The 144179-nt window shown below is 38.3% G+C and overlaps 6 protein-coding genes and 2 non-coding genes across 9 annotated transcripts; 2 read left to right on the forward strand and 6 right to left on the reverse strand.

Annotated features, from left to right (window-relative positions):
• Window positions 1-47703: 47703 nt before the first annotated feature.
• Window positions 47704-52378, reverse strand: LOC104453330. The gene is made up of 4 exons (XM_010067855.3): window positions 51672-52378; window positions 49477-49566; window positions 48674-48741; window positions 47704-47948 (listed from the first exon to the last, which is right to left on the reverse strand). The coding sequence occupies exons 1-4, from the start codon at window positions 52281-52283 to the stop codon at window positions 47816-47818; spliced, it is 903 nt and encodes a 300-aa protein (XP_010066157.2). The 5' UTR covers window positions 52284-52378; the 3' UTR covers window positions 47704-47815.
• Window positions 52379-60624: 8246 nt separating this feature from the next.
• Window positions 60625-62342, forward strand: LOC104453329. Of its 2 annotated transcripts, none has more exons than XM_010067853.3 (3): window positions 60625-60745; window positions 61673-61866; window positions 61972-62342. In XM_010067853.3, exons 2-3 carry the CDS (start codon window positions 61684-61686, stop codon window positions 62062-62064), a joined length of 276 nt encoding a protein of 91 aa, XP_010066155.2. In that variant the 5' UTR covers window positions 60625-60745; window positions 61673-61683; the 3' UTR covers window positions 62065-62342. The 2 variants fall into 2 exon arrangements, with proteins under 2 accessions (XP_010066155.2, XP_010066156.2); XM_010067854.3 differs by lacking the exon at window positions 60625-60745 and adding an exon at window positions 60768-60906.
• Window positions 62343-65812: 3470 nt separating this feature from the next.
• Window positions 65813-65965, reverse strand: LOC120296536. Its single transcript, XR_005553485.1, has one exon. It is a non-coding gene; the product is annotated as a small nucleolar RNA snoR137 (small nucleolar RNA).
• Window positions 65966-66284: 319 nt separating this feature from the next.
• On the reverse strand, window positions 66285-67401 carry LOC104453328 (glycine-rich RNA-binding, abscisic acid-inducible protein-like). Its single transcript, XM_010067852.3, has 2 exons — window positions 67196-67401; window positions 66285-66879 (listed from the first exon to the last, which is right to left on the reverse strand). Exons 1-2 carry the CDS (start codon window positions 67307-67309, stop codon window positions 66490-66492), a joined length of 504 nt encoding a protein of 167 aa, XP_010066154.2. The 5' UTR covers window positions 67310-67401; the 3' UTR covers window positions 66285-66489.
• A 12067-nt stretch (window positions 67402-79468) lies between these two features.
• TRNAQ-CUG lies at window positions 79469-79540 on the reverse strand. Its single transcript has one exon. It is a non-coding gene; the product is annotated as a tRNA-Gln (tRNA).
• A 1964-nt stretch (window positions 79541-81504) lies between these two features.
• On the reverse strand, window positions 81505-86531 carry LOC104453327 (50S ribosomal protein L27). The gene is made up of 4 exons (XM_010067851.3): window positions 86289-86531; window positions 82490-82612; window positions 82216-82340; window positions 81505-82077 (listed from the first exon to the last, which is right to left on the reverse strand). The coding sequence occupies exons 2-4, from the start codon at window positions 82569-82571 to the stop codon at window positions 81835-81837; spliced, it is 450 nt and encodes a 149-aa protein (XP_010066153.2). The 5' UTR covers window positions 82572-82612; window positions 86289-86531; the 3' UTR covers window positions 81505-81834.
• Window positions 86532-90642: 4111 nt separating this feature from the next.
• On the reverse strand, window positions 90643-101426 carry LOC104430633 (subtilisin-like protease SBT3). Its single transcript, XM_039317763.1, has 2 exons — window positions 99803-101426; window positions 90643-91343 (listed from the first exon to the last, which is right to left on the reverse strand). The coding sequence occupies exons 1-2, from the start codon at window positions 101424-101426 to the stop codon at window positions 90643-90645; spliced, it is 2325 nt and encodes a 774-aa protein (XP_039173697.1).
• Window positions 101427-109250: 7824 nt separating this feature from the next.
• On the forward strand, window positions 109251-117854 carry LOC104453325 (ATP-dependent Clp protease proteolytic subunit 6, chloroplastic). Its single transcript, XM_010067850.3, has 9 exons — window positions 109251-109451; window positions 109674-109738; window positions 110141-110210; window positions 111505-111706; window positions 111805-111870; window positions 112675-112815; window positions 115861-115914; window positions 116254-116346; window positions 117453-117854. The coding sequence occupies exons 1-9, from the start codon at window positions 109321-109323 to the stop codon at window positions 117498-117500; spliced, it is 870 nt and encodes a 289-aa protein (XP_010066152.2). The 5' UTR covers window positions 109251-109320; the 3' UTR covers window positions 117501-117854.
• The last annotated feature ends 26325 nt before the right edge of the window (window positions 117855-144179 follow it).

Below are 144179 nucleotides of genomic sequence, written 5' to 3' on the forward strand. Positions count from 1 at the left end.
TGCAGTCGAGCTCGCAGTCGTCACGAGAGAGAGAGCGACGGGAAGGGTGTAGAGCGATGGGGAATGGTGCAAAGAGAAAGCCATCAAGGGTTTTAGTTTTACAAATGGGTAAATTTGGTTTTTCGATAAAGTTTTGAGGGTAAAATAGACAACTTACTAATTTTCATTAAATGAGCCCTCAACATTCTAAAATACTAAAAAAGCTCAAAGCAGGTCTCCACCTGTCTTGAGGTTTCAGTATTCCCAATGGTCGACTTTCACTTGAAAGCCCCTTGAAGAATGATTGTCAAACACCCCAATTTGGGGTAAAGGGGCTTAAAGGGGCTTTCTAAATGCCCATCCAAATGCACCCCTAGTCCCATTCCCACCATTGGAGCTCTCCCCCCTCCTCCCGCCTCTCTCACCCCTTAAATTTGGCAGTGCTAGTATGAACACCTAGAGGGAGGTGAATAAGTGAAAAAACAAATTTTTGTAAATGCAATGAAAAACTTTATTTTTTAACCTGAGTCTGGTTGACTTTAGACTTTGCAGAAAGATTCAGACTTTAACAATTATTTCTAAGCGCAAAAATATATCGCGGTAAGTAAAGTAGAGAAGTTCATGGAAAATAAAAAAAGAACACAGAATATATAGTAGTTCGGCTTAAATTAAACCTACGTCTACTCTCTCACACTGACAGCCTTTTGGCTGGATTCCACTAAGAATTAAAAGAGAATTTACAATCTTGTGATCTCAACTCCATAGTGGAGAGTCTCTACTGCTCTCTCAAAGTCTCTATTTGAGTCTTTCTCTCTTTTGAGTACAAATATCAGCACAGTGTAAGGAATAACAAGTGAGTGGGAAGCTTCAAACTTTGGAATTCTTCTTTCACGCACACTATCGAACAACTAGAGATGTCTCCTTAAACTTTGGAAGCTTCAATCTTATGATCTCAACTCCATAGTGCCTTCTCAACTGTTGGCAATTTCCAAAGGAATTTTTCCAATCAACCCGTTGGACAAAATCAATCAAGGAGATTTTCAAGCCGTTTGAAGATTGTGATAAAAGCCCATTAATCATGTTTGTCCATACAATCAAGATCTTGATTTCCATAAGTAGATTATTTCCAAATTAACTTGCTATCCAAAAAGATTTGATGTATCTAAATTGATTCCAATTAAGATAATCAATCTTATAGGTGATATTTCCAACCAAAAGACCATATATAACCTATATGAACCGAACCCTTGAAGAAAGAAAGATAATTCTGAGTCTGGTTAAGTCTTCATTCTTCACTTGCGTTTAGGTTGGAATCTGTCAGAGTGGGTAGACTTCTGTTGTAAGATAGATTTTGACATAAAGTCTGGCGATCTTCATAATAAAACTTAGATAAGTTTTGTTAGCTTCAAAACAACATAGGAGTTTTCTTTAACAATCTCCTCATTTTTTATGGTAACAAAATTTTCCTACAGATTTAAAGAACTATATCCTGCAAAACAATACTTTAGCAGTACATGATAACTTATAAAAACAAATTGTTAAGGACTTTGATAACATCAATTCTGCAACCACAAAAAACTTGTCAATCTTATTTAAACAAGATTCAATCATCCATATCCATAATCACAATCACAACCATAAAAGGTTAACTACAGAATATAAGTGTTCAAAAGCTCAAAACCACAACCAATTCAAAGTGTTCTCAAAAATAAAATTTGCAAATAAATTCAAAGTTCAAATCTGCACTCATTCTCCCCCTTTTGTCAACAGCAAAAAGAATGAGAATTTCGAAATGATAGAATTGAAAAGATGAAATTAATCAGGTTTGTTTGGGGGCTCAAACCAGTCGGAAATCCTCAAATGACTGCACTGCCTCTTCCACTTTCTCTACAGCCTAGGACGTTTGTTGATTCAAAGTCTCAACTTTAGTATCAAGAGACTATACCTTGACATGAAGTCCATTGAGATAGTTTGCGGAAGATTATAGGACGGTGTAGAGCTTCTGAATCTCATACTTCATTGTGTATTGCTAAGTTTTCATCTCCAAAAGGAACTCAACCAACCTTGCATAGTTGGGATTAATTTCAATTTGTACACTGGCTTCAACGGAGTTAGTTTGAGGAGTATCAGGAGATGGAGGAACATCAACTTGAATACAAGCTTCTTGTTGCTTGTCCTAATTGTGAGTCTCTTCTTCAATCTCAAGAGATGGAGGAACATCGACTTGAACACGAGCTTCTTGTTGCTTGTCCTGATTGTGAGTCTCTTCTTCAATCTCAGTTTCAGGAAAGTGAGATGTAAAAGACTTCTTCTGGATCTGTAGGGGATCTGCTAATACCATCACTAGCAGTAGGAATTTTTTCAAGATCTCCCCCTGACTTGTTGCCTTCGAGTTGAGATGAGAATTCTCCCTTTGCAACCTTTTCTTTCTTAGCACTAAATCCCTTCCCTTGTAGATTTTCTTCGTCTTTGGAAATAGCATCTCCTCTTTCTTCTTCAGAAACTCCTTTCTCAGTCTCGTCTGAAAGTGGTATGGCACCACTAGCTCCATCTAAGTCTTCTTCTTCATGGTCCTTCTCTGTTGATCTTTCAGGCTCAACTTCTTCTTTGCGCTCATCATCATCATCATCATCATCTTCTTCTTCTTCTTCCTCTTCCTCTTCTGTTTCTGCTTCTGGTTCTGCTTCAACTTCTTCTTCCTCTATTTCTTCAGAATCAACTCCTTAAAGATTCCTCAAGGCAAGAGCAGAGATGGTCAGGTCATCCTCCTCTTCTTCATCTATCAGGAGGACATGCCTCTTATGCTGCTTTGAAGTTGCTTGGGCAACACTCTTCCCTTTTCTTTTCTTTGCAGAAGTCGATTCTGCCTTGGTTCTGCTGGTTGATTCTTTCTTCAGATGCTCAATCACCTTTGTTAGATCCTTTAACCTCATCTTCGAGATCATCTTCAGTCCTATCACCATAGGACTAATGGTTCTTGTGCAGAGCAGAGAGGGGAATTGGATCTTGAAATGGCAAAATAGCTTGGTGATCAAAGCCGAGTAAGGCAACTACCCTTTTTCTTTCAAGATTGTCCTGTACATGTGCAGGAAAATAGTGTGGGGCCGAGAAAAAGGAATGCCATTGCAAATGGCCCACATGATCTTTGCTTCAAATTTGGACATGTTAGTCTTGGAGGTTGCCTTGGGTCTGAAGCAATTTATCACAATTTTGTGCAATGGAATGCTGGATGCTAGCAATCGAGAGTAAGTGATACTCCCAGTTGGCATCCTATCCTTCACCAAGTAACGCGTTGCTTGACCGATTGAGATTCGGATCGGTTGAAAGCCACATCTTTCTACTCCCAAAATGTCAGTGAGGGTGTCAACATCCACAACATAAGCTTTTTCACAAACAATGAACTGAATGTGAGTTTGGTCAAGAAAAGAGATATTCGAGTAAAAGTAAGCAATCAACTCTAGATAGGCGACAGTAGTTTCAGTACAGAATTTTTCAAGTTGAAGAGTAGCCAACTTTTCCCTTAAATCAACATTGATCGAGTCCAGGAACTCGAAATCCACTATCTGAGGGTTTATCACCCCTCTGCTCAACATCTGGGTATAAACCCTTTTGTGCTCCTTAGAACGAAACAATCTCATTCTCTCTCCAGGAACATCAGCAACCACACCCTTTCTGGGTTGGAAAGTCAAATAAATCCGCTCATTATCATCCTTGTTTTTAGGATGCTCAAAACTGAATCTAGGGTCAGAAGGATAATAAAGAAAAGCTTTGTCTACCAAACCTTTCGGTGCGATACCCAAACGTTCCATTGTTCTTAAGAACACGGTCTTGTTGCTATGCCCATGTCCTCTTAGGAAATTAGTAATAAAAGTCATGGGAGAACCACCATGCTTCTGATAAGTGTAATGTTTATGGAGAATCTCGAGTGTCAAAGTTCGAAGAGGAACTGCGTCTTGCTCAACATCCTCTTCCATAGGTTGGCGTGGAAGGTTGTGTGGAGAGTGCTGCGGAGAGTTGTGCAGAGAGTCTTCCTCAGTGAGATTGAAATGCATCAGTCCTTCTAGCATGCTTCGAGGACCTTGACTAGCAATCTTAGAGGATTTCCTTTGGAACAACATAGATGCAAACTTGGAAAATTTTGAAGACATGTTTGAGTGAAAAAGGTGGAAACTTGCAGAAGGGTTTTGAGAGTAAGAACGAGTGTGAGAGAGAATCGGTATTCTAGGTTTTGAAGAGATGTGATCGAAAGAAATGCTTGAAAGTATTAAGGAAAATGAAACGTCATAACAAAATAGGGTATTTGAAGCGTCATAAGAAAAAAAATGCCTTTTCAAAACAAATTTTTTAAAAGGTAACTGTTAAAATTCAAAATCCAAAAATTACTCATAAAATCATAATTTCTAAAAATAAAACAAGCAAGTGACGATTTAGCTAATCATACATTTTCATACCAAAAATAATATATCTGGATTCAAGAGATTCTCAATTGCAATAGCTTCTTGAAGTTCTGAGTCTGACCAACTTCTGAAATAATATTCAGCTTGTTGCAAATAGACTCAAATAGGTTTTTCTCCAGAGGCTTCGTGAAGATGTCTGCCAATTGATTCTTTGACTCAATAAATTGAACCAAAATCTCATCATTTTAGACATGATCCCTTATAAAATGATGTCGAATCTCTATATACTTCACCCTTGAATGAAAAATTGGGTTCCTAGTGAGATTAATAGCACTTGTGTTGTCGCATCTGATCTCGGTGCAGGATTCTTCTATTCCAAAGTCTTTTAGTTGTTGTGTTATCCATAAAATTTGAGAACAACTACCAAGAGCAACATACTTTGTTTCTGCTTTTGATAGAGCTACAATATTTTGCTTCCTTGAGTATATTTTCCAATAGTTGACAAGTACCAGATGTGCTCTTTTTGTCAACTCTACAACCGGCTAAATCAACGTCAAAATATCCAAGTAAATTAAAGTCTCGTTCTTTTGGATACCATAGACCCAGCTTTGAAAAAGTCACAACATATTTAATTATGCGTTTTATAGCACTTAGATGAGATTCCCTTGGATTAAACTGAAATCTTGCACAGATGCATACACTAAATAGAATATCAAGTCTAGAGGCAGTAAGGTAGAGAAGAGAACCGATCATACTTCTGTATAACTTCTAATCTACTTTCTTCCCTTCTTCATCCTTGTCTAGTTTTGAAGAACTTGACATAAGTGTCTCTATTTTCTTGCAATTCTCCAATCCAAATTTTCTTATGAGATCTTTGGCATACTTCTCTTGGTGAATGAATATACCTTTCTTCGATTGTCTGACTTGCAATCCCACAAAGAAAGTTAACTCATCCATCATGCTCATTTCGAATTCATCTGCATAAATCTCGAAAATTTCTTGCAAAGACTTTCGTTAGGAGAATCAAAGATAATATCATCTACATAAGTTTTTACTAGCAGAAAATCTTTTCCTTCTCTCTTTATAAACAAAGTGGTATCAACTTTTCAAAACCGTTTTGAGTTAGAAACTTACTCAACCTTTCATACCAGGCTCAAGACAAGGCCTTTTTTAGTCTATAGACTGAGTCTGGCTATCTTGGATCTTCAAATCCTGGTAGTTGTTCCATATAGATTTTTTCTTGTACGAACCCATTCAAGAATGCACTTTTGATATCCATTTGGAATAACCTGAAATTTTTAAAACAAGTAAAAGCAAGTAATAATCTAATTGCTTCTAACGTCACTATTGGTGCATAGGTCTCATCATAGTCTATCCCTTCTTCCTGTGTATATTCTTTTGCCACAAGTCGTACTTTGTTTCTTATCACTTTTCCTTTCTCATTCATCTTGTTCCTGAAAATCTATTTCGTTTCAATCACAGATTTGCCCTTGGGTTTTGGAATCAGCTCCCATACATTGTTGATGCTGAATTGTCTGAGTTCTTCTTGCATGGCTTCTATCCAGCTTTCATTAGACAAGGCTTCGTCTACTCCTTTTGGTTCTATCTTAGAAACAAATGCTAAAGCATTGGACTCTTCTCTTCCTTTGGATTTGATGCGAATTCCTTCATTAATGTCGCTAGTGATGAGTTCTTTGAGATGACTTGACTTGTGCTTTCAATTGCTGCTTGGTTTGAAAGTCTGTTGATCATTTACTTCAGTTGAATCTTCTCGATATGCTTCTTGCTATTCTCCAGAATTTTGAACCTCTTCGGGGGAAGTAGACTTTGTTAAGTCTGGAGCAGGTTCAGACTCTTCAAGTTGAGTCTGATCTGGTTGATTCTGCACATAATCCCAAAACTTAACATTCATATATTCTTCCACAGATTGAGTCTTTTTGTTAAAAACCCTGTAAGCTTTGCTTAAAGTTGAATAGCCACGTAAGATTCCTTCGTCTAATTTTTCCTCGAACTTTCCAGATCGATCATTCACATTCTTCATAATAAAATATTTATAGCCAAAGACATGAAAATAGGAAACAATAGACTTTTTTCTTTATATATTTCATAAGGAGTTTTCTCTAAGATAGACCTTAAGAATACTCTGTTGATAATATAACAAGCAGTAAAAACTGCTTCTGCTAAAAAACAAGAGGATATTTTAGCTCTCTATCAAAAGAGTTCTAGCCATCTCCTGTAAGGATCTGTTTTTCCTTTCCACAACTCCATTTTGTTCTGGAGTGTATGGAGAAAATAAAACATGCTTAAAACTAGATTCATCATAGAACTTTGCAAAGTCTAAATTTTCAAACTCACCTCCATGGTCAATTCGTATACTAGAAATAGCATAACCCTTTTCATTCTTAACCTTCTTGGCAAACTTTGAGAAATAAGAGAACGTTTCAAACTTACTTGCCAGAAAGTATACCCAAGTGAAACGAGAGTAATCATCCATAATTACTAAGCAATATTTCTTTCCACCAATACTTTAAGTTCAAGTTGGTCCAAAAAGGTCCATATGGAGAAGTTGCCATACTCAACTAATAGAAACTTGATTTACAAGTTTAAAGGAACTTCTTACCTGTTTTCCCAAAACACAAGGAGTGCATAATTCAGACTTCTAATAGGCTAGATTAGGAAGTCGTCGAACTAGCTTCTTAGAGAAAATTTTTGCAATTTGCTTCATATTAACATGACCAAGCTTCCAATGCTAGAGACTTGTTTCATCTTGAATAAAAATAAGACATTGAGAACTTTATGGGCTTACATCCAGAAGGTATATGTTGTCATGCCTTCACCCAGTAAAAGATTAAGAGAAGTCTTGACTTATTGTTCATTAAGAGAAGTCTTGACTTATTCCAGAACAAATGCCTTCTTGGAAATTTATTCTGAAACTAGTATCGCAAAGCTGACTTATGCTCAAAAGATTGTAGTTTAAACCTTCCACCAAGGAAACACTATTGATAGTCAGGCTTCTAATCTTTACAATTCCACATCCTACAGTTTTGCCTTTGTTGTTTCCTCCAAAAGAAACTTTTCTCCATTCAGTCGAACAAGCTTTATGAAGCAGCTTGAGTCTCCTGTCATATATCTCGAGTAGGCACTATCCAAATACCATTTGATCTTTCTTTTGATAGTGACATGTGATCACTATCAAAAGAAAAACTCAAACTTTCTTTGGTACCTAGATTTTCTTAGATCCAAGAGAGTTAGTATTAAAGACAGTCTTTGTCCATTCCTTCTTAACTAGTTTCCAAACCTCAGGACATTCATTCCTGAAATGTTCTAAGCTGTTACACTTTGAACATCTGAGTGCACTTCGGCCAACAGGTTTTACAAAAAAAATTTGAAAGTGATTTTTGTAAAATGCCCTTGCAGGTCTTTGTTTAATTCTCTCCTTTACTTTAGGAAAATTAATTAATAATAGTTTCTGAAGTCATATCTAAACCAGATTTGTTAAAGTAAGGTATTTGAACTGAAAGAATTTTCTCTAGTTTTTCAAATCCTTTTTAAAATCTTTTTATATTTGAAATATCTCTTTTTAAAATAGCATTTTCCTTTGAAAGAGAGTCAGAATTTTCTTTCAAATCATCAAAACTTGCATTCAGACCTTCAAACTGTTCTTTCCATGAAACTTCCTGTTGTCTGAGCTTAGAATTCTCCATTTTTAGTTCAGAAATCATTTTAAGAAAAGATTCAAGATTGAAACAAAGTTCATCTATATATTTAGAAACTTTAACAGGAATTTTTGAGTTACGAATATCAATTTCTTTGTCTGAATTTGAATCAAAGTTTGTTTCTAATTCTAAGTCTGATTCCGAATGAGCCATCAGACATATGTTGGCATATTCTTCTTCACTTTCCTCACACTCGATGTCACTCCAAGTTTTAGCTTTGAGAGCATTTTTGTACTTCTTAGTTTTTCCTTTCTTTTTCTTCAACAGTGGACAATTTGGTCTGATATGCCAATTTTTCTTGCATTCAAAGCATATTACATCTTTGTTGGTTTCGTTGTCCTCCGTTAGTCTCTTTTGAAAGTTATGTGTGCTCTGCTTCTTCTAGTTGAATCTTCTTCCCTTTCTATTTAGCTTTCTGAATTTCTTAATCATAAGCACTAGCTCCTTGCTCCTCATCGTCCATGTCATCATCTAAATTTGTATCATCGGAATCAATGTTAGACTTTAAAGCAATTGGCTTCTTACCTTTAGGATCTTCTTCATCATTTACTTGCTCCACTTCGTATGACTGAAGCATGCCTATCAGTTCATCAACTTATAGAGGCATGATTCTCTGAGTTTCTCTAATTGAAGTCTTTACATAATTTCAATATTTCAAAAGCCCACACAACATTTTGTTAACTTTCATTGGTCATGAGATTGGCTAACCTTGATAAGCCAGGCTATTTACAATCTCTGTAAAGAGACTAAACATATCATTTATAGATTCTTTGGGTTTCATTATGAAGGCTTCGTACTGTCTGAGCAAAGTGTTTATTTTGGTTTCCTTCACACGGTCAGTGCCTTCGTAGGTAACATGTAATTTATTCCAAACTTCTGTTGTTGTTTCACGAGAAGAAATTTGGTTATACTCAATGGGAGATAAGGCACAATATAAAGAGTAGATTGATTTTGCGTCAAGAGCTTGTCTCTTGGTAATTTTAGCTTGTGTTGTTTCGTTAGTATCAATAACTTTTTTCACTGGGTTTGAAGCTGATGATGCTTTAGAGTTAATCCCTTTTTCTACAACATCCCACTCCAAAGGATCTCTAGATCTGAGAAATGCCTTCATCTTGTTCTTCCACATATTATACTCCTTTCTATCTAAGTAAGGGGGTCTGGTGTTGCTCTGACCTTCAACCAAACCTGGAGCCAAAATACTAGTCATAGAGGATCTTTAGCTAAGAAGTAAAACACTTCAAAAAAGTAAGCACACAAACTCCGATACCAATTGACAGTACTAGTATGAACACCTAGAGAGAGATGAATAGGTATGAAAATAGATTTTTGTAAATGCAATGAAAAACTTTATTTTTAACCTAAGTCTGGTTGACTTCAGACTTTTAACAATTATTTCTAAGCGTAGAAATATATTGCAGTAAGTAAAGTAGAGGAGTTTAGGGAAGAGAAAAGGAACACATAATTTACAGTGGTTCGGCTTAGATTAAGCCTACATCCACTTTCCCACACCGACAGCCTTTTAGCTGGATTCCATTAAGAATCAAAAGAGAATTTAAAATCTTGTGATCTCGACTTCACAGTGGAGAGTCTCTACTGCTCTTGCAAAGTCTCTCTTTGAGTCTCTCTCTCTCTCTCTCTTTTGAGTGCAAATATCAGCACAGTGTAAGGAATAACAAGTGAGTGGGAAGCTTCAGACTTTGGAATTTTTCTTTCACATACACTATCGAACAACTAGAGAAGTCTCCTTAAATACTCCTTCATGCCTTCTCGATCGTTGGCACTTTCCAAATGAATTCTTCCAATCAACCTATTGGATAGAATCAATCAAGGAGATCTTCAAGACGTTTGAAGATTATGATGAAAGCCCGTCAATCAAGTTCATCCATACAATCAAGATCTTGGTTTCCATAAGTAGATTCTTTCCAAATTAACTTACTATCCGAAGAGATTTGATGTATCTAAATTGATTCCAATAAAGATAATCAATCACGTAGGTGATATTTCCAACCAAAAGACCATATATAACCTGTACGAATCGAACCCTTGAAGAAATAAAGATAATCCCGAGTTTGGTTAAGTCTTCGTTCTTCACTTGCGTTCAATCTAGAATCTATCAAAGTGGGAAGACTTCTGTTGTAAGATAAACTTTGACACAAAGTCTAGCAATCTTCAAAATAGAACTTAGATAAGTTTTGTCAACTTCAAAACAGCATAGGAGTTTTCTCTAACAAAATGCCATCTCTACAGCCACAACTTTCAGGTTTATACCTTTCCAATTTCCCCATCCGCGACCATAAACAAGTGGTGGAAAAGGGCATTAGAAGTTCGTTGGTATTTCAATGTTAGTAGATGCCCTTTCTTTACTATCCCTCCTTCCAAGGCCTTGTGGTTTAGAATCCAGTCCAAAGAGAGAAGAAGAAAGCTCAAACTTCTCTGAAATCACCCGAATTTGCGGATTTTCTCTATCTCCACATCAAAATGAAGGCTCTTTTCATGAATAATCGTGTCACCAAGCTCATCTTTGAACTTGATCAGGACGTTGGACAGGAAGACCTTGAACAAGCTTGACTAGCTTCACATCCTTAGCATAAAGGACAACTTCATTTGTGGCACTGTCCCTAATCTCTAGTCCCTCAGCCTAAATGGCAATGCCTGCTCCAGCATCTACAATAAGATACTAGGTAGTCAATAACTCCATGAATTTCTTTTTCTTCAATATCAATACATTTTTTTCTTTAGATACTACACACATGTAAAACAAATGGTTTTCTACAGCATATTTGTTGTCCGGTTCCCTATTATACACCAAACAAAATGATTGGCCCAAATTGCACAACTACTTGTAAAAAGTAAAGGTGTCGTTCTTGAAGTGAGGTCCTTTAGGACTTGTTTGGTAACCATTCGGTTATGGGAATAATTTTTGCTCATAAATAATTTTTCTTATTTTGTTCTTTGGACAAATTTCTGAACATTCGAATGCGTTTCGGAATTGCACAAAATCTTTAATCATGAAATAGAAAAAGAATAGTAATGCATTTAGTATAACCCTCCAAATTCTTTTGTGACTAAAAATTTCTTTTAATTTTTTTATAATTTTATGATATTTTTCTTTTTTCTTTTCTTTTTTTCTTTTTTCCTCTCTTCTTCTTCCTCTTCTAGTCGGTGACCTTGAGCCTCACTCAACCATAGTCAGGCCGACCTCATGGTGGCTAGGCAAGGTCGACCTCGCCAAGGGCTGGCAAAGATCAGGTGAGGTTGTTGAACCTCATCTTTCACCAGTTGTCAACCATCGCTGAGCCTGGTGACTGGCTAGAGGAGGAAGAAGAAGAAAGGAAAAGAGAAAAGAAAATGACTTGATTACTAGAATTGTTCCACTTTTTGATTTTGTTCCAAATCTATTCACAAGAACAAAGTTTATGGTAAAAAAATTATAGTGAGCATAATTTAGAATTTTGGATAAAATAGAATAAAATCATTAACATAATTTTACGTATTTTTTATGACTTTATGTTTATACAGTGTTACTCTTTATGGAAATTGTAAGGAATTCCCTGCTATGGAAAGAAGATGGGACTGACATCAGGATTAGAAAGAAAAGGACTTGACATCATTATGTGGAATTGACGAAGCGAAATGATAGGTGCCTAAGTCAAAATGACAAAACAATAATAGCATGTTTGATAACAAGCCAATTCTTGGCTATTTTTGTTCTTTTGTTCCTCGGGATATAAAATGAATAGGACTTCATTTGGTAACATCGGCTAATTTTTCTACTTTTGAGAACCAATTAGATCAATTTAATCTTAAACATTTTTATATTAATACCAAGTCAGTCCATTCAGCTAATTAAGCTAGAAATCGCTAATGTTGGTGTTAGCCATTTTACATGGCACGGCCAACGCTAACATAAATATTTTTAATAATATTTTTGAATTCTATTTTATTTTTAATAATTTTTTAATAATTGTTTAAATTTTATTGTTTTTTAAATAATTTTTTGAATTTTTGAATTTTTTTCTTTTCCCTTTTATTTTTGCTAGTGTCGATTGCTAGTTGAAAGGCCACAAGCCATGGCTGGCAAGGGGAGCACCAGAAAGGCTCCCCTCACTACATATGGTGAGGCTGACCCTCGCCCTAGTTAGGATGGCCTCGCCATGCCTCATAAAGCTAGATATAATGACAACAACAACGAGCTCAGAAGTGGCAACTTCAACCCAAGTCAATGCTTGCACTCCCAATGTTTGAAGGAGCTAATGAACTAAGCGAGTATGTGACTTGTTTTGACGATGGCAACGTTGGACCATGGGAACTAGAAAGGAAATTCAAAAGCAACAAAGGCAAGAAGAGGGGCCAAATTTTGATGGACGATGAGGTGAAGTGGATGTTGTCGTTGCAAGGCATGTCTCCACTCAGGGATAGGTGATAGTGGACCTAAAATGGCAGTGAGACAAAAAGCTTGTTGGATTCTAGGGTTTTATGAATGGTGAAGAAGATGAAGAATACAAAGCTAATGCGTCTCTCAAGTTGAAGATGAGGCGTGGTAAAGCCGTCTTGGCTTGGGCAAAGGTCAGCCTCACCGGACTCGCCCTCAACCAGGCATCACCTAGAAAAGCCGACCCTCACCAGCCATGAGGGACCAACCACCAGCACCAACAAAAAGAAAAGGGATAGATAAAAAAAAAAAAAAAAAACTATTAAAAAATGAAAAATTATTTTTTTTTTAAAAGTCCACTTCAACATCGTCTATACCATATAGGACAACCAATATCTACGTTAGTGATTCCTAACCTAAGTTGGCTAAATGGAATGGAATTAGTACAAATTTAAAAAGTTTTTGGACTAAACTAGTTTAAGTGAAAAGTTTAGGACTAAATTGTTACTAATGCAATAGATTTGAGACTTTTTTTTTTAGTACTTTTCCTAAAACATAACACATAATTGTCAAATCCTATTGTCTTGTATCCATCAAAGATTAAAGCATGCATCCCACACCTCTTTGGAATGATAATACCAAATTAATTTGGTGGAGGATGCACATGGTTACCCAAAAATATGTTATCGTAGTTGGTTCTTGGTAGGGGTGAGCATCGGTCTAGGGTCAACCCTAGACCGGCCCAACCCTGCCAGTCCTGATCCAGTTCCTAGGGAGACTAGGTTAGTCCTTGGTCCTAGGATTCCTGGACCAGCACTGTGCTTATTAGTTCTCAATCCTAGGAATTTATGGTGGATCCAACCCGGACCAATCCTGATTGTGTGTATATATATTTATATATGTCTAATATATTATTTATAACTTTTTTTATATAGAGAAAACCCTAAACCAAACGGCGTCAATAATATTAAACTACTCATTAGTGTGGTGTTCAAGTAATTTTATATTATTCTTTAATAACTTAAATTTTTAATGTCTTTTAAAGTGTCAATAGCCATAATTTACAAAGAAGAAAAATATTTTTGTGAGGAGTCATCACGGCATCCAAAAAAGTATAAATAGCTCCTCGCGGCATCCTCCTCTAATACTCGTTCTCTTTTGTCTTATTTGTCCTCTTAGTCCTCAATTTGCCAAAATCAAAAGAAACAATTTCTCCGCTCATCACTTGACACTTGCCTTGCTTTCTTTTGGTTACTCATGTTGCTTGCCACTCGATGCTCACCCTGCTTGTTGCTCGCTGCTTGCCCCACTCGACACTCACCCCATGCTCAACGCTTGCCCCACTCGACGCTCACCGCTAGCCTCTCTTAGCCAACCTCACTTGTCACCAAACCCATTGGGTCAATCCGATCCTCAATTTTTCAAGGAGTACAAAAAATGAAATAGAAAAATTATCGATTGGTCCTGAGTTGATCTTGAAATCAGACCAAACCTATTAGGTCAATCCGATCCTCAGTCCTAAGCTCAATAAAGTCAGTCTTCGATCCCAAAAATTAAGAACCAACACTGTACAGGTTGATCCAAAGGTTGGGGGGTGGTTTGGCCCAACCCGAACCATGTTCACCCCTAGTTCTTGGAGTAGTGCTAAGATATCAGATGGTTGGCTTAGTAAGTATGACACAGCTACTTTTATAGAAACAACCAACAGAAGCTGGGTTCTACATTTATATAAGGGCAAAAGTACACCTCAAGTGTCAAAAGTTGGTATGGGTGGACACTTAAATGCCAAAACTTTCAAAAGATACACTTAAATATCACTTATTTATAAATTGGACACTTAAGTGCCAACTCTAACGAGATCTGCATGAAATATGGCCTGACATTATTTTAATAATAAAACTGGTCTACATGACTCGCTGAAAAATTTACTCGGCAATGTTTGTCCCAAAACGACATCGTTTTTTCCCCAAATTTGATTTTTAATATAAATATCAATTAAATTAAATTTAGAAACTAAAATAAAAAGAAAAGAAAAAGAGAGAGAATAGGGAGGCCCTCATCGCTGCTACCCCATCATCGTTGGAAAGTGCTACGGCGGTGGGGCGCGGCCCTCACCTACGGTCAGCCAAGGTCGTCGACCATTGGTCGAGGCTCGGTACCCCCGGCTAACCCTCATGCTGCCACCGCTAGCCCTTTCCATTTATGGTGGGGCGGCGGCAATGAGGGCCTCCACTATTCTCTTTTTTTTTTAGTTTTTAAATTAATTTAATTAATATTAATTTTCATTAAATCAAATTTAGATCAAAACGACATCATTTTGGGCTAACTAGCCATGACAATGCCACGTGGATAATTTTTTTTCAAAGAAATGCCACATCATTTAATTTAATTTAACTAATATTTAATTTTAAAAACAAATTTCGAGGCAAAACAACATTGTTTTGGGCTAACTAGCCAATCAGCCTCACGTGGATAATTTTAAAAATATGCCACATCATTTAATTTAATTTAACTAATATTTAATTCAAAAATCAAATTTGGAGGCAAAATGACATCGTTTTGGGCTTATTTAGGTATGTCGGTGCCACGTGGATAATTCTTTTTAAAATAATTGCCCTATCGGTAAAAAAATGTCGCCAGAAAATATCACATCGGTAGTTTGGCTGGAAATCCTTGCTGTTGGCACTTAAGTGTCCATTTCTTCTCCGATTTTGACACTTACGAGTATTTTTTTTATATTTTGGCTCTTAAGTATCTACCCATGCCATGTTTTGGCACTTGGAGTGGCAGGCACTCCTTATATAAGGGAAGTTCTGCAAAGTACTGGAATTAGTAGAAACAACTTGGAGAAGCAAAGCTTTGGAAGTAGCGTGATGACGGTGCCAATGGAGATTGAAGAAAAGATAAAACAAAACCTGCGTTATATAGAAAATCCGATTGACTGGCATGATAAAAGAGGCTTGTAAGAAGACCAAACCTCGAGTAGAACAAAGCTGATTGCGAGTGATTGAGAACAAGAGGAATTGAGGCATTTTCCGCTATTCTTGAGCCTGTCTCTTTGTTGTTGCATTGTAGCCAATTGAGAGCTAATCCTAATGTTAGTGGAAGTGTACAAACCCATTTTTAGATTTACTAGAGAAGTCCTTGTACTTAAATAAAAGACATTGCCTTAAGAGTAAACAAAGTGCACGAAGGACCCTTTATAAATAATTACCGGTGTAGTATATGATTTGGGGAGTGTGGGTACCATGCTATAGACCAAGTCTGTAGGGTGTGCGATAAGCAATCGGAGGGGGTGTAATAGTGGCTGGTTTCAACAGCAAGTGGCTATAGACCAAGTTTGTTTTGGCGTGGTAGTTCTTGTTGTGAAAAGGTGAGCAATCGAACAATAATATAGACAGGACAAGAAAATAAGTCGGACACTAGATTTAAGTGGTTCAGTCGTAAAGACCTACGTCCACGGGGAGAGCAGCAGCAAATTTCACTATAGATCAAGTGATACAAGGAGATTACACACTCAAGTCACTCAAACACTCTCTCGGTGTTTCCCATGCTCCAATTACACCCAATAACACATGCAATGTTTAGCCCCGAAATTCTTCAATAAATAATCTCTCAATCTCATGAAGGAATTACACGCAAATCTTACCACAAGATTTAATTGGCATCAACACTAAACTTCCTTGGATGTAATTCACGAACAAGAACGACAAAGAAAATCCCTCTCAAGCACTCGACTACGAGACGGCGCTTCAAGACCAATTCTTCGATCAACCTTATTTTCCATCCACAACCACAATTCTATATATATATAAGTAAAACCCTTATTCATTTGCCAACTTCTCATAGAATGTTGTTTCCTATCTTAAACGATTTTATCCAAAACATATCTCTATATGTTTTAAACAAAATCCAAGTCCAAGTGAAAGTTGGACTTTCCTATTTTAGCAGCTAGACTCTCCAATGCAAATTCAAACTTTAGGAAGTTGATCTTTGGATTTCTTTACTCAATTCCGAACGTCCATAACATATCCAATTCAAAATTTCACATTGGGCTCAAACTCGAGACATTTTTTTAACAATCTCTACATTGGCTCGACATTTGAGCCAAGTTGTAATCACTTCACAAAAATTCAAACTCTGCCGCTACTCTTTCATAGCCTTGATGGGCTCAACCGCCACAGATATTATCCAAGTCCAAGTCTCGCTTGAACTTTGCCATAACCGAGGACCTCGTTAGAATACCAACTCCACATGCACCTTTAACTACTCCGCAAGGATTTTCCGACACAACCTCCTTAACAGTAGATAAAGCAAAACCATTGTTGCATCTATATATGTTAGGAGATCGAATACATACCTTGTCAATATCAGTAGTTACAGCAATCATTGGCTCTATAAGCTCCACCTCGCTACGAGCACCATCTGTGTCGATTACTTTGCTAGTACTCATACTCGCTACCTCAGGAGTCTCTAGTCGCAACTCCACCTCAAGCTAAACATCGTCCAGATTCATATTAACACTGCCACAAACACTCCTAGCCAGAACTATCGGAGACTTGTTAATGGTAACTTCTCTGCTGTCAACAGGTGAATTTATATCTCGGCACCACAACAGATCGCCCCGCTCACCTTGTGCATAGCCATGGAATATGCACCTTGCCCTCCAATCGAGCTTACCATCACTCACTCGAAAATAACATGAGCAACCAAACATTCTAATAATAGAATAACCAGCAACGTTACCTAACCACACTTCTTCAGGAGTCCACCATTCAATAGCAGTTGATGGGGATCTATTCACCATGCAGCTCATTGTATTAAGCACATCAACTAGGATTCTCTTAGCAATACTAGCACCAGAGACCATTTTCCAGGCTGTCTCTAGTAATGTTCTACTTATCAATTTTGCAAATTGTTGTGATTTACTAGCACTAGTGCGGTGTTTCACTATGCCCTGTTTCATGTAGAATTTATTTGCCAGCTCCAAGCAGAACTCCATGCTATTGTCAGTTCGCACATGCTTGATTGACTTACTAGTCTCCGTCTCGATCAAAGCTCTCAACCACGTGATCTTGACACCAGCATTAAACTTGTGCATTGGCACAAACACCCAGGTCTTCCTCGAGCAGTCAATAGACTCTCAAACAGATGCATCCAACGTCTCCGCGAAACTTGTCACTGTCTCACCTTGAAGTTTATACAGGCCTCCGTACTTGATGCCTTTCGTTATCATGGGGCACCTCGAACAACCTTCAGAACTCCACCTTTTCAAGAATACCTGCAACCAGCTGAATCTATGGCACTCAAGGAAATTAAGTTCTTTTTCAATTATGGAATGTGTCTTACTCCAGTCAATGTCCTCACAATGCCATCATGCATTCTAATTTTAACATCACCAACACTCACAACATCGCACTCAGCGTTGTTCCCTAACTAGACTTTACCACTACCCATGCATTGATAAGTGATATATTTGGTGTGACATGAAAAGAACAACCAAAATCCATAATCCATCCATCAAACGATGAATCATTAGTGACAAACAAGACATAATCGGCATTATCTGCTACAACTGCAACATTATCTGCAAAATCAACTATAATTCCCTTACCCTTCTCTTTCTTCAGCTTAAGGCAATCCCTTTTAAAATGCTCCCTCTTACCACAGCTCCAACAAACAACATTAGCATACCTAGATTGACTACGTATGTTCATATCAATACTACTCTTACCCACACATGTTATAGATCTTCCTCTATTTTCACCTACTAAAGCAGTAGATACAGGTTCACCAGATTCTCTTCTACGAATATCCTCGCTCAGAATCAAATTTCGAACCCCATCAAACGTCAAACTTGTTGACCCAAAAGAATTATTAATAGTAGTGACAGTAGTATTCCAACTATCAGGTAATGAGGATAATAGAATCAAAGCACATACCTCATCTTCAAAGTCAATTTCAACTGAACTCAATTGACTAATAATCACATTAAATTCATTGATATGATCTGCAACTGATGCACCTTTGCTCATCTTCAAATTAAACAGACGTCGCATCAAATAGACCTTGTTGATCGCAGAGGGTTTCTCGTACATATCCAATAGGGCTTGCATTAAATCAACTATGGTCTTCTCCTTCAAGATGTTAAACGTGAAGTTACGAGCCAACGTCAGCCGAATAACACACATAGCTCGTCTATCCAGCAAATCTCAATCAGCTTGCTTCATTGTCTCCAGTTTCTCCCCAAACAAGGGCAAGTGCAGTTTCATCTGGTAAAGATAATTTTCAATTTGCATCTTCCAGAAACTAAAATCATTCCCATCAAATCTGTCGATTCTCACTTTTACTTCTTCAGTCGCCATCAATTCACTTCAACTCAGCCAAAGTCTGGCTCTGATACCACTTGTTGTGAAAAGGCGAGCGATCAAACAATAATATAGACAGAAGAAGAAAATAAGCCGGACACCAAATTTACGTGGTTCAGTCATAAAGACCTACGTTCACGGGGAGAGCAGCAATGAATTTCACTATAGATCAAGCGATACAACGAGATTACACACTTGAGTCACTCAAACACTTTCTCGGTGTTTCCCAAACCTCAATTACACCCAATAACACACTCAGTGTTTAGCCCCGAAATTCCTCAATAAATAATCTCTTAATCTCACAAAGGAATTACACACAAATCTTACCACAAGACTTAATTGGCTTCAACACTAAACTTCCTTGGATGTAATTCATGAACAAGAATGACAAAAAAAATCCCTCTCAAGCACTCGACTACGAGACGGTGCTTCAAGATCAATTCTTCATGATCAACCTTATTTTCCATCCACGGCCACAATTCTATATATATATATATAAGTAAAACACTTATTCCTTTGCCAACTTCTCATAGAATTATGTTTCCTATCTTAAACGATTTTATCCAAAACATATCTCTGTATGTTTTAAACAAAATCCAAATCCAAGTGAAAGTTGGACTTTCCTATTTCAGCAGCTAGACTCTCCAACACTAATTCAAACTTTAGAAAGTTAATCTTCGGATTTCTTTACTCAATTCCGAACGTCCGCAACATATCCAATTCGAAATTTCACATTGGGCTCAAACTCGAGACATTTTTTTAACGGATCCTTCTATGCATGTAACAAAGCGGTGTATATGCTCTTAGCTAAAATAGTGAATTACAGTCTAATTAAATTATTGGAGCTGGAAGAGAGGATGTATGGTTATCAAGCCGACCCTGTGTAAATCAGGCTTGTAGTATCACTTACCCTAAACTCTTTATTGTGTGCACTTCATTTACTAGTTCACTTGCTCGTAGAAGCAGAATTTAACCAAGGAGTTGGTTCTGCAAAATTAGTTTTGTTTACAAGAAAAACCAATTCAATCTTTTTAGGTTGCTTACTGGGCCTAACGCTATGCAGAAATTCATAGTTAGTCCTTTCTTTAAATACGTTTGAGAAACATATCAATGCATACATGGAACCACCCTTGTAGTTTTGTACTACATGTTCGTATCGCAATGAGCATGAATCGCAAAAAGATCATCACCCGCATGAATCAGAAAGACATGAGGTTTTTTTTTTTTTTTTACGGTAAAACATCAACATATATTAATAAGAGTAATCCGTACAACCAGCTGCAATAGCATCCGCACATAACAGGTTTAATAGAGGAAGGGGCGGATGAAAAGTGGATAAGCTAATCGTAGGATTTCTATTATGGGCTTTACAGGCCCAGTCAGCAACCGTATTCGCCTCCCTAGGGCAAAACCCTAGCGAAAGGTTGGGGAAGAGAGATAACAAAAAAGCTGCCTCTGAGAGGAGAGCACGATCCGACCATGGTGGCTGCGCTCTTCGATTCAGTGCTTCCACCAGGGATAGGTTATCATATTCGACGAAGAGTGTTGCGTTTTGGAGTCCCTTATCAAGAAGATGTCGAAGCGTTAAGGATAGGGCTTGGATCTCAACCTGCAGAGCGGAGGATGCTGCGACTCTTGCTGCGAAAATATCAGTAAGTCGGCCCTGGTTATCCCTGCAGATACTAGCAATACTACCTTGATTACTGCCTTGGTGATGAGATCCGTCTATGTTAATCTTCAGTGTGCCAGGATCTGGGGGACACCAGAGATGCCCCATTTGTGTGATTGTGGGCTTTTGATGTGCTCTAAACGGCGAAGACAATCGATCTACTTGGGTTTGAGTTAGAGCTGCTTCAACGACAAGGGTCGGATTAGGAGATTTACCTCTGAAGAGGAATCCGTTCCGAGCCCGCCAGATCTGCCACAAGACATGGGATATCAGCGCGAGTCGAGGTAATTGGTTACCATTCCCTATTGTGGATAGAAGCCATGAGTCCAGCCTCTGTATGTTATTAGGATCAATTGATATGCCAATCTGGGAGTGCGACCATACCTGATTTGTCCACGAACAGAGTAAAAACAAATGTTCTAAAGTTTCTGGAATTTGTTTTTCACATATTGGGCAACAAGGACTGTCTATAATGTGCCTTCGATGCAGGTTATATCTCGTAGCTATGGAGTCGTTACAAATTGACCAGAGGAATATACGGATCTTAGGAGCTGCAAGCATCCTCCATAGATTTCACCAAAGCCAGGTAGGAGTGTGGTATGAAATAGAAGCACCAGCTGTTAGTCCATTTGATTTAGTCTGTGTAAGTGCATGGTATGCTGATTTTACAGTATACGTACCCTGTTTTGTAGCTGTCCAAATGATTGCATCCTTGGTAAAAGTTGGTCTAATCTGAATGTTTGTGATTTCTTGAATTATTGGCAAGTCGAAGAATCTGTGTAATAAGTCTATTTTCCATGAACCGGTAGACTGATCAATAAGATTAGCTACTATGAGGGGTTCTTCTTGGGCCTTTGGTCCACCTAGAATACCCTTGGGTAGCCACCTATCTTCTCTGATACTGATGCATTTACCATCCCCTACTGACCAACGGATGTTGGGTAAGATAGCTGCTCTTCCACTCAAGAGGCTCTGCCAACCCCATGATGGGCGGGAGCCCTTGACAGCTTTAATAAAGGTGGATGCATGAAAATATAATCCTTTAAAGAACTTGGCCCACAATGAGAACGGTTGATGAATAATACGCCATGCTTGCTTACCAAGCATGGCTTCATTAAAGCTGATTAAATCTCTGAAGCCTAAACCCCCTTCCTCCTTCCGTTTCTGTAGTCGTTCCCAACATTGCCAATGAATTCCAGCTTTGCTTGTATCATTGTTCCACCAAAATTTAGCCATCCGCCGTTCTATGATTTTACATAAGGATCTAGGAATCTTAAAAACAGACATGGCATATTGTGGAATAGATTGAATCACTGTTTTGAGCAGAACTTCCTTCCCACCCTTAGATATAAGCTTCTCCTTCCACCCCTCTAGTTTCAATTGAACTCTAGTCAGAATCCAAGAAAACATATCTCTTTTAGAACTGCCCCAATCAGTAGGTATCCCTAGGTATTTACCACATCGCTGCAAAATAGGCACCCTTAATTCTCTTGCCAAATTCTCTTGTAGTGACATAGGACAAGATGGACTGAAGAAAATTCCAGATTTGTTTCGATTTATAGCTTGTCCAGTGGCCAAACAATACTGATTTAGGATGTTAGATAGATTCTGGCACTCCATCAAGGTACCATCGAGAAAAAACACAGCATCATCAGCGAAGAATAAATGAGATAAAGTGGGACACCATTGATTCAATTTGATGCCTTTGAGTAAGCCCGTGTCGATAGCATTCCGAATAAGAAGTGATAGGAGATTAGCAATGAGAATGAATAAGTAAGGGGATAAGGGATCACCTTGCCTAAGCCCTCTGGTAGGATGAAAGCTCTGAAGATAATCACCATTCAGTTTAACACATAAGGTTGTAGTTGAGATGCACTGCATGATTAGCTGTACCCAATGAGACTGAAAGCCTAGACGCAGTAGATAATCTTGAAGAAAATCCCATTCGATGCGATCATAGGCCTTCTGCATATCAACTTTGAGCACAGCTTGAAAATGACGTTTTCTTTTCCTAGTTTTGATCTGATGAATAACCTCTTGTACGATAAGAACATTATCTTGAATCTGTCTTCCAGCAACAAAAGCACTTTGTTCCTCAGAAATTAGAGCAGGCAGTAAGGGTTTTAACCTGTTAGCAAGTACTTTAGAAAAAAAATTATAAGCATAGTTGCACAAGCTAATAGGTCGATATTGGTCCAAGCATTCTGGGTTGGGAGTTTTGGGGATCAACGTTAGAGCAGTTCTATTTAAGTCCACCGGTAATGATCCAGAAGTGAAAAAAAGCTGAATTGCCCGATAAATGTCTTCCTTAAGAACCTCCCAATGAGATTGATAGAACATACCAGTCAAACCATCGGGACCCGGGGCTTTTGAAGCACCTAATTGAAAAGTGGCCTCGGTTACTTCTTCCATTGTTACCTGTGCTAGAAGCATGTTGTTCATTTCTGTGGTAACCATCTGTGGACATTGCTGTAGAATCTGTTCATAACAACGGGATCCGGAGGTTGTATATAGGAGTGAAAAGTAATCTGTAGTCATTTGTTGAAGCTGGTCAGGATCCCGAATTCATTGTTGATGATTATCTCGCAATACAGAAATATGATTACGTTGTCTTTTTTGGATAGTAGTGGCATGAAAGAATCGAGTATTGCGATCTCCCCACCTTAACCAATTTATCCGAGAACGCATTGCCCAATATTGCTCTTCCCTCTGCCATGCTTTGTGAAGTTCTGTTTTTAAAAGTTGTTGCTGTGCTTGATTTAGAGGTGTAGGATATTGATTAGTCGGCATTTCTAACTGGTGCTCCAATTGTATGGCCTGTTGCCTGTTGTGAGAGAACTTTTTACGACTGCAAATGGACAAAGCAGTAGTAACCGCACGAAGCTTTGCTGAGAGAGTAGAGTCCTTTCGAGGGACAGATTGCCAAGATGTTTGAATAACAATGCGACAAGCAGGGTCTTGATTCCAGAAGACTTCAAAGGTAAAATGTCTTTTCCTTCTAACCATGCGAGGTTCTGTATTTAAAACGAGTGGACTATGGTCGAATCCTACTGCAGGAAGTGCAAGCACCTGAGCATTTGGAAACAGAACTCGCCAGTCAGCATTGCACACAGCTCTATCAAGACGTTCCTTTACCAAGGCATCCCCTTATCGATTGTTGGACCAAGTGAAGGCACAGCCATGAGAAGGAAGATCCAACAAACTGCAATCATTAAGAACCTCTTGAAAAGAAGACAAGCGATAAGAGTCAGCAAGTCGAGATCCCATTTTCTCCCAACGATGAAGAATTTCATTGAAATCACCAAGGCATACCCAAGGTAGGGCATTGGATCTGCTATACTGTCTCAAAGTCCGCCAAAGATACTGACGATCTTGAAAAATTGCAGGAGCATGAAGACAAGTCACCCTCATGGACCTTCCCTCCGAAATGTCCTGGCTGATGAAATCAAAAAAGTGCTGAGTGGAGGTAATATCAGTCAACTGAAGGCCATCATTCCAAAAAAGAGCCAAGCCACCTACAGAGCCAATAGGGCTAAAAACTCGAAGATGCAAAAAACGCAAGGAACGTTTCAAACGGAATAAAACATCATCACCATTCTTTGTTTCCATCAAAAACAACAAGTCAGGCTTTTCTTTCACCATTAGGGCTTAAAGCTTGAACCGTCAGGGGATTGCCCAAACCCTGACAGTTCCAACTAATGATTTTCATCTTTGCACAGGTGGCTGTTGTGGGCCAGCCACTAACGCCCGTATGTTTTCTTCAGTCGCCATGTTAACTGGTGTGTCCAATAAGAGTGAGTCATCAATACCTCCCAGATGCTCTCCAGATATATCATATGGTGTATAACGTCTAAGTTTCTTCGCAGGACCTATTTTAATACTTTGACGGGCACCTTTGCCCTTCTTTGCTTGTGGAAGCGAGGTCTGTATTTGCACTCCTTTAAGTTTATCCTCCGCAGGAATTAAGGCGGTAGTAATATTATGATGTGGTAGAGTATCTGAACAGCCCTTTGATATAATGGATGTCATTTGCTGGGCAGGAATGGGTGCTTGGGGGAGAGGTGGTGGTAAAAGAGGGAGGGGTTGAACATTGGAAGGAGGTGTCTCAGGTACTGATTCCTCCCTTTCTTCCTCCCCAGATGAATGTCTGTAATAAACTTTCCAGTATGGGCTATATTGCTGAACTTCAGCTTTTAGCCAAGGCCCATAAGGTGTTCTCTCAGAGTCTGTGATCATAGTCTCCTCAAAAGGTATAGACGGACAGGCGTCAGTGAAATGGCCCAATCTACCACAGGAGTAACAGTAGTGAGGTAACCTTTCGTATCTGAAGTCCAGCCAGAGAGTTTGATGATTATATTTAATGAGTCTACCAACCTTCAATGGTTCAGATAGAGGCATCTCAACTCGTGCTCGACCTGCTCTTAGAGTGGAACCAGGTACAAAATCTGATTTTATTTGCAAAACAGTGCCAACGGAGCTTACTGCCTTACGAATCATATCATCTGTACAGCATTCGAGAGGCAGTCCAATGACCTGGACCCAGAACGCAGAGGTGGAAAAATCATAACAGTGCAGAGGGGTGTTGGCTACCCAAGGTTTGAAATTTATCAGATGTCCTGAAAATTGCCAAGGTCCAGTTTCTAGGATTCTTTGTTTTTCAGCTTGAGACCGGAATTTGGCTAGATAAATGCCCTCTTCTCGCTGCAGGATAGTAACTTGCTCGGATTTCCATGCCCTCTTCAAGACCGATTGGAAAGCTTGGAAGTTAAAGGAAGGATTCGAAGGAACCTTACCGATTAATGTCAACTTGCATTCCTCAACTGCTTCAGGTGGGGGTTGAACATGCCACTCATCAATTTCTTTTTCTGAGCATAACCGTCCCAACTTTTGACAGAGTGCTGCAATTCGAGATGTATCTGTGTCATCGTCGCTAGCCATTACCAGAGAGGGATTATCGCCGTATAAGATGAAGGCGTATACTGAGAAACGGAGGACATGCAGATTAAACTGAAACCCAGAGAGAAAAACCAAAATCCATCAAGCCATTGGAAGATGGGGTAAGTTGCTGTAGAAGATAAAGGCCGTATACAGAGAAAAGTGGACATGCAGATGAGGAGAAACCCAGATGTCGAAAGATCGAAGAGCGGTAGTAATGGGCTAAGCGGAGAAAATGGTAGTGTGTAAACTGTGGGTAAGCTGCGGAGAGTATGGATTGGAGGAAGAAGGAAGAGGAAGGTGATGAATTGCCACTCGCATAGCAACGGCAAAGTGATGACCATCTGATGAAGAAACAGAGTTAATGTAAAGGAAGAACTCTATCCATTGATAGAGAGAAAACTCGACAAGGTCAGAATCACGTCATGCATGACATGAGGTTATTTATATGGAGGATTTCACGGGTAAGAAAAATGGCCTTCCATTTACTAGGAATATCTCAATCAATTCGAAGAGATCTTGTAGCTCGTGAAACTTGCCCAAATGACATTGGAAATTTCATTTTGAAATTTAAATTGTTTATGGAAAAAGAAATTGTTTCCACCGTTTGCCGGCGATTGTATTTTCTAAGAATTGTACAGCGGGTAATTTGTAGCATTTGATGTTGACGTTGATGCTGTCCACAAAATTATTCTGCATAGGGAAATTTCTTTCAACTATAACACATGAGGCCCTTCTTCAGCATGAAATATTTTAATTTGCAAACTATTGTCGAGATCATACTCTAGTCACTTAAATTTTTAGAAGTGACGATTGCATGCCCAATTTTGCAAAGTACCCAGGCCTTTACAATGGAAAAAGTATAAGGAAAAAAATTCTAAATTTATTGCATTTGTTGTACCAATTTAATCCTAAACATTTTAATTGTGATAAATTAATCCTAAACTTCTTCATATTTTGCCAATTCAATATATCAGGCCAATTTTGGTCGAAAATTGTTGTCGTAAACCTTTATGGTCTTATATGGCACATCCGGTGCTGATGTGGACATTTTTTAATAATCTTTTTGGTTTTTTCTTTTCTTTTTTTTTAATTTGGACTAAGGTATGGCGACCCTTATTGGCACGAGGAAATGGTGTCACGGCCTTGTGGGCCCTTACTATTGCCAATGAGAACCTAGGCAAGGGTTGTGACACCTTCACTGGCCAAAGCAAGGGCATATGTTCCCTCGCCTAGATATGGCGAAGCCGTTACGTCTCACTAGATCTAGGCCAAGTGAGGGCATCGCATCCCTTGTTGGACTAAGCAAGGGCATCAAGGCCCTCTCCTATTGTCAGCAAGGGTTAGTCAGCAACTCTTGTCGGCCCTTAGTCCAAAAAAATAGTAAATAAAAGAAAAACCACAAAAAAATTTTAAGAATTACCAAAAAAAATGCCTACGTCAGCATGAACTATGTCATGTTAGCAATTTTCAATCTAAATTGCCCAAATGGACTCAATGGGTAAAACATAAAAATGTTTAAGAATAAATTGATACAATTAAATAGTTTATGACTGACTTGGCACAAATGCAATAGATTTATGAATTTTTTGGTATTTTTCCCTTTTCAATTAATGCATTAAATGCTTGAGTCCCTCCATTAAAAAAATGGAAGTTGGTGTTTGTAGAAATGCATAAAATACTGAGTTTTATCCAAAAAATCAGTAAGATTGAAGAAGGTAAGCACACCTAGGATATAACACCATTCTAACCTATCTTAAGCCTAGGATAGATCAATTTTTCACAATCATTAAACCAGGCATACCAAATATTTGGGTGTGATTCATACTCTTCATCAATAGGTGAGCAAGTGGGATCTCAGGGGGCCATTCCAGTGGAGGTTAAGGGGTAGCACCCCCACAACGTCAGAGGGCTTATATAATTTGGGACAATGAATAGTCATTGCGTTGCCTATTTATAATCTCTTTCTCATGTAATTGAGAGTTGTAACAAAGAGGTGGAAGATGTTAATTAGTGGAATCCCCTACTAGATGTAACTCTAGTTTAATGGTGAACTAGGATAAACTTTATGTATCATTTTTCTTTCACACCTTACATTCTTTTTCATTATGTTTATGTGCCTAATACTAACATATGGTATCATTGCTAAGTTTGAGGTTAAAGTTTCTTGGTGAAGAGAAATCTGAAAAAAAAAAAAAAAAGAAATATCGAATCTTGGGAAGATGTTGAATAGTCAATCACGGATTGAAGTAGAGAAGTTCGAAAGAAATGATTTCAAGTTATGAAAATTGAAGATTGAGTCCTTGCTTGTGGACAGAGATCTGTGGCATGTGATCGATCGAACATGATAAACCTGAGGAGAGTCCCAATGAGAAGAGGAAGGAGTCCTCGTTCAATGAATTGAAGTCGTGGATCAACAACGATCGAAAGACACGAAGCCTGACCTGGCTATGTCTTGCTGATAACGCCTCGGTGAATGTGACCTTTGAGGATATGACGAAGGATAGATGGACGAAGCTGGAAAGCCTTTATTAGAGCAAGTAGCTCATGAACAGGCTAATTCTGCAAAAGCGACTATGCAACCTTCAGATGAGTGCAAGTGAGTAAGATGATTCTTTGTCTACACACTTAAACAAGTTTAATACTATTCATGGGCAACTCACATCTATTGACGTAATTTGTGTGAAGGAGATAAAGCATGTACCTTACTGTGTTCACTACTGAATTCATGGGAATATATAATTATTTCAATTAGCACAGGTATAAGTGTGATATCCTTGCAAGGCAACGAACTACTCTATTTGATTGTGCAACAAATGAGACTCTTTTTGTCAAAGGAAGGAGTAATGAACGATCCAAATCCAGATTTGGTAACAGGAATAAATCTTGAGGAAGATCTAAAAGCAGAGATCCATCGAAAATAACGTGTTGGAAGTGCAAAAAGGCTGGACATTTAAGAAGGATTGCAAAAGCAAAAGGAAAGGTCTAGAGAAATGAGATGAGATACCATCCTCTAGTATAATGAAGGATGATGACTGCAAAAAGGGAGACATGTATCTCGTTTGCTACTCATCTTAGGGTGACTGTAGTGCATGAATAATTTGTACTGGAGTGTCTTTCCACATGACGCCTTATGGAGATTGGTTTTGTTGTTATGAGCCACATTAAGGAGGTACAATGCAAATGTCAGATGACATGACGCTTGATATTGTTGATCGTGGAAAGGTGAAGTTGAAGATGAAAGATGAGCCAATCAAGAATCTTCCGAATGTGATGCATATTTCTGATCTTACTAAGAATCTTATTTCTATGGGAACTATGGTAGATGTTGACATTATTTTCACCACCAACAAGTATTCAGGCAAAATTGAATTGAACCGAACCGAACCAAATTAGAATTTCACGCATTCTCAATTCGATTCCAATTTCAATTTAGAGAATGAAAATATAACCTTTTTTTAATCACCCATTTTCTTAATATTACAATTTATTTCTCTCCCTCTTTCATTGAAACCTCTTCTTAAAATTACAAAAAAAAAAAAAACCAAAAAATGAAACCAGACCGAACCAAACCGAACCATATCTTTGGTTCAAGTTAAATTTGGTTTGGGTCGTGGCTCATTTCAAAGATAATGCACATCCCAACAGTTCAGTTTGGTTTCAATTTCCCAAAAATCCGAACTGAACTGAACCGTTGACACCCATATTTATAACAATCGCTAGAGACAAATGATATGAAAAATTGTTGAAGCTATTGGGCAGCATAGTGATCAATGGTGAGAATTACATCACATGGCAAGTGAAAAAAGATCCTTCGATGCTATGCCATTGGAGATTGAGCCATACATTGAGAAAGGGTTGGTGACCCTTACCTCAAAGAAGATGGTGGATGATTCTATCCTATCCTATGGGTTTCAAATTTGTGAACATAGTCTACATGAGAAACAGAATCAAATATCTTTTGAATCCATGTTTATTGGAGTGTGAAAGGGATTATCAATTTAATCCATAGTGACGTCTTTGGTCCTAAACTTGTAGCATTGTTTGAAAATTTTAGATATTATATATCTTGTACTAATGATATTTCCATATATGTATGGATATATTTTCTATAAAGGAAATATAATGTGTTTGAAAGGTTTCGCAAGTTCAAGGATCCTGCGGAAAATCAATTTCATAGGAAAATCAAAGTTTTGTGGACTGGCAACAAATTCTGTTTAGCTAAATTTGATCAATTCAGTGCAACTATGGGCATTGCGAGGCAGAAGGCAATGCCCTAATTCACCTCAGCAAAATGGGAGTGGCAAGAGGCTTAATCGATCTCTTATGGAGAAGTCAAGGAGTATGCTAAATGATACAGGCTCAAAAACTGAATTTTAAGTGGAAGTAGTGTTTGTTGCGTCTATCTAAAAAACAAGTCTCTCACATCAATTTTGAAAGATCAAACACCATTTGATACATTGTTCGAGGAGAAGCAAGATATATCTCATGTTAGAATGTTTGGCTATGAAGCGTATGTACATGCACAAAAGGAAAAAAGAAATAAGCTTGAGAGCAAGTGAGAGAAGTGCATCTTCATTGGATACATGGATGGTGTCAAAGAATATAAGTTATGGAATCCTGATACTAAACGTAAGATCTACAATAGGGATGTGGTGTTATGAGAATCTATAACTGTGGCACCCCTGACGGCCCCCGATCCGTTAGGGTCGCCACAAATACCTTCCTTTCACTTTGTCTTGAAAGTCAATTACTCTGATACCATAGAATTATAATAAGTTTATAAGTCCTGGGGGTTTAAAACACCGTGGTTTTCTATACCCAGCTACGTATCAAAAGATAACCAACATCTTTTCCAACAGTTGTATACTTAAACTCCATCGCTCAGTGTTGGCATCCAAAAGTTCCTTCCTTTGTTGTCCTCCTCCTTGCGGTCACATCCAACCACTCGGTCCATTTTCTGGTGGCAGTGACAGCAGAGGCATCTTATCTAGTCTAAAATGTTAGTCCCCAAAAGGGGTGAGTACAACCACTCAATAGTAAAAGATCTATCAAACTACACAATGCAACAAACAAGACAACCAATATTCCATGTAAAATGCACATATCATCCATGCAATCATGCTTATATCTCCATAAGATCCTTAATGACCACATTTTCAATGCCAAATAGTACCAACTCAAATTCATAGACAATTCATGTACCATGCCATATGCACACATGCGCATGATTCATTTCCCATTTTAATATTCAAAAGGATCTCATTTTCCCCAAGGACAAATATTTGCATCCCTCCGAGCTCTCACATCCAACCTGGCATCATGAGACCTCCGGCACACACCTCTGGACATCTCACACCCCAACTGGCATCACGAGGCTTCCAACACACACCTCCGGGCATCCCGACATTCCCGGGGCATCGTCGACTTAGCCGTTCGACAATATCATCAACATCACAATGTGTACATTTATGTCTCACTTTCAAAATAGCATTTGATGCAATAATGTCAAAGGTTTCGATCAAGTTTTGATGTCATAGGATATGCTAAATGTCACCACATATGCTGTATAAATAACAACTCAAGATACCACATCTCATGGAGTAATTCATTTGTTCTTGAAAATAAAACAATTTTCGGATAAAACATATTACACTCCTTTAATTGAAATTCTGGAAAAAATAGTAAACGGTCTTAATAAATTCCAAAATTTTAACATGTTATAAACAAGATCTAGAAAAAAAAATTATGAAGAACACCATGTCAAGAAAACTTCGTACGAGTCGTTATGGTCCATGCATCACATTCATAAAACTTCAAATATCACTATTGCATAGTTTTAATAACAAATTCGGTATAACCGCTAAATAAATTCAGAAAATTCTGAAATTTTGATATGTTATATAAAAAATCTAGAGGTAAAATTTTCATGAAGAACTTGAAGTTGGATTCATTATAGATCATGAGCTATAATCACTATAACTCTCCCTAACCCTCGGTAACAGTCTCCAGATTCAACACTTTCAAAGAAAAATCGTTTCACCAACCAATACTTGTCTGTTTCTTCTCAAATTTTAGTATGTTACTTCTCAAGATGTCATCTACAACTTTCATCAAGGACATGAATTCAAATTTCGGCTAGATAATTACAGAAAATTCACGGAGTCGCAAAGATCAAGCTGTTTTTCCATGAAATAGTTTGCTAGCTTAAAGAACTACTCCTATACTTTCGAAAATTCCAACATCCAGCACATCCAAAAATCTATTACACTTCACACACAACCACTCAAGCATCGTGTAGATCAATGGACTTCACTTGCCTTAAGCCAACGCAACCACAGCAAGCAAAACGGCAACTTGAGGACTTCGGGCACTGCTCAATTGACGGGAAAGCTAGGCGGCGTCGACGGCGGCAGCTCGATCACAGGCACGGGTGGAGGGCGGTCTTCCTTCTCTGCCCTCACTCACTCGGACCACTTGCTGCTCACTCAAACTCTCTCTCTCTGTTTCGCTCGCTCACCCTCTGCTCACTCTCGGTCTCTCTCTCTCCTTAGTTCCGAATTATTTTGGTTTCTCTGGTTAATTGTTTAATGAACTTTGCATGCAGGTTAACAGGTGGCTTCAAGGGAGAGACATGTGGAGAGTGGCTGAGGTAGCAGTGGACAGGTGGAGGAGGTGTGTCTCCAGCTGGGTTTTCTTGGCCTTCGCTGGTTGCTCCACACAAAGCAACGTGGCCTCCTCTAGCCTTGCTTCAGTCAACACTTCTTAAATTAGTTGACCCAATGATGTCTGAATTGGGGAGAGATGAGGCGGCTTGGACGTGGATGGCATCCTCCTCTCCGCACGGGCATGCATGTTCTTCATGCATGGCCGAATTTCATTTCTTTCGGCCCTCTAAAATCAATTGATTAAAAATAATCCAAATTCCTCTCTTATTCTACATACACTTAAGGGGTCTAATTGAGTCAAGTTATCAAAAGAAATATGTACGTACATCGGCGGGGTCCGAAGTAGTGCTGATGATGATGATGGTACAACAAGGTCCAACGTCGGTGTCAATGACGAAATCCATTAACAAATTCGTCAATCCACGACATGTCGTTATTTTTCTGAAGTTGACAAAAGTATTCGAACGAGGTTGGTCTCACTTAAACCTATAAAAGTTTTCCAACAAGACTATGGTTTACTCGGCAATTAGACCATAGCTAAACGAAATTGCATTGGTCCAACAATAATACGAGCCAATGTTCGTATATAGCACTAACGGCATAATCTAACGATACTTTCGTCACTTATCATTAATCACGAACCGCCGCGCATTCAAGAGTTGTCGAAATTCTTGGATGCCACAATAACAAATCAGATTGTTCCACACGCTCCTAAAAAATCATAGACAATTGAGTTATATGTTGGTTTCAAGGAAGAGATAGAGGCTAAACAAGCTTAAACATAAAATTCAGATTGTGAAACTGATGAGCCTAATGCGGTTGGTGATACAATAGATTGTGAAATTGAGATTGAAATTGGAGCATCACATGAATCGGTCTTAAGAAGGTCCACATGACTGAGAAAACCATCTGAGAGGTTTACCCCATTACTGGTGATGAGAATTTTACTTTGATTATTACAAGTGATAATCTGTCACACCCCAAACCTCTACGGCCGCGCAACAACACATTCTCATTGAATCTTTACTTATCCTTTGGTCATTCAATTACGATATTCCAGGAAGCGTCGTCGACCCAAATCGTAATAACATTTAAAAACGCCCAAGCGAAAATGTGAGCAAATCTCCAATCATCAAACAACAGGAATAGTTAAAAACATATTCATATATATTGAAGGGCATTACGAGTCAACGTCTCATACAACACGAGTTCAAGGGTTAACCAACTAACTTCTTCACCTCCGACACGCCTAACAGCTTTGCCACAACCTCCTTCAAAAAGGGCTCGGGAATATTCCTACGCCATCAAAGTAAATGCATAGGCAATTTCCTAACATAGACTTCATGTTCTCAAGCCAAACATAGGAATTCACACTATGATCTAAGTCATGTACTCATGCCATACAATAATCCAAACTTCATCACATACGAATCTCAATGCACTTCCCAAACACATTTGTCCAAATTATTATGGCCACTTATGACCCAAAGCCAACCCGAAAGTTCACAAATCATCCATCATAACTAGGTATTGTCTCGCTCTATCGAGCACGGCATCCCGTTGACTTAGGAGCATTCCTTTAAGAAGTTTTGTTCTGAAATCCATCCGCAAATGGCATCCCATTGACTTGGGGGCATCCGAACTTAATCGGGTATCGTTTCACGGAAAACACCTCAAGATGGGTTTCCACCCCGCATAAAACACATCAAGGTCTTAATTGATCACACAGGCACATATTTCATTTCTTATCTTTCTCATTTAACTCATGTTATGTTCATGCGACATTCAACCTCACTTGTCAAATGCCATCGTTCCATATACGTACATCACTTATATCACACACATATGCATCATTCACTTCCCAAACTCATGATGCATAATCCGCATATCATGTTTAACCACTAACATGGCACATATTCCAATTATCATTTTTAACCATTAAACCATATGGCACATAACCAAATAACATGGATAACCACTAAACCACATGGCACATCATCCAAATAACATGTTTAACCATTAAACCACATGACACATAACCCAAATAACATTAATAACCATTAAACCACATGGAACATCATCAAAATAGCATGTTTAACCATTAAATCACATAGCACATAACCCAAATAACATGGTTAACCACAATCACATGTCACGTTATCCAAACAACATGTTTAACCATTAAACCACATAGCACATAACCCAAATAACGTGGATAACCACTAAACCACATGGCACATCATCCAAATAACATGTTTAACCATTAAACCACATAGCACATCATCCAAATGACATAGATAATCATTAATCCACATGGCACATCATCTAAACAACATGTTTAACCCCTAAACCACATGGCAAATAACCTAAATAATATGTTCAACCACAAAACCACATGGCACATCATCCTAACAACATGTTTAACCCCTAAACACATGGCACATAACCTAAATAATATATTCAACCACAAAACCACATGGCACATCATCCTAACAACATGTTTAACCCCTAAACCACATGGCACATAACCTAAATAACATAAACTACCACTAATCCACCCTAAATTACTCCTTAAATGCAACAAAAGTCCTATTCAAATGCTAGAAAGCAACTCACGAATGACTCGGGCTTCGAAAGATGTCAAGGGAGAGGGTTACAAGACTGAATCAGCCGCTACAGCTACTGGTCGCTCGTCCACCACATGTGAGGGAGCTAGATGGTGGCTAGTCACTGCTCTGGTGGCACTCGGCGGCGGTCCGGTGTCAGTATGGCCTCTAGTGAGGAAAATAAGTGAAGAACAAGCTTGCAAGGAGAGAAAATGGAGGTGAGGAGTTTCAATTGAGGCTAGGGAGAGAGAGAGTTTTCAAAATTTCAAGTGAGGAAAAATGAGAGAGAATGAGGGAGAGAGAGGGTGCCGGTGTGAGGGGGGAGAAAGGGAGGAGAGAGAGAGGTATTGTCTCTCATCAATGCCCCATCACTTCCCTTGTCTCTTGTCCATCAGTTGCCCCATTTAGAAGTAAGATCTAGCATTTAATGGAAGGATTTGCACTCAAGTGGCTTGATAGAACTAGATTAGACTAGGTAAGTTGGGTTCAAATCCCTCCTTTGCCGCCCACATGCATGGCTGCCCCTTCCTTGCCCTTCTTCAATTTTTCTCCTTTTGTCTTTAGTCCAATGGAACGGCATTTCGGTCATTTCACTAAGATCTCGCACTATTCATGCACTATTCACGTCATTTTGTGCATTTAATGCCAAGATTGTGTCAAAAGGGATTGATAGGCTTTGAGGGGCCCACGGGCCTCCCTTAGCTACCCACCCCTTGGGCGTGTGGGCCTTGGGCCGCCCACTTGGGCCCAGCCCAATGGGTCCTTGTCCGTGGCCCATTTTTACTTTTCCGCACTCATATGCCCTTGCTAATGAAAAATAGAGTTTTCGCCCCTAAACGGCATTTCCCGATGTCCTCATGGCCTATCGATCCTCAAGACACTATTGTCCGATGATCACTTGCCGGAATAATTATGTTTTGAAAAACCGGGTCAGAACGAGGATGTCACATAATCCAAGTCTTGCAAAGGAAGTTAGGCATGCAAAGGATGCCAAACAATGGAAAAATGCCATGAAAGATAATATGGACTCACTGGATAAAAACAGGCATGGATTTTGGTAAAACAATCTATAGATTAATAGGCAATTGTTTGTAAATGGGTGTTCAAGAGGAAAAAATACAAATGAAGAGATAGAACGATATAAAGCTCATTTAATTGCAAAGGGATATTTACCTGAAAGGGAGTCAATTTTGGTGAGATTTTTTTCCCTTGTTGCTAAATTGAATTTCATAAAACTTGTCTTATCTGTAGCACTTACATATAGTTTGGAGGTAGAGTAGCTTGATGTGAAGATAACATTCCTCCATAGTGACTTAGAGGAGAATATTTACATGAAGCAACCAAAATGATTTGTGGTCATACGATAACAAGATTTTATATGCAAACTAAACAAGTCTTTGTATGGCCTAAATTAATCTTTAAGAATATGGTGCTAGAAGTTCGACTCACTTGTCTTGAAACTTGGCTTTGTTCGTTGTGATAGTGATCATTGTATCAATGTGAAAAGGTTAGAGGATAATTTTGTTATTTTAAGCTTATATGTTGATGATATGCGACAATGGGGAATAGTTTGAGAATAATCAACACCGTGAAAGGACTATTGGCAAAACAATTTGAGATGAAAGATCTAATCTTAGCAAACTTCATCTTGGGCATGCAAATAAAAAAGGAGTGTAAAAATGGGAAGTTATGACTTACTCAAAAGAAATAAACCAATGAAAGGACTATTGGCAAACCAATTTGAGATGAAAGATCTAAGCTTAGCAAACTTCATCTTGGGCATGCAAATATAAAGGGAGAGTGAAAACAAGAAGTGGTGACTAAAGTGTGCTGAAGAAGTTCACGATGGCAAACTGTAAACCAGTGAAAATCTCCATGTCCACAAGTTCCAAGTTATTAGTGCTCTAGTGCCCCAAGATTGAAGAGGAAGCTAAAGAGATGTCAACAATCCCATGTGCAAGCACAATTGAGAGCTTGATGTATGTCATGGTGTGTACTCGTCCATATATCACTCAAGTAGTGGGAGTATTGAGCAAATATATGTCCAATCCAATGAAAAATCATTATGTGGAAGCAAAGCGGGTGTTTCGTCATCTTCGTGGTATATATGACTTTAAGCTATGTTATGAAGGTATGAAGAGCGTATGAACAGCACATTAGAGTTAAAGTGTTTTGTGGATGCTTAATGGGGAAGTGATATTGATAGTAAGAGATCAATCAGTAGATATGTTGATTCTTTATCCAACAGAGCTATAAGTTGGATGAATAAGAGGCAAAACACAGTTGCTTTATCTATAATTGAGGCTGAATACAGGACCCTTAATCATGCTACTAAGGATGATCTAAATGTGCAGATTTTGTAAAGAGCTTGGTTTTACACAATGAGGAGTAAAGATAAGGTGTGATAGCTAGAGTGCTAAATTATTGGCTAAGAATGATGGATTTCATGCTAGAACAAAGTATATTAGCATACAATAGCACTTCTTCCGAGAGCAAGTGGAACAAAAGGTTGTCGTGCAGGAGAAAGTTGACACTTAGGTGAATAGTGCAAATTATTTGACCAAAGTAGTGAGTGCGAAAAAAATTGAATGATGCACAATTATGTTGGAATATTCCACCAAGTGGGAAAATATTGGAGCGTGGCTTGTACTTTTCATCGACAGGAAGACACGAAGGTCCTGCTCCCCGATAAGCGACAACTGAGGTCGTAAGGTGCAACGCTCTCATGATGCTGAAGAGCTTTTATAGTATAGACCCATATTGTATTGTATTGTATTGTATTGGTAGTTTGGGCAGCTTATGAATAGTTACTGCACAAACTAACTATAATCTCTTTCTCATTTAATTAAGAGTTATAATAGAGAGGCAGGGGGTCTAATTATAGTGAAATCATCCACTGGATGTAACTTTAATTTAAGGATGAACCAGAATAAACCTTACGTCTCGATTTCTCTTTCTTGCCTTATTCTATATTCCGTTATGTTTGTGTATTCGATCCTAACACGACAACTAATAGTCATACAATAAGCCATTTCTTGCACAACGATGACATTAAGAAGAAAGCTGCTTTTAAAAGGAAAAAAATAAGGTCATCAAGTAACCCTTAAAGTGTGTTATCAAGAATTGATGTGTTGCACAAACTAATGAGAAGAAGCATAAGTAGAAGCTTTCATTGAGTCATTTAGGGTAGGTGGATCATAGATCGAATTGCCGTCATCCTTCTTGAGCGCACCAAATCAGCCAAGCCAAGGTTTGAGGTTGCTCAATTTCATCTACATCATATTTGATTGAATGTGAATCCCGTTGCTCACTATCACTTTCTTGCTAAATAGGAACATCTTGAAATGTTCTCTGTAGATGCTCCACATGAAACTTCAACTCTTTCCCAACTTGTGGACTTAACAACAACCTTTCTTTGATCAAGCATGGAATTTTCATTAAATGTAACATAACTAATTATAAATTTGGGTGACTGAGGATCAAAACACCACAACCTATATCTCTTAACCCCATTTGTATAACCAACAAAAATACATTTCCGGCTCTAGGTTCAAACTTACTGTCTTTTATATGATAATACACAAGATATCTAAATACTTTGAAACCAGAATAATCATAAGGTTTATCTAACTATACCTTATTTGGACTCTTACATTCAATTGCGGTTAAAGGAGAACAATTTACCAAATAACGTGTCATGCTCATGGCTTTAGCTCAGAAATATTTCCCAAGTCACATTAGAGAGCATATACCTAAATCTCTCTAAAAGTGTCCAACTCACATACTCTACCATCCTATTCTATTTAGGTGTGCGGTAGGGGTAAGCACGATTCTCAAGTAAAATCAAGAACCGGACCGGTGGATTCGGTTCGGCTCCTAATTTTAGGGAGGGAGGTTCCAGTTTCCAGTTCCATTTTTTTCGGAACCATAACCGGGTTCCTAAACCTAAAAACCCTAATTTCATTTCAATTTGTTTCTTCTATCTCCTTGTTCCTAACTCCCCCATTCTCTGAAATCTCTCTTCGACGACAACTCGAGTCTCTCCTCTCGGCGATGCCCTCGACCACAACTCGACTCTCTCCTCTTGGCCACACCCTCGACGACAAGTCGACGCCACTCGCCACCCTCGATGCCGCGTGACACCCCCTCAACGCAACTCGACACGCTCAACACTAAAGAACCTCACCTCCCCACCACCACCACTTGATCGCAGGTCCAATCTCTGCGCCATCTTGTCGTTTCTTCTCTTCAGTCTTAGATTAGCAAGGTTCAATGATCCGTTCGTGAATTTTGTCTTTATTCGATTTCGAGCTCGTTGAAGTTAGCATAAGGAGTCCGATTGGGGAATCTTGATGCGTTGCCGATCATAAGAATTGGAAATAAAGGAGGGTTTTTGGCTTATTGATGTTTGAAAAGCAAGAGAAGAATTAAGATGCTACGCAATGGACTTTCATAAAAATGTGGGTATATATGTCAATTTGCTAGAAAAGAGATGAACTTTTCAATCCTTAGGGCTCTTGTGAAAATTGAGGCTCTGCTTATCTGTTTGGTTAATTATTTTGCTGAACATGATTGTCGAAATAGTCATATTGATCCTATTGTTTCTCCTCATGGGGGAAAATTTGGCATGTCAAACATCTGGAGCGGTGATCACTAAAGGAGACTTGAAATATGCAATGGTAGAAGATACGATAATTAATGAATTATACCTTTCTTGTTACTCATGCCGAAATTGATTAGTTCAATGTTGCTGAATGAACTCCAAAGAAAATAAACACCTACATTTAGAGGCTACCATTGGGATATTATAGTTTTTAGATTTAGACTTTTCCCTTCAATTGGAACTTGAAGAAGAGACGCCTTTCTCTATGTTGTTTGTGCCTGAATATGTTTAATCATCAAACACTCCCCTTACAATCTTAGTCTAGTGTGTTGTACCAGATTAGCTTGCTTAATGACTTCTTCCATCTACCTATTCCAACTGATCTCGGGAGCTCTAAGCCTCTAACTTAAGATGAATATGTCTAGTGATCAAACACTCCCCTTTGTTGCTTCTCTTGTTAATTGAATTTCATTGCTTTATAGTTTAATTGTTATTTTGGTTTCGGGTGGTTTTGCTTATGCGGAACTGTGGCTAATATTAACTGCCCTATCTCAATTTCATTTAGAGTTGTATCGGGCTAAATGATGGCCAGATTTATGATGAATAAATATAAGACATATCATTCCAAATTGGAATTCGACATATCATTCCTAATTGAAATACACAAGTAGTAGTTTGTTTTGCTATTTTATAAATGCTTGATCTTTATTTTCAAATTTCTAACTATATTCTATTATTATTGTGTATGTGTGAAGATGATGTATCAAGATAACACGTTAATGGAAGTGGAGGGATGTAAAGAGATGATTTCAATCACAAAATTGGAATTGTCTGGCAATGAACATGAAGAAAAGCCATCCTCTACCATGAATGCCGTAAATAAGGTACTTGGTTCTCGTCTTCCTCTTCGTAATAAGAAATATGCATCTGAATGCTGAAATCATTATATGAGAATCAATGATAAAGATGAAAGAACATATCAATTAAAGTGCATTAATTGTGAGTTTGTGTTTAAGTACTGTGTTGTTAACGGTACTTTTGTAATGAGGAAGCATTTGACCATATGTAAAAGGTTTCCTCACAATGTAGATAGGAGGTAGATATTTTTTGCACCACGCAATGTAAACGTGTATGGTAAGGCAATGGGAGATTCTAGTACTTGTAGAATCTTATCGACATAGTCATTTAATCAAGGACATTATAGGTAAATGCTTGTTTGATTCATCATAATTGATAAACAACCTTTTTTCTTCATCGAGCATGTTGGATTTCGTGAATTTGTTAGTGAATTATAACCTCTCTTCGAACATTTATCACATTTTACAGTGGCAAAAGATTGCATGAAGCTGTATTTTAGTGAAAGAACTTGTTTGAAGAGTTATTTTGAAAAGATTAATTCTATGATCACACTTATCACTAATACATGGAGTTTCATTTATGCCTCATTGCACATTTTATTGATGAAAATTGAAAATTACATAAAAGAATCATCAATTTTGTGATGTGCATAGTCACAGGGATAGAGAGATTGGGAAAATGGTGGAAAAGTGCATCCAGGAATAGGGAATAGAAAAAAAAAAAAAAGTCCACAATCGCTGTGGATAATGTTAGTTCAAATGATGTTGCAATTAGTTATTCAAGGGAAAAACTTTCCAGAGAAAAGTTGTTAATATTAGATGCTAGTATTTTGCACATGAAGTTATATATTAAATTTAGTCATGAGATATGGCTTGATTACTGTACATGACTCTATTGCATGTATCCATAATGTGATTAGGTATATGAGTTCTCCCATGATAGTCAAAGCATCTCAATCTTGTATTGAGAGTGAACGAATCACTTACAGGAGTTCGATTATTCTTGATGTTGCCACTATATGGAACTCCACTTACCTCATGTTAGACACCGCCATAAAGTTTAGAAAAACTTTTAAAAAGATGGAAGAAGACGATCTACCTTTTATAACTAAACTTAACCATGAAATTCCTAAATATGATGATTGGGAAAATGCTATTATTCTTTCGGAATTTCTAAAAGTATTCTATGACGCCACCAATCAGGTTTTGAGGAGTTCATATGTTATTTCAAATTATTATTTTTAAGAGAGAGCTCTTTTGTATAAATATTTGAAAGATGCAGCGAATGCTTCGAATCCTAAACTTCAAGCTATAGGTACGAAAATGAAAGAAAATTGGACATATATTATGGAAGCTTGGACAAAGTGAATATGATGGTGTTGATTGTGGTTGTATTAGATTCTAGAGCCAAGTTGAATTATATGAGTTTCTTGTATGGATAAATTTATGATGATGAAAATTAAAGAGATGCATTACAAGGTGAATGATGCATTGGAGCATTTGTATTAATTTTATAAGCAATCATCTCTTATTTCAAATGATTGAAATTTTGATAGCCATAGTTTGAGCAAGTACTAGTGGTTCCAATGCCAATGCGAGTGGTAATGAAGGTATAAAGAAGTACGACGCCCAAGCTGGGAAGAAAATATGTTTGCACTTGAACGAACAAGAGTGTGATAACAACAAATCTAAGCTTGATGAATATCTCAAGAAAAAAATGAAAATTTTTTTGATCTTGACTTTTTGATGTGGTAGAAAATTACTTGCTCAATATATAATATCATTTCTTTGATGGCTCGAGATATTTTGTCTATTCCCGTAACTACTGTTATTTCAGAGTCAATTTTTAATACATCTAGTCGTGTGCTTGATGGCTTTTGAAGTTCTTTAACTCCCAAAGTGCTGGAAGTTTTTATTTGCACTCGAGATTAGTTAAGAGTCATTTGTGTGCCGATTAATATTGAAGAATGCATTGAAAATGTAGAAAAAAATTGAGTTGAGCAAGTGATGTTTATATCCTTATATATTGTAATTTCTTTTATATATCTGATAAGTGAATATTTTATTTAATATCTTCTTCTTTTTCTTAAGATATGGATTGTCTTAATGCAAAGATTAACATCAGTAAATAGAGTTTATCAATTAAAGTGGAATGAATATATATGGTAAGGCATCTACTACTTATTTTAGTTTACTAGCATCTCCCATTACATTTCCATCCGATGGCTTTAGTTCTCATATATGGGTTGACTATATAGTAAAGTTGAGCATCGTGTTATGCTCTTTTCTGTATACTTCAGAAGATTTTAGTTCTCATCATGTCCAAAAAGCATTTACTCGAATTGTAATGCCAGGCTACCTTGTATCTAGTGAACTTTCAGTTGCAAAGAAAACGTTGTAGTTGCAATTACAAATAAATGATACACAACACTTCAAATTTAAAGCTATTATTAAGTTATTAACTTTGATTGTTGTTTCTTTTGATTTCAGATAATCAAACTTTGGAACAAATTGTCATGGATGTTTGAGGACCAAAAACTCTTCTTTCTTTTAATGCTCATATCTGCAATTTTAATGCTCTTGTTTTTATGGTCTAGTTTGTTCTATGGTGTTATAAATTCCCAAATACAAAGTTCCAAAACAAAATTTATGGTCTAGGAATTTTGTTTCATTTCAATGCAAACTTTTGTTACATTTCCTCTCTTTTATCTAGTTGAATTTCTTGCCAAGTATTCATTTTCCTCTGTTGATATATTGTGCATTTTGTATTCTCTTTGATGAATGACAAGCTTATTTATTATTACTGCGTTTATTTTCGTTTTTTAACTAAAAATGAAACCAAAAAAAAAAAAAAAAAGAACTTGTTGGATCCTAGAATTCCATGGAACCTGTGATAAGGCAAGTTCCAAGTTCTTGGTTCGACGGGTAGATTGCAGGTTCCAAAAATGGGTAACCTATACTTGAGAGTAGGTTATAAGTTTCAAGCGAAACCTGCAACCAACTTGGAATCACTCACCCCTAGTGTGCGCTTGACTATTCAATGGTGATCAATCCCCGAATTTTCAAAATACTTGTTGAAATCCCCTTTGCAAAGCTTAAGACCCCTAGGACCATCAGCACTGATGTGGACAATGTTTAATAATATTTTAATATTTTTTTGAATTTTTTTTTTTTCTATTTTTTTGTCTTTTCTTTCTTTTCTTTTTGGCTTTCTTTGCCTTTTCCAATGACGAGCCACTGGCCACCGACCACAGGCGACGGCCAGCCTTGCCCACCACAGGCCCTGTGGCACAACCGGGCGAGGAGGAGCCCCGGCAAGGGGAGCCCTGGCAAGGAGAGCCCTCACCCAAGCCAGGGTGGCCTTGTCGACGTCAGCCAGGGGATGGCGATGCCGGGCAAGGCCGCCTTGGCCTAGGCAAGGGCCGGCCTCGCCAGATCTGGCTAAGGGAGCCCTTGCCGCAACTCGCCCTCGCCCCTGGCCAGCCTGGGCCAAGGCCAGCCTCGCTAGATCTGGTCTGGGCGAGGGCGAGCCCCAGCAAGGGCTCCCCTCACCATCTGGCGAGGTCGGCCCTCACCCAAGTCAGGGCAACCTCGCCTGGCGTCGTCATCGCTCAACCAACGACCGGCAAGGCTGCCCTAGCCTAGGCGCAGGTCGGCCTCGCCCAAGCAACTCTTGTCGGGCCACGCCTAGGCAAGGGCTCCCCTCACCAAGGCTCCTCCTCACCCGACCGAGCCTAGCCTGTGACGGGTGAGGCTAGCCAACTAGACGTGGCCAGCCACTGAAAAGGCAAAAAAGCCAAAAAGAAAAAAATAGAAAAATAATAATAATTCAAAAAATTATTAAAATATTATTATAAATTGTCAACGTCAACACTAGCAGTCCTACGTGGCACCACCAGGCGTCCACGTCAGCATTTTCCGGCCAAAATTGGCCGGATGGACTAAATCAGCAAGAAGTGAAAATGTTTAGAACTAAATTGGCAAAGTTAAAAGGTTTAGGATTAAATTGGCAAAAGTGCAATAGGTTTAGGACTTTTTGGACAATTTTCCCCTAATATTCACTCCACGTAATATAGAGTGATTGATCTTATGGATGAAGACATTGTGCTTTAGAAGTATTTAAAAATTTTAGCCATGTTTCACAAAGTATTTCCAACAATCATATATGTTAATTTCAAACTCCCAAAACATAAAGGACAATCAAAGTTCTTTGTTATAGTGTCACACCCCGATCCTTGGGCACGCACCCATCCCTCGCCTTGGTCAATTAAATAGCGACGTCCCATGACGCATCGCCAACCCTTTCATTTTAATACGCATGCGGAAGCATAGAAACAATCCCCAGACAATAAAACAATGGGATAGAAAAGTATGACCAAATTTCGAACTTTAAAAACAATCACACTTATATACAATACAAACCATAATGCATATATATACAAGGCGAACTACTAAGTCATGTCTTATACAACAAGCTCACAAAACAAGGTCTACAAATAGGGAGTGGGGTTTCAATCCTCATCTAGATTCTCCTCAGGGTCCTCTTCCGGGTCCTCCTCGACAATCTCACCTTCTTCCATGCTCCAACTAGAGTCCACGGCTGAGTTCACCGGGGAGTCAGAATCGCCATCGAACTTGGGATCCTTCACATCAATCACCAATCCACCCTTGGGATCTGCTATCCCCTTCCTGAATGCTACCTCTAAAATGTATAGAGGTACATCAAATTCCGATACAAGGCCCACCCTTCGTCCATCACTATAATGGCGTATTTGTGGGGTACATTTTGGGGTTCACCCACATCAACCCAAACGGTGGATTTCACCAGTACATACTCCAAGCCTTCAGGGTGATGGTGTATCGAAATGTGATAACATATTTCAATGATCTCTTTAGGTATACCAAAATGTACGGGAGGAAGTAGAGGTACAGCCATCTAGGGACCTAAAATGTTGTCCCACAACGGGGTGGGACTACGTCTTAGCGAGTTCTACCCTCCTAAGACTCAATTAGAAAGAAAATATGCCCTGAGGGCTACCTAAGCACGATCATAGGTCGGAGAACTTAACTTTGCATCTATTCCTTCCTGCAAGTCAGTATATATCAAATATACACAAATCACATCAATTCATCTAGTCAAATCGAACTATTAATCAATCGACTCAGTCAATTACATGTCATCACTACCTTCTCTAGGTTGGTACATTCAATATTATCTATAAAGTCCTATCATATTAGAACTGCTCACCCAAAGCTGATAAATAGATTGTATAGTTCACCCAAAGCTGATAATTCGTCCAAAACTAATAGATTAGGGCCCTCAAGCCATCATAGTATACTATATATGCTCGCCCAAAGCTGATAATATATGCTCACCAAAAGCTGATAATATGGTATACTATATATATGCTTGCCCAAAGCTGATATAATATGCTCACCCAAAGCTGATAATTTATGACCCCCTGGCTAAAATAGTATACCGCTCCACTTATATAGCCAATTTCTTTTTTTTTTATCATACCCGATAAAAATAGCCGTGCATTGGTACACGGTCAGCCTTTAGCCAAAATACCATAATTTCGCTTTCACAATTCCCACCATTTTATATAGTCCACCAAAATATTTTTGGCGTTGTAAACTGACGCTCAGTTATTTTCCAAACAATTACCAAAATAATTAATTTATGAATAAAATCCTAAAATCACAATTAAATCAATTCAGCACAAATTAGAGCTCAAATAAATAAATAGATTGCACCACAATAACCAACACAAAATTCCAGTCACCGACTATCCCAATCTAATTTCCGAAAAGTAAATAATTATTTAAATAATTACGAAAAATATTAAATAAATGCCAATAAATCCAACTTAGGGCCGTAATGCCTAATTGGAAGCCGAAACGGACCCGAAAATATTCCAAGGTTCGTTAAATAAATAATATAACATGTCTACTCGTTGATTGCGCTAACTAACCACCTAACTTGCATAGGCAATTAATTAAATTTCACTAATCTAATCTAACTAACCACCTAATCCATCTTAACCTAAATTAATCACCGTTAAGCGTGATTAACCTACTAAGAAATGATTAGTGAGTTAAACTCACTTGTTTCACGAGCCGATCGATTCAAATCGACGGGAACGCAACGGGGCTCGATACTCTCAAAAGCGGGCCTAACTTTCAGGGTCAAAATCGACCTCAAAACGGGCCCAAAGGTCGCTAGAAAACCCACCAACAAGCTCTCTGTTTGCTGCTGCAAAAGAGAGGAAATGTGGTTGGTTGAGGCAAACAAGGACCGAGATGGGCTGAGGGAGTCCTAGTGGCCAACGGCATGGACTTACAGTGGTTGTGGCGGCTCACGGTGGCCTGAGCTGGGCAAGACAGCTCCAGAGACACACAAGCATAGGCGGAGACAACGGCTAAAGCGACGTGAGGGCGAGACAGGCAAAGGACTCGCGCACGGCGGATGGTGCAGCGAATGGCGACGAGCAGTGCGTGCGGCGAACGAGGGCTACTCCGATGGTCTCCTGGCTTGCTAGTGATGTTCGAAAATCTCAATGAAGGGAGAGGAAATGGCAGCTCATGGCAGATGAGGGAGAGGGGAGAGATTGAGGGAACAAGGGCCCTACCATGGCCAACTTTTCTCTTCAATGGTCTCCTTGACCATTCCTCCACCACCAACACCTTCCTTGGCTGCAATTCAGCCACCAAGGCTCATCCTAGAACTCTTGAAATGGTCCAAAAAGCCTAGGCAAGTGGGGCATACGAATTTTCTTGGAAATTCATCCAATTGGACACTTATTCTCCCTCAAATTAATCCAATTCGGCATCAATAAAATCAATCGACACCTCACCGTTCCAATTGGTATTTTTCCTCACCAATTGATCCCACATGCTTCTCAATTTTGCAATCAAAGACGATCCCTAACATTTTCTGAACAAAAACGGCCCTAGAACGACTTTTTCCCAAAAATTCTCGGTTTGCAGAAAAATCTTCTAAGACTGAGTCAACGCTCCTAGAATTAATTGTGACACGGCAGAACTTTCAATTTCTAAAATCGGACTGAAATTCACGGTTAATTTCAATCTGATGCGTTTTCAACGTGACCTAAACTACTGGGTAAGTTTCATAAATTTTTAGTGCAAATGACCCATGGTCGATTTTCTTCGAGCCACAATAAACCCACTCAACACATTGGCGACTCTCGGTTGTCGTGAAAATCTCGATGATTCAAATACGAACACAAGGTACTAAAATAATAGAAAAATCAATCTAGTGCCGGCCGACGAGAATTTTCCAATTTAGTGGCGTCACCCACGATTAGCCACACATCTCAATTGATCCGACCTATCTCTGATCTCAAATCAATTTTTAACTGTGCCATAATGGCCTCTAAAGATGAACACAGTCGAAAAGTCAATTCATGGTCGAATTCTCAGGTTTATCGCATTAAAATTCCTTAATGACTTTCTCTGAATAGTCTAGTAATCTCGAGAGTGATCAACTTTGAGAATAGCCTTATAGGCGAGTCGATGAAATGCCCGATTTATTCAATTGAAAATCTGGGATGTCACATATAGTTCTTTGTACTTTCAGTAAATAAATAAATATGCAAATAAACGATGTTTCTTCATAGCTAAACTAGTTTGACCTCTTATCGTAGATGGAGGCAAGAATTCTCTTCAAACATTTATTGTAGACGAACGGCCGCTCCAACATAGCAAGATGGCCTGCTTTCTCAATGCACTCCATCGTCGCTTTATTTCCCAATTTTCTACCAAAAGAAAGCGATTGAACAAGTCAAGTCAAAAACTGGCCAAGGAATTAAGTGGAACGAACATATATCAATTAAGAGACCCAGCGCATACCTGTAACATCAGAAATATTAGCTGGTGGGAAAATTAAAAAAAAAAAAAAATCTTTTAGCTGATTACTTAATGTCCATGTTTATTCAACCATGTAATCTTTATATATATTATTAAAGTAGACTTTTGGATATTAAATGCACCAAACGCAATGAAATGAGTATTTTCTTTTTCAAATGAAAATTTGAGAGTTTTTTCAAGGAACCGAAAATTAAAGGAAAAAGAAGACTCCTGGACATTAAGTGCACCAGATCTATTATGTTATTTTTCAATTAAAAATATAACCATCTTACCAGGACAAGGAAAGTTAAAGCAATGTAGACTATTTTTTAACACCAAATGCTCTAAATTTAGTGAACGAGTCATTTCTTTTTCAAATGCAGTTTAAAGAGTTTCAACAAGAAAGTGAAATTAAAGAAAATCTTTTCAAATTCAATGTGCATAAAAACGGTAACATAAGTATTTTTATATATGCAATTAAATTGACTACTTATAATAGCTATGACATAGATATAGATCTTTCTGTATATGTACATATAAACAACAATAATTAAGCTATATGCTACACAATAGAAAAATGATTTATAATCCACTTGGTGAGAAAAAAGAAGAAGGAAAAAAAGATGGACGTTACCCTTTGATATCTTTCACTAAGCCTACATTGAAGATATTGTCGTCCGCGCCACAGACTAGATGGACCTTCTGCAAAGATCAATTATCATCATCATATTCTGAAATATTTATAGTATTCAAAGAATAAATATATAGATTAATCCAGAATTGAAAATAAACGTAAAATTCAATTTTACGTATCAAATGTAGACAGTTTTGATCATTACAAAGGAAGCTGGAGTGACACGAATTTCTCCACGATGCGGTGTGATTGCATGCACCCATGGGTATCGTTTGTCGAAGGGTTGGGTTAAACTATTATAGTCACTAAGCGACATAGAATAGGGATAAGGTTTCAATTTTCTTGTGACTATTTTCTTTTTTTTATAAGGGTATGTTTATTTGGTGAAATATGAATTATTTAAAGAATATTTTTCTAAAAATGTTTGTTTCTATATATCTTACAAAAAATAAAAAAAAAATAAAAATAAAAATTCATTGTCCACAAAAATTTAAACATAAATTGTGATTGATAATGAAAAAATTTATTGACTAATTTTTTAAAATAATATAAGCGATGAATTTTAAAAAGAAAAATTCAAATCACAAAATAAATGCAGCATAAATTTCTAATTTTCTCATCAAATATAGCTGTCATCGGAGTAGGTCACCCATGTTCCCCTTCTCTCATGACAAGAAGCAATACACGGGAAAGATCTCACAACCTTGTTGACTTTCATCTATACAGGGTAAGATGCATGCATATGAATACCCTTTTTTGCTTTAAGAAAAGGAGGAGAAAGCTTCTTCAAGATTATATTAAACCTGGGAGTAGTCTGGCAAAGTGAAGTCCTCGTCTGGAATGACCAAAGCCTCCAGCAGTTCAGCCTTCTCCTTTCTGTAGTCAAACATGACCTACAACCCAATAATAATAAAAAATCATGCTTATCCAAAAGTTTTAAAAATCAAAATAAATTCTCGCTTCCATCATGATTTGTTAAAGATACGTACCTTATCCCACTTCAATAATTTTCTTCAAAGTGAAATTTTATGTATCATAACCTAAATAGTTATAGTTTAGAGCGTATACCTAAGGCCTATTTATTTTGGCTATTTAAGTAAACAGATACTTTTTTGACTTTTTCAAAAGGCATTACTTGAACTTTAAGAAATCATTAAAAAAAAATTGCAATTCATAAATGTTGCTTCCGAAAACTTTCTGAAGCATTCGGACAAGTAAAAATTTAGTAGGTGGATCAGAACAAGAATATGCGCAAAGCGCCTTAGAATGGCCTTATTGTCTTCTCCGTTAGTTATAAGGCAGTCATTTATGTTATTTCAATGTGCTGCCATTCTTAGAGTTTTGTTATTTTTGTGTTATTTCCTTTATGTTGCTTCAAAATATTGTAATTCCTCGGATTAGGATTGGAATTCTATTTATTTGTTTATTCCATTAGAGTACTCTGTTTCTTGTGTCTTTTTAAAAGTATACAAAATAGAGAGATTTCTCTTTGTGCGGTTTGTGTATATTCACTCAAGTCTATATGTTCTGTTCATCAAATTTTAAATATCAATATTTTGACCAAAAAACCTTCTGTAAATATTAATATTTCAAGTGTCATGATAAAGTCATATGGGAGTTTGCAACATTTGAAAAAATAGGTAAAATTGTGAAAATAGTTAAAAACGAGGAAAGAGTTGAAAGAAAGGAAAGCGGTCGCGCTGGTGCTCATCTGCCCTGTGATGCTGTCAAGGAGACAGCTAGGCGGCGTTGAGCGCGACTAATGGGAATTGACTAAGATTTGGTAGAATAGAGATGTGTCATTATAGTTCGGGTGAGTTTGGGGTGCAGACGAAGATGGGTGTGCATGTCATTTTCTTATTGGTTGGTCAGAGGGACCATCATCTGTCGTTCATGTTCCCAAGCCAGCTAATGTTTTAAAAGTCAAAATCATAGAACCTGGCAACTACCCAAGCTGTAAAGAAGGCATAGATAAATTAGGATTCGAAGGATCTAGCACAAAGGTTCACATGCTTACAAGCATAACCGTGGAGAGAGATCTCTTTTGTTTTTGTAAATATGATAAAAGCTACCTGAAATATCGAAAAGATCAAATAAATATTCTGCTAAGACACAAGAAAACCCGAAAATAACCTTAAACAGTAAAAGAATTTAAAAAGTAAGCAAAAACCTAAATTAACGAGGAAAATAGACATAAAAAAATATAAAAGGTGCCCCAAAACACGGTTAAACGACAAAATTGAGGCCCAAACGATTGTAAACTAGCTTTTCGAATTGACCCGGTAAATCTTCTTCGGTCAAAAGTTACGACCGTTATCTTGTGCAATAATTAACCATTAAAAATACTTATTTAAAATCCAATTTTTTGTTATTTGACTTCTTTTGTCACTCAGGACTTTTTCATGTTTACTTAATTAGGTTTCTTTTTCTTAAATTTCTTATTAGTTCTATCAATATCTTCATAAAATCTTAATGATTTATTTTTAATTAGGTTTCCTTTATTATTTGTTTTACTCCCATGGAAATCGAGGGTAAAAGAAAGATATCTATAAAAAAAAGATGAAAATACATATTTTCCCTTTAAAGTCATGATTGACAGAAAATATAACAAATGGTTAACAACTAAAACAAAATAAAAGTTCGCGAGGTAATGTGCAACAATTGAAGGTTTAGGAGTATTATGCGGTTAAAGTTCGGGTAAGTTTTGTGTAATTTCCCCCCAAAAATTTAATCAATTATCCACCTCCTTTTTGTCTTCAGCCACTAGATATAAATCTTGCGATGATCTTGGTCAGATCAGATGTTTACGCAAGCTAAAGGAGACTATGTATAGGAGGATTGGCTTCCAATAGTAACTCTTTAAGCACATGTTTTTGGATTTCTCTTCTTGAGTATAGTACGAAAGCGAGAATATTCAATTGACCGCGTGGTATGGAACCGATGAGTTTCAAAAAGTGTTTGTGCCTGAGTTACTTAGAAAAGTCTATGGAGCTCGTACCTCTAAACCGTCCTCGAAAACACGATTAGGGATTCTGGGCAACTTGTGGCTCCCAACTTCAAACATCTTCTTCACCCCATCAACAGAATTAGGCAACAAAAGATCTGACCATGTCGGAAACCCCAATCTCTCCAGGCACTCCTTGCTTATCGACTCGGTCAGCACCGGTACGGTGCACGTCCCCACCACCGACTTCACCAGCTCGGGCCGCGACTCAGCCAATTTGAACGCCACCATCCCGCCATAGCTCGACCCCACCACCGTGTACTGCTGCAACCCAAGCGCCGCCAGCCCCTTCGCCACGCACTCCGCCTGGAAGTCCACCGTCCGGCGGCTGTCGCCAGTGGCAGAGCCGCCGAAGAAGAGGAGGTCCGGCACATAGACGGCATACTTCCTTGCTAGTGCAAGGACCTGGAGCTGCCACGTGATCATGCCGTCGCCAACGAAGCTGTGAAGGAAGACGACAGCATTCTTGTTTTTGTTTGGAGTTCGGGTTGGAGCCCAGAAGTTCATGACAGTTCCGGGTTCGATCTCGATCTTTCGAGGTCTCACGCCGGCGAACTTCATTGCCGCTCTCATCAAAGGCTGGTAGAGCTTGATTATGTTCACCATTCTCTCTCTCTCTCTCTCTCTCTCTCTCAATATTCGTTTTTGTGCGCTCTGCTTATAGCGATGATCGAACAAAAACTGTCACAAGTCAAAGTCGCCGGCATGCTAAAAGCCAATGCCACGGGAGCTATTTTTTCATTCCTTACCTACTTTTTTCCCATCCTGCGCCCCACGTTACTTCCTGACCATTCGTCATCCATCAATTTATTTCTGTACATCGTTATCGAAATACACGTCAATCTTAAAATTATTTATTTGCTTTATTTTAAGTCAAAGTCAAATTCCCCCGCAAGTAAAGAAATCGAACACGGATCTCTTGCAATTTAGAATATTGTTACTGTTACTCCTTGTGCATTTCTTGCTGTATACTGACATCTTTGTCTGTGGTTGGTACGTCACAACTCCATATGGAAAGTCATTTATTACTCTGTATGTCCAATAAATGTCTGCTTTTAGGTTTGTGATGGGATGGCCACTCAAACTAGTGAGCAGTGCATGATAACTACTTATTTTTATTTCAAAAATAATTTTTTTACTTCAAACTTGTTTTTGGAATAAAAATCCGTTTAATAAAATTATTCCATTTTTCTATTTCTAAAATAGATTTTTGTTCCAGAAATAGGTTTAGACTAGAAATCAAAAATAAAAAATTTATATTTCTCTATTTCTGGAACATAAATGAGAAATAAAAATTATTCTCATCGTTCGTCCTTGCTATGAATTGGTCCTTCATCCGTCACAGCTGACCACCGTCTACCGATCACCAGCCACCGCCGTTCAAAATGAAGAAATTTTGTGTCCTTATCAAACAAATTTCTATTTTTAGAATAGAAATTATATGTCGTTATCAAACAGGTATTTTTACTTAGAAACTCATCTAGAAATAAAAATAGAAAAAATTATTTCTCTTCCAAGAATCAATTTATGGCCAGAATGCTCATCATTCGCACCCTAACAATCAATAATTGATTAGTTTAGGATATAGATTATATTATATTCCAAAGGAGGTGCGGATAAGCAATCTACTAATTGCTTGAGCATGCAAGTATTTGTATGTCTTGCACATGCTCATTTAGGAGATGATATCCTAGAGTTGTGGGAAAATTAGCGCATATCACTGGGCTAAGTAATAGGAGTGGAAATTTGTAAACTGTAGTGCTTACATCGGTAATCAGTTACCCAAATTCCCTGTTAGCAGAGATTTCAAATTCAAATTGTTGACAATGCTACAAGATGCTAAGATACTCAAGTACACAATCTATCCAAAAGCTAAGGTGGAGCTTTGGATCGAGACTCGACGATTGCATTTGCAAGCACATATACCAATTAACGGTGGGTATTCTCGCCTACGCCACCAGACTTGTAGGGGTTGTTATCTAAGGAATAGAAGTGCCTTCCAAGAGTATCTTTCCGACCCTTATTATCTAATTCCAATTGAGATACTCAAACAGACAAACTATCTTGAAGCTGAGTAAAAGGTGGAGCTTTAGGTTAAGGCTCAACAATCACATTGCAAGCCCAGGCATCGACTTATATATTCTCACTTGCACCACCAAACTGGTAGGAATTGGCATCCGCAAAATAGAAGGGCCTTCCAAGAGTGTCTTTTCAAGGCTTTATTATCCAATTCCAATTGAACGGCATCCAATAAGCCGCAATGATGGAGGCATGAGGATATTTGAAAACGAGGGAAAAGAAGTACATATTCCTTGACTATTTAATAAGAGTGAAAAAGTCATAAACTATAGTATTCAAATTGTCAATCAATCACCCAAATTCCCAATTAGTAAAGATTTCACACTCAACAAGTTAACAACGTAGTAAGGTATGAAGATACTTAAGTAGACAAATTGCACTGAAGTTGGGTAAAAGGTGGGGCTTTAGGTCAAGGCTTCGACAGTTGCCTTTTTATGCACAAATAACAACTTAAGGTTGATTCTCTTTCCCGTATTGCGAACTTTTAGGGATTGGTATATGCTAAATGGAATGGCCTTGGAAGGCCTTCCCAGAATGTTTTTTCAAAATTCTATTATCCAACTCCAATTGAAGACGATCTATATGCCACATTAATAGAGGTATGAGGCTCTCATTTATGAAGAAGAATGTGAATATTCTGTTGTGGAAACACTCCTAAATGATTTTGAAGATTGACAAAATTTTTACAATTGAATTGACTTATGTTTCTGATAATAGCTTCTCTAGGTGGAAATTCTAGGATCGTAATCATATGTCACTTATCAGATTCAAAGTCAGTGTGAAGACCATATCCTTAATATTCATAATCTATTATATAAGGATATCTTTCTGTGAAAGTTAGTACGAGCACCTAGAGAGGAGTGAATAGGTGCAAAAGCAAATTTTATAAAATATAGTACAAGATTTTGCTTTTAAACCAACTCTGTTTAGCAATAGACTTTGAAAATGAAATTAGACTCTAATAAACAGATAAAGTTACGATCAAAGTAAAAGAGCTTAGGGAAGAGAATAAGAATACAACGTTTATAGTGGTTCGGCTTAATCTAGGCCTATGTCCACTCTTCTACACTGATAGCCCATCAGCTGGATTTCACTAAGAATCAAAAGAGTTGTTACAATATAGTTCTTCCTTGATTCCACAGTGTAGAGACTCTGCTACACTTCCTCAAGGTCTCACAGAAGTATAAACTCTCTTTTGAGTACAAGTTCACGCTCAGCAATTGAATTGACAAATAATAAGGAGGTTCAAACTTTGAAATTTCTCTATCGCACACACACTCGAATAACTAGAACGTCTTCTTTATATACTCCTCCATGCCTTCATACTTGTTGGCATTTTTCAAATGAACTCTTCCAATCTACCCGTTGGACAAAATCAATTAGGGAGATTTCAAGTTACTCAAGGAATATGACGATAGCCCACCAATCATGCTCGCCCATACAATCAGGATCTAGGTTTTCATAAGTAGAACCTTCCAAGTATGCTTCGCCAATCAACGGATCCAAATTATCCGAATTAAATTCAAACTGAATAATAGATTCCAAAATGCTATATCCAGCCGAGAAATCTTCTTTAGTCAATAGAATCAAATCCTCAAGGAAATACTTAATTCTAGATAAGTCTTCTTCGACGATATAGAAACGGTTGTAGACTCTGAATCTTGAATCTGGCGGTCTGGCGGTCTTCAGACTTCAGACTTTGACAAAAGAGTCTGCAAGTCTTCAGACTAAACTGATGGAAACATTTTGTTAGCTTCAAAACGCACAATGAAGTTTTCTCCAACACTTTCAATCACGGAATCCTTGTGCGACGGCCAGTAGATTGGCACAGATTCCTTACCTTATATATGTTAGGGGAAATCCCTTATGATGTTTTGAAGATGACAAAATAAATCAAATGCTACAAACGTGTTTAATAGTTAAATAATAGACCATGCAAATGATAGAACATGTAAAGGATATTATCAAAGTCTGAAGACAGCTAGAAGATTGAACATAACACATGTCCAAAGTCTACTTTGAATATTTCTAGACTTCTATGTCAAACTCTGAAAACTGCCAGACTTTAGTGTCAAAGTATGTTCTACATCAGAAGTCTACTCACTCTAACAAATTCCAAACTGAACATGAATGAAGAACCAGAAGACAGACTCTATGCTGAAGCTGAATTTATTCAGACTGTGTTCAGACCTTAAAGCTAAATCTGTTCAAAAGCAAAAAATGTTCAGACTCAAATCGTAAAGTCTATTGCACTCGAACTCTACTACAGATGAAAAACTCTCAGACTTTACATCTAGATTCGATAGAACGTAACACAAGTCCCAATCATATAACGGTTAGTGATCTAGTTTAGATTCTACATCAAGATTGATTTGATTGACTCAATCTAATTGATTGACAAATTGATCATGAAGACAAGAACTTTCTATGTAGAGAAGCTCTACTTATGGAAACGAAGATTTTGTTTGTATAGGCGATCAGAATCAATTTGGGTTCTACTTTTGTCACTCAATAGCTACCAAATCTTATAGATACAGAGCTGTCTAATAGGTAGATTGGAATACGAACCTCGAGATATTGTCCAACGGCTAGTTTGGGAGTGAAGGAGTATTTAAGAAGATGAAGGATCGATGAGCAAGTAAAAGACGAAGTGTAAAATTTATAATTCCAAAGTATGAGCAACCTTCGATCATACACTTGTCTCTTGTGAACTTAAACGTTTATGATCGTGAAAGAAATACCAAAAGAGTGACTTAGTAAGATAGTAAGACACTTGTCTCTTGTTGATTGCACAGTGGAATCCAGCCAAGAAGGTTGTTAGCATGGGAGAGTGGACGTAGGCTTGATCTGAGCCGAACCACTATAAATTTTGTATTCTTATTCTCTTCCCTGAATCTCTTTATTTTGTTCATAGTTATATTTAACTGCTAAACTCTAATCTCGTTCAAAATCTGCTACTCTTCAGACTCTGTTTCAAAAGTTTATTGTTATTCAAACTCATGTTCAAAGTAAATATTTTCACTGCATTTTGCAGAATCCGTTTTTACACTTATTCACCCCTCCTCTAGGTGTTCATACTAGCACTCTCAATATATTGATTGATTTAGAAGGGAAGATTGATGATCATAATCTCTTCAAGATGGATTATCGCAATCCCAGAATAAATCAATTAGAAGACGGAATGTTCTTTCTATAAGGGACTCAACTTATGGAAACCCGATCAACTATTTGGGCGATAGAACCAAAAGGAAGACTTCATTCTCGACAAGTCTTGATGCAATCAAATCTTCTAGCAACGTTTAGTTCAAATGGGTTGATTGAATGAATCATCCTCAAAGTGAAAGTCCAACAATTAGCTTGGATAGTGAGGAGTTTAAAAGGAGGTTGTAAAGCGAAAAAAAACCAAGAGAATCATCTGAAGTTTTTAATTCCAAATTTCTAGAGAAATCCTTGTTGTTACAATTCGTCTTTGTGAGCTCAAAGCTGTAATCTCTTAGAGGTTGTTAGAGTATGAGATCGGGAGATTTGATTGCACTTACTTGAGTCAGGAATTCTCAACGTTTGTAACCTCATCTAATGTAATCCAACCAATTAGCTATCAACACAGGATAGTGGATGTAGGCCTGTCAAAGCCAAACCACTATAAACTTGTTGTGCACAATTTTCTATTCCTTATACTCCTTTTACTTCTTGTGATAGATGATTACACATTGGTAAGATCTGAGCTTTCCATGGCTAGACGTTGTCCTACTATAATATTAGTTTCAATAATCTTTAAATTTGGCATATCTACCTATTCACCTCCCCTCTATGTGATAACTCTAGCCTTAATAGTTAGTATCAGAGCTCTGTTACTCTTTATTGAAGTGTTATAGTACTTCTGAGCTGCCGATCTACTATGGCTAGTAGGACTTATGGAAGAACAAGGTGATACACGGCCTCCACACTTCAATGGAAAGGACCACAACATTTGGAGAATCAAGATGAAAGCATTCAACAAATCTAAAGATCCCTTGGAATGAGATGCAGTTCCGAGAGGAATAAGGCTTGAACCCTCATCATCCAAAAAGGAAGGAGACAACAAAAAGCCATAAATCAAAGCTTTGTCTGAAGTGAATATAACTAAACGAGAAGCATTAGATGCTAAAGCAATTTACTCATTATGATGTGCTTTATCTCGTATAAAATATAATCATATCTCTTCATGTAAATAGTGAAGGAAATTTGGGACAAGTTACACGCACATATGAAGGAACTGGCCAAGTCAAAGAGAGAAAAATAACTATTCTCCTCGAGCAATACGAACTCTTGAAAATGAAGCTAGATGGATCGGTGACTAACATGTTCAATAGATTCACTAACATTGTCAATGGCCTGGCACAACATATAGGATTACATTTCTTATCTTTTCCAAAATCACTTAATTGTTGAAGTTTACTAGTTTGTTTAATTTTGTCATTAAAGTATTTAACCACATAAGCCTTGATAACCCTTTTCTAAAAATAGGAATGTTTGACTTGACAAGACATACACACGACACATGTTAATATGTTTGTATAATATTAATTGTAAATAATAACAAACATGTCAAGCATGAATTGACCATTTTACTTGTTTATAACAAATTTAGACTTGTAGTATGCCAATTTAGTAAGTTCTTTTCCTAGCAAAAATAATAACAATAATAACAATAATAACAATAATAACAATAATAATAATAATAATAATAATAATAATAATAATAATAATAATAATAATAATAATAATAATAATAATAATAATAATAATTTCTTTGTAGGGAAAATTATAAATAAGGACCCGAAGTAAATATATTTTCTCAAATAAAGATCTAAAGTAAACTTTGTATCAAATAGGGACTCGAAGTGGACCTATTATTTCAAAGAATGATGTGTCAAATAAGGACCCGAAGTGATCAAGTTAATCTCTATTAAGAACCTTAGCTTGCCGGCAGACATTTTCCATCGATTAAGATAGGAGCAATTTTGTCAGAAATTTGTGATTGGAAAAAAATGGAAAATTCTAAATTAATTAAGTTTAGGTTATTCATTTAGATGTTTACGTTTTCTTCTTTCTTCTCCCTCGATGTTCCTCAACCAAATTGCTGCCCGGTCATCATCGTGACTCAATTCTCGTCGCGCCTTGCCTTGCTCGACCAGCGAAAAATTTGGGTCTCCACAAACAAACAAAGAAGCATATGTTTTCTTCTTGTTTTTTAATTCGTGCATCAACCGGCAAAGAATTTAGGTCTTCGACTTTACGAATGATGGGTACAAGGAATGGGGAGAACTTCAGTCCTTGACTTTGCAGAGGATGGGTACAAGGAACAGGGAGACCATAAAAAACCTAAGTTTTTTTTTTCTGTTTTAGGATTTGTTAATTATCCTTATATTTTTTTTGGACAAAATTGCCCAAACTCCAGTCATCAGAAATGTCTATTTGACTGACAAGCAAGCTCAGGTTCTTATTTGGAATTGATTCAACCATTTTAGGTCCTTATTTGAGATAATGGGTCAACTTTAGGTCTTTATCTGACACAAAGTTAATTTCGGATTCTTATTTGAGAAAGTTGATCAACTTTGGATCCTTATTTGGAATTTCCCCTTCTTTGTATTAACATGACATGTTTAGTTACACTTAGAAAGGCTTACACAATTTAAACATAGATAAACCTTTTTTATTTATAATAATTTATATCATAAACATTTTATAGTGCGTATAATCTATTTAATTAAGTTTTATTTTGGGATTTTAGTGTTGTGACATAATTCTCAAACATTTTTTGCTGGGATCGTATCTAAATTTGACATGTGTGCAATTAAAAGAGAGAATAAAATAACAACGAAGGGATTAAATTGAACAAATAAACATGCAGGGACAAAATTAAATAGGACTAATTATTGTAACAGAATAAGCACGACCACTTTTCAAAAGATGTAAGGACAACATTGTAAAAACAAATTATTTAGGATTGAATTAAAAAATGAGCAAAGGTTAGTCAAAGAAACTTTTCCCATGATAAATTTATTCAAATTAATATTTGTCTAAAAAAAACCCAAGATTGATATCTCTAACAAACTTTTCCCGTATGTATTTATGTCTCGTGAAAAATCTCCAATCAGTACCTCAACCCAAAAAATTCCAAACTAATTACCCTTATGCAAATATGCCCTCTCATGACAGGATCAAGATTTGGATCACGAAAATCAACTATAAATGTTTCCGTGAAGTGAAAATTAATTTGACATGTTTTTAAAAAAAAATTCAAATGAAAACTTGAAGTGCCTTCATTTTTTCAAATAAAAGTCTAAAGTGAACCTTATTTCAAACAATGACTTGAAATATTATCATTTTCTCAAATAAGGACTCTAAAATGGATCTTATTTCAAATAAATGCCCAAAATAAATCTAACGATAATAACTTTGCCCACGGCTGACGAAGGCTTACAGGCCCCTATCGACCCTTACCATTGGTCAGCAAGGGTGGCCAAGACCTTTCCAGCCCTTGATTAGGCCCGGTAAGGGTCGTGGAGCCCTCACTAGCAACCGATAGCTAAAAAAGGTAAAGAATAAAATAATAATTTAAAATTAGAACTGTAATTAGAAGAAACATCCTTTGTCAAAACATTTAACCCGTCGATGAGCAATAAGGTCATATCTTTATTTGTAACAACCATAGTAACTTTAAATATTTATTTGAAACAATTATGGCTACTTCACCTCTTATTTGAAACAATATTCATTTCGGACGTTATTTGAAAAAATAAGCACATTTTCCGTCTTTATTTGGAATTTTCCCTATTTTTAATTAATATTAACCTTAAATAAAATTCGAGAAATAGGGAGTTATGGGCGGCGGGGATGTCATGAAATTCGACCACGGCCGTCCTCGTTTCGCTCCGAAGATCACCCAGCTCAATGAGCTCCTCGTTCTCTCTGCTCAGCGTCCCCTTCAGTTTTGCCATTTCCAGGTGAAAGCACGCCTCGTGACCGAGAATTTATTGCCGTCGTCGTCTTTACTGTTTTCGTGTTCTCCAATTCTTCTTCTGATTTGGCGTGCCTGTGATCGATGCCTCTGGTGTATCGCTTTCTGGGTGTTGAGAAACAATTGAATGGTTGACGTCGATCATCGGTAGAGTTTCAATTTCACTGCTTGTTTTCTTGTGGGGTTCTCGGAAAGAGAAATCTTGGACGAGACCCAAGTTTTCTGGGCGCCCCAAATCCCAGGATTTGACCTTGATTTTGTGTACCTTAAGGGTTTGAAATTCGTTTTCCGCTACTGGGTTCTCGGTTGAGAGTGATGGGTAAGTATCCGCTCTGCGGAAGAATTAGTGAGGGAGTCGATTTACTCTGTGGAAGAACAGGCCATCTTTACATCCCTAGATGCAAGGGTCAAGGCGCCTCCTTGATAATTTGTTTGCCATCCAGAACTTGTTCTTTCGCTGACCCGTCGTTTCGATTGATTGTTGAAATAATCAGGAATCCCATGTTTGTTGCCTGTTGCTGCTCAAGGTGTTTATCTGTTCATGTTCTTTATCTCTTCTGTGTTCGACTTCAGAATCTGTTATGTTTTGTCATGTTCCCTTTTTGATCAATCAGTCATTGATTTGGAAGTCCAATCCCGTGCATCAGACAGATAGTGCATCCCAAAAGATGAAGGCAAACTGAACTTTTGTAGCTTTATATGTTTGTGGTTGGGCACTTACTTCACTAGGCATTTTATTCATGTGAAATGATCCATTATTTTGTTGCAGTAAATCGTTATGATTCAGAGAATGCTTTTTTCCGTCTTTTGGTTATCATGCTGGGGGTGGCGCACTAAAATCTGTATTTGTTCCATTGAATGGCCAGTGAAATAACTTTCACTTTCTATCTTGTGAATTCACTTGCTATCTCAGGAATTAGTAAGATGGAAAAACAGAACGATGCCGCTGCTGCCGCCGCCGCCCCTACTGTGCCGCCTCTAACTTCATGTCGGAAGAAGAAGAAGGATGACGGCACCTTTTTGGAGGATATAAAGGATCACATTGATGAATTCATCAACGCATCTGTGGATGAGCACAAGAGCTGTTTCACAAAGACCATTCACAAGGTATCATCTTCCTTGGCCACACTCTAGCTTCACACTAACCCTCTTGATGCATAATGTAGTCTCCTCCCCCTTCCTCCAACTTATTTCCATGTTTTCCACATACAGATGTTTGGAATGTCAAAGGTTGTTGCGGAGAGGAATGCCGCCGCCCAAGAAGTTGAAAGTTCGCTGCCTCTTAAGACGATAGTATCAGACTAGAATATACTCCTGACTATTGGCATAGATTTCCCTTGTTGATGCTTTGCTTTTTTGAAGAACGGCATTTCGCGATCATCGCTTGATATGTGACAGGTTCTTAGCTGTTCCCATCATGCTGGGAGTTAAAGTCTGGTTAGTTCAGATTCAGTAGGCTTTATGTGATTGGTGGTGGGTTATGGTCTAACCAGACTAACCTGCACGACATCATGTTAATAAATTATTACATGACGAGAAAACTCGTACAAGTTGAAATTATCATGAAGAAGGATTCAGTACTATCTTCCTCTTGAAGATGCTTGACAAGTTTAGGATGAAGTAGTCTGAAAAGATTGCAGTGATCTTCGTTACTTCTCACCCCTAATACCATTTTGCCTATTCCATTTCTATGAACTGCAAGTTTGTGTTTGAGTGTACTAATGATACACGCCAGCTAACATCAAATAACATTGTGATTTTCTTTGCAAAATCATCAATTTTACCAAAGAATATTTCTGTCACGATTCAAATCCTCGTCCCACCATAAAACCGCCCCTCAAAAGTCCTTGACCATATTACTTTACTCATGGTCTTTGGCGCCATTGTTGGCCCGTGTCACCTGGCTCACCTCCGGTAATGGCATGACACCGATGGCCTCGCTCAGCTCCCTCGATCACCATACTCTTCCACTGTCACAAAATCTGCTGAAGCCCTTGCCACTCTCTCTCTCTCTCACAACAACAATCGTAATCTCCAGGAGCATTAGTATCGAGGACGACATCAATCTAGGCATGTTCTGCGCTCTGCAAGTCTTAAAATTGATCAATCGAAAGTTGGAGATAGGATGACAACTTGATCCATACACACATAGATAGAGAGAGGAGGGGGAGGAGACAATGAAGGCATTGGCACTGGCGCTAGAGGTGGCGACGGTGGTGCCGGGGGAGTGGATACCGACGAGGGTGGGTAATAAGTTTCGTGAGCGATCTGGGGAAGGAGGTTTTTCTTGACATATTTGCTGAGTAAGGGGTAAGGTAGTCTTGTCACTCGTGCATTTTTGTCATGAATAGGGGTATTTGCTTCACTGAAAATTTCGTGGTGAACGAAAAACATTTTCATGAAAAATGACTAGTTTTCATTTATTCAATGCTTTTACGAAAAGTAGCTTCCCTACCAAAAAGAGAAACGTCGATTTTCCCTAATCTTAGCTTTCAATCCATGAAAAATGTTTTCCATAGATCAGCTCTTTCATCCAAACAACGAAAGGTCAGGCAATAATTTCTCGGAAACAGTTTTCTTCTAAACAAACAGATCATAAGATGCAAATTGATTTTCTGAAATAGATGACAGTGAAGTAGAATAGATGACAAACAAACCAAAACCTCTTATTAAGAACTGAAAGTCTGTTGTGCTTACTCTAAAACAAACTCTTTGGCGGAACGGGTAAGATGCAATTGGTTCTCAGCAAGTTTTCACATGTTTTGCCAAATCCGGAAGGGGAAGAAAAAGGTCCGATGGGGAGGGGGACGAAATGAACACAACCTTTCAGACGTCCAAAGGAAAAGGCCGGACATTTTGCACCTGGGGACGATACAGGCACGCGACCCTTTCGGAGAAAAAGCTCGACCTTTTCACCGGTGAATCACGCTCCTTCAAAAGAACATGCGTCATCACACATGGGCCATGTCCAACAACGCACGAATCAAGGTCGTTTTCAATTTGTAGTATTGTTCGCAAAATTAGGACATAAAGAGTTTCGTGCATTTTGCTCCGCAAATGGAAAGTCAATTCTTTGTCGTGATTAATTGGGTTTTAACTATTATTATCCATCAGCATAGCAAAGCCGCGTCGGACGGCAAATGGCAATTTAATTGCGAGGATAGACGAAACCGTGGCATACGTCATTTTGTATCACGGGTGGAAGGTTGGGCATTTTTATTGGACGTTCGAACATCGTGTTAACTTTGTCCAAGGGACAAACGGATTGGCCTTTTTTAAAATTTTAACACTTCAAAGGTTAGTATTATGGCGTGTCATGAGTGCGCAAAAAGTTGGGCTTCCTTTTAAGGAATTGGCCTCAGTCACATATTGAGGCGAAAATAGACCATGAACGAGTTAAGGATGCTCTATGATCCATGGCCAGGCCACCTTCAATCCGTAAAATCCAGGACGTGAACCAAATCTCATCCTAGTCGGTGGGCCCCGAAGCCTGCTATCCAATCAAGGCTACAAAAGTTAAACACGCAAAGTTGCGTTTGACAGTCAGGATGATTTATGTTATCCTATGTTTAATGCTTGCTCAGGATAAAATAAAATCGAATATAAAGAAAAAATAGAATAAATAATATTATTTCATTAAAGAAGTGGGATAAAGGTGAATAGAATTTCTAGAAAAGTTATTTTTATCGAATAACAATTTTATTAAATTAACAAAATTAAAATTATTTTTCAGTATAAATAATATGTGAATTCTAATTTAAGAAATTAAAATAAAAATAAAATTTTATTTTTTAATTTAATCTTATTTTAATTTATTTATTCAACTTTAATTCTATTTTATAATAAACATTCAATCTATAAAATTATATATTTATATTTATTTTATTTATTTTAGGCATTTTTGTATTTTAAATATGTTGGTAAAATTTACTATTTGATAAAATTTTATTAAATAATAATAAAAAGGGAAAAAAGAAATAATAAAGAAAAAAATTTTAAAAATAAAAATAAAATAAAAATAAATTAAGAAATATTGCGAGAGATTTTCACCATCCATTATGAACTTTCCGTTTATATTTAAAAAAATATAATATAATGTGAATATATTTTCTTATCCTATCTTTATTTTATCCTGATCAAAAAATATATTATATTGATGTGAATTTTTTTTTTTTTATCTTATCTTATTTTATCTTTGATCGGAAATTAGATTCGATCAAACGTAGCCAAAAGCATTATAGTCGGATCTACAAAATGAAATGGGACCGTATGAACGCAAGGAAGCAGAGCAGGTTGCGGCTAAAATCAACGGAGCAGTTGCGGAACCGGGCCCCTTCCATTTGAAGTTCTAGGGCGACAGATTCGAACACGCAAATAATGGAGACTTTAATTTGCCACCCCACGGCCCGAGAGAAAATGGGCAGGTAAAAAGTAGCATCAATCCTCAACCTTTTTCTACGGAAAGATTTCAACCAAATCAAATCTGCGAACAGCAAATAATTCACAAACTTCGAATAGATTTATAGAATTGAGATCCGGCTGAATTAATCCGCGAGATTTTTAAGAATCTTCTCAACTCAATCATCCATTAAGACTCCAATCGAAGCATATCCTTCCGAATCGTTGCTCAATCAGAGTAAAAGTGTCAACCGAAAGGACAGAAAGGTCTGACCCAAAAGAAAAAGGGACAGAAAGGAAGCGGAGAGAGTGTGAAAGCGTAAACAATGGGACAGCGGCACATCGCTGTCGTGGACCAAGAAGTTAACCTTATCCCATTTTCCCAGAGCATATGCTGGAAGCATATGCCCTTTCGAACCATTAGAATCCCTCTTTCCCCCCACGTCCCTAATTATTAATGTATCAACGTTATCATGGCGACACCGGCCAACTAAAGTAGGAATCGGTGGGGTCCATATCATGCAATACAACAAAAGAATTGATTTCGTACAACTGAGAAATTCGTCCCCATTTTCTTTTCCTCAGCGAGGAAAGAGAAACCATCAAGGAAGGAATTTCTACAAAAAGCTCTTTTGAATTCACAAGCAAAGAATAATGATGTATCAGCAGACAGGTAGCGCCGGTGCGACGCGAAATAGAAGCGCCGGCGCTGTTAAACACTGATTGGAAATCGTTCAATCTATGCTTCGGAAACTTGAAACATCCCTCATCTTTGAATTTTAGAGGGAGTTCACCATTAGGAAGCAACAACGCTTAAAAAATCAGCACACACAAAAGTTCTATGCGGATTTAATGCTGCATCAGAAATGACTGAAGAATTGTCACATCCAACCAGAAAGAAGCTGCGACCCACCGAACAAAAGGGTCGCAGCTGCAAATTTAGATGGTTGGTTGGTGTTGAGAATTTCTATACGCTTTCGTTGACACGTCTCTCAACAACTGAAGTTTCACAGAGAAACGCAACGCCTATCAAAAGCGACTCCACATTCAAGCATGCATCTGAACTAAGACAAGATAGCAAAAAAAAGATAGATCATGGGGGAAAGAGGGGAAAGAGGGGAAAGCGATTGGTGTTGAGAACGAAGGTCTGTAATTCATTTACTTACTTTGCGCAAATGACAGGTAATTTGAGTAACCATCGATCAAAAAAGCAGAGAACCCGAACACGATACCATAACACATCAACCATAACATGACCATGACACCAGAAGAGCCACCACGGCGGCCCCTCACGCAAACGTCAACAACGAAAACAGCACCGTCGAGACGAACTTAAAACCTCCAGTTACCCTCGGAGGCACCGCCGCCCCTGGAGTACCTGGCGCCCCCGCCGTAACCGCCATCGCCGTAGCCGCGGTCACGGCCGCCGCCGTACCCACCGCCGCCGCCGTAACCACCGCCGCCGTAGCCACCACCGCCGCGGCTGTACCCGCCGCCTCCCTCACGGCGGCCGCCTCCGTACCCGCCGCCACCGCCGCCGCTCCTGAAGCCGCCGCCTCCTCCGCCGCCGCCGGAGCGGGACTGGGCCTCGTTGACGGTGATGTTCCTGCCGTCGAGGTTCTGGCCGTTCATGCCGTCGATCGCGTCCCGCATCGCCTTCTCGCTGCCGAACGTGACGAATCCGAAGCCGCGGGACCTCCCGGTCTCCCGATCGTTGATGACCTGGACAACAACAAAAAAAACCAAACGGCGAACGCATCAGATCCGGAACAAACCCCGCCGGAGGAGAACCAAAAAGGAGTTGTGCATGTATCGATCGATCTCTTCCGTCTCTGGCGAAGAGGATGAAGATGGACGTACCGATTCGAGTAATAAGTAACAAGAATCGATTTTTTTCGCAAACAGATGAGAGTAACATAGGTAGTATCAAGTAACACAAACAGATCAGGTCAGATCAGATCGGATCGGAACGCGGATTCGATTCGGATCGGATCGCGGTCAGATCTGGATCTCCCTGCGGCGCGGGACGCAAACGGACCTTCGATTCGAGGATCTCGCCGAACTGGCTGAAGGCCCGCTCGAGGGACTGGTCGTCGGTGGCCCACGCGAGGCCGCCGACGAAGCACCTATACTCAACCTCTGCGGAAGCCATTAACAGAGCTTTGGAAAGAGGAAGAAGAAGAAGAAGACGCGAGGCGGTTTCTAGGGTTTACGCGTCTCCGGAGAAGAGAGCAATGAGACAGCTGGGGAGGCGGAGGCGGGGTATTTATAGGGGCGGGCAGGGCTAGGGTTGAGGAGGCCGAAAAGGGGGTGCGCATTGCGCATGGTGTGGTTAGCGTTCTAACCATGGTTAGTTTTGTGCTGCAGGGGGGGTGTTTGGATGTAGATGCATGGATGAGTTGGAACTTAGGATTTTTCTTGCCATAAAAGGCGGCATGGCTTAAAGAGGGCTATTGAAACTTGGAGAGCTGTCACCCCAATCCTAAGCCAAGGATTTCATACAGCTCATTCTGATCTAACTTTCCACTTATAGTCTGACATCCCTAATTTAAATGAATTGATTTCTGCCATGCTTAAATATCTCGACCCCAATTGGAAAGTAAATTCATAGAATTTTATTATGACTTTTGATGAGTAAAATAAGTAAGTCAATTAATCGTGGAATTCATCATTGTGGGTAGAAAAATAAATTAGTTATGAAAGGATTAGCGTGAGATTATGGTTGTTTTGAAATGAGAAAACAATGGGAAGGAGTAGATTGGATGCTAAAAGTCAAACCACAACAATGAATTGTCCAAAAAAATTAATTTGTTATTGAAATTCCATGGCCAAATTTTCCAAAAAATTTAATTTGTTATTGAAACTCCATGGCCAAATTTTATAGACTTTATCGCCCAACTACTCATTTTTATAACTAATAGGCAAATTTAGAGAAAGTATATTCGATTAAATTCGTTCATTTAATAATACATTGACATTTCATAGAATTATAACTTGGTGATGATCTATCGTCTCCTTGATCAATAAACTGAGTGAGCTACTGAGAAGTTCGTCATTGATGTCATGTGAGTAAAGTAGATTCCTATTATTAGTACAACTAGCATATGCATCCACCTCCACATTTTGGAAAAAAAAAGTAATGACGACATCTTAAACACATAGAAAGGGAAGAAAATCCATAATAATTTGGTACACTTTATGCGAGATGAATATGTGATATCCACAAATTATATAACAAGGGAGATTAAAATTAAAATCGAGCAAAGTATCATACCATATCTCTACAAATTTACCACGAAAGAATGTATCGGTATAGTTTGCATTTTATTTATTACATTTGAGATCAAGATATCGCATTGTATTTACTATCAAAAAATTACTAAGTTTTCATCCGAGATCTTTTTGAATTGCTATATTTTTCAATAACAAATGCATTAGCTTTCTTAATATTTCGAACTAGATACCGGAGTGATGATTTCAAATTTAGATCATTTTCCGAGTGATTAACATGGCAGTTACAAATCAATTTCAGAATCTCCTCGATTACAAATTCCAATTCAAATTTGCTCCGCATCTAACTATATCAAATTCAATTACGAGTTCGTCCCCAAATTACTTCGAAAGAACAGAGCGACCGACCGAGGGAAATGCGCGCACGAAAGAGAGCCTTGTCAACCGAGTTGACCGGAGTCCCTCCGGGCGAGGGCGAGGCCGAGGCTGAGGCTTTGTCCCTGAACCCGGATAAGGAGCTGAGCGAGCGGGGGCGAGTCAACGGCCGGGTTGACCCGGCTTCCACGAGAAGGCACGACCACCCTCCGCTAACCATGGTTAGTTAAAAAAAGGAGGAAAATCGGAACCAGGGTGGGGCCCCCCGCGGGGGAGGTCACGTGATGCTGCCGTGGCGGTGCTGGATAGACGCGCCGGGCCCCGCGGGGGGATGGGGAGAGAGAGACGGCCGAAGATTTTTTCCATTGGGCCCCACTGGGGAAAATATCCGACCAGTGAAATGACGGATATGCCCCTCTCGTCGCGACGCCGTTTTGCCGGGTGGGTTGCCGATTCCGGAGGTCACTTTTGGCAGAACCGGAGAAAAGCGAAAAGGGACGTAAAAGCGTTGTGGAGAGGAGACATCGTGATGTGCGCCCCGTGGGTTTATGGTAATTTCCTTTCTGAGGGCAGAATGTGTGGTGGGGACCACCGGACCGGGGGCGGATCCCGACCCTCCTGTAGCCGTCGGATTAAAAGAACAAAAAAAAAAAAGGAGTAAATTTCGGCTGTCGATCTCGATGTTCTTTAAGGTTTGTTAGGTTACGACATTTTGCATAGGGGTTACGACATTTTGCGTAGGCGTTACAGAAAGATTCGAGGAGTTACAGTCCGAGGATCGATCCATGACGGATCGTGGAGCCCGCCTTCTAATTGATTTGAATTTTTTTTTCAAATGATAATTTATATTATGTAAAATAATGAGTCAATAGAAAAATTATTTTATCATGAGTAATAATTTATATATAAATATCTTTGTGATAATGATAATATCATTTGTTCATTCATTTTCATAAGAGATACAAATCGTAATTTTAAGAAATATGTTTTTTAAATTATTTATTTGCAACGAAACATATATAAATAATTTTTCCTTGCATCTCAATAACTGTAGTTTGAATGATCAACCTCCCCATTCTTGGCGTTGAGATTTTTTGACGCATTGTGTGGTTATCTAAGTGATGAATAGGATAGTCGAATGGATGGATTAGATGGTGCTTGTGTGGTGTTGGGTCATTTATTGACTTTACGTATATTGATTCATTTATATGTAATGTAAAATTAATGACCCGTGCCCAAACTTTATTATTAAAATACATTAATATTCTACGAAAATCCATATCCACCTACTTAACCCACTTTTAAACTCTTCATGGATAAAAACTTCACATGAAATTAAACAATAAAAAATTAAGGAAATAAAATAAAAAAAACATAAAAAAATCTATAAATTGAAATACTTATAAAGAACTTTAATGGGTTTTGTACCCATTTTGTGACTCAAATTAAATGAGCTCAATTTCCTAAGGTGACTCGTTTTATTCTAAATGGGTTATAAATGGGTTGAGAAAAAAATAAAGCTAAAGAAGATAGGACAAAATGGATTACTAAAATTGATCCATATTTTAATTCATTTTTTATAGGGACAATTTCAAATAAGGGTCCGAAATAGAGTTGTTTTCTTTAAAAATGTCCAAAGTGAATACTGTTTCAAATAAAGACCTAAAATAACTAGGTTAGTGTCAAATAAGAGTCTAAACTTATTTTTCAGCCAAATCTTGTTTGATGACTTTTTCTAGTGCATAGGTTGTGGGCAATTTTGTCCAAAAAAATCCACCTAGGTAAGAATGCTTTAAAATCCTTGAACAAACAAAAATCCCAAATTGAAATCTCATTGGTTCTTTGTGAAATCGTTGAGTCTTCAAGTCAATCCCCAATAGCAAGTCGATCCTCCCCTTGAAAGTTTGTTGTCTCGAGCTCCATTATCAGCTGGATGAGGAGGAATGTCAATTCAATCTCCTGAGTTTAGATGGGACTTGGGTTCTTCAATTCCAGCACAAGACCTTCATCCACACCAAATACCTCCTCGCCCCATTGTCATGAGCTCCGTCCTCATTAGCAAGTGCATCCATTTCATCTAGCATCGAAGATAGGAATAAAATATGGTACAGTCGAGAATCAATGGATTGAGAATTCAAGTTTTGAAGACTCAACGATTTCACGAAGAACTAACGAGAGTTCAATATGGGATTATTGTTTGTTCGAAGATTTAAAAGCATTTTTTACCAAGCTGGAATTTTTTGGACAAAATTGCGACACCCTACTTGTTACCATTAGGTGAAGATTTGGCCGTAAATCAAGTTCAGGCCCTTAGTTGATACTGACCTAGCTACTTTAGGTCGTTATTTAAGACAATGTCCATTTTGGGCCTTTTTTTTTTTTTTTTAGAAAATGGCTCTACTTTGAATCTTTATTTAAATTTTTTCCATTTTCATAGCACGTGCCCGCTCAAATAAGTTACGTTTCAATGTAGGGACGAGAATGTCCATGAATACCTTTCCAAAAGACTAATATAAAACATAAAAATGAAAAAAAAAAAAAAAAAAAAAAATACGCAGCTCGAGTGAAAACAAGGTTTGCCAAACCTTATCAGCCAAACCCTTTCTTTTGAAAAAAATATCTAATAAAAAAATCATTCTCTCTTTCTTTCTCTCTACTGCTGACTGCAATAGAAAAGTTCCCCCCCGGGCGCCCGGCGGAAGGACCTACAGGGGCCCGAGCAGGCCAGTGCTCCACTCCTTCCTTCTACCCCTCCGCCTGCTTTCACACTCCACCGTCCTCCGCCGTCCTCTGCCGTCCTCCGCCTCCTCCTCCGCCTTCACATCCCTTGCCTCCGCTGCCACTGCCAGCTCCTTCTTCCAAAGATGCGCCTCCCCAGCGGAGCACCTTCAACCTCCATTCTCCTGCACAGCTGTCTTTCTATCTACTTCGCTCATGACTGCTCGACTTCTATTGGAGATATGATTGAAACTTCCGATCCTCGCGATGATTCTGATTATGGTTTGATTGATTTAGTCCATTGCTGATTAGTTTAGTAAATAGGAAAACAATAATTCATGTATATTATTTTTTGTTTATTCTTTCATTCATACGTTATAAGTACTAATGTACTATCTACCCACGCATGGTTGTGTTGGTTGAGACTTACCTGAGACCATCCAAGGTTAGAGATTCGAACTTCGGAGTGATTTAAGTGGAGGGCCCCGGCGGTGGGTTGTTGGGTTAGTCTTTCCCAAAGTATAATCATTGGCCCAAAGGTGTCGGAAGTTACGTTTGGGAACCACTTTGGGAAAAGTCTTTGGGAAAATGCAAAAACCTTTTGAGTTAAAGGTGTTTTCCAAAATATAACTGTGTTTGGTAAATTGTACTTTGAAAACCTCTTTGTGAAGTACTTTAAATAAAATGGTGTTTGAGGAATTACATTTACAAAAATTTTAAAAAAATTGGTCGGCAAGGACAGCGGCTGCCAGCGACCCCGGATCTGGGGCGGCGAGGTCGCATGACGCCGCCTTGACCTCAGGCGACCCCGAATCTGGGGCGGCGAGGTCGTGAGAGGACCTTGCCGCCTTGGATGGGTCGCGCGACCTTGCCACCCTTGGATCCGGGCGGCGAGGTTGCGCGACCAGATCCGGTCACGACCAAACTCCGCAACTAGATGGGTCGCGCGACCCGGCGAGCTCCATGCGGAGGTCGCGATGCGGCAGGCGACGGTCGCCGGCAACTGCGTGCATTTGGCAACTAGATCTGCGACTCACGGAGGTCGCCCGACTCTCTGGCGACGATCGTTTAGGTCGCAACATCCCTCTACGCCTAGAGAAGATGAACAATGCTCATACAATGGCACGCACCCGGAAAAACAAAAAATTCGTGAGGATAATTTCGAAAAAAAAATATGAATAGTGCGGGGTGTGGGCATGCCAAAAAAGCCTAAAGTCCAAGGCAATTTTTCACCTACCTTGGGCTTTCAGCTTCACAAGGCTGGCATTTAGAGAATGAAGATTCAAAATTTTTTGTCAAACGGGTTGGCATTTGCCCAAGGACCTTTAGGCCTCTAAAGGGCTTTGGGAAGTGGTTCCCAAACGCTTCCAGAGTGCTGAAGAGCATTGTGACCCCGAATAACGTAAGCCGAAATGGGGCTTAGGCGGATCCTCGATCATTAAAAAAAAAAAAACCAACATACTTTTATAAAATATAGAATACAAGAAAACAATTTTTCAATTTCCTATCTCTTTTTCTATCAACTTCGTTGAGCCGGTCGATCTCCGTCTTTTAGCGCAGCAGCGGCTAGTTCATCAGATCAAGCAACCGGAAGCCAGTGCCACGGAGGACCATCATGTACTCGCCAAAGGTGCATCCTGGGGTGCAACTTGCCCAAGAGGCGCCGATCCCTAAGCGCAAGTGTCAGTGACGTGCCAGTGTCAGTGACGTGCCAAATCCATCTTGTCCTGGAGCAGCAATTTTTTCAAGCGAGTGAAGGCCGAGTAAAATGAAGACAAAATATGGGTTGAAGTTGGTAACAAAACATGGGTTGAAGTTGGTAAACTAAATGGGTTAGATATGGGTCTCGTGTCCACGTAGACCGGTATAAAACTAGGCTAAGATATTTTAAACCCATTTCCACCGATTTATAAAATTTTGAGTGGCTCATTTTCAACTTGGTCCATTGAAAGGGAGTTAAGAAATGGGTTTTTAGTTAGAAATTTGCGGAAGATTAAAGATCATGATAATCAAGATCGAATGCGAAAATATATAATGATGAAATTCAATGAGAATTCGGATTCACAAAGCTTTGAAAGATCAATGAATATGTGTTTTTAACCAATTGCCCCCTTAACATTGATGATGTGTTTTTTAATTATCAGATTGTCAAATAGATCTATTTATATCATTATTCAAACTCATTTAGATAACGTCTTCCATTAAGACAATTATCTTTAAATTTGGGGGAAATGAACATTATAAGTGTCAAAACTTTTGTACGACACTTACTTGAGTTTCAAAATTTTTTTCATTCACTTGAGTTTCATGTCAAACTAAAATCATTCACTCAGTGTCACTTCTAGTCAACTGTCCTACGTGGAATTTTTTTTAATTTTTTAATTTTTTTTTTTTTGCTTTTCTACGTTAGGGTCAACAAGGGTCACCAGCAACCCTCATCGGCTGCAAAAACCCTTGCTTGCAATAGGTGAGGTCACGATGCCCTTGCTAGCTCTAGATGGTGTTGTCCACGACTAGCGAGGCTATTATGCCTTCACCCAGGGGCCTTTGCGGTGAGGGTGAGGCAACCCTTGCCCAAATTTGACCACAATGGAAATGGGCGAGGGCATTCGTGACCTTGTTGGCCCTAGGCGAGGTGGCATTGCTTGTGGCCGCCTAGAGTTGGCGAGGCGGACGACGAGGGTCCTTGCAGCCTCGCCAAGTTGGTGAAGCCCTAACGGCCTCACCTAGGGCCTTCGCGGTCGAAGGCAAGCATCCCTCAGGCAAGGGTTGTCAAAAAAATAAAAATAAAAATATGAAATTCAAAAAAATAATGAAAATAATAAGATATTAAAATAATATGGTCCACATCATGCCGGCAAAGCCATGTCGGATGACTAGCCTTTATGTTGGATTTGTTGGCAAGACACTTAAGTAAACGATTTTTCAAATTTGTAGTACTCAAGTGGGCGAAATAAAAGCTTTGACACTCAAGTGAGCGTTGTACGAAATTTTTGGCACTCCTAGTATCCGTCTCCTAAAATTGGGTGATTATCATGGTTATCATGCAACTTGATGTGGGCAATTGTGAGATCATATTAATAATATTATAATATTGTTAAGTCTGGTGACGGGAAATGAATGGAATAGAAAGAAAAAGAGAAGGAAAAGAAGTGAGTACATTCGAAGGGAGAAAATTGTAAATTTCTCTTACTTGTTTGGGAGTGCATGGACGAGAAAAGGAATGAAAAGGAAAGTTGGCTTGATTGGTGGTCCATGGTATCAGCTGCCTCGTTTGTGTACAGAAACAAAATGACTAATGAGGGACAAAATTGCAAAAACAGAAAAAAGTAAAACACCAAAATTTATTTTCCCTCCATTTCCTCCCATTGTTGGATGGAAAAAATGAATTGTGAAATAAGAAGGATTCCTTCTTTTTCCTTCCACTTCCGTTTTCATTTTTCTGTCAAACTCCTCCAAATAAAGGACTGAAAAGAAAAAGGAGTATCCAAAGAAAATCAGTTCTCGTTCACCTCCTTCCAGCACCTTCAATCCATACACACCACGAAAGAAAGTAAAAGTTTCAAAACCACCCTTAGATTTTGCATCCGTATCCTCACTTTTCCAAAATTTACAATATAGGTCCTTAAACAAAAACCTAAAAGCTTACAAGTATATCTCTCCTTGTAGCCGAATCCAAAACCAGTCGCTATATTCGCGCCCCCCACACGCCACCCCCAAAAATACCGACAGATGCGCTGCCCACTTTCCCAGAGAGAGAGAGAGAGAGAGAGAGAGAGATAGGTTGACAAGAATGATGAGGTAATTTAGAAAATTAAAATACACTATGGTGGGTAAATAAATAAAGGATCATGGGTAGGAGATGCAATTTAAAATTCAGCAAAAAAATCAAGATTTAATATGCTAATATTCAAAAATGACGGTGCAAATTGATATGTATATATAATAACGAATACGGCGGGCTATATTTTCTCTAAAGAAATGCCCCCTTGGATGGATTTATTTCGAGCTTATATACATCTGCGGAGGTTTTTAACCGTAATAATAATTGATAAATGGGATTACCAAAAGAGAGTATGCAATTCTTAGGTCAAAGAAAAATTAGAGTTTCCAATTAATTAGTGCGATGGTTCCTTGCGTGATGGAGCGGCGGGAATCTGTTCCAACTATTTCCATAATCATATAGGATAGGCATCCTCTAATTTTTTTGGGATTAATTTACATTATCCCTAGTGAATTGACACGTGGGCGGACGATAAAGTGTTCGAATTCAAACTCATGTGCTTTATTATCAAAACAATTTTGAAATGTTGTGTTAAAAGCGTCATAGATGTAAATAGTTGTACTTTTCCAAGATATTATGTTGTTATGAATGTCCAATTCTAATATATCGTGCTGTCTTTGGACTTTTGGCAAGAAGTTGATTATAGTCCTATTGAAAATGCTATAAATTGACCAATGTACTTGAATAAAAAATAGAATACAATTTTTTTTTTCAATTTCCTATTTCTTTTTTCTGTCAACTTCATTGAGCCGGTGGATCTCCGTCTTGCAGCGCAGCAGCGGCTAGTTCATCAGATTAAGCAACCGGAAGCCAGTGCAACGGAGGACCTACGTGTACTTGCCAAAGGTGCATCCCGGCTCATTCCGGTGCAAGTGTCAGTGACGTGCCAAATCCATTTTGTCCTGGAGCAGCAATTTTTTCAAGCGAGTGAAGGCCGAGTAAAATGAAGACAAAATATGGGTTGAAGTTGGTAAACTAATAAATGGGTTAGATATGGGTCTTGTGTCCACGTAGACCGGTATAAAACTAGGCTAAGATATTTTAAACCCATTCCACTGATTTATAAAATTTTGAGTGGCTCATTTTCAACCTGGCCCATTGAAAGTGAGTTAAGAAATGGGTTTTTAGTTAGAAATTTGCGGAAGATTGAAGACCATGATAATCAAGATCAAATGTGAAAACGTATAATGATGAAATTTGATTGGAATTCGGATTTGCAAAGCCTCGAAAGATTGATGAATGCGTATTTTTAACCAATTGCCCCCTCAATATTGACGATGTGTTTTTCAATTATTAGATTGTTCAAATAGACTTATTTATGTCCTTATTCAAACTCCTTCAGATAACATCTTCCATTAAGACAATTATCTTTAAATTGGGGGAGATGAACATTACGAGTGTTAAAACTTTCATACGACGATTACTTAAATTTAAAAAAAAAAAAAAAAAAATCACTCACTTGAGTTCCATGTCAAAGTAAAATTACTCCAAACGTCCTACGTTGAATTTTTTTGAATTTTTTTTTTGTTTTATTTTGCTTTTTTACTTTAGGGTTGACAAGGATTACCAGCGACCCTCATTGGCCACGAAACTCTCACTTGTGATGGGTGAGGTCAAGATGCCCTTACCAGCTCTAGATGGTGTTGTCCACAGCTGGCGAGGTTGTGATGCCTTCACCCAGGGCCTTTGTGGTGAGGATGAGGCAACCCTTGCCTAGATTGGCCACGGTGGAAATGGGCAAGGGCATTGTGACCTCGCCGGCTCTAGGTGAGGTGACATCACCTGTGGCCACCGAGAGCTGGCGAGGCAACTAACAAGGGTCCTCATGGTCGAAGGCAAGGCAACCCTTGAGCAAGGGTTTCGCAAAAAAAAGTAAAAAAATAAAATAAAACATTAAAAATAAAACATTAAAATATTATTGTCCATGTCACGTCGGCAAAGCCATATCAAATGACTGACCTTTATGTTGGATTTTTCAGCGAGACAAATTGGAATTGGCACTTAAGTGAACGATTTTTCAAACTTGTGAGTTGTGACACTCAAGTAAGCGAAGAAAAGTTTTAACACTCAAGTGGGCATCGTATGAAATTTTTGGCACTCCTAATAGTCTTCTGTAAAAATTGGGTGATTATCATAGTTATCATGCAACTTGATGTGGGCAATGATGTGGGCAATATTAAATCAAACGTGGGCTCATACTAATAATATTATAGTATTGTTAAGTCTTATTGACACTTCTAGTGGGAAATGAATGGAATGGAAAGAAAAAGAGAAAGGAAAAGAAGGGAGTACGTTAGAAGGGAGAAAATTGTAAATTTCTCTTACTTGTTTTGGGGTGCATGGATGAGAAAAGGCATGAAAAGGAAAGTTGGTTTGATTGATGGTCCATGGTATCAGCTGCCTCGTTTGTGTACAGAAACAAAATGACTAATGAGGGACAAAATTGCAAAAACGGAAAAAAGTAAAACACCCAAATTTATTTTCCCTCCATTTCCTCCCATTGTTGGATGGAAAAATGAAATGTGAGATAAAAAGGATTCCTTCTTTTTCCTTCCACTTCCCTTTTTAATTTTTCTGTAAAACTCCTTCCAAAGAAAATCAGTTCTCGTTCACCTCCTTCCAGCCCCTTCAATCCATACACACCACGAAAGAAAGAAAAAGTTTCAAAACCACCCTTAGATTTTGCATCCGTATCCTCACTTTTCCAAAATTTACAATATAGGTCCTTAAACAAAAACCTAAAAGCTTACAAGTGTATCTCTCCTCCACCACCGACTAACCCCGGATCTCTTGTAGCTGAATCCAAAACTAGTCGCTATATTCGCGCCCCCCACACGCCACCCCAGAAAGAGAGAGAGAGAGAGAGATAGGGTTGACAAGAGTGATGAGGTAATTTACAAAATTAAATCACCATATGGTGGGTAAACAAATAAAGGATCATGGGTAGGAGATGCAATTTAAAATTCAGCAACAAAATTCAAGATGTAATATGCTAATATTCAAAAGTGACGATGCAAATTGATATGTATATATAATAACGAATACGGCGGTTTATATTTTCTCTAAAGAGATGCCCCTTGGATGGATTTATTTGGAGTTTCCAATTAATTAGTACGATGGTTCCTTGCGTGATGGAGCGACGGGAATCTGTTCCAACTATTTCCATAATCATATAGGATAGGCATCCTCTAATTTTTTTGGGATTAATTTACATTATCCCTAATGAATTGATAGGTGGGTGGACGATAAAGTGTTCGAATTCAAACATCTGTGCTTTATTACCAAAACAATTTTGAAATGTTGTGTTAAAGCGTCTTAGCTGTAAATAGTTGTACTTTTCCAAGATATAAGGTTGTTATGAATATCCAATTATAACAGGTCGTGTTGTCTTTGAACTTTTGGCAAGAAGTTGATTATAGTCCTATTGGAAATGCCAATGGGTTTTTCTACAAATTCTATAATATTCAAATCTCATGTAAGTGACCATTAAATGACAAAATAATGGATTTTGATAATTCATTACAAATCTTCAAAATATCTATATGCCAAGACATTTTTCCTAAGAAATTCGATAGAATAAAATAAGGTGCGGCGTGTTTAGGACGGTGGGTCATTCCAACGATTCCCATAGAGACAATTTGCAAGTCGAGTAAATCACAAATGAGCAAATTCCCAAATAGATTGTGTCTTTTTTGGACTTTTAGCGAGAAGTTGATTATAGTCATATTGGAAATGCTAATGCGTTTTTTACAAATTCCCTAAGATTCAATACTCACATATCACAACTATTGGATCACAAAAGAATAGATCTTGATAGTTTATTATAAATCTTTGTAATATCTATATGCTACGACATTTTTCATTAGAAATTCAATAGAATGCAAGAAGGTACGACGTGTTTAGGACCGTGGGTCATTTCAATGATCCCCACAACGGTAATTTGCAATTCAAGTAAATTACAAATGAGCAAATTCCCAAACAAAGCCAATCTAGTGTCTAAATCGTTGTTAATGCTTATAATTTGTAGGAGAGCTAAAGCCGTAGCTTTTAGAGAAACAAACATTGTCGGGAGTAGGTGAAAAATAAGTTTCCACGCATTTCTCTTTTCTGATCTTTAAAATAAAAATTCAGACGCGGAGAGGATTTAAAATGACAAAAACAAAGAACAAGAAGAAGGGAAAAATTAAAAAAGGGAGGAGGAGAAGGTCCCACCGAGATTTGAACTCGGGTTACTGGATTCAGAGTCCAATGTCCTGACCACTAGACCATGGGACCTCTTGTTGTCCTGTGGCTAATATAAATTTTATTTAACGGCTTTCTGTTTTGTTCAAAATAAACATTTTCCTAAAAATGATCATTTCTATCGCTTAAATAATTAGTCAATGGAAAATTTTTCATTATTAATAATTTATATCTAAATATTTTTGAGGACGGTAAAATATTATTCATTCATTCATTTTTATAAGCGATATAAACAATCATTCCAGAAAAATGTTTTCCAATGAGTTCATTTTCCGGAAAATAAAAAGAGGCTAACATATATTGTAAGTAGAGGTGTTAAATGGGTTGTGCAACCCATTTATGGGTCAAGTTTTATCTTTATAAAGCACCCATAATAAGTTTTAATGGGTTAACACTAAGATATATGGGTTTTAAATGGGTCGGCTCTCGAATTCGCTTATGACCAATTTATCAACCCATTTTTCACTCAAAACCTCATTATCTCTCTCTCTTCTCTTTAATTTTACAATTTTTTTTTTTTTTATAAAAATCAAAATTATAATTATTTTTTCTTTCCTTTTTTTTTCTTTCTTTTTTTTTTTTTTTTATTCTTTCTTCTAACTTCCTGGGCCGGCTAAGATGGCGATGGCTTCGGCATGACCGGCTAGGCGAGCCTCGAGCTCGCCGGATCTCGGCCGAGGCGGAGGCCTTGCCAACGGTGAGGGGCGAGCTCGAGCTCGCCCGACGCCGGCGAGCCTCGAGTTCGCCAGATCCGGGCGAGGCGGAGGCCTCGCCGACGTCCGCTAAGGCCCGAGCCTCGCCAGATCCGGCGAGGCTCAAGCCTCGCCGATTGGGCGAGACTCGAACTCGCCGGCGTCGGGCGAGGCTCCAACCTCGCGATCCGACGAGGGGCGAGCTCGAGCTCACCGGCGTCGGCGAGCCTGGGCGAGCCGGCTCGCTGTGGCCGGTCATTGCGGCGTCGTCGTGCCGGCGGCCGGCCAAAGAAGAGGAAGAAGAAAAAAAGAAAAAGAAAAGAGAAAAGAGAAAAGAAAATTAAAAATAATTAAAATTTTAATTTTGTAAAAATAAAAAAATTAATTAAAATTCGATTTTTTAAATAATTATTTTTTAAATTTGTATTGTATAAAATCATGTTAGCAATACCATTTTAATATATATATATATATATAAGCTTTTTTATGTTTTGTTAAATGGGTCGGGTATGGGTTAAATATAGGTCGGGTCGGGTATGGGTCAAAAAATTTGCACTGCAATAAATGGGTTATAAACGGGTTAAATGGGTCGCTTTGGGTCGGACCATTTATGACCCGACCCAAACCCGACCCGACCCACCCATTTAACGGGTCTAATTGTAAGTAACAACGCCACCTTCACAACCAAGGCTCCCTCCATCCTTTTGTTAGCTCGTAGGAAAAGCGGTGTCAGCTTGTTTTGAGCCCGTGCAGCACGATTCTCTGATTCTCCTCTTTAATTTTTCATTAGATCGAGATGTCGCGAGCCATTTGGTTTAGATACTTGAATAATCATTACCGTGTTCGGTTTGCAGTTGATACCGTAATAACAAGTATGCAGGCAAATGCCCAAAATGTCCTTGCTCTTTAAGATGTTAATTACTTAACGATCATGGTATCCGTTAAGTTATGAATCATACAGAATTGTAAAATTTGCAATTCATTATGTTACTATACAGCAATATAATGTACTAAGACGTTGTACTTAATAATGATGCTTGTGGTCATCATCCGCGACTAATTTGAGCAATTATTTAGGCTGGATGTGGGGAATGGTTATTGACACTGGTTTTCCAAACCCCATGCGTAGCATGGATTCTTATAAAGAAATTCCACAAATTTCGCATTTATTGATATGTCCATACTTCAAATTCTCCACATAAAAATTATAATGATATCATTTTTTATTTTAATGTAAGTAGAAACTTATATGTCAGTATTGAGTTGATTACTTGTTCATGTCAACCATATAGAACAAGAGAATCATGTGCTGATTAGTGAATGTATAAGAAGAGGAACCGAAAGTGGCGACTCATCAGCAGCAAGAAATCACAGCGCAAACAAGCGAGCATGCATGCAAAAATACACATACAATTTTACCCCAGTAGACAGACACACTGAGATCCTTGTATCTGTCCTTTTCTTTTGGTGCCTGAGTTTTCAAAGAGGCAAGCAACAATGGCTAACTACTTTATCTCGAGCATTGCAGCTTGTACCTCAAGCTCTTTCCCATGCCCCAACGCTTATTGTTCAGAAAAGAGGTGAAATATGGAGTTGGGATGAAAATTCAACCATCAAATTCCAAAGGCGGGTTGTTTAAGTAGCTGTCTTCAGCTCAGGTGCATCCACAGCAGCAGCCTCTGCATACATGGGGTGAAGTGTGTGGCCGTCCTTTGGAACAATGTGCACCCACTTGCGCCCGCTGAGCTTGTGCTTCTCAAACTGAACCGACCCTTCTTTCATTGCAAAGAGGGTGTGATCTTTCCCCATTCCGACGTAGTTTCCAGGGTGAAATCGGGTGCCCCGCTGTCGAACAATTATATTTCCTGGTATGACTCTCTGCAGGTTATCGAAAAGACAATGTGATCAAAGAAAGAATAAGAAAGACCGATGGGCAAGATTCGCTTCTTCACCACAGGCTTTTCAGATACATTTTGCTCCTTCCATTTCTTAATTGCTGAATCATTAGTAACTTACCTCTCCACCAAACTTCTTCACACCAAGATTCTTTGGTTTTGAGTCTCTTCCGTTCTTTGTTGATCCAGCCGACTTCTTAGTGGCCCAACGCCTGAACAGCAAATTCAATCCTCCACCAGATGCATCTTAAGCCAATGGAAGAAATTATTGCAATTAGCAGATTGTCGACCTGTGTGTGTGTGTGTGTGTGAGAGAGAGAGAGAGAGAGAGAGAGAGAGAGAGAGGGAGGGAGAAAGGGAGGGAGGGAGGGAGGGAGAGGGAGAGGGATATCTACCACTGGCATTGTTATAAACAGGGATGCTGGTGGTAAGCTCTTTGATATTCACTCTCCTATAAAGTGATGCCACGAAATTCATACTCTTGATTTCCAGAGAGTTCCAATTAAACCCAGAAGTTCCTGCAACAGCATGAACATGTCAACTGACAAATGTTGATCAACCAAATATGCCCCACGGGTTAAAAGAAACAAGACAGAAATGCCTATGATTCCACTCTTTTCTGATAAACAATCTTACTGAACGATTGACACATCATCTTTTATGCTCAGGCATAAAATAAATTGTAGCATTCACTAAGGATGGCAGGTTAGTTTCTCTTCACTATGCTTAAGAACCATGTGATGGGAAAACCATAAGGAAAAAAGGGACACAAAACATACTCAACTGGCAATAAATAACAGAGCACCCGATCACCATTACAAGAGCCATTCACTTCTTTACCAAGAGAGAGACCAGATCCCAGTTCCTTTTTCCGATGCCAGGGGATGAGGACTTTCACTATTCTCCTCCACTCCCCCTTTTACTGAGTGAATATATGAGGAATGGCAAATTGTCTCTCCCATGTGATAATTTTCCTCATTTCCTCTACTCCCAACAACAACAAACAGACCGACACACACACGTACAGAAGAAGAGAAAAGGGGGAGAGGAGTTTTTGAGCTTTTGATTCCTTTTCAAGTGATCTCCACTGAATAATATGTACCTTTCATGCACTCCATAGAAGCACATCCTGACTAAACCTTCTTATGTCTTTCACGATTTCTATTGCTCTATGTTCATTCCAAATCCAATAATGGTCAAAGTAAAGCCTTTTCCCTCCAACATAAGTGACAACAAAATTCATATTTGTAGACCTTCATTATTTTAGTTTATGCAGCATCACCTGTGCTATGCACTTTGCTACTGGTGAGAATTACCGCTGAATCAGTGCCTATTAATATAAAAGAATAAGTAATTAAATGTTAAAAATATATTGCACACCATAGTTGAAGAAATATTTATACGACTAGTCTTCTAGTGTAGAAATCTAGTTTTAGAGTCAGCAACACCAAGGAACATATTAGCAACTATTAGAAGATAAGTAATAAAGCATGACAAGAATATTCTACATTATAATTTACAAATATATATATATAATCTTGTAATCAGGTGCAGGAATATACAAACCAAGTTCATCAATATGGAACACATATCCATACTATCAAGATTCATGTTGAGTTCTATATTGTGCTTTCAAATGTGGGAGAATTTTCTGGATCAAAAGATTAGTAAATTAATATGATGGCAGAAGGAGGAATTTTAACCTGACTACATTGGCAGAAAACAACAAAAAGAACACATTCCAACCAACAGATTTCCAAATTGAAAGTTACAACCCAAGTGGCATCTTCACCATGGCAATGTCTTTCAAAAGGACTTTAATTAATGGAAACACACATATCAGTTGAATGTTCAGATTAAAAACCAAGACTTTTATGGTCACCGACTACACATGTATTTCATTAGCCAAAGGAATTGAGAATGTACAACATACAGAGACATCTTCCAACACTTTCGAACCACAGGAAAGAAAGCCTAATTCTCAATTTCTAAGAGGAGCAACAGAAAGGTAGGAGATCAACTGCGGGTGCAAGAAACCAACATGGAAAAAGTGTTTCACTCAACTTGCCTCCTTTATCTTGTTCACGTGGTGAAGTTTCCAGCACAAAGATAATTAGTAGTTCGTCAGGAAATTGAGGGTCACTTCTCCGTTTGTTTTTGGGCCCAAAATGGATTCGACATTCAAAAAGGGCAGCATCTTTGTCCCAATCAAAACATCCAAAAAATTTAAGCTAAAGCAGCAACGGCAGCGGAACGAGTTCGCGACGCATTGCAACGGCTGACCCTATCTCAATCCCAAACCCGAAAGCTCCCAAAAATTCTCCGAAACCCGGCTCAAACTCTAGAGCTGTTAAACGGGTGGGGTTGGGTTTGGGTCGGATCATTAATGGTCCGACCCAAATTGACCCATTAACCCATTTATGCCTAATGTAAATTTTCTGACCTATACCCGACCCGACCCGACCCGACCCGACCCGACCCGTATTAATAAAATATTTTCATATTTAATCAAATTTAGGAAAACTTATTCTTATGTTTTTCTTTTTTTTTTTTTAAAGACTATATTACTAAAATACCAGTAGGAGAGCCGACAAAATATAATTGTCAAATGGTGGCTATAATCCTGAATTTGTCTGAGACCCATTCATTGTTTAACCAATTGAGAAAGGTTTCTGCCAAGGTAATCAAAATGAAAAATAATCACACCTTGCAAGTGGATCATACGAGATAAACTAACTGTTCTTGCTCATAATTCAGGCAAAACAATCCCAACCAAAGTATCTGTACTTTATGGAAAGGAGAAGGCAGATTTCAAATCATGAATCATGAACTGTTAAAGAAGGATTATCCATTGAAATATCTTGTACCTTTCACCCACCCCTATTTAAACAACCAACAGACTAAATAAACATTCTCTCTTTAATAGGTAAAAACAATATGAATCATATAGACATAATTGCTACTTTCTGTGTTATATTTTAAGGTATATTCCTATGAATCCCCATACCTTTAGACTTTATGCCCTCTAGTGCAGTAATCGTCATCATAAACTCCAGAATAGTAGCTTCTATTGATTGACTCAAATCAGCTGCTCGATCTAAAGCTACACTGGATTACAGTCATCTAGCCCCGATTAAACCCAAGAACTCGTTTTTGTGACCTTGTCATGCATTGCAGGGAATTTTCCATGCAAAACCTACCAATAATCACCACAAGAACAAATTCCATCTTTAAAGTGATGAAACCTGTTTGAATCTCGAACTGTAATTTCCCTTTGAACAATCCTTGATATCACCTTGATTGCAGCATGACAGTCTGTACAGGCTCTCAAATTCTTCATTATAAGGATAGATGATCCCTTAGGTGTGCTAATAAGTGCAAATGCAATTGCTAATCTTTCACTATGATATTTAAGAGATTCAATCTTAACTTCCTCATCAACATTGTGAAGGGCACAACTCGTGTCAGGTTTGTATCCTTCTTTCTCCATCTCTTCTGCCAATGTGTCAATTTTTCTCCTGATCTCCTTTATTTGGGGATGCAAATTATCATTCGCCATAAAGACATGAGTTCTATGTTTAATCTCAACCCAACGACACGCAGGGACCTTTTTATTCCTCTTTCCCTCATTGCCTTCTTCACTTGCACGACACAATCCATAACCAATAACTACTGCAGCTCAAATGAAGAGAACAAACGAAAAGCCCTTATGAAACAGAGAGACTCACATCATAAAAGTTAAGGAAACACCCAACCGAAACCCATCTACAACTGATCGGGTCAAATCCAACCGTCCACATTCTACCCTCGAGCCACAGCAATTCGAGCAATCGGTGTCCTTGGGAAATAAGGCTTGATCCATTAATGACTCATTTAAACAAATATGGGTTTATAAATGGATTGTGTACCCATTTTGACACCTCTATCAAACTCGAGCAAATTCCACCACACGTCCCAACTCCATTTCCCAACAGTAACCCAGACCCCATCAGGCTATCACGTTTCCTATCCGCCGCCAATGGAAATGGAGAGAAAAATTCGACCGGGAGCAAACTTCCTCGGTGCAGAACGCGTACTGGGCAGTCGACAATACTGCTCCGAAGAGAGGCACGTCGAACCGAATCTCCCTAAGCGTACGGATACAGCATTTTTTGCTAAGGCGAAGCAAGAGAAAGCTTGACGAGTTCGACGCACCTCGTGATGAATCTCGCCGTCAGGGCGTTCGCCGTCGCGCCGGAGTCACCGAGCTCGACCCGCGACGCCGGAGCCGGTGGGCGCTTCAGGTCACGACCGCCGTGGGTAGTTCCGGTGCCGGCCGTCTATCCCCGAAATCGCGCGCGCCTGGAAGCGACTGCAGATTGACGGAGCCCCGAGAGATGACGAGAGGGCGGTCTAGGGTTCTTGGCTTCTCAGAGAAGGTGCACGGCATATCTGAAGATTTGGTAAATTTTAAAAAAGGGGGATAAAAAGGAAGGTAAAAACCCTTTAAGGCCTGTTTAGTGACATTTTAAATAATATCTGATTTTATTTTTTTATTCTCTGAAATAGAAAAAAGAATATAAATTCATTTGATAAATTTTTTATTTTCGGAGAGTAAAATCTATTTTTTTTTTGTTCTCATGAATAGATTTGGAACATAATTAAAAATAGAATTTTTTTTTTTGGTAAATGGTAAGAATATATTAAGCAAATGACAAAAATACAATAATTTGGAGCCAAAGCTCACACTCTAGCCGCGGGAGAACAGGATGCGGGAGAACAGGAAGAGTGAGAGGGAGCCAAATCAAAAGATACAAAGGCAAAAAGAACAAGCTAAACAAACAACCCACGGCACTACAAACTACCACAAACCAGACCGCCAACTCTTAATCAAAATGTGAAGAACGGAGGGGTGTTAGGAAGATGTAGCCAATTCAAACACGAAGGGATCGAAAAAATTGTTTTTTGTTTTCTTAAACAATTTTAGAATCAAACTCAACTTTTCTTTTCTCTTTTCTTTTGTTCTTTTTTCCTTCTCTTTTCTTCTTACTCCCTGGTCAATCATCCGTTGCTGTCGTTGGTGATTTGCGAACTCGCCAAAGGCTTGCCTAGTAGATATAGGTGAAATTGAACCTCGATGGTGGCTAGGCGAGCCTTCAACGAGCTCGCCGACTTCACCTGGATCGACATTAGCCATCGTAGTCGGCGATCGACCACAAAGAAAGAGGAAAAAAAGAAAAAAAAATAAAAATGATAAAAAATTAAAATAAACAAAAAATAAAATAAAAATTAAGAGTCCTACCAAGCATATTTCTATCCTAGAATTATAAATTTTGGATAATTATCAAATGCTTTCAAATGTTTAGAAACTCGCCCAGAGAACAAAATTAAAAGAAATCATTTTTGATCAAAAATTATTTCCGAAAACATAATAGTTATCAAATGCACCCTAAACGTGCATACATTGATAATTTATTTTGTAACATATAGAAAAAAATTATGTGAAGGTTATCTTTCCTTCTTTTCTTTCTACTATATCTTTCGAGAATCTCTATTTTTACTAAGAATCCTATTGTTGGATTGAATTCTAACAAATCCTTTGTGAATTTGTAAGAAACTCTTTGTTTTTTATTTATTAAATAAAATAAAAAAATTAGAATTCAATTCTAATTTGAAGACAAAAATAGAATAGATTATCATACGTATATTTCTATATTTCATGTAGAAAGATAAAGAAGAATAAGTCTCATTTATTTAATTATCCATTCCTTACACTTATTATTTAATATATATAGTCACTTCGATATACTCAATATAATTATATACGAATTATAATTATTCTAAGATATCTTTCTAACAACAACATGTATAAATATTAAATTGAGGTACTCATTCTATGACAATTTTTAACAACTTACCCTCTTCTATTGTGCCTTTAGTGGGCCTAGTATTTCCGGCAATTGCAATGGCTTCTTTATCTCTTCATGTTAAAAAAAACAAGATTTTTTAGATTCGATAAGTACAAATCTTATCTATTTTTTTTTCAAGACTTCGATATAGATAACACAGATATCTATTTAGTAGGATATAGCAGTTTCCTCCGAGCATAGCTTTTATGTATGCGTAAATATATGGATAAATAAATTATAGCAATTTTCAAATAGATCGGAATCGAGTTGGATGTAGGAAATGGAAAGTCTTTGTCGAAGCGAAAACTAGTTTCATACTCAATATGAATTAGGTTATAAAACGAACTGCAAGCACACATATCATTCATTCAATGGTGCATATATAATATATTTTCTAAACTAATAGTGTTGCCGATAGTAAAAAAAAAATCGTAACAAAGTTAACCCATTTATAAATAATTAGCTATAATTGTCAATTTTCATTTTTCATTTCATTCTAAACAGATATATCTAAGTCAAAGATGCCATTTATTTCACTTATATATTTCAATACTATTATTGCAAACTCATTTCATAAAATAACCACTCATTTCATCTGTATACCTACTTAAATATTTAAGTCGAAAGTGTCATTTGTCTTACTCCTCTGATATTCCTATAATATTCTAGATCATTACTAAACTTAGTTCATCCAATTCTTATCGCCTCGGAAGCAACGACTGAAATTCTTGGTATGAGAACTTGTGTAACCAAGGTTTGTTCCAGTAATGATTTTGCCTCAATTGATGAAATCGCCTAAGTACGCGCGCCGGTCCATGAAATTGATAAAAATCAAAACAACAGAGAGAACTAGAATGGATGAGCAATGTTCCATGAATAGCTTTGACTTCGACACCATTTGAATCAGCTTGTCCGTTGTGCGGACGAAAAAATAGTGAAGAATTTTTTAGATCATCGATGGAAAAATAGTACCGGAACCAAAAGTTGAAACAGTGCAAAAGGACGGCCATGAATGTAATGTTGGTTGTTTAGAATATGTTTGATAACATTTCCCTTTTTTTTTGGGTCGAATGATAACATTTCCCTTGGGAATCATTTCTTTTTAAAAATATTATTTTTTATTGCTATACCTTAAAACAATTTATGAGTAAAAGAACGCATTTGCTAATTATACAAATTTTCTATTCTCAAAATAGAAACAGAACAAAAATGCTTTTGGTACGATCTATAATTTTTTTTTTGTAATGTAGAGTTTTTTTTTTAAAAAGATTTTTTTGTCTTTTTCTTTTCTTCTTCTTTCTTGCCATTGCTACTATTAGTCCGCTGTCCGTTGTCAGAGACGGTGTTGAGGAAGAAGAAGAAAAGAAAAAAAATGACTTATTTCTAGAAATTGCTATCTGGAATAAGACGTTACTTTTTTCTATTTTTTGTTTATATTTTAAATTATTCCTTGGCCACTTTTCTATTTTGAAAAATAGAAAGATTAATTAACATTACCAAACAGATTTGTTCTTTTTTTTTTTTTTTTTTATTTTGTTGGAGCAAAAGAACAGAATTGTTACCTTGCGTAACTTTACTCTAGTGAAACACGATTGATATTCATGCAAGTGAAGTTTGAATAATTTGCAACTAGTTTTATTGGATTGCCGAGGAACCAAATTGGTTTGAGTGGTTCTAGAGCACAGCTTACTCTTTAGTGAAAAAAAGTGCTGATTTTGTTGGACCGGACCGGATTGACTGGAGGGGGAACCGATGGTCCGGTCCGGTTCCCAATCCTAGGACCAAACAATCTGGTCCATGGTTCCCAATTTTGGACCGATGCTCCCGGTCCAGTCCCCGATTCCATCTTGGAATCGGACCGAACTGGGAACTGATCACCCCTAATATTCTTTGTTTTTAACTGTCACCTTCAGACATATCAACACCACCGCCAATGACTTAATATATGCACGAGCAATACTCATGGTCAGAATGTGCACACTTTTACCGGTTAGTTGATGCTATATACGGACAAACCGTACGAAATGTCTTGTGATTCGATTTCCAGTGAGTTGAGCAAATAAGCTACTAGAGACTTCATAATGATAATATATCAACCATGGTTCTTCCAAAAACTTATGAACATGATGCCGTGTGTATTTTGTCCATGTCTTGTCAAGATCTTCATCATTCTAGTTAGTCTTTACTGAGCTCTTCAGCTTGGATATCATCATAGTTCCTTAGAAATCTGCGCGGACATTTGCACTTATCATAATAGATATTATAACCAATAATAGTTTTGGGATTATCAAAATTGATAGGGATGTTTCTTCAACACTGACTTAGACAATCTTGTCCATATAATGTCTCTATTGAAGTGGCTTAATTTTAAAAGGCCTAAACATATGTCTATGTTGACAGTTAACGGCTATATACCGGCGTTCATGTTCACTTTGACATTTTTCGTGCACGACTATCAAAGGGGTTGCGCATCGACTCATATATGAAAAGTTAAGGTACGTGATTGGACAAAAAGTTTGCATACGATTGTAAAGATCACCGAAGTCCAGTCACTCGCATTGTCATTACCCCTGAAAAGAAAATGCAATGTTCCTGTAAAAGAGAAAATTTTGAGCAAACATGCTCGGGACATGAATGGGCATGATTGCCAGTCTAGTAATCTAAATATGCTTAATAGCCACAATGGGGCTCGATACAACATGATTGTGTTGATCGACCCATTTGAGATAACCATAAGTCACTCCTGTGGCAAGCTGATCGACTTCTATGGTCAAATGAAAACTCTGCTTCTCATACTTGTGAGTGAATGTGAGATTGCTAGGCTGTACTATGACAGTCATTTCCTTCGGACTTGCCACAATCGCTTGGTAAACAGAAGAATCATCTCCCACATTTGTCACCACCCTATTGAAGCTCTTAACTTTGGTCGAGCCGGTTTTGTTCGAATATACGGCGATGAAAGAAGGGTAGTTGAGGTCACCATCACTTCGGCTGCAATTCCACTGGCCTCTCCTGATCACTGCACTCATCTGCTTATCTGTATATCCCAGGCTGCAAAGGAATTCGATATAATCTTGCAAGTTCAGGTCATAGATAAGTCCGGGGTCCATGGCTTTGTTAGGATTGATATGGCCTGCTCCGAAATCAAGAGGTGTGGCAGCATGTCGCCACCTTTGATCTTTCAATGTCGTCCCCGTGTTATCCATGGTGTATGCTGTGGTCATCATTGCCGATTTAATGGCCGCTGGGCTCCAATCTTTGTGCACGGCCTTTAGCAAAGCTGCGACCCCGGCAATATGTGGCGCTGCCATGGAGGTGCCCGAGTAAAGCGCGTAATTGGTCACAAGATCATAAAGGCCAACTTGTTAGATATTTGCTCTAAAGCTGCTATGTAATATGTACATACTAGGGATTCCATTTGTACATATAAGGATTATGTTATTATTGTTATTTTTTTTAAGGAAATTGATTAATTATTAATTAATTAATTGATTAATTAATGGGAAATGGTCAGCAAATTTTTGTTGACCACTTCGCACGAATTCGTGCATGGATGGTCAGCAACCGCTGACCATCGTGCACGAAATCGTGCATAAACGGTCAGCGGTTGCTGACCGTTCCATTCATGCACGATCGTGCTCGATCGTGCATGAGAAGGATCAGCAACGGTTGCCGATCCCACGATCGGCAACCGTTGCTGATTCATGTATAAATATTAAAAAAGATAGGCTGCAAAAAGGTTGCAACTAAGAGAGATTTTCTGTGGGTGTGCGTCTTGTTTTTGGCGACACTTCAAGGGGTTGAAATACAGAGAAAGGTGGGCGTGCGCTATTTGTTTTTAGAGAAAATGAGTTGCTGAAAACAAAGAGAAATGTGTGTGTTCTTGTGTTCTTGTATTCTTTGCGAGACACGAGAAAGTAGAGTGTTTTTCTCATTTGGGCCGTGAATATAATACATTGAGGATACGTTGGATCATTTCCACGTGATTGCTAGCACAATCGAAGTGGAGAATATCCGAAGGTTCTCTCTTCCGTTCGACGTTCGTTGTTGGTGTGTCCGAACTAGAGGTCCGACGCTTATGGGACTCGAATTGTAGAACAACCGAACCGACTCATTTCAAAGCGCGCTTCGAGAGGTATTTCGTTTAACTCCCTTTTTATGTTTAGATTTTTGATTGAAACGCACGAACAACGCCTTAGGAGAATCATGTGTAAAAGATATCTTTGTTTCCGCTGCGTTCATTTCGTTAATTTTTCTTATACATGATTCATGAAACACCAACAGTGGTATCAGAGCCAACCTTAGGCGTTTTCGTGCGTTTAATTGATTTATAGTTCAAATATATTTTTGCATTCTAATGGCCAATTTACTTTTGTTAAGAGAATTGGTTCTCTTGCTCTTATGTGGCCTATAGAAGTTGATTGATTTATGTGATAAATTTAATCAATAAAGCAAAAATTAGAACTAAATCAATTTTGAATCAAAAATCCGTAATTTGTTATACTTGATGTTTATATTTTGCAAATGATATGCAGAATTTATGCATGCCTTCCAGAGCTTTAAATTTTGAATTTATGGCTCGTAAGGAAGGGTGGTGATCATGGAAAATCCCTAATTGTTGTGATTGTTGTATGGATGAATGTATGATGATTAGGTGTATTCTCTTTGGGGATGTAATTATTAAATGGAGGCTGCGTCCTTCCTTTTATTTTACTTTAATTTTTCTTGATATGTAATTTTAGTATAGTTTAGTATTTCAATTGTTGATGTAAATACTACAAGAGAGGAGGAGCCATTGGAGGAGCCATTAAACCGGTGAGCTCTTTGGGCCCGGTCTTTGAAGAGTTCAAAGATTGAAGAAAAAGTGAAGAGCAGGTTCATATAATTAAAACATTAAAATGGCTAAATGGGTCTCTTTGGCTCGAGACCCATTGAACCATAATTCCATGATCACCACATAGAATAGATATTATGTGATATCTATTTATTTATTGTGTTTATGGTATCGTGCATGTTAAACCGGTTAATGTGCAAAGTGAGACCGTTAATAACGACCCAAATCTCCTTACAAAGAATATTAAGTCGAAACGGGTTTCGGACTCGTGGCCTTCCATCGTCGTGGTTTGATCCAATATTATAGTGGTTAATTAACCAGTTATGGATACATAGGGTTAATTACCATTTATAATATTGGACCACTCCATTATGCATATGATGCTGTGGGGTTGGAGCCAAATGATTTCCAATAACTGTTAGGTGAGGGAATTATTTGTGTTTTCAATACTTGCATGAGACGATGGGCTAGACTTAACTATGATCATGATGCCAATAACTGTTAGGTGAGGCTTTCATGGTCTAGAGGCCGAAGTTATGATTGAGACTTGCATATGATGTGTTGAACAAGCTGGTTCACTCACTAAGTTCATAGGACACCAATAACTGTTAGGTGAGGTGGACTTTGGACTAGTGGGACTCCAATCCCCACTAGTAATCTTTACCCAACAAAGATTACCGCTTCCCATCTTAAGGAGTATGGGATTCGAATATAAATTTAGTGGGAGGATCTATTTAATTTAAAGGCCAAAATGAAATAGTTACTATGAAAGATACAACGGCTAACAATTTATTTTCTGCAACAGATATATTATTACTCTGAAAATGGTGACCACAAACCCACTCGCTTCTATACTTGACAAGAATTGTTTGACTGGACCCAATTTCACTGATGGGTGAGGAATTTGAGAATTGTTCTCAATTCAGAAAAATTGGGTATGTGCTTGATGAAAAGATGCCAACCTCATTTCCCGAGGGTGGGACCCAAGAGGAGCGTGTCACTTATGATAAGTGGCGTGATGATGACTTAAAAGTTAGGTCATATATGCTTGCTTCTATGAATAATGAATTACAAAAGAAGTATGAATCTATGGAAGATGCTGGGTCGATCATTTTGCACTTAAAGGAATACTTTGATGAGAATGGTCGAACCTCTAGATATGAGATATTTAAGGCATTGTACCGTATGAGGATGGCTGAAGGATCATCTGTTAATGATCATGCTTTGAAAATGGTCTGGCACATTGAAGAATTGGCTAGGCTGAATCTTGTTATGGACAATGAGTTAGCTGTGGATTTGATCCTCCAATCTTTACCCGATTCCTTCTCTGGTTTTGTCCAAAACTTCCACATGCATAAGATGGAGAAAACTCTTGCCGAGTTACATAGCATGTTGGTAGTTTATGAGAAGGAAATGCATAACACGAGGCCAAATGTAGTGGCTATGGCTAAAGCTTCTTCTTCAAATGGTAAGACCGTTTTAAAGAAGAATAAATGGAAGAGGCCTGCCAAACCTGTTGTGCAACCAAAACCCATGATTGATAAAGGGACATGTCATTACTGTGGTGTCAAAGGGCACTGGAGGAGGAACTGCAAGAGGTACCTCGCGAGCTTGAAGGTCAAACCCAAGAACCGACCTTATGAAGGTATGGTGTCTATGCTTATTGAAACCAATCTTATGGTTAGTGCTGAATCCAGCTCATGGGTTCTAGATTCTGCTGCAACTTCACATATTTGTATGTCTTTGCAGAATCTGAAATAAGCAGGATGCTAAGGCAAAATGAGATTGTCTCGACGTTTGCCAATGGAGCAAGAGTTGCTGCATTAGCTATAGGGACTTTTCGTTTATGTTTGCCTTCCGGACATGTATTGGTTTTAAAGAACTGTTTTGCATTATAAGAATGCTGTTAGGAACATCATCTCGTACCTCGTTTGGGTAAAGAGAATTATGAATTTTCTTTTTGCTGATGATGTATGTTCTATTTATCATAATAGAATATGTGTTGGTTCTAGCTTATTAACCAACAATCTTTATACCATTACAATGTCCGGTAATGCGATTACCAATGCCAATAAGCAAAATAGAATTGATATAAATGCCATAACTAATAAACGCCCTAGAGACGGTCCAAATAAAAAGTATGTTTGGCATCTCCAATTAGGTCATATTGGAGAAGACAGAATTAACAAGTTGAGTAATGATGGATACATTGATCCTTTAAATTTTGAGTCATACTCGACTTGTGAGGCTTGTCTTCTAGGAAAAATGACCAAAGCGCCTTTTGTGGGACAAAGTGCGCGAGCTGCTGACATATTAGAATTAATACATACAGATATATGTGGACCAATTAATGAAACTGCTAGAGGTGGTTATAATTACTTCATTACCTTCACCGATGATCAGTCACGGTATGGTTATTTATATCTCATTAAGTATAAATCTGAATCCTTTGAAAAGTTCAAGGAATTCAAGGCTGAAGTTGAGAAACAAACAGAAAATGTATTAAGGCTCTTCGATCGATCGAGGAGGTGAATACCTTAGTACCGAATTCCTAGACTATCTTAAAGAGAATGGCATTTTATCACAATGGACACCTCCCGGAACCTTAACATAATGGTGTATCCGAACGGAGAAATTGTACTTTATTAGATATGGTACGATCTATGATGAGTTACACCGATTTGCCAATATCCCTTTGGGGATATGCCATTGAGACAGCTGTATATATACTGAATAGAGTGCCGTCCAAATCTGTTCTAACTACGCCCTATGAGATATGGCATAGTAGGAAACCCAGTCTTAATCATATTAAGATTTGGGGTTGTCCAGCTTTTGTGAAAATGCTAAAAATGGAAAAATTGGAGGCAAGATCTGAACAAGGTCGCTTCATTGGATATCCAAAGGAAACTCTTGGATATTATTTCTATTTTCATTCAAACCAAAGAATTTTGGTATGCAAGCACGCTTCTTTTTTGGAGAATCAGTTCATCCAAGAAAGTGGTGCTGGGCGGAAAATAGTCTTACAAGAAGAAAATAATGAAGTGCCAAACAACCGAGTTCAGATACCAATCTCTGATTTAGTGGGAGCTTCTGATACACAACCTCTTAGGAGAAGTGCGAGAACGTCTCGCCCACCTGCTCGTTATAGACATTCGGTTGATCATATCGAACCATTATTCATTGTGAATGATAGTGATCAACTCGGTGATCCTAAAATCTATGAGGAGGCGATGTTGGACATCGATTCTGGTAAATGGCTAGAGGCCATGAAATCCGAAATGGATTCAATGTATTCCAATGAGGTTTGGACCTTGACTCGACCCGCCCGATGGTATTGTACCAATTGGCTGTAAATGGATCTTCAAGAGGAAGATGAATGTTGAAGGTCAAATTGAATTTACAAAGCACGGCTGGTGGCGAAAGGATATCGTCAAAAAGAAGGAATTGATTATGACGAAACTTTCTCACCGTGGCCATGCTAAAATCCATTCGGATTATGTTGGCTATAGCTGCACACCTTGATTATGAGATATTCCAGATGGATGTCAAAACGGCTTTTCTAAATGGTTTTTCGATGAGGACATCTTTATGGAACAACCACGGGGTTTTGAATCCAATAGTGAAAAAAAGAAGGTGTGTAAGCTTAAGAGATCCATTTATGGACTCAAACAAGCCTCCGAAGTTGGAACATCCGTTTTGATGAGGTAGTCAAATCGTTTGGCTTCATCAAAAATCCGGATAAACCTTGTGTATATAAGAAGATCGGTGGGAGTGCAATTGCATTTCTGGTTTTGTATGTCGATGATATACTTTTGATTGGAAATGATGTACCAATGATATCATCGATAAAACTATTCTTGTCACAGAAATTCTCCATGAAAGATTTAGGAGAGGCAACCTACATTTTAGGTATCAAGATCTATAGAGATAGATCAAGACGATTGATTGGCCTCTCACAATCTACGTACATAGACAAAGTGTTAACACGGTTTAACATGCAATGTTCCAAGAGAGGATTATTGCCTTTTAGGCAAGGGATCCGTCTTTCTAAGGAGATGTGTCCCAACACTCCCGAAGAAAGAGAGCGGATGGCAAAGATACCATATGCATCCACTATTGGAAGCATAATGTATGCTATGCTATGTACTAGACACGATATTGCGCATGCTGTAAGTATTACTAGCAGATATCATCGATCCAGAGAAGAGCATTGGATAGCAATCAAGAATATTCTTAAGTACTTGCGAAGGACTAAAGATTTATTCTTGATATATGGAGAAGGAGAATTTAAAGTTGTAGCTTATACGATTCCGATTTTCAATCGGATCCTAATGATTATAAGTCTACGTCCGGGTTTGTCTTCACATTCAATGGTGGTGCGTTAGTTGGAAAAGTTCCAAATAAAGCATAACCGCCGATTCCACCACCGAGGCAGTATGTAGTGCAAGCAAAGCAAAGGAAGCCGCTTGGATGAAGAAGTTTATTTCTGAACTTGGAGTCGTTCCTTCAATTGAGCAACCGATCACATTGTTTTGTGACAACAATGGGGCCATAGCTCAAGCTAAGGAACCAAGGTCTCACCGTAAGTCCAAGCATATTGAGAGACGCTTCCATCTCATCGAGAAATTGTTGGGAGAGGTGATATCGCCTTGCAGAAAATTATCTCAGAAAACGTGGCAGCATCCCTTCACTAAGGCCTTACCTCGCCTTCTTTTGAAAGACATATTGACAAAATGGGTTTGAGGTACCGGACAAGTTGGCTTTAGTGTAACTGGGAAATTGTTGGATGTATGCCCTAAAGCTACTATGTAATAGTTACATATTAGGGATTTCAGTTGTACTTTCATTATTATTATTTAATTAATGGCAACGATGTATTCATTCATTTGTCCAATTATTTTATATTGATGAATGATTCCATAAGATCAGTTGCAACTAGACCTATTATTGAGACGTCAAGAATTTTTGTGACGGGTTCATAGTTAGACTGAATCTTTAAATTGTTCCCGGTCAATGGATTATTAAGTGGATATTAATAATCCTGTTGAGACCGGTGTGTTCTTAACTTCGCCATTAAGTATTGGATACTTAAGGGAATGATGAGTCACATGTCATTGGGTATTATGATGCCTGAGTTAGAACACAGGTGTTTGTATTAGACAAATTCACTGAACGTGACGCATATGAAACGATTAGCGACATGGAAGCTTTTAGCGTGGTCAATGTTTAATTGTTCATGCTTTGGTCTTGTGTAAATAATCCTTAGACTCCGAGGCACAGTGTTAACTTGTGTATCGAACAACTATGGTTCACGGGTGCACATAATGCCGGGTCGTCGATCCGTCTTTATACTTGATGGTCATAGTTTGTTCATATACGAAGTTACACGTGTGCGCAATATGGAATCTGTCTCCTTGTTATATGCAAGGTATGATAATGATGTCCTATGCGATCTAATTGTGACATTTGTATTGAAATCCTCGGCCGGGGTTGTAACCGAGAATAAATTGTTTATGTCTCGAATAAAATGCATGTCAATTAGATTTGTGCATATGATCGAATTAATGACTTGACAAATATTCCATGGTCTTTGTTTGATCGGGACATAGTAAGACAGAGGGATTGAATTACACCGTAGCCAAAGCCGAGGTGTTCATTATGTTCTTAAAGCATTCACACTATCTGGGTAGCCATGACATATTGCTAGATGTCAATCGTGGCTTGTAGGACCTAAAAGATTAATCGGGATAATTAATTCTTTTGGAAGTACTAATGTGTTAGTACAAGTCTTACTACCAGCTTAGTGATGAACCTAGGGATGTCACACACCATAAACAACTAGGATAACGTGGAACAAGAGAGAAATATTATTGCAAATGTGTTTGCAATTACTACAATCGAATTGAGTCGATTTGAAATTAAATTAAATGAGATTTAATTTAATTTGTATCATAGTCACGAGCCTACTTGCATATGATGCACACGCATGCCCAAAGTGGATATATGTTAACATACCAAATAAGTTGGCTTTAGTGCAAGTGGGAGATTGTTAGATATTTGCTCTAAAGCTGCTATGTAATATGTACATACTAGGGATTCCATTTGTACATATAAGGATTATGTTATTATTGTTATTTTTTTAAGGAAATTGATTAATTATTAATTAATTAATTAATTAATGGGAAATGGTCAGCAAATTTTTGCTGACCACTTTGCACGAATTCGTGCATGATGGTCAGCGGTTGCTGACCATCGTGCACGCATTTAGTTCGTGCATGGATGGTCAGCAACCGCTGACCATCGTGCACGAAATCGTGCATAAACGGTCAGCGGTTGCCGATCGTTCCATTCATGCACGATCGTGCTTGATCGTGCATGAGAACGAGGATCAGCAACGGTTGCTGATCCCACGATCGGCAACCGTTGCTGATTCATGTATAAATATTAAAAAGATAGGCTGCAAAAGGTTGCAACTAAGAGAGATTTTCTGTGGGTGTGCGTCTTGTTTTTGGCGACACTTCAAGGGGTTGAAATACAGAGAAAGGTGGGCGTGCGCTATTTGTTTTTAGAGAAAATGAGTTGCTGAAAACAAAGAGAAATGTGTGTGTTCTTGTGTTCTTGTATTCTTTGCGAGACACGAGAAAGTAGAGTGTTTTTCTCATTCGGGCCGTGAATATAATACATTGAGGATACGTTGGATCATTTCCACGTGATTGCTAGCACAATCGAAGTGGAGAATATCCGAAGGTTCTCTCTTCCGTTCGACGTTCGTTGTTGGTGTGTCGAACTAGAGGTCCGACGCTTGTGGGACTCGGGTGTAGAACAACCGAACCGACTCGTTTCAAAGCGCGCTTCGAGAGGTATTTCGTTTAACTCCCTTTTATGTTTAGATTTTTTATTGAAACGCACGAACAACGCCTTAGGAGAATCATGTGTAAAAGATATCTTTGTTTCCGCTGCGTTCATTTCGTTAATTTTTCTTATACATGATTCATGAAACACCAACACAACTTCCATAAAAGGCATGTTTGTCACAACTGCAGCTAGTATATCCACTCCTGGAGCGAGAATATCTGGTTTCAAGATGCTTGGATTGATCGGATCTGGCCCTCTCGAAGAGAAATCAGCAACTAGAGGCGCTGGGGTTGTGCCCAATTTGGTCTGCAAGAACCTCATACTCACAGTTGCATTGTTTTCTCTTGTCAGATAGTCCTTTATTGGAGCTCCTGAAGAAGTCGGTATGATCACCACAGGGATGGAGTAGTCTTCAGGATATAAATTTAACTCATCGCTCAGGAGAATTGCCCCGTATGCTCCTTTGTTATCAAGTTCTTGGACCTGACTGTCCAAATCCACCGTATTGTTGTTGTCACACAAAACTACCTTTCCAGCAATTTCTTTTGGGTCGAGGGCTGACAAGAGGCATTTCGCTTTGTCAGGGTTGTCCTTGCCATAGTAGACTTGTGCATCAGCAATGTCGACGCTCTGGGGGAAGTACGACGTGCCCTCTATAGTTAACCCATTCCCCAGGGTTGAAGTCGCGACGAAGCTCCGATCAATAGTTCCTGCTCCGACTGTGATGATCCAGGGCGCTCCGTTGTACGTGGAGTTATAGGCCCCATCATTTCCGGCTGCGCAGACGACGACGATGCCCTTCTCAATCGCCGACAAAGATGCTATGGCAATCACGTCGTTGAAGTACGGTGTGAGCAAGATGCCGAGAGATAAAGACATGATGTCTACTCCGTCAGCAATTGCTTGATCCATTCCAGCAAGCACATCACTTGATGCGGACTCGTACGTGTCTCTTGCCCACAAAACTTTGTACATCGCAACATGAGCTCTTGGTGCTATTCCTCTAGCTGTCCCGCTCGCATATCCAAAATGACTTACTCCAATTACAGGGGCCCCTGCAGCGGTGGATGATGTGTGCGTGCCATGACCAGCGAAATCTCTCGCAGAGTCGTAGTCATACATCTTGGATATATTTAATCCAGCGGCAGCAAGGCCCTTGCTGAAAGACCGAGCTCCGATGAGCTTCCTATTGCAGTTGGATGGGCTAAAGGCAGTGCCGTTCTCGCACTTGCCTTTCCATCTTGGAGGCACCGGCGGCATCCCCTTGTCACAGAAGCTGGCGCTCTCTGGCCATATTCCCGTATCAAGTATTCCGATGATGACATCTTCTCCATATGAGCTGTTGGGCCATAGTCCGGAGCTGTGATTTAGGCCGAGGAACTTGCTGCTGTGGGTTGTGAACAGCTTGCCAAAGGACTCTTTAATCGTTGCTCGATGAGCTGGAGATTTTTCAATCTTGGCCAGCTCAGATGGCGTGAGCCTGGCGCTAAAACCGTGCGTGACATGGTTGTATGAATAGAGAAACTTGTCCTCGCCATCGCTGAGAGATGGCGATATTGAGTCCACAGTAGCACGGTGCCAAGTCTCGTGGGTTGGAAAAGATGCTGGTTTCTGTGAATGATCCATGTGGATAATGTATGTCTGGCGTTCTTCGGATTCTGACATCACGAAGCTAGTCACGGTAGACAACAGAAGTAGCCATAAAATCGCGTTTCGCAAGGCTGAACTAGAAGGATTCATCGCCCTGCTAGTCATGTCTAACGGAAGAAGGCTAAAAGAAATTGGTGAGATGGGAGCTACTTGAACATTTCAGACGAATGTGCATGATATATATAGAAAGACACCCCCTCATACTCTCGTCTCTTCTCGTATCATTTCTGTTCAGAGGGAAGTAAAGAACCGGAGGTTTCAATGCTCTTGAAAAGCCCACGTTATGTCCTTTTGCTCGTGTCAACACCCTAAGTGCCGAAACTCCTTGTGCTAAGGAGCCGGTCAATCACGTTGGAAAGCACACCTGGAGGCCAAAGGCCAATGTCGTCAAGTTCCTAAAGGACGAAAACCATGCCGGTCTCTTTTAGATGATTTTCATATTCTTGTTCAAGATCTGAAGATTACAATAGACTTGCAATTTTTGATTATGTCCTGAATCTGATCATTAACGTCACCCATATCAAACCCAGATTTTAGTTACCTTCCAGCAAATATTAATGTTATTGAGGACAGATTGATGCTCTCTGAAGTTCAATTAGTTTGAACCGTTACTGCAGTGGATAGCCACTCTAAAGAATCCTATTGAAAACCAGCGCAATTTCTGATGAATCCCTTATTGACAGAGAAAGTTAACATATTATGGCTTAAGTTTAATTGTTGTACACTAACTTTATGCTTTTTATTTGTATATCTCATTATTACCTGCTCTAATACTATCAATGCCGTTCAGATCTTCAGTCAATTCATGACCACGTTGTATACGACTCACTTTGTTGCCATTCTTCAAATTCTTTCCTATTTTAAGGGTAACTTATTTCGTGGTTTTTACTTTTCTTTCAAGGGTACCTTATTCCTCGGTCTTCACCTTTTTGCTCACTTTTCCTTCAAAGATATCTTATTTCACGGTCTTCACTTTTCTATTCACTTTTTAGTAGAGTTGAAGGCTTAGCGTACTTTATTTCATGATCGTTGCTCCACTGTAGACTACTACTTATCTCATGGTACTTTGTTGCCATCCTTCAAATTGCTCATAGAGGGTGAGAGTGCACATGAACTGTTCGACGAAAAGGCAAACACAAATAATAAAAGATTGCTTCAGGACTCTCTCTCTCTCTCTCGGCAAGTCGAAGAGAACCCAATACGGCCTGCAAGAACCCTTTTCGCGGGGGATTGACTCAAGATCTGTCCATATTGAAGAAAAAAAAACGAAAGAAAAAGGGAGGCGAGGGGCGACAGCAGGTGATGGTCGAGGGTGGCGATGGCGGGTAGCGAGGGCCCGCATTTGGGTGGAGGAATTCGAGACTGCGCGTCGGTGTTTGAGGAAGCACGTCGAGTGTTTGAATTGCCCATGGAGTTCAGTATCTACGACCATCACTATCCTCGAGAGGCACTCCCAGCATTTCGTTTCATCGACCATGCGTAATTGCATTTTGTAGGTGACAAATGAAAGCCCCCTTTCTTGGTTCAAAGTTTAATTAACCGTCTTAATCCCAATTAAGGGCCAATTAATTAGCTTATTCAGGATCCCTATTTCTTGACAATTCGGTGCTCGCTAGATTAGAGAGGAAGAGAACAATGCTGCCGATGCCATGCGAAGCGAAAAATCATGGGTTGCAAAAAAGAAAGAAACTGTTTTAGGCATTGCTAGAATTACTTTGTATAGTTCATTCAAATTTGATATGATATGCTGAAAATTCAATGAAATAGTGTAACTGAACTGAATTTGCAACAAATTTCGGTAAAACACCATTGTCTCTCGATCCATGCATGCATTTGATAATCATGATCTAAAACCGCAATATCTTAAGAGCGATACGATGAGGTATTACATTAGCCAAGCTTTAAAAGTTAAAATTAAAGATCTTATTGGATATCACCCCTTGCCCCATCGCCATCTTCACGCTTCCTTTTATAACTTGACGCTCAAGCTCCCTCACTAACTCAACGAGCTGATCCATGAAGTTGCCCATTATTTAGGGCACAATTTAAGGAGAAAAATTGCTACGAATGAAGCCCAAGTTGGGTTGGGCATGGGTAGGCCTGGGCAAGATCAGATATGGGTCGCTAAAAATGCATTATGAATACATGATCATTATGAATACATGAATCAATTTAGGTCAAACCATTTTTGACCCGATTTATCCGTTTGAGAGATCTAGCATTAATGAAATATTCATTTGGATTTTTCTTTATCAATTAGAAAGAGGAAACTACCCTAATTTAGGTGGTAATAGGAAAATGTCACCAAAAAACTTAAACTTTACCCGATGTGACAAATTTGCTTTGAACTTTTTTTGTGACACAAAAAACTCTAAACTTTGCCAACTGTGATTCATTTACTCTAAACTTTTTTTTCGTGACACAAAAAACTCAAAACTTATATTCATGTGACATATTTACCCTAAATTATAAGGCATTTTCGTTTTTTACTTTTTAAAATTTTTTTCTTTTGCTTTTCTTTTTCTTCTTTTTTCTTCTTCTCTCTTCCCTCTGTTGGCCATGGTGGAGGGAAGCTTGACTTAGGCGAGGCCACCCTTCCCTGGGTCGGGCAAGGACAGCCTTTGCTAGATCCAACGAGGGCAACCCTCACCTGACGCAAGCAAGGCGACCCTCGCCTAGGTTGGATCTGGAGAGGAATGCCCTTGTTGGGGTCGTGCGAGGGCAGCCCTCAATTGAGCCAGCTTCCCTTCGTCGGCAAGAGAAGAAGGAAAAAGAGAAAAAAAAAAAAAAGGAAAAGGAAAAACATAAAAAGGAAAGAAAAGAAAAAAATTAAAAATTAAAAGATGAAAATGCCCTTTAGCCATAGGGTTGGGGTAAATGTGTCATAGTTGATAAAATTTGGGGCTTTTTGTGTCACAAAAAATAGTTCGAAATAAATTTATCACATTGGATAAATTTTAGGGTTTTTGGTGGCTTTTTCCCGTGGTAAATAAATCGACTAGGAAATCAACATGTATTAATTCCCATTCATTGGTGAACTAAACTATCATGTATAACCTAAATTACTACATGATTTCTAATGCATGGTATATCTAAAATACTAAGTTGAGAAACATATAGATATGAATATAACCTAAATTATGCAATAGGCATTGGGTAATAGTTTAATTTGACTACATCACCTCTAATTTTTACCACATGTTTTTAACCTAACGGCCTCAATACTTTTAACCTTAATTAAACATTCTTATCCTTTTGTAACTCATGGAGGTCTTCCAAATAGGTCTCCCTATTGATCATAAGAAGCCACTTTTGGGTGCGTTTGTTTCGCAAAATACATTTTCGAGGAAAACATTTTCCTCATTTTCCGGCATTTGGGTCGCTTAGGAAAATGAGTCAATGGAAAATGTTTTCCTAGTCAACGGAAAATGTTTTCCTAACAAAGCTTAAATTCAGGAAAATGATTTCCCCTTTGAAATGACCAGAAGATGTTTCCAAATCTACCAAAGCTTAGATTTGATGCTTGGTTTACAAACAATTATTCTTATAAAAATATATTTTAAAAAATTGAATTTGAATTTTTTATTTTTTTTAAAAAATAAAATTTGGAAATTTTTAAAATAAAAATAAAAAATTCGAATTTGCTTCTTTTTCTTTTTCTTTTCTTCCTTTTACTTTTTACTTCTTCTTCACCTGTCACAGGCCACAAGGACGGCCAGTGAGTTTTTACTTCTTTATTTTTTTTCCTGTGATGAAGTGTGATTATTTTTTAATGGGATACAAACGGCAGAAAACATTTTCAATTATACATCACCAAACAAAGGAAAACAAACCGCATTCTTGGAAAATGCTTTCCCGGAAAGCATTTTCCTTTATTATTAAGTTTTCCGTAAAACAAACGCACCCTTTTAAATAGAGAGCTTTAACTCATGCTTGCAAGGAAAGAGAGAGTGTTCCATGTCACTTTCCCTTCCTTTTCTTTTCCCACTATTTTGAAGCAAAGGTAAAGGTCCCACATTAGTATTTTGAAAGTTTCCAAATTGATATTTCAAGTGCTCATAAGGTGAATTGTTGTATTTCCCCTCCGTTTTATCAAACTAGTTTTGTTGCTTACAAATATAGAGTTGTTAATCCACGTTGTTGATTTATTTTCTTTTAAGGTATTTAAAAGCTTTGATTTGCTCGAGTCATTTTCAAGATGAGTGAAAACTCTCAGGACTAATTTCAAATGATCTACTTAGTACTTTTGACTTTGTTATTTGATGATTGTTAATTTTAATTTGATCTTTGATGTTAAGTGTGAGAAAGTTTCGATGATTTCATGTTGATTTGTCATGTTCATTGGACTTGAATTGACCTCCCAAAGGCATGGTCGTCTAATGGATGAGAAGAAGGGTAAAGACGTGGAATTTGCACTTGAAGATGATATTCACGTGATCCTTGCTAAGTGATTGACTAATTAAATTAAATCGTTGTCAATTTATTGACTTTTATCGAGATACCAATTGTCTTAAGTTGCCGATTTTTAATTTGTATTTTCTAATGATAATTCTATCTTGCGATTGTTGACTTGAACCGATGAGTCTCCACATGCCGAGTTTGTGATTAATCGATGTCATAAGACTCAATAGTGTAAAAAGTGTAAATGGTGAAATCAAACTAGAAAATAATATTTTTATAATACCAACTAAGTTATCGATTTATGAATTAAGTGTTGTCAATTAATCACGTGGTTGATTCTCGGAGACGTTGATGTTCACGTTGTCAATTATATGAGTTGTCAATATCACATTGTTGATTATACGAGTTGTTGCTAAGTTGAATTGTCAATGTTCACATTGCTGATTATCTGAGAATGTTATCATTGCTTGTACGGGAATGAAAAGAGAGGAAAGTGTGTAATTAATACTTTTGTAATTGATGCACATGACTATTGTATTTTGGTAACAATTTGTATGAAATGATGTCATACACTGAATGTTAATTTTGATGATGGTTATATAAGAAATAATAAATGTTGTTATGTGATTATATATAGAAATCATTATGTTATGTTTCTTCATAGTTGGTGGGGGAAAATGCTTGGGAGTTGAGATGCCTTGTGAATCAAGATGCCGTAGAAGTGTTTGGAATGCCTCAGAGTTGGGTTGTCTTGTGAGTTAGGATGCTCAGGAGTGTTTTTGGGATGCTTCGGAGTGGAGACACCCAGTGTGATGGGATACCTCAAGAGTCGAGATGAAATAATTAACATAATGCATGATTATGTGCATACATGTCTAATAATAAACTAATTGGTGATAATCACATATTAGAGTATGTTATGCCATCCGCTTACATTTGAGTGAACAACCTTAAGTGCTATTATTCATGGTTTCGATCAACATAACATGCCAGGTAAATTGGTGCATCCATGTACCTGGATCATTGTGCTTTGCATGTACCAATTAAGTAATAAGATGATTTTCTACCTTATACTCAGAGATTTCATTTGCTGAGCTTGATCTCACTCCTTATTTTTCAGACATTTAGGATAGAGCTGCTATACATTTTGAGTGTGTTTATGAATATGTGCTTGTACGTGATTCAACCGAGTATGTAGTAAGTACAGTTTGGTGATATGAATTGACATAGGTGTATTGGGGTGGATCCTTCATCGATTTCTAGCCCGATACTTCAACATCGATGGGGAGTCAGTTGGACCACTTAGGGGCTTAGATGGTCCTCCGGGCTTCAACGATGATGGCGTATCGATGGGCAAAATTGTTGATCTGTAGTTTAGTAGAATAACTTGCGTAGGCAAGTTTTTGAACATAGGAGTATGGGGCAGCATCGTCGAGACCCGACTTTCTTCCCAGAGTTAATGCATTTTATTTTATTTCTTTTTGTACTTGCATTAATACTTGGAAAAGGGAAGATAATGGTAAGATGCATATGTAAATTATTCAGACTTGCCAAATCATATTTCTTGCATGATGTGAGTTCTTGTAATATTATGAGTAATAATTAGAAAGACATGTGTCGCACGTGACATTCTGGGGCGGCTTGAAACACCGTGCTAAAACTTGAATTAAAATAGGCTATGAGGATGCGAAATATACTAACTAGTAAAAGGGCGGCTCAGGACCGCTCGAGATGCTTTTCAAAAAGCCACGACAAGAGCCGTAGGCACGCTTTCCAGCGCATGCACGGTCTGGACAAGGGTTTGGGGCCGTCCCTCGAGTGCAAAAAATGGCTCTTGAATGGCCCCTGGGCGATCCCGTCCACGGGCCATAAGGAATAGAGTTCGACCTGAGATATCCCGGAGATGGAAGACAGAGCCTAACACCCGCACAAAACCCACGGCCCAGCATGTGTGTCAACGCTGGGCAGCTAGGTCGTGGGGAGATTTCTCTTGCTTGGAACATCACCTATTGAACTTTGGAAGGATGATGAGGAAGATGGAGAGATAAGGATTGTAAGTCCCAATTCACTCTCTTTAATTGCTCTTGGAGTTATCTCTATCTATTTTCATCGTGCTATATTTATAAAGGTAAGCTACAGTTGAGTAAAGCGTAAAAACCTGCCCTTGGGAGGGGAATAGAAACAAGAGGGATCCACTGAAGAAGATCATTCTCAGTTTTGAAAGAAGTTTTTTCTTAGATTGGGAGAGGGGTGTGGCCGGTCACCCGAGGTCCTACTCTAACTAGTTTGGTTCTATTATGAGGTTCCAATCCTTCTCTACTATCTAGTATACCTCAAAAGAAGGTTCATTTGCATGTTTGCCAACTTGTGGGGAGTAAATTTGAAACACTAGTAATGTGAAAATGTGTTGTAAAATGGGTAATTAGAGGTGACTATTCATTTGAACGAATTTTAAATGTACTAAAATGAGAGGGCAAGTAAAAATGAGGGTCACAAATGTGAGTTCATACCATAACGATACCTTTTTTTAGCGGTCCAATTACTTCGTTGTTATTTATGGATTAGATTCCTATTTTTTTTTTTTTTTTTTATGAAATACATGAGTGATTTCAAAGCGAAAATTTTAAGTATTGACATGAGAATGTCTTTGAACAAAATAAAAAAGTATATCTATGATTTTGTTTTTTGGCAAGGTGTAGGGACTGCCTATTGGCTGAGAATTTTTTGTCGATGGTTTGTTGGTTAGCTTTTGGTTTACCCGAATAAACATCGTACTTTAAACTTAACCAAGAAGTTTTTTTCCCATCTAAGACTGCTTTATACCATTAAATCAAAATTTTTCACTTTTCAAGGTGGCCAATATGAGTTGGTTTTTAATCTCAAACAACACTTTCGAAAGAGTTTCCTATGACCCCTTTGTGTTCTTACATTTAGCTAATTGATATACATATTTTTTATTTGTTATTGACAATTAATATAATTTAGCTGTAATTATATACTTTTTTCAATAAGTTTGTAGAAATAGATTTTATTTTCAATTAATTTTCATTGCACTTTGAGGTCAGGTGAATTATGTGTTGAACTTCTTGTAAATTGGCTCCATTGATAAAAAAAAAATATGTTAATATCACGAAAAACCTCATACTAATATACACGTGACAAATTTATCATCTCAAATTGGTATACTTATGATCAATTTACCCTCAATTAGTTTTTATTAAATTTCACCCTTCAAGTTGCTGAATTAAATGACACATAACAGTTGATGGGATGTAGCGATCGAGAGTTTTATTCTTGTAATATTGGTTTGTGGTTTTTTTTTATAGTTTTAATTCAATTTAATGAAATTAACGCATGATAAATTTATCATAAATGTATCAATTTAGGATTTTTCATGATATAAAAATTAGTTTAAGGTAAATTTATCGTAAATGATTTTTTGTGATATTAAGAAGAAGAAAAAAAATCTGGCTCCACCGCACCTACTGCGGAACGTCGTCGCTTCATGTTCGGAAGATCTCTCTCGCCAAGCTCGCTCTCTCTCTCTCTTTCGGTGCTCGCAGTGTGCAGAGAATTATCCAAGCTCCGAGAGAGAACCATGGCTTCCATGTACGGAGCATCAGCCCTCCTCTCCGCAGGCTCCACCTCCCTCCCTCCCAAACCCCAAACCCTCGCTCCCATATCCTGCTCCGCCGCGACCGCCGCCCCCCGCGCCGCTCTGAGCTCCAGGTACCCCCCACCTCTCGCCCCGATTGCGCTCTCGATTCAGCCCCTCCTGGCATTCGTGTTGGGCTTTAAGGGTTTTTGGTCTGGTTGAGGAGATGGAGTTAGTTGAGCTTCTTGAGCCTTTTTTTATTTTATTTTATTTTATTTTATTTTATTTTTTTGTGCTTGTGGGTTGGGTTGGTTATGTTATGACTGGCTGCGTCTTGGGTTTTTTTTGTTTCCCAGGATCGTTTCGGTGTCGCGGAGCATGGAGATGGCGATGCCGCCGCCTTACGGTGCCACCGCCTCAGGTTGGCTTCGGTTCGCCGTTTGTTTTTTTTGGTCAATTGCGGGCTGTCGAGTTTCGTTCGCTTTTGCATTTATTGGACTTCTGTGTATTGTGATTGTTTGTCGCCTCGACTTAATTTGGCTATCCTGTTTTTCACTCGGTGTTTTTTGTGGGTGTATGGATGTTCGGCACGAATATTATCTAAATCTCCGCACCGATGCCTTGTGCTCAATGTGCTAGTTCATGATAGATGCATGCGGTGGATGAATTCAGATTTGTTCTGTGCTAAGTTTAGGGCTGCTTCCATTGCTGTTTTGTTATTTTGAGTGGTTATTGTATTCCGGGTGAGGAAGAACGTGCTATTCTTTGTTTCAGGTTATGTGCTGACCTTAATGAATGATGCTACTGAATGTGCTTGTTCCAGGATTGTCCAGTAGAAGTTATGGAGTGCCTCGCAAGCTGGACACAAAGGATTTATATGATTCCAATTTGAGGTGAACTACACTGACCCTTCTTTGTACGACTTTGTTAGAGTTACTATGGGTGCTACATTATGTTGTAAATGCTCTTGTCTTCTCAAAGATGAGATATGTTGTACTGTGTTCTAATGAGTCAAAAAGTTTTGCCTTTACTTGAATTAATGATAATATTTGAATTCATTTGGAACTGTGCTCAATCTGTTGAAGGTGGATCTTTTTTATGAGCAAAAACTATAGCTTGCCCTTATAGCATGAAACCCCTTGTGGTGTTTGTTGTGGGTATGAGATTTTTCGACTATCATTCTTATTTGATGTGTGATGGAATTGAGAGATTAGGAATTTGGTTTTCTGGGTAAGTGTTTGGTATGGGTTTTCTGGAAATGGTAGATGGAAGGGTTTTATATTGGTGTGTATGAGCGGAAAATGAAGTTGGGATAGATGAATGAATCACACCTCGGCCTAGGATAAAGAACCCAATTCACCACCCAGGCATAAAGGAATACACCACCCCTGGTCAAGGATAAAGAAGTTTACCACAGGCATAAAGGATTACACCACCAGTCAAGGATAAGGAATTCAAGGTTCACCACCAAAGAAATTGTATAAAGAACTGAAGATAGAAATTCACTCACTTGAGGAAAATCTCATGTAATCATCAAAATTCAACTCTGTCTCGACATGTGAGAGCACTTTGCTATTTATAGAGACACTTTGCTTAGGGACTAAACAAGCCTAAATGACTCTTGGAATCTATGACTCTGAAATTTTGCAAACAATTTTAACTCTGGGACTAGTCACACACTATTATGACTTATGATAATTAACAATGCACTTAGATGCATAATAACTAGGACTAGATACATAGTAACTAGGACTTGATTCACCAAATTTGTGCACTAGTCTTGGTAGTCGAACAAACCATCTTGGAAGATTGATAGACATCCATGGAAATCAATCATTAGACACTTGGTAGTCAATCAGCACACTTGGTAGACGAGCAGCAGACTTGAAATCGACAACTAATATTGTAATTCGGGAGATACCATTCGTAGTTGACATCTACAACCTTGGATCCATTGAATTAAGTTGTGGCTGAAATTTGCCTTTGCTTACATGATTAATGATTGGGCTGGATCAATCAATAAAACCTGAGTTGCGTTCAAGAGTTGTTTCATAGAACCAGATATTCCTGCATCATTATTGAACACATGTCATTTTCATCCATTTTTGAATTTAGCTATTGGGTATAATAGCAGATTCTATCTACTGGAAGAATGAGTATGAGTTTATTGCATTTTGTAATGGACAGTCATGGTGCAGTAGAAGCCAAAAAGGGTAACCCTCCTGTAATGCCTGCAGTAATGACTCCTGGAGGAGCACTGGACCTCTCATCTGTGTTATTTAGAAACCGCATAATTTTCGTTGGGCAGCCAGTCAACTCAATGGTGGCTCAGCGGGTTATATCACAGCTTGTGACTCTCGCAACCATTGATGAGGATGCCGATATACTGGTGCTGTACTTAATCTTTTGTCTATCAATAATTGTAAAACGCCCCTTTTAAACTTTAATTTGTAACTAGTTTTTTGACGTGTTGATTTGCTTTTCCAGATGTATCTTAATTGCCCCGGTGGAAGCACATACTCAGTGTTGGCAATTTATGATTGTATGTCTTGGGTAAGAGTCTTCTGTATATGGTTTTCCTTTGTGATAAAATATCCACGGGGCTTTTGCATAATGACACAATTTTTTCAGATCATATGACTTCCCAACATAGTTTGAAGACCTTCACATTTATCTGTTTTAAAGTTTATAGGTCAATCTGCGTGGCTTGATCCAGATAATTATAGGGAGATGCTTCTAAGGATAGGGGTGGATTTTGTTGGTTAAGAAAGTCAAACTATGTTGCTTCAGTGTTGCACTTTTTGATGGACAGTCTTAATTGGAACTTTAAGAAGGAATAGTTAAGGAGGGAAATATGTTGGCTGTGCTAAGGAGGGAAACAGATCTCTGACATCCCTTGTCCTTCTCACTCCCTAATCTTTCCTTTTTATATTTTTTTGTGGGAATATTTGGGTGGAGAATGAGGTACAATTTTCTGGGATGATAATGTAACTTTTATGGCATATAAGGGTGGTCCATGTCTTCGTGGGACTTGGCTCCTAAAAATACATTTCAAGTATGAAGTGATCATAAGAGTGGAACTAAGTGGCACTAGGCTAATTATATGCTTGTTCAGGATCTAAGGTTAATGGCACTAAGCTAATTATCTCATGTTCAGGATCTGTTGCGGAGCATTTTATAATGCTGGCTTAATTACTTTTATCTGGCCTATACGACAAACTTGGGCAACCTTATTGGTCTTCTCTGCATTGACAAGTCTACAGAGCTGTGAATCAATAGCCCCCTAACACCCTTCATAGAAAGTACCTTTGAGATTTCTATGCCCAATGCATTTAAGGACACTCTGCATGTTTCCAGATAAAGCCAAAGGTCGGTACAGTTTGTTTTGGAGTGGCAGCAAGCCAAGGAGCACTTCTTCTTGCTGGTGGAGAAAAGGGAATGCGTTATTCGATGCCAAATGCACGGATCATGATACATCAGCCTCAAAGTGGATGTGGGGTATGGTCTCAGTCAGTCCTTTTCCATTTTTGTTGGAGGAAGCATGTCTTTTTGAGTATGAGATGATCAAACCTAAAACATGTGAACCTCTTTCTCACCTCTTACCAAGCACGGCAAACTCACTTAAAGAGGTAATTGCTTACAAAGAGCAGAGTCTGCGCTAGAACCTCCAAAGTTTTGGAGCTTAAAATGTCTCTCTCTTTGAGCCAGCCTACTTCTATTGATCTGATATTGCTCTGCCAAGGGCCCATTGGTCTTGGAACCTACTATTGGCTTTCAATCAACTAATTAAAGTTCCTTTGACAGCAAGCTGATCATAGCTTGGTTCTCGTAATGAGTATGAAGGTTATGTTCTTTCAGTCAGCATTATAATCTCTTGCTTGTAGGCTATTTTAGCTATCTATAATGGGAAGTTCTCATCCATTATAGTCCTTTTTGCTTAACTACCACTCTTGCTTGGAGGGCACTCTAATTGCCATTTGTGATCCTGACGAAGATTATAGACATGAGTAAGAAACAAAGTTTGGGTCTTTTGAGACCAGAAGTTTGCATCTCTAATAGGATTATAGGTTACTTTCCAAATGATGTTCTCTGATGTGTATGCTTTAGCCCATGTAGTTCTATAAACCATAGCATGTGCTCAACATAAGATAAGTTAGTTTTAATGTGCGCAAGCATCATTGGATTGTTCTTCTTGCATATTAACTTGTGCTGCTTGTTTAACTCAATGTCTTTGATGGGTGGTTTCGCTGGAATAACCAATGATAAGATTAGCCATTCTTTGATAAAACCGACAATAGGGTCACTATTTTGCAAATGATGTGGAAAAGGGTGTTCATAATTGACATTGTCCAAGAGCTTTGATAAGTGGGTGGGCTAGATGGGGGGACTTGGGAATTTCCTAGGTCCATTGGTCAGGCTGGGCTGGAAGGGGCCAACTTTGGGCTCACAAAGTGTTTTCTGAGCCCACCGATAGAAAGAAAAACCTGAAAAAAGAAAAGAATGCATGGGGCCAATCTAAATTTCGTTGAGGCTAGAATTCCATTGGCGAGGATATCTTGAGGAGACACAATGTGCAAGCCTGTCCAACTGTTAGTTGGGCTTAGTGGGGTCTCATGGGCTCAAAATGGCCCAAGCCTGCATGAATGTTGGATGGGACCATAGAGTCGCTAGCTCAGGAGCAGGTTTAATCAAAGGGAAGATCACTACCCTCATGAAGCAGTGAAAGCTACTTTAGGGACATGGAGAACATTGTTTATAGACTTAAATAATCAAAGTATGTAATTGAAAAAGGATAATTTCCTTTGGTAATCTCTTTAACTTGTTCCCACATTTCATTAAGTAAGCATGGCCAGAGTATGGCAAAAGTTCATGCTGTCAAGAATCAAGTCCAACATGTTTGTATGCCATGTATGTTTCTCAATACTCCACTTGCATTTGAGTCAACATATTATATTTGAAATTGGTCATCCCCCCCACTCTTCCTTTTCCGGCGCGGGGGTTGAATGGAGGACATTTCAATTTTTCCCATTTGACTAGTAAAAAGTGGTCCCAAACCTCTGGTTGCAATAGCACCGAAACTACCCTATTTTATTTGACTACATTTTACCTTGTTAGCAGTTTTCACAGAGTTGGGCTACAACCTCTGTGAAGCTTCTTCACAGTTTTGATTAACTCCTCACCCAGCCTCAACTGAGGTTATGTGATGCTTTGTGATCTTCACCAAGCCTCATCCAGGCTTGTGAAGCACCGTGACACTTCATCCATGGAGTTGATCTTTATTTAACAATGAAACTCTCTTCCTTAGGAAAATGTGGAATAAACAAGGAAATAGATCAGGAGACATCACCCTGCTCAGTTGAATTTGAATAAGGAAGAAGCAGTGGAGAAAATTGTTTTTGGGGACCACAAAATGATAACACGGAAATGGAAAGAAAGAAAAAACCAAATTTGAAGGTTTGTTGCATACCCGTAGACAGTTAGTTTCATTAACTGTTCTTGTTTTATATCTATGCATCTGTTTTATCCGAAAGTGTTTCCTTTCCGTTTCTACTCTTTTAAAATGTGTCAGGTCGTCTTTTTCCTATTATCTAGTTCCCTTAAGGAAACACTAACTTATCTTCAATTCATCTCCCTTCTACCATTGTCCCTGGCTCAATCGAAAATGAAGTTTTCCATTCCTTGGCTCTCATGCTTATTTCCTACGTCAATTCCCTATATTCTTTTTCACCCTTTAAAGGTAATGAGCCTTTTTTTCTCTTTTCTATTGACATTCGCTGTGCCACTCCTCACTGGGGAGAAATGAAAAGGGAAAGCAAATTACTAAACAAAGATTAATTTGTTGATGTCCTGGAGAGAGGTTAGTTGCACACCAGCTGACAGACCTTGATTGCTTGCCCTTTTCTGATGATATGTATCATGTAAAGGAGGACATGATTTATTAAATTCAGTGTACTCGTGCCATTAAATATCCTTAAATTTGTTTGCCCTTTTCATGGCTGAATGTAAAGTGACATCTGTTGGAGCCTTCACTGCAACAGCCTCAGCCCCAATGAGATATTGGTTTCTCATTCTGTTGTAGCCTTATATTGCTTTGGATGGGACTACCTGTGTTGTCCGTACACATCAAATGGTTTGGTTGTAGGGATATAAAAGTTTGAGGATACCTAAGTTTTCTGCACTTATCTTACAGTTGGGGATCTACATTTTCTGCGCACATGTTGCAGTTTGGTTGCTAGTTTAATTTCTGTTAGTCTTATATTGCTTTACATGGGAATACCTACTTGCTGTATACATCTTATAGTTTTGTGGTAGCACTTTAATGTAGAGCTGGTTGCCATATCCTTTAGCCACAATGACAAGGCTGAGTTGTTTTTGACGCTTCACTTGATCTCCGGTTTAATTGTTTCAGAGATGCAGCTTATGTACATCGAGGAGGATAATTTTACTAGAGAAACTTTGATATAGCAGAGAAATGGTTGCATAGTTTTAGGTGATGTACATATTGGTCATCACAGGTCTGATTCCACATAATTCTTCTTGTAGGGCCATGTTGAGGATGTTAGGCGCCAAGTGAATGAAGCAGTTCAAGCTCGCCATGTTCGTATCTCTTTCTTAAATATCTCAGTTCTTGCATCTCTTTCTTAAATCTCTGAGTTCTTGAGGTGAAATGGAACTTTTTGTTTCCTCCTCAGTATGGTTGAGTGAAAGATGTGAACATAGTTTGGTTAGCTCGTTAATTATTGTTTAGCTTGGAAAACATGACAGAAGGTTAGCAGTTTCTAAGAAAATTAAATTTATGTCATGCAATGCCATTATATGTCATTTTTACTAATATCAAGTTGTCCTTCTGATGGTGTTTTTATTGTCTCTTGGCTCAATTTTGAGGTTGTTGTTGCAATCTCTACAACTTGATCTTTTGCGGATAATCTGTTGCAGAAAATTGACAAAATGTATGCTGCTTTTACTGGTCAATCCATTGAGAAAGTGCAGCAGTACACAGAGAGGGATCGTTTCTTATCTGTTTCTGAGGTAATTTTGCTGAATCCTTTTCCTCATTTATCATGAGCACTTTGCACATTCTTTCAGGTGGCATGAGTAGTTGGTCTGAGAGAATTCTACTGAATTCTTTTCCTTTAACATCACTAGCGTTTTACATGTTTTTCAAGGTGACATGATTAGTTAATTTTGTATATTTCTAAAGAACGGATAATTTAAGTATTCTGCTTTATTAAAAGGCTGCGGGAGGTCACCTATTGAAGTTGGGATCCTAGTCAACATTGGATCACACAATAAGGGGCTATATAACAATGACCTCTTTCTTTGTTGATTAATACAATAGGGGAGAAGATCAGTCATTTTTTTGCTACAAATTTATTTAAGCGACTGTTTATTAGGATAGTTTGGATAATGAAGTGGCAGGAGGCAGTGAGCAGCCAATCACTATTCATGCCAGATATCCTAGGGCTCTTTCCTCTGTATAGGACGAAGGGGAGCTAGGTAAAAGGTAGTGTTAAACCTATTCAACCACCTAATATCTGCCGACTTTATCATGGTGGATTTTCAACCTGTGTTTGAGTTATTCAAATGTAAAGCAGTAATGCCTTAAAGGGAATCTTGAGGCACCACTTACATTATTTAATCTACATGTCATCGTCCTTTGTTCACACTGATGAAGTAGCCCACATCACCTGTTTGTGGGGTTCAATGGGCTTTATATTCATGAAGTCGCTCCACCTCTTGGTTTAAAATTTTAGGTTGGACTTTATAACATATTGGAGTTAGGTTTCACCTCAATTTATTTCTTGTGTGAGCTGCCTCCCCATTTGTAACATTCATGTGGCATTCGTAGTCTGGTTTGTATGTGAGAGAGTGTTTAAGTATCTATATTACTTGTTTGCGGGGTTTCAATGGACTTTACATTCGCGTATTTGCGCTTCACCAATTAGTTTAAGCTTTTAGATTAGATTTTCTAACACACAATACCTTTGCCTAGACCTTCACATGGATTTTTCTGGTGATTTTTGAATCTCCTCCTGGCAATTGATGATGTTAATGTGTCATCATAAAATATTCCATAGCTCTAGTTGTATAGACAGAAGTTGAATCAAACTCTACTATCATGTTTTGTATTTCAGGCCATGGAATTTGGACTCATTGATGGGGTTCTGGAGACAGAATACTAGTCTCAGAGTGAGGCCTAGCCATTCTTTTCGGATTCAGAAGATTATCCAAGTTTTTGTTACGAAATTGCAGTTTAGTGGGAGTGAACCAGGAGGAATTGACTGCTGCCTCTAGAAGTAAATTGTAGATTATTTTGGGATATGTTTGTTAGTTATGCTGTCGTATTTTGGTCCCACAAAGCATAAGACGAGAGGCTCACCACCTCCGTATCCTTTTGTGTTCTTTTCCTCCGTCCACTATTCATTCCGCCATGGGGATGCTTCTTGATAGCTACAGTCCAATATCAATTCATTCTTGATAATTTTTACGTGAAGTTTTGTGAAATATAGAGGATTCTATTTGGAATGCCTTGGAGATATCTTGCATGTGTCAAAGATAATTTATCTTTCATTGGCTATTTAAGATGAACTAATTAGGAAAATTTTCATTTGCTTGACTCTAGTAGTCTATGGTCATTGAATAAGTGAGATGTTCCATAGTGAATTTTGAAAATATGCCTTATTGTTGAAGAGATAATCGTATTCTATTATTCAATTAGAGTTACAAATATATATGCTTAATCATACTAAAACATGAATTACTATTCTACTCTTATTACTAACAATACTTTCTGTGATAGGGAATAGTATTTTTTATTATTCAATAAAGTTCAATATATACATCAAAATAAGCCCTAAAGGTTCTAAAGATCACTTCACCTTTTATACTTCTAACACTCCTCCTCAAATTGGAACATAGATATTAATCATGCTTAGTTTATTACAAATATAATCTATCCTCTCATTACCTAGAGGTTTAGTAAAAACATCTGCAAGTTATTCACTGGTTTGGATGTGATTGGGAAGGATTAATCCACTCAGCAACTTCTCTTGAATAAAAATAACAATTAACCTCAATATGTTTTGTTCTCTCATGAAACATTGGGTTGGAAGTTATATGCATTGTAGCTTTATTATCACACCATGGAATTATGGGCATTGAAGCTAGAAAGCCCAACTCAATAATTGTTGAATCTACATTAATTCATGTGTCATTTGTGTGATTGCTCTATATTTTGATTTCGCATTAGAGTGGACAACAACACTTTGTTGGTCACCAAAAAAAAAAAAAAAACACTTTGTTTCTTATTCTTTTGTGATATTAGATTTCCTCCAACTAAAGTACAATAGCCAGTGGTTGGCCTCCTATCATTTAGAGACTCTGCCCAATCAATGTTAGAAAATCCTTCAACTCTACTATGATCATGATTTTGGTAAACAAATATTTTCCTTAAGAGTCTTCTTGAAGCACCTTAATATCTGAATAACTGCATCTTAGTAAGATGTATGGGGGGAAAGACAAAAACTGGCTTACCACTACCTATCATGACAATATTTGGATGAATAACTATGAGATAATTTAGTTCACCCACCAGTCTTCTATACATCTTGAGATTATCAAGAATCTCTCGTTTATATATCTCGAGATTATCAAAAATCTCTCATTCCTCAGTAGCTAGCTTAACCCATTGTTCTGTTGGCGAATCAAGAGGTTTAGACCTAGATATACCTGTCTTAGTAAGCAAATTTAGGACATTTTCACTGTGACAACAATAGATTTATGTGACTGTGCAACTTAAATTCTTAGAAAATACTTTAACTTTCCTAAGTCTTTAGTCTGAAATTGTTGCTGAAAATAGATCTTTAGTTCAGCTATACCAATCGGGTCATCTCTTATGATGATAATATCATCAACATACATAATCAAGTATAATTTCCTCCCTTTGACTGTTTATAAAATAAAGAGCGATCATTTCCACATCTAGATAGTTCAAAAGAAAGTACAGCCTCAAAAGTCTTCCAAACCATGCTCGTGGATTGCTTCAAATCATTTAAAGACCTTTTTAATTAATTTGCGAACCAGTCCCCTAGACTCCCCTTAAGTAACAAACCCTAGAGGTTGCTCCATGTAAACTTCCTTATTAAGAGTATCACACAAGAAAACATTCTTAAGATCAAGCTGAAACGATGATCGATTATATGTGGCAGCAAGAGATCAAAATTCAAACAGAAGTAATTTTGGCAACAAGAAAAAAAATTATCCAAATAGTCAAACCACATACACCTGAGTATATTCTTTAGTAACAAGTCTTGCTTTTAAATGAGTAAGAGAACCATAGGATTGACTTTCATAGCATATATCCATCAACAACCAATAGTAGTTTTGCCTCGATAACCAATAGCAGTTTTGCCTAAAGGAAAAGGTACCAAATCCCAGGTTTGATTAATTTGAATAGCCTTTAATCTTTCTTCCATTGTTTTTCTCAATCAGAACTTTGTAATGCCTTAGCCAGAGACTTAGGGACAATATATTGTTCAACAGTAAACAAAAAGGAATGAAAAGGAGATACATACGAGTATGGGATAAATTTTGCAATAGAATGTTGACTACAAGCACGTGTACGAGCAAGTAAGGGAAATAAAGTTCTTTTTTTTTAATGATGGAGAATAATGGCGATATCCCTTTTAAGTATGCAAATAACCCATAAACATACACTTGATAGCCCTGTGATCAAGTTTTGATACTCCAGGTCGATGATCACGAATAAAACAAACAACATAAAATTAAGGGGGGTAAGACAAATAGTGACTGGAAACAAAATGGAAAAAGGAATGCCATCTTGCAAAATAGAAGAAGGCATGCGATTAATAAGATAGCATGCGGTTAGAAAAGTATTGAACCAAAAGGTTTTGGGGACCTTCATCTGAAATAACATGGATCTAGTAACTTCCAATAAATATTTATTCTTCCTTTTAGCAACACCATTTTGTTGTGCTATATCAGGACAAGAAGATTCATGAATCATTCTATGTTGAGTCATAAATTGACAAAAGGGTGTAGAAAATCACTTCTTAACGTTATCAGAACGCAAAACTTTGACATACACACCAAATTGAGTATGAATTTCATATATAAATGCATGATATATAAAACAATTTTGAATGATTTTTCATTAAGTATAACCAAGTGACTCTGGAATAGTCATCAACGAAAGTAACAAAATATCAGAAACCCAAATTGGAACCACATGAAAAAGACTGCAAATATTTGAACGGACTAACATAAAAGGAGACTTTGCTCGTTTAATGACTCGAGGTGGATACTAATACGATGTAATTTGTCAAGTTGACATGACTTGTGTTTCAAATTAGAAAGGAACGGAAAACTAGGATTTAACTTCCAAAAACTATGCAAAGAATGATGACCAAAACGATAATGAATCTGATGTAGATTTGCAATGTTGGAGCAAGCAATTGAAGGAGCGACCTCTTCAAGCACATACAACATCTCTGTCTCACGCCATTTACCAATCATTCTCTTTGTAGCCAAATCTTGAAAAACACAAGAATTAGGGTAGAATGTCACTAAACAATTAAAATTTTTGGTTAATTTACTAACTGACATCAGATTAATTGGAAATTGTGGAAGATAAAGTACTAAAGACAATGACAATGAAGGAGTTGGATGAACAGTGTCAACCCCCATAACGTATGTGGATGATCCATTGACTAAAGGTATTATGGATGAAGATGGAGTAGTAGAAGAAAATATACCTAAAATGCCTAACATGTGATTAGAAACCCTTGAATTAATGATCTAAGTACGAGAAGCAGCAAGGCATGCAATAGCATTACTTGTCTGTACTAAAGTAGTAGCGGTTGTGAAATATGAAACTAGTTGTATCAAGCAATTCCTTTTCAGACATAACAACTACCTTGCCTTCAGAAGATCGTGGAGAAGAGTCAGCACTAGATGCGATATTCACAAATTGTTGTTGCCACCCTACCCTAGTCTTCCTTGCAACTTATAATAAAATTTTTGAATATAATCAGGTTTGCCAAGGCAATGACATATCTGTGTGGCCCCTAAAGTATCAGTATACACGTAAGATCGTTTATTATTATTTTGTTGACCTTGGTTTCTCTTTGTTCCTATGTCTCGGCCTCCCCTTGAGCCACCATGTCCACCATATCCTCCATGTTTTCCTCCATCACTCCTACTACCGCTATTGGGTCTGGGACATAAGAGCTGAACTATCTACTATAGATGTACCTTGAGAAGACTCATGAGATACTCTAAGAACTTGAGCAAACGTATCTGTGAGTGATGCAACAATCTCTCCTCCAAGAATATATGACCTAATAGTTTTATATACAAGGCCAAGACCTCCTATAAATCCCATCACAACCAACTGTTTTCTTTGAAGTTGCATTTGCTGAACCTTAGCTGAAATTGGGAGAACATCATTCAATTCCTCATACATTCTCTTAAAATCAACAAAATACTGTGTAATAGAATGTCCCTTTCTTTCATATCGGTTAAACTCCTACAATAACTCATAAATTTGTGACTGATTATTTTGACCAAGATATAACACATCCAAATACTTCCACAATTCTCTGACCATGTCAATATGAATTACTAAGTCAACTACATTACTCTCCCTAGAGTTTAACATCTGACCAAGAATATGTGCATCAACAACATCCTAAGTTACATCATTCATGGGTTTAGACTTAGTTAAATGTCTATGTTGATTTTTGCCTGTCAAAATAAGTTTCACAATTTTCTTCCATTGATGGGAGTTAGAACTACCCTCAAGCTTCTTATTGATAATTCGATTAGATGAAGAGGAAATCACCTTAGTCACAGAATTATTCTTCCCATGATCACCCTCAACTTTACTTCCCGAAAAATCACCCATTCTCAAATAACAACACGACAATTCTTGTGATATATTATTTCAGCCACCTTAATCTTAACAATTCATTAATCCAGTAGAATAGAAAAAAATATCACCACATTAAAAAATGTCTCCACAATCCACAAACACCTCTAATTAATAGCCCATAACTAGATTGACCAAATACCCACAAGTCAAGGGCTAAAGAACCAAAAAATATGACTGGGCTAGATTCATGCAAGCATGATAACGTTTAGTATTCAATAGAATAATCACCAAGCAAAACAATTACTTCATAATCACAAGAGCAGGACAATAGATAAGCTACAAGAGGACCTTCAATCACATTAATGGTGAACTACAAGAAAATCATGTGAGAGGGTTGTGTGACTCTGAGGTGGACTGATGGTGGCTAGGGTAGGTTGCCAATGTGCGTAGTGGGTTGCCTGCGGAGGTAAGTTGTTTTGATTAGTGGTTAGTGGTAGTTAGGGTTAGGAATGTGGCTTTGATATCATGTGAAAGAGGAAAGTGTTTTTTATTATTCAATAAAGTTTAATATATACATCAAATAAGCCTTAAAGATCCTAAAGACTACTTTACCCTTTAATACTTTCTAGGACCCTCTCAAGTTTGGATGTAGATGTCAAATAATCTCAACTTATTACATAAGAAATTTATTCTATTCTCTTGTAAAGATTTAATAAAAATGCCCATGAGTTGATCTTCCACCTTTATGTGTTGAAGATTTCTCCTTTTTGAACTTTTTTTTTTGCACAAAATAACAATTAATCTTAATATACTTAGTTTGCTAATGGAAGATAGGATTAGATGCAATATGAATAATGTGATTACCATGGTATAAAACCAATGAATTTGATGGCGATATCCCAATCTCTTATCGTAACATCCTCAAGCATAATAATTTACTTGTCACATGTGCCATAGCTTCAGCGTCAATGTTTGATAAGGAAACTACATGTTGTTTGTAACTCTTCCGCACAACTGAATTACTTCCACAAATCACACAATAACCTGAAGTAGATCTTCTATCCATAGGATATCTAGCCTAATCGGCATTGAAGAAGCCTATAATATTTACATGACCAAAATTTTTAAATAATAGTCTTTTGTTTGGTGTTCCCTTCAACTATTTGACGATTTGAAGCACAACATCCTAATGAATGGTACATGTAGAACTCATGAATTGGCTTTTGGCAAAAGATATATAAAGTTTTGTGATGGTAAGATAGTTTAACTTACCAACTAATCTCCAATACTTCGCTACATGATGTAGTCATCAAGTTTTACATTGGACTTCATAGGGGTATTGATTAGTTAAAATATGCCTATGATGAGAGTTAGGGATGATGAAAACAGAATTTGTGGCAAATATGCTATCCCACATGCACGCCCCTTCCTCGACCTCAGAATATGGATTGTTTGTTAACTACCAAATTCTTCTTCATTTTTTGGCTCATATCATAGAAAATTTTAGGACAGTAGAATTTTGTTGCACAGGTTTCACATTGTGGCAAGTGTAGAGCATAATACCAAGATTGATCAGAACATTTCTAGTTTTAAAAGATCATACCAGATAGAAAGGAAGATGGAGGAGAGGTTTTAGGGATTCATAGCAAACCTCACAATTTTATTTCTAGAGAATGTATGTTTTATTCTGCCTTGTAACGCTTACAAACCTTGCCCTACATAGGCATAAAACAACACACAAAAACAACAAACTATAATATTACAGACTTCACTTGATCAACAAAGGCCAATTATTTGCACCTGACAAGTTTTCTACCGACAAACTGACTTATGCACACATTATCCCGCTTTTTTTGCTTATGCTACAGTGCTACAGTACTATGCTACAATACCAAACAGTGCCAAATAGTACACGAACATTGCTGAATAGTGCGCTATAGCGCTTTAGGTCAAATTCACCAAGAATGTGTGCAGAAGTCAGTTTGTCGGTATATGAGTAAGCTACTTCGATAATAAGAAAATAGTGAAGATGTCCCAAATCTTTAGTATTGAATTTTGTATGCAGAAATTGCTTAAGTTTCTTAATACCATTTGAATCACTACCGGTAATGATGATATCATCATCATATACAACTAGAAAGATAAAACCAACTGAAGAGACAAAGCTGAAAATTGAATGATCTACCTTGCACTGCTTTAATCCAAATTTGAAAATTGCATCAATAGATCTACAAAACCAAGCATGAGATTACTTAATCCATACACAGTCTCATGTAGGCGACATATTACATTCTCCCCTCGAGTAACAAACTCAAGTGTTTGCTCCATTTAGACCTCCTCAGCCAGATCATCATGTAGAAAGGCATTTTCCATATCTAGTTGATGAAGTAGCCACTGAAATCGCACAACTAATGAAATAAATACACGAACAAATGGAATTTTGGCCACTATAGAGAGAGTATAATCATATTCGACACCATAAGTCTGAGTATGCCTTTTCACAGCTAATCGTGCCTTCAATCGTCAAGAGTGCCATCTAGATAAAACTTAACAATAAAAACCAAATGACAACTAATAGGTTTCTTACCCATAGGTAAGGAAGTAAGTTGCCAAGTTAGGTTCTTAATTAGTGCCTGCATTTCAATTTTCATGGCACGATGCTATCCTGGATGAGTAAGAGCTTAAAAAACACTACTAGGCACAGATATAGAGGACAAAACAAGACAAAGGTAGAGAAGATAGGGGATAAATGATCATAGGACAAAAGTTAGAAATAAGACAACACATGTGAACACAAATAGAAAGATCAAAAGGAGCATAACAATCAACATGACAACCGACACAAGAGCGCATACCTTTTCGAAAAGCAATGGGCGGATCAGGATTAAGATTAGGATTATAGGCTAGTACTATAATTGATGGGTGAACAAATGAATCAGGTGCCAGTAAAGATTGTAATGTTATAAGGATTGTAGTACATCGATGATAGGTGTGGTTGGTAAATTTAAATAGTGTGGATGTAGCTAGAGAATGTGAAGTGGAATCGTTGGTATGACATAACCCATTACCATCACAAGACGCCGTTGAAACCACTGAAGAAATAAGATATGGGTGGTCTTCAAAGAACGTCATATTTGTGGACATAAAGATACAATGGCAAGTGGGATTGTAAAATTTGTATCCCTTCTGAGTTCGAGAGTATCCTTCAAAGACACATTTTTCAGCACTTGTCAAGACTTGGGGTAAGAAAGTGTACAAAATAGACACACCCAAAGACTTGACGAGGTGAAGAAAAGAGGACGGATTTGATATAAAGTAGAAAATGGCGTCTCTCCTTGGTAAACGGAAGTTAGAAGCCTATTAATTTAATAACACAATGTAAGAGCAACATGGCCCCAAAGGTTTTAGGTAGATGCATGTACAACATGAGGAAACCACCCTAAAGAAAAATCAAAATTAGGAAACACCTTTTTGCTCAAATCTAAACCTAGAAATTCATACAACCACATCTTTACACAGCCATCCCAAAAGACCATTTAAACTAGAAATTGTAAGTGCAGCGATCTACGCCCTATTAAGAGCTCCCTTCACTTGATAACTTGGAAGCTTTTGGCCCTTCTTCCTCGCATCTACCCCCTCAAGCAACTGGATCACAGCAGGCTACAAATGGCAGGGACTTCTGAGAACCATCTAAGGCTGGTATTGTGCAGGAAAATGGGCAATCTGTGGTCTGAAGAGGATATCACAGAGCTAGTAGAAAAAAATCCCCAAAGAAGAGAAATAGGAAAGTGAACTGATTCTTTATGGAAAACTTTATTCTAAACCCAATATCTTTTTTCAAAAGGATTACCAAACCTATCAATTGATTTACTTAGCCCACACATGTATTCTAATTTTTAAGCATTTCTAAGTACGATGAGAAAAGCATGGAATATAAATTTAGTAAAGTGTGAGTTTTTCTCTTTCATTTTCAATTATGTTGAGGATAAAAGAAGAGTATTAGAGATGAAGCCTCGGATGTTTACCAGCAATCTTCTTGTTTTGTAGGAAGGAGACCTAGACATTCCAGAACACTATTATGAATTCATGCATCACGCTTTCTTGGTATAGATTTTGGGGCTCCCTCGAGCTCATATTAATGAAGCCTCTATGTAGCAAATAACAAAAAAATTTAGGCAGGGTAGAAGAAGTAAAACTTGAATAAAAAAAACAACAACTCGCGTAAAGTTGGAAAGGCAAAAGTGCATTTAAATTTGGCAAACCCACTGAAAACTAACACAATTATCAACATGGGAGACAAAAAATGGTGGTTAGACTTCAAATACGAGAGACTTCTACATTTTTGCTACTCATGTGGGAATTTAGTCAATTATGCTAACTACTATCTAGAGATTCCTTATGAAGAAACCGGTTTCGCTGAAGATCAACCTGGAAGATATGGTTCGTTGCTCAAGGTGAAAGTGAGGGAACCAAGCCTGTTTTGGAAAACATTTTATGGAAAAATAGAATCATGTTCTAAAGAAGGAGAGACAATGCCAACCACACCAACACTTTCTATTAATGTCACTACAAGGAATGAAAATGCAGCACCAAGTGAGATGGTAACTATCCCATACAATGTAGAAAATGACATCTAGGAAGAGGATAATATGGAAGTAAACATGTCCACAAGTCGGGGAAAGAGAGCATAAAAAATACAAGTTCTATCACTCAATTCGGCAAACCCAAGGAAGTATCCAGAACTACTAAAGAAGGAAAAAAGAACAGCACACAAAATTCCAGTGGCCAAAAACCATAAGCGTATCCAACCTTATGAGAAGAGGGTATCGTTGATTAACTTACTTGGTGAGGAGAATTCACTGGATACTCTAATCTAGGCATGGGAAGGATCTAAGAATGGACTTTAGTAGCTAGCCCTAATAAGCCACCCAAGCATACATGAAATTATTAAGCTGGAACTGTCAAGGGTTGGGACCCTCGACAATTTAGCATCTTAGAGCCTTAGTGGCTCTAGATAGGCCCGACTTGGTTTTTTTTATAATGGAAACCAAGAATTAAAATAGCATGGTGACTTGCATAAAACACAATTGAAATTTACATATTCAAACATCATTGATCCTATTGGAATTGTGGTAGAACTAGCACTTATATGGAATGAGGAGGTGAAGGTGGAAGTGAGATCTAGTTCTATGGAGTTAATAGATGTCACCTACGAGGATCTCAACAGCAGATACCTAATGATCATATCTTTTCTTCATGCCCCTATAAACTACTAGGAAAAATTACAATTATGATAGACTATTTGTTTTATTAGTTCGTCCAATACTCTCCGAAGGCTTTACATAGGAGATTTCAGAGAAGTGTTATATCAATTGGAAAAGATTGAAAGGCGAGAAGTGGACCGACATAGGATTATGGTAGACAATTTGCTCACTCATGGATATTGAGAGCAAGGAATGCACCTACACATGGACAAACAATAGGGAAGGAGATGAGTTAGTGGAAAAAGAGGTTGCATAGGGCCATATGCAACCTAGAGTGGATAGTTCTCTTCCTAAATGTAGAGGCCTTTGCATTACTAGTAATAAGGTCATATCATTACCTAATCCTACTTTGCATGGACTCTAATAGGGTGCGACAAAAGAAATTTTTTAGATTTGAGGCATACTGGTTAGAAGACACAAAATGTACAGAAGTAATACACAGAGCCTAAGAGAATGAGAACTTCAATTAATTGAATATTAAAGCCAAAACAAAACAAGTGGTAGCTGCTCTAGAAAAATGGGGTAGGGAGAAATTCTAAAATGCATCAAGGCAAATCCAGCCACTCTGAAATAGATTTACTGAGCTTTCCAACTTTGTAGAAGATGGACCAAAAAAGTGAGAAATACAGAAATATTGTAAAATAGATAAACTTATGGCGGCAAGAAGGAATGTTATGGTTCGTGCGATTCGGAATAAAATGGATGAAATGAGAAGATCAGAATACAAGGTTTTTTCATGCCACAACAGTCCAGAGAAGAGAACAAAACAAGATCTCCATGTTATAGCTTGATGACCAGCATTAGAATCGAGACCCATCGAACATCAAACGACACATCAGAGCTTTCTTTGATTCCTTGTTTACTTTGGTGGGTTATAGAGACTACCAGCCCACATTAGACTAATGCACCTAAGTGGTAAATGATGAAATGAATGAGTCATTGATCACACTAGTTTCTAGAGAAGAAGTTAAAGAAGCATTGTCTTAAATGGGAGCTACAAAAGCCAAGAGGCCAAACGGGCTAAATGGATTGTTATGCCAAATCTAATGGTTGGTTATCTAGAAAGACATTTTCAAGATGATTGACACTTTCTTCAAACAAGGTACTTTCAACTCTTAGATTAATGAGACCCATATGGTTCTAATTCCAAAAGTAAACAACCCAGAAAACATCACCAAATATAGGCCGATTAGCCTTCGTAATTTCAACTACAAAATTTTTGCAAAGGTAATAGCTAATAGATTGAAACTTTAGTTCCCTAATCTTTTCTCCCAAGAACAAAACGCTTTTGTTTGTAGCCACCAAATTCAAGAGAACATATTCATCGTCCAGGAAGTGTTGCATCAGCTAAGGGTGCAAAAAAGGGAGAGGAAATTTTAAGCAATCTAAAACTTGACACGCAAAAAGCCTACAATTGGGTCGAGTGGGACTTCTTATGTGATTATATGCTAAAATTAGGCTTCTGTGGAGGACGGGTCTCTCTAGTAAAATAATGTATATTCTCAATTTTCTTTAGAATCAATGTGAATGAAGAACTTTGTGAACAATTCTAGCCAAACGGGGAATCAGGCAAGGGGACCCTCTATCCCCCTATTTGTTTATTATAATGGTTAATGTTCCACCCTCTTTTATGACTAAAGTAGTAGAAGATGAAACTATTAAGGGGATCAAACCGAACAGTAGCTAGCCAACAATATCACATCTCCTATTTGTAGACGACGCTATCTTCTTCCTAGACGGAACAACTAGAGAAGCCCATAATATATCATCTATTCTGAATCAGTATTGTTTTACCTCTGGTCAAGCTATAAATCTTAACATCAGGTATTTTCTTTGGGAAAAGTTGTTCCCAAAGGCTCAAGTCAAATTTAGCAACTGAATTGCGGGTTCCAATTATATAAAAAAATAGGGAAGTATCTTGGAATACCTTTAGATTGGGGTTAGATCAAAAAACAAATGTTTGCTTGGGTTCTTGCCAGAGTTTGCAAAAAATTAGAAGGATGGAAAGAGAAACTTATTTCAAAGGCTAGTAAAGAAATTTTAATCAAAACAGTTGTTCAAGTAATGCCACAATATCCCATGCCCATATTCAAAATCCTTATATCCATTTGTAGGGCAATTGAAAAGAAAGCACATTCATTCCGGTGGAGATGAAACGTAGCAAAGAATGCCATGCATTGGAAAAGATGGGAAAACTTGAAAACAAGGAAGGATTATGGGGACCCAGGCTTAAGAGATTTGGTAGATTTTAATAAAGTGATGTTGGGGAAACAAATTTGACATTTAATCAAAACACCGAATGCATTATGGAGCAAAATTTTCAAAGGCATTTTCTTTCCCGAAGGAGATTTCTAGAATGCACAAAAAGGCCCCCAACCTACTTGGGGGTGGCCAAGTATTTTAGTAGGAAGAAATGTTATAGAACTATAAATTAATGGGAAGTTGGGGATAGAAGAACAATCCGAGTAAGGAAGGACAAGCAGATGATCTCTAGAAAAATTGAAGGACCAATAAATCGAAATGACCCCCACCTGATCGAGGATCTAATTGACAAAAACTTAGGTTAGTGGAATACCTAGAAACTCAACTTCATTTTTTAGGAAAGACTTGTCAACGAAATTAGGGGTGTGCAACCGGACCGGGTTTACCCAATTCTCGGTCCAGCTCACCTGGAAAACAAGGCCGGGAACCGATTCCGGTTGAAACCGGTTCCTAAAATTCAGACCCTGTTTGAACCGGTCCGGGAACCGGTTTCGAGAGATTACCCACCCGGGAACTGGATCGACTAGACCGGTTCAAGAACCGGTTTGAGAATCGGTTTTTAAGGCAGCCCAGGACCAAAACCCTAATTTGTTCTCAGAGTTTTCCTTCGACGCGCCATCGCTAGATCTCCTCTCCTTTTCCCCCTCTCCCTAAGCATCACCACCGAATCGCCATCCCCTCTCCTTCTTCTCTCTCCTCCTCCTTCAATACCCAGTTCAGAACCCTCTCATTCTCCTTCCGTGGCCACGAGGAGAAGCACCTCCAAGCTCACTAAGACCGCCTCTACCACGATGAACGCGACCTCGACTCCTCCGCAACGGTCCTCCGCCATCGCTAAAGCTACCTATGCCCTCTTCCACTCTCGGTCGCTCCCCAGCTTTGCTTCCGGTTCAGGGAACTCCATTCACCCGTTGACTGGCCCACCGCTTCGCGAAGCTAATGTTCTCGCCTCGGTATCTGCTAGGGGCGTCAAGCTCCGCGGCATCGTCGGCTTCTTTTCGCGGGGCTTTGGCCTTCCCCCTCGGGCTTACTCAACCACCGTGAGCGCATCTCAGGTTGGAATTCGATCGATATTCATTATGTGAATGCGGGTATTTTTGTGATATTACGGAAATGTGTGATTTTGAAGTGTTTTGGTCGGTCGGTGTCGGCCTGATGCTAGGGGCTTATGTCATTTCCAGTTTATTTGAGGTTTCTATGTTAGAGTTGGGAATAGTGCTTGCTTGTGAAAATTGAGTTTAGAGCAATTTGTTTGCAGTCTTCTTCTAGTGTTGCTGAAGCTTTTGGGACTCAAGATTGGTGCTTCCTGCGTTAAGTTTGTGACAATCTTTTTCCTTTAGGAACGATCTCTTAGTGTGCTGCAGTTACAAAATAGAGATATAAGGGGCGTTCGATGTAGACATTATAAGCTTAACGAAATAAACTTTTCTCCTGTATCACTAAAGTGCATTACTATTAGCAGTATTCTCAATGACTGTTATATTCAAAATATCGTTTGATGGTTCTTTAAGGTATACTTTGGAGAATTATAAGATGCAACTTTCCCATCTTCTGTGAACATCTGCTTATGAAGGTCTGCCTAACACTTGAGTAGCTATTACATTTTCTTAGCAGTGGAGGCGACGGTTCCCTGATTTTACAAGTTAACGCAGTTCCTTGAGTTAAGACTATGTGTTCTATTTTCAACATCCAAAGTCTAATGTGGAATGTGGTTGTGGTGGTACTGGCTTCATGGGTTTTCTGTACTTCTATGACAGCCTCCGTGTCTTATGATGCTAAGGCCATTAAAATTAATGGGCAGAGAAGGATCCTCATTTCTAGGTCCATTCACTACCCCAGAAGCACTCCTGAGGTAGCTCCTTTCTTTCTTTTTTTTTTTTCCTCCTTTTATTTCTTATTTTTAGGTTGAATGTGTCTCCATTTTTGGCTGAATGATCTTTCCGCCCCCCAACTTTTCGCTTTCATGCTGGAAATGGGCCTCTCTATATTGCGCTTTGTATCACTACAACATCTTTTTTCTTATCTTAGCAAAAAGCTGCTTCATTTTGAAAAAAAAAAGGGTTCCAATATAAATATAACCTGGTTCCCGGACCGAAAAAATAGGGTGGGTCAGGTACAGGGTCCAATGCAAACAGGGTCGGGTACAGGGTTCAGGTCTAGACCCTACCCACCCTGGACCCGATCATCCCTAAACGAAATCACAACCCCCTTGAGTATGAACTCTTATCACGCTCCGATCCTCGAGCACGCGCCCATCCCTCACTGGTCGATTAAATAGCGACGTCCTATGACACATCGTCGACCCATTCATTTTAATACGCATGCGGAAGAATATAAATAATCTCCAGACAATAAAACAATGAGATATGAAAGTAGGACCATAAATTTTGAACCTGAAATAACCACACATATATACATTGCACACCATAATGTATATAATACGATACAAACTATTAAAGTTAGGTTCTACTCAAGCCAGTTCAAAAACAAAGTATACAAGCAAGGGTGGGGGTTTCCGATCTTCTTCGGGTCATCATCATCCTCGATCTCTCCTTCTTCCACGCTCCAGTTGGAGCCTTTAGTGGACTGCACTAGGAACTCTGGTACTGCAAGAGTTGGGTCTATTGCATCTACTATCGAGCCTTAAGGAGGATCAGCTTTGCCCTTCTCAAAAGCAACTTCAAGAGCGTACAAAGGAATCTCAGACTTCGGGATAGGACCCTCTCTCTAGTCATCTCGAGCTTGGTGGTACCATGATCTGTATCGATGGGGCACCTTACGGGTGAGACTCGTATCGACCCAGATTACGGACCTTACCAACTCGTAGTCCCAACCCCTAGGGCCCTAATTCATCGGAATATAGGATGTTTGCTCTGTAACACTCTTAGGTCGTCTAAAAAGCTTAGGAGCGACCATCTAAGGACCTGAAATGTTATCTTACAACGGGGTGAGACGACGTCTTAACGAGTTCTATCCCTTAAGACCCAACTAGGAAGAAAATACGCCCTAAGGGCTGTCTAAGCACAAACATAGGTCAGAGGACTTACCTTGGCCTCAGTCTTTTCCTACAAGTAAGTCTAATTGACATTGTCAACCAAATCATTTCAACACATCAAGGCAGATCGAATCATCGATCAATTGACTTAGTTGATTACATGTCATCACGACCTTCCCATGGTCGGCCCATTCAATACTATCTATAAGGTCCTATCAAATCAGGACTGCTCACCCAAAGCTAAAAATAAATAGTATAACTCACTCAAAGCCGATAATATAGTATATTGCTCGCCCAAAGATAATATATTATGGCCCCCAGGCCAATATAATATACTAATAATGCTCACCCAAAGCTGATAATTTATTTTGCTCGCACAAAACTGATAATTTATTTTGCTTGCCTAAAGCTGATATAGCGAGACCCGTAAGCGGATATAGTATACTAATAACACTCACCAAAAGTTGACCCCATGGTATACCGCTTGCCCAAAACTGATATATCAGAGCCCGTAGGTTGATATAATATACCATACTGATTATCTAATTAATTCATCATTTTTATCATACTCGATAAAAATAGCCATGTGTGGGTACACGGTCGGCCATAGCTAAAATATAATATTTTCACTTTAGAACATCCCACCAGTTTCAACAGCCCATAACAAATTTTTGGCGGTGTAAACCAACGCCCAGTGATTTTCTATTTAATTACCAAAATTAAATAAATTTAGGAATAAATTCCTAAAATACAAATCACACCAAATCAACACAAATTCGAGGTTAATTAAATAAATATATCACATTTCATCATCACAATCAGCATAAGATTTCAGTCACCGACTATCCCGATCTAAATTTCGGAAAATACATAAATAATTATTTAATTATGGAAATTAATTAATAAATGCAATAAATAGCAACTTAGGCCTGTAAAGCCTAATTATACGCCGAGACAAACCCGGAAAATTTCCGAATCACTCTAGATAAATACTAGAGCTTGTGTAGGCCTTAATTGCACTAACTATCCACCTAATATGCATCGGTAATTAATTAAATTCACTAATCAAATCTAACTAACCACATAATCATAGCTTAGTTTAAACTAATCAACCCTTAAGCATCATTAAATTACTAAGCAATGATTAGTGAGTTAAACTCACTTGTTTGACGATCCACTCGGATCAAATTGACGGCGGTGAGGCGAGGATCAACTATCTCCAAAGCAGACTTGCCAATCGAGGTTCGGAAGGCACCAAAATGGGCCAAGACAGCAGCCACGAGACCCACTCGGTTCTATCTCTATCTGAGGCTGATTGAGGCTGAGAGAGGTGTTGATCTGGGCCGAAACAAGCAGCAGGGGTGAATCCACTTCAAAGAGACCAGCTCATGGCCACAATGAGAGTGAGCGCATGCGCAACGACTCAGAAAGGGAGGACCCCAGGACAAGGAGAGAGTATAATCCTGAGATCAAAGAGGCTTGCGATGTATTGCGCAGCCAAGTGAAGACCAAATTCAATATGAGCGTGACGAAGGAAGACAAAGTCAAGTATGTGCTGTTCAATGGGTGCCGACTTGTGTTGGAGCTGGAGAGCATCTCGACTTCTAGATACCACACGCCCCAGCAGTAGCAGAGATAATGGTGAATTCCTAGTGAATAATGGTGATTGAAGATTTGCAAATTAGTCAGATTTGTTATTTATGGATTGATGGTGTTCCAACACCCCCTTTGAGATGAGAATTGCTGTTTTCAGTGTTTCGTTGGCAATATTTCTATTCCGGGGAACTACTTTTTTTTAATAAATAGTTTTTTTTTCTATTTCTACTCTGAGAACAATTTTTGAGTAAATTAAGGTGTTCGGTAATTATACAAAATTTATATTCTTGGATTAGAAAAAGAATAAAAATGTGTTTGGTAATAAATTATAAAGTTTTGTATTTATTTGTTTTTTCTTCTTACTTACGGACGGCCGATTGTTGGCCACTGCTGCACAACCGTTGCACGATTGCTGCAAAGCCGCCGCACGACCATCGCACGACTGCCACAAAACCGCCACACGATCGCCGCACGACCGTCGCACGATCACTGCACGATCGCCGCACGATGGTTGGCAGGCAGCCGGTGGTGGCCACTATGAGGAAGAAGAACAAAATAAAAATAGAAAAGAAAAAAAAACTTATTTCTAGAAATTGTTCCCGAAAACAAGAAGCTTACTTTTTTTTGTTTCTTATTTCCGTTCCAAATTTATTCCCCAGCCACTTTTCTATTATGTGAAATAGAAAAATAAGTTGGTGTTACCAAACATATTTATGTTATTTTTCTGTTTTGGGAAACAAAAGAACAGAAATTGGGAGAAATAGAAACGTGAGCAGGTCCTTAAAAGGCTCAAGGGAGCTACTGGTGACAAGCACAGTGTAGAGGCTTTTAAAGTCATTGAAATTGAACTGGGCCTCATCTACGATGTGTTCTACGCAAAGGTGAAGGCAGTGTATACGAGCTAGGGCTTTGTTTGTAGACTCTTCATTTCATTCTTGATATGTGTCTCCCTGGTGGTCTTCTCTTTGCGTGACAAGAGATGATACTTGAAGGAGGATATGTGCTTGGCCTTCCTATTGGTAGGAGCAACCATTTTCCTCGAGTTAGACGCATTGCCTTATATCCTTTTCCCCGACTAGTTCGCCTGTTGGCTCATAAAGAACAAGCAATCAGCTGTGTTCAATTTTGTCAACTGAATCCAACCGCTGTCTAAAAGGCGCAGGTGGTCCAATTCCATTGGCCAATATAGCCTAATGAGGTGCTCCTTCAAAGAAAATGACTCTCGATGGCAGAAATTCCTTAAGCTATTGCACGTTGACAGGATGGGGGTGAAGTTTCTCTACCATGGCTGCGAGGACGTGACAGGCTATATGAGGGACTTCTTGAGATGATCACGGGTAAGGAAGTGAAGGGTGAGCTGAAACTGCCCTCCTCGTGGATCAACATGGGAGGCCACGTGTTGAGCACACATAATTTGCTGGATCAGTTGGAATGGAGCATTGAGCTGGACTTTGACATGAGCATCCTAGTCTGGCACATAGCGACGGAGCTTTGCTACTACCCCGATAGCAGACCAGACAACATTTAGGAGCAAGATAGGAATAGCCAGGCCCATGTTAAGCGCTATTCCTTGACAAGTTTGCACTTGTCTCGGTATATGCTACATCTCCTAGTAATGTATCCTTCGATGTTGCTAGTTGGAATTGGAAGTATCAGGTTCCGAGACATTTATAAAGAGATCGAGAGGTACTTTGCCATTCGTGAATTCGCTTTAGAGAGACCAGCTCATGGCCACAATGAGAGTGAGCACATGTGCAACGACTCAGAAAGGGAGGACCCTTGGACAAGGAGAGAGTATAATCCTGAGATCAAAGAGGCTTGCGATGTATTGCGCAGCCAAGTGAAGACCAAATTCAATTTGAGCGTGAAGAAGGAAGACAAAGTCAAGTATGTGCTGTTCAATGGGTGCCGACTCGCGTTGGAGCTGGAGAGCATCTCATCCGAGCTTATAAAATGGGGTGTAATTAGGCAGGTGTGGGCAGACATGCTGATCTACGCGGCAAGCAAGTGTAAAGCGATGGATCATGCTCAGCAGATGTGGCAGGGGGGGCGAGGTCATAACCTATGTTTGGTTTCTCATGGCTCATTACGGGATGACCGACAACTTCCAGAATACCACACGCCCCAGCAATATCAGAGATAATGGTGAATTCCTGGTGAATAATGGTGATTGAAGATTTGCAAATTAGTTAGATTTGTTATTTATGGATTGAGGGTGTTCCAACACCCCGTTTGAGATGAGAATTGCTGTTTTCAATGTGTCATTGGCAATATTTCTATTTTGAGGAAGTAATTTCTTTTAGAAATAGTTTTTTTCTATTTCTACTCTAGGAACAATTTCTGAGTAAAATAAGATGTTTGGTAATTATACAAAATCTCTATTCTTGTATTAGAAAAATAAGACAAATGTGTTTGGTAAAAAAATTATAAATTTTTGTATTTATTTGTTTTTTATTTTTACTCATAGACAGCCGACCGTCGCCCGCTGCTGCATGATCGTTGCACGACTACCATTGATTTTTTTTTCTCACCAATTGATCCTACATGCATCCTAATTTCGCGATAAAAAATGGTCCCTAATATTGTTTGAACAAAAACGTCCTTACGACAACTTTTTTCCAAAAAGTCTCAATTTGCAGAAAAATCTTCGGAGACTGAGTCGACGTTCCTATAATGATTTGTGACATGATAGAATTTTCAATTTTTGAAATCGGATTCAAATTTGCGGTTAATTTCAACTTGACGCGATTTTAGCGTGACCTAAGCTACCGGGTAGCTTTTGGAAATTTTTAGTGTAAATGAGCTGTTGTCGATTTGCTTCAAGCCACAATGAACCCACTCGACACATAAGTGACTCTCGGTTGTCGTGAATTCTCGATGATCCAAATATGGACATAAGGTACCAAAACGATTGAAAAATCAGTTTAGTGTCGATCGACGAGAATTTTCCAACTTAGTGAAGTCACCCACGTTTAGCCACACATCTCAGTCGAACCGACCAATCTTTGATCCCTGATCGATTTTTAACTATGCCGTAATGGCCTCTAAAGATGAGGATAGTCGAGTAGCCGATTCCTGGTCGAATTCTCAAGTCTATTGCGTTAAAATTCCTTAATGGCTTCCCTAGATAGTCTAGTTATCTCGAGAGTGATTAGCTCTAAGAACAACTCTATGGATGTGTCGATGAAATGCCCGATTAATTTAAATAAAAGCAGAAGTAAAAAATCCAGGATGTCACAACTCTGGACCCAATAAACTAGTGTGGACAACTAACGATGTAGGGATCAAAGCAGCTATAAAATACATACTCGGGAAAGTACCAAAACAGAGGAACAACCATCAACAATTTAACATGCCCCTAAAACACCATGGAACAACACCTGGAAACTACAGATTTTCCCAAAGTTTGATTCCTGCTATGGAGTATTTGCAACAATGCACTCTAAACAAAGGAAAATCTACATAGAAGGAAGATGATACCTGAACCAACTTGCTCATTATGTGGCCAAGCTCCAGAGACACTGAAACACCTCTTCATGTTATGCGATTGGACAAAATAAGGCTAGTTAGAATCGACAAATGGATTTATGATTTCCTCACCTTGAACACGAACTCAAAGTCAAAAGCACTATTTGCAAAGGTCCTATGGTAGATCTAGAAGGCTCGCAACACTCTAGTTTTTCAAGAAGGAGACCATACCCGAGATCTATCATTGAAGAAGCCACCTCCATGGTCCATCTTTATACGAAATGGCAACCCAAGGGGACGACAGGTGAGACAAGACCCACGTTGGGATAGATGCAATGGAGTTTGCCCTTGCTGAACTCCCTTAAGCTGAATGTTCACATCTCCTGGTGTAGCTCGACAATGGAGGGATCGGCTGCCGGAATATGCAAAGATGAATGGGGAACCATCATCGAGAGATTTGCCAAGCAAATCTGAGCTTCTTCGGTGTTGATTGTGGAAACCCTAGCCATCCGAGAAACCTTATCATGGCAGAAGAAAAGTTCATGGAGAAAGGAAAGTACATCCGCACGAACTAAACTGAACTCTGAATAGCCGCTACACGTGGAAATTATCTCTGACAATTCTCAAGTGGTGAAATGTGTGTCGGGTGGGCTAGAAATACCTTGGGCCACCTGGTCCATAATTGAAGACTGCAGATTATTGAAGGGCCAACTACATGGGGTCTCTTTAAAGTATGAGTCGAGAACTGCAAATCAGGCTGCAGATTGGATAACCAAGACCCATGGGATAGATTCACTATCATCAAATTGGAAAGAGAGCCCCCTCTTCACTATGTTTAATCTTATGTCTTGATCTTGGAATTTTATATCATCCACCTAATCGTTAGCAATGAAATATTTATTTTCTGACAAAAAAAAATCCACTAACTCCAATCGATAGCAAATTGTACTAATCAATACCAAAGTGCCCCAAAAATCAACTCCCACTGAGAAATAACTAGCATCAGTCTTTAATTGAAAAGCATCACAAAACATTCTTCTCTTATGTCATTCAAGGGGGCTGCAGTGCTGGACAAAATCGAGATTTTAAAGGCAGAGTTATTGTCACCAACCCAACTCTCTAGGATTTCGAAAAGCTTCAGCTGTCCTTCCTCCACGAAGATCCCACACATAAATCTTGCCACGCTTACTGGCCCCAAAGATGGTATGATTTTCAATATTTTAATTGGAGATTTAAGGTATTCGTATAAGAGAAAGTAATGTCAGAGAAACTTTTCTTTGCATCAGACCCGCGAGTGGGGAGATGTAGTTGGGCGACGCGGGCCTGAATTCATCGGAGCCGCTGGTGGTGAGATGTGGGGCTGAGCGATGCGGCTGGGCGACACCGGAATAGGGGCAACAGGGCTAGGTCACGCGGGAATAGGGGCGACAGATCTGGGCGACGCCAAAATAAGAGTGACAGGGCTGAATGTTGTTGGTATAGGGTTGGGCGACGCCGGAATAGGAGAAATTGAGGCTGGGGGACGTCAGAATAATGGCCTCCATATTAGGTTTTTCTTATGGGCTTTGATGCCATGTTGAAATCGTATTTTATTGTTCAATCAAATATTATATTAAAACAACCCACTTATTAAAAGTGCGGTAATTAAACATCAAAGTATCTAAAACTCAAAGTACAATGTGGAAATGAAAACCCGATACTAGTTGGGTAAAGAATATTACATTGCTTTGTTTTTAAGCCTTGGGACATGAACCCCTAAAAATTTGTCCCAATACTAAGGTAGGCAAAGAATATGCATTACCTTATTATTAGCCTTGTGACTTAAATCACAATAAATTTGGTTAGAGACTAATCCTAATTCAAGATTGAGGTTAGCCTAAAATTCTACTCATTTTTTTGATGAGATGATGAGGCTAATCTAAGCTAAGCTAGATATTCCTTGGAAGAGTGATCCCAAGTCTAATCGACTTTTATTTTCCTCGTTAGGCTATGTTAACTAAGGTCTTAATTTACTGGCTTATTAATTCCTAAGTTCATTAACTAGATTAGTCTAATTGGTGCTAAGCTAAGCTAATTAGCCTAAGTCTAATCGTCTTCTTGGCCTTCCTCCTTGAGCTCTCGGCCATCAGCCTCTGACATTGATCTTGTCCAATCTTTCATGCCAACATTAAATTCAAGTAATTAGTAAGCTCACACAATAGGTTAACAATCAAGAAGTTCAAGTTCGGCTTGGCAATTTGATGTCAATCATGCAATTCAATCATCCATCCACCTCATAGAACTATTGATTGATTAATCATCGCTAAATAATCATTAACCCCCACTTGAATGTTTATCATGCAGTGGGCTAAGTTACAAAATGCTTAATTAAAGCCTAATCCCCCTTCTTAAACCACCTGCCAAAGAATTATGTGTCACTAATCGCAATTGATCCTAATATATATCTAATCAATCACATACGAACTCAGTTAAACATGCAATGAGGCTAAACAACCTTAGAAATTACAAAATCAATTAGTGACCCAAGAAGGTCACTTAGGTTTTTATTTTATTTATTTTTTTTTTTTTTTATAATCTGTTTCTGGCTAATTATGTTTTAATCCAATTAAGGGCCTGAATAAACTCCGATTTTAGAAACTCCAAAAAATAATGAAAGTTTAGGAAGTCTAGGTTGACTTATATTAAGATCATTTTCCCCAATTGTGAGTCAGTCAATACGATTTATTCAATTTAAACTGCCCACTCAGGATCTGACCCAATTTAGACCCGATTTTTTTTATAAAAAAAAAATACGGGAACTATATCACAAAATTCAAAGGGGCGCCAAGTTTTACGGACAGCTGGCTCAATTGTGCTATAAAACTCTCACTTTCTGAATTTATGAAAAAGAGCCCTCAAGCTATGACGAAATTGCACATTTTCCTAAATACTCAAACTGCAATGGTTTTTTAGGCCAATTTTGCACTTGTCCGAAATTAATCAAATTGCCCGCCCAAATCTTATTCAAAATTTATGATATTTTCCACATTTATAGTTTGGGACCTCCCTAATGAGTCTCATTTTTTATTTTTTTGCAAAAGAGGGTATTTTATAATTGCAAAACAAGTCAAACCAACACGAGAATAGTTTTCATGGATCAAACTACTGGATTTCTTTGGTACTTTGATAGATCAAATGAATTCCGTTTTAAAAAATCTTTATACCACTAGAAAAGTTTATGATGTTAACTACAAACTTTATGTAAACCAATATTTCATATTTAAAACACAGTTTTTTCTTTGGAAAATTTGAAGAACGTAGCAATGTCGGCTCATATTTTAATTTTCGAGAATATCATTCACATCTTTAAGCACATTCAAGCATATTCAATCTATGTTCTAACCAATTCCAGAACTTGGAGCATGTTCAAACACTTGCTTATGAACATTTAACATACATTCAATCATCCAACGTAAAAAATCATCAAAATATCTAATAATTTTCATGAAAAACTCCAAGAAATCAACATGAAATTTCAATCTATACACTCCTAGACATCATCTATCTAATATATGCCAATCCCAAAGCTAATTGACATCAAATGAATATAAAAAATCATCTTAGGAGATTTGGCTAGCTTGAGCTCTAAGAGAAATTGGATATGCAAATCAAAGTACTAAGCTATATTTGAGCTAATTTTCATTGATTCCTCTCCTAAAGATGTGAAATCAAGTATGATCAGTAAGAAATTGAACTCAATTGGACTTGATACTCTTCCTAGAGGATTTGGCTAGATATGAATTTGATGATCTTAAGACCTTCTAACATGCAATATTTTATCAATTCTATTAAACAATCCGAAATCCATGGACCAATTTTTTTCAATTTAAAAAATTTCATCACATCTTAACCTTGGACTAAACATAGATTGAAGTCAATGCTTCACTTTGAAACTATGCTCATCCTAGGTATAATTGGATGATTACATGAAGTTAGACTTTTGCTCTAATCTTTGGAGGCAAATTTTAACCTAAGAGTCAATCTTAACCCTACATGTCATGATTTAATCCAAGGCAAAGATTAATTCATTCATGGCTAGGTATAGCTCTCACTTGCTCTTAAAAGAATACTTGGATAGGTGACATGGCACCTTGCGTGGCCAAGATTGAAGGAATGATGAATGGCCAAGATTGGGCTTCAAAAGTATTGATGAGTTGGCATGGTAATTTGGTAAATTAGGTAAGTGGCAATCTTGCAATTATTTGAGAATAGGGAGGAAGGGTCAGCCATGGGCTGGTGATTTGGTGCTTCTTTGATCTAATCGAGTCAACTTGGGTTGACCAAGCAGACCTGGGGCCTTCGGATTGTCTAATTTCAATATAGTTTTGCTATTGGGCTTGGTGTTTTGACCAAGTGGGCCGAATGGATTTTATTGGTCTTCAATCCAATGAGTCGGGTCTAATTGGCTTCGACTGAAGGCCTTCCAATTGTTTTGATTTCTCTTAATTTGTATTATGGACTCGGTCAATTCTCTTGATTCATCCCAATGGCCCAACCTTGTCAATCTCAATTTGTCATTTAACCAAAATTTTCCAAATTACCATGATTTTGCCGAAATTAATATTGGAATTAAGTTAATTTGGCCTAATCAGATTTAAACCATTTTTTTTTTTGGGTCGAAAGATTCCTCATTTCATTCCAAGTAATAAAAGTAGAGGAACAATCCAAATGGGCTTAAGAACAAAGAACATCCAAAAGGGATTGAGGGGGCGGGAGACCCAATTCTGAGGTAGAGGTTGGCGGAGTTGAGCTTTTGTAACCCAATCCACGGTTTTATTTAACTCTCTCGGCTCATGGATCAATTTTAAACCTGGATTAGAAATGAGCATAGCCCAACCCATCTGGATTACATAGTTGACTTCCCTAGGGGGAGGATCTATCCCCAAAATCGTTCGAACCGATGTGGAACAGTCAGACACTACAGCTACCCCACGTGACCCTTCTTCCTTCCTCCACTTCGCTGCCAGTTCCAAACCTTCACAAACAGCTAGATTTAAACCAAGTTAATTGGCACTATTTATGAAGGATTGGTCAGGGCGCCAAACTTGCGCTTGATTATTGGCCTACCCTTCTCAAGTTTGAATTTGTAAGATTGGCTTGCAATCTTGATGCATTACGATCCCTAAATCAAATGTTGAGAAGGAATCAATTCTAATAATGACTCAAAATCAATGAATTTTATAATTTTTCGATCGAGGGTCAAAAGTTATCGGTTTAACCGAAAAGTCAACTCTTGATCATTCTTTGTAAAAGCTAAGAATTTAAAGTTTGATAATACTTGTTAAAGATAGAATTATGATTTTTTTTCATTTTTTTAAAAATGTTGACCAGACATTAGTGTTTAACCGAAAAGTCTGTGACAGCCCAAGCGGCGGTGCATGGGGAGGAGAGATGGCGGTGCGTCCGCACCTCGGTCCTCGGATGTGCGCAAGGAAGGGGCATGTCTCTTGTCCCACATCGTTTCGAGGGGGGAGTCCTGGGCTAGCTTATAAGGCAATGGGTCATCTAATTGTACATATGCATTTTCTTGGAGTAGTATGGGCTGCCCTGAGAAGAACAAAACTGTGAGGACTTAGTGACCAAAGCGGACAATATGTGTACAGTGGAGACCCGAGGCATTACAAGTGGTATCAGAGTTGACTCCTGATCACGTGTGGGGCCACAGCGAGGGCGTTGTGCTCCCAAGGGGGGGGGGAGAGTGTGATGGCCCATGTGGCGGTGCACGGGGAGGAGGGATGGCGGTGCGTCTGCACCTTGGTCCCCGGACGTGCGCAGGGAGGGGGCACGTCTCCTGTCCCACATCGCTTAGGGGTGAGTCCTGGGCTAGTTTATAAACTTGGGTTCTCTAACCTGCGTAACACGTTTTAAAGCCGTGAGAGCCGAAGGCCCAAAGTGAACAATATTACACAGTAGGCCTGGTTCCTTACAAAGTCAAACTTTGACTTATTAAGAAAATAATACCTAAGTAGCAATGAAATGAAATGGAGCTTGAAAACATTGTTTTTTGACCAAAAAATGGGTTTCGTCACGGTTAATGGTCTTGAATTTCTACCTTTATCAAATTTGTTGGCTAAAATAATGTGTCAACAATTTAGTGTTATGTTCATCCACTCAGCAACTCAATTTTGTTTTGATTTGTTGGGAACAGTTCTTTTCATCTTGTTTATATTCCTTGTACAAAACCACTTGAACTTCTTGCTATCATTCTCACTATTGTTAAACATTTAATCTTCATGCTAGTCTCATTCTCCACTTCTGCCTTCCATCTTTTAAAAGAAGCAATCACAACAAATTTATTTTTCACAAAATAAACATATACATTTCTAGTGGAGTTGTCAAGAAATGT

Source organism: Eucalyptus grandis, chromosome 7 (assembly GCF_016545825.1).
Source record: "Eucalyptus grandis isolate ANBG69807.140 chromosome 7, ASM1654582v1, whole genome shotgun sequence".
In the NCBI taxonomy this organism is placed as follows: domain Eukaryota; kingdom Viridiplantae; phylum Streptophyta; class Magnoliopsida; order Myrtales; family Myrtaceae; genus Eucalyptus; species Eucalyptus grandis.

What these genes read in the sequence shown, in the direction of transcription:
- LOC104453328 (XM_010067852.3), bottom strand. Translation starts at nt 67,309, where the DNA reads ATGGCTTCCGCAGAGGTTGAGTATAGGTGCTTCGTCGGCGGCCTCGCG. An exon ending in GCGAGATCCTCGAATCGAAG is followed by an intron (nt 66,880 to 67,195) that starts GTCCGTTTGCGT and finishes GTTGTTGTCCAG; the next exon opens with GTCATCAACGATCGGGAGAC.
- LOC104453330 (XM_010067855.3), bottom strand. Translation starts at nt 52,283, where the DNA reads ATGGTGAACATAATCAAGCTCTACCAGCCTTTGATGAGAGCGGCAATG. An exon ending in CTTTGCCAGACTACTCCCAG is followed by an intron (nt 48,742 to 49,476) that starts GTTTAATATAAT and finishes TGATCTTTGCAG; the next exon opens with AAGGTCCATCTAGTCTGTGG. An exon ending in TTAGTGAAAGATATCAAAGG is followed by an intron (nt 47,949 to 48,673) that starts GTAACGTCCATC and finishes TTCTTTTGGTAG; the next exon opens with AAAATTGGGAAATAAAGCGA.
- LOC104453329 (XM_010067853.3), top strand. Translation starts at nt 61,684, where the DNA reads ATGGAAAAACAGAACGATGCCGCTGCTGCCGCCGCCGCCCCTACTGTG. An exon ending in TCACAAAGACCATTCACAAG is followed by an intron (nt 61,867 to 61,971) that starts GTATCATCTTCC and finishes TTCCACATACAG; the next exon opens with ATGTTTGGAATGTCAAAGGT.
- LOC104453325 (XM_010067850.3), top strand. Translation starts at nt 109,321, where the DNA reads ATGGCTTCCATGTACGGAGCATCAGCCCTCCTCTCCGCAGGCTCCACC. An exon ending in TTATATGATTCCAATTTGAG is followed by an intron (nt 110,211 to 111,504) that starts GTGAACTACACT and finishes TGTAATGGACAG; the next exon opens with TCATGGTGCAGTAGAAGCCA. An exon ending in ATGAGGATGCCGATATACTG is followed by an intron (nt 111,707 to 111,804) that starts GTGCTGTACTTA and finishes TTGCTTTTCCAG; the next exon opens with ATGTATCTTAATTGCCCCGG.
- LOC104430633 (XM_039317763.1), bottom strand. Translation starts at nt 101,426, where the DNA reads ATGACTAGCAGGGCGATGAATCCTTCTAGTTCAGCCTTGCGAAACGCG. An exon ending in GTTGGTGTTTCATGAATCAT is followed by an intron (nt 91,344 to 99,802) that starts GTATAAGAAAAA and finishes ATATCTAACAAG; the next exon opens with TTGGCCTTTATGATCTTGTG.
- LOC104453327 (XM_010067851.3), bottom strand. Translation starts at nt 82,571, where the DNA reads ATGAATTTCGTGGCATCACTTTATAGGAGAGTGAATATCAAAGAGCTT. An exon ending in TGTTTATAACAATGCCAGTG is followed by an intron (nt 82,341 to 82,489) that starts GTAGATATCCCT and finishes CATTGGCTTAAG; the next exon opens with ATGCATCTGGTGGAGGATTG. An exon ending in TGAAGAAGTTTGGTGGAGAG is followed by an intron (nt 82,078 to 82,215) that starts GTAAGTTACTAA and finishes GATAACCTGCAG; the next exon opens with AGAGTCATACCAGGAAATAT.